The following is a 144,179-nucleotide window of genomic DNA, read 5'->3' as shown; positions in this document are numbered from 1 at the left end:
TAACGGAGATGACTCTGGGGTATGAACGGCAGACGTTGGGTATCACAGGAAGTAATTGCAGGATAGTTATACATTGGATTGAGCATTTATCACTCCCGATAAATGGGAGATACGTCCAAGGATCGCTTGTGGAAGACTTAACTCTAAATCCTTGCAAGGTGATAGCTTAAGACTTGAAATGCATATTTCACTTAACATATCTAATTGAAGTTAACTCGGCCTGTACAAGTAAAACGAACGTCCTTAAAATCGTTTAATTAAACATGTGTCCTTTTGCCACCAAAATTGTGTGAAATGAGTGAACTACCCATGGTGAGGTGTTTTACTTAGCGATCCCCTTAAAATCGTTTAATTAAACATGTGTCCTTTTGCTTAAAACTATGACCTATGATAATTGAAATGCGGCTTTTTGATATCGTGTCTCTACTTTGTATTTCCGAATGCATGTAATTACAGATGCTCGAAATTGTGTCAAGCACCTAGTCAAACCGGGAGGTTTTCTAGCTTGCTTGTGATGGCGGGTTTAGGTTTTAGTTTACTTGGGGACAAGTAAAGTTTTAAGTGCGAGGAGGTTTGATAGGGGTCAAAAACCCCTATCTTTGGGTACGGTTTTTGGACGGGTTTTAGCATTATTTAGTTAATAAGCGAGCATTTCTCGCATTTAAATGCTTTTATGTGAGTTAGTTAGGAATTGGAAACGTTTTATTTATTTTTCGTTGTTTAGGCTCGTTTTATGACCAATCTAGGCAATTACGGCCAAAATAGCATGCATAGTATAATTCCATTATCTTTTGAAGCTAATTGGTCCGTCAAAAGTCGCACCAAACGAAGCATTTGCTCAAAATAAGCGATTGACAGATCAATTTAGCCTTTGGACTAATGTTATCTGGAGTTTCTGTACGTGCGTAGGTGTAAGTTCGGGTGAAAAAAGGCATCGACGGCATTCGACAAGCATCAAGGGCATGCCGGGCGAAAACACTCGACGAGCGGGCCTCCGTAGGCCATGCCTGCTCGCTGAGCAGGCCCCTGGAGGCCTACTCGCCGAGCAGGCCATGCCTGCTCACCGAGCAGGCCGCTAGAGGCCTGCTCGGGCGAGCAGGATGCATGCTCGCCGAGCAGGCCGCCAGGCGCCTGCTCGAGCGAGCAGGAGCCTACTCACCGAGCAGGCCGCCAGGCGCATGCTCGGCGAGCAGGGCGCTGCTCGTCACGAGTAGCCCTGCTCGCCGAGCAGCTCGCCCTGCTCGGCGAGCAGACCTGCGGGAATTGGTCAAAAAGACCAATTCCGCCCCCACGAAGCCACGATGGACCCCACGACTTCCTACACCAATAAGGACACGAAAATAGGTCAAAAAGACGGCCGAGCCACGCCTATAAATAGAGTTTTTCCGATGTAATTTAGACATCTTTCAATTTTGTAAATTATCTTAGCTTTCCCCTTGTAATTCCTCTCCATCTCCTCCATCTTCTTCGACTTCCATTGAAGCTCCTTCAAAGCTTTTTCTCGAGGAATTATCAAGGTCCGTCCTTAAGATTAAGTCGCCGGCTGCAGAGTAAACAGGTTCCCTGAAAGGGATTTTTGTATCTCCTTTTATCTTTCCTTGTTTGTACTCTTTGATACAGTTGTCGAACTTGACTTATTGTATCTTGTGACATTTATCTTCGCCTTTAATAATAATTTAGCTCTTGTTTTGTTCTATGATTATTTGTTTAATCTCTGTCTTACGCTTTATTCAATTGCTTTAACTCATTCAAAAGCCCCAAAATCTAGTAGGCACATATTGCGAGCTGAATCTGACCTAGTCAGAGCCTAGGAGATTGACGACCTCTTAGTTGATTAAGCGCCAATTTACTGAGCCTTAGACCTAGTTTCAGTCTTAGGGAATCACGCGCTAGGAACTTCAGGAGGGTAAGTAGGGTTAATCGCCTTGAATACAATTGACTCAGATTAGGTTTTTATTCAATAGACCTAATAATCTATCTTCATTATTATCGTTCATACCATGTTCCTTCGGATAATTGCATTAGTGAAAGATCAATTAGGAGTAGTTTAACTTAATTAGGGGTAGAGTAACTTAATTAGGCATAGAATAACTTAGTTAGAATCAGTTAACTTAGCTAGGACTAGTATAATTCAACCTAGGAGTAGATTAACTTAGCAAAACAAACTCAAAACCCCCTAAGCCTAGATAACACCTGAAACCGATAGCTCGATACTTGCAGAAATAAATCCTGTGGACGATAACCTGGACTTAACCAGAAATTTATTACTTGATAACGACGGGGTACACTTATCCCTAAGTGAGTTCTCATCTTTAACTTAGGCGAGGGCGCATCAGTTATGCAAAGATTAAATGTAATTCTGAGAAAATTAATTTAATGGTTGCATATGGCTAGAAGCAATAAGAACCTAATGGGTCACACATAAGACTTGGAGCCCAAAAGTGAAACAGATGATAATTAATTGATGGAAGCCCAACTGAGTCCACTAAGGCCTAGTAAATAGGGGGGCGATTTTATGTATAATAAATCCATAAATAATTAATTTGATTTTTAACAATTCTAATTAGATTATGATTGTGAATTAAATTAATTAAAGGATAAATAAGTTAGGAGGTTTAATGAGATTAAATTGCTCCTATTATTATCCTATAAGGTTATTATTATTATCTTTATATTTAGATATAATTACGGATAATAAATAAGAATTTGATTCCGAATTAAATTCCTATTCAGTAACCTAATTCTATCTAACTAGGGTTTAGATACAAGAGAGTTTATATACCCCCTCACATGTAAATTTCGGCCAAGCTATAGTCTACCGAAGAGAGGAATTTTCGACCCCCCTTGTTGAGGACGAGATCATTGACCGCTTCCTTCCGTTTCAATTGATTATTAATCTCTTTCTCTATTCCTTGATCTTGTGTTGATTAATTAGAGGCAATCTATTCTTGATTGCTTTCATACGGTTGAATTCTAACTTGGTTTTGAATTGTGTTTTTGTCTTGTGCTCGGGAACTCGAAGTAAGAGTTGTTGGCACTTCGATTGCAACGGTAGATAGAACATCAAAAGGTATTTCCTTCTATCCCTCTTTATATGAAATAACGATTAACGAATCTTGGGTTAGTGGAAAAATGTTTAAATTTTTATATTTCCGATACCAAACATTTGCCTATTTTCCTTCAGTGGTATCAGAGCCTACGTTAAATCCGTTATTTTATATATGAAAATTAAAAAAGTTTTTCAATCAGATTGAATAAATATTTATAGTTAGGTTAATTAACAAAACCGTTTTGATTAATTAATTCTAAAGATAAATAAGTTTTAATAAATTGTTAATTAAAATTGATTATGCATATGTTCCTAATTATTTTGGTTGATAATCATTATAATAAAAACTGTTAGTTTTATAGTTAGATTGATAAAAGTTAGTTTTATTAATCCTAAAGATAAAACAGAAAATCTTTGAAAGGTTTTCCTATTTTCTGAAAATCGTTTTAAACCCGTTTTAATATTGATATATATATATATATTTAAATAAAAAAACGGAACAGTAGTCCGGGTTGCGCCGCGAGGCAGCAACCTGAACTACTGTTCACGGTTGCTGCCTCGCGGCAGCAACCGTCTAGCGACTAGACGTCGCTGCCATAAGGCAGCGGCGGCCAACAGCGTATTTTAGGTCTCTGACCCCTTTGTGGGCCCGACACGAGTGAAACCCTATTTTGTTTAAAACCGTTTTAAAATAAAATAGTTTTAAATATATTTATATATATAAGTTTCAGAAATTAACAGTTTTCTGTTTTGATTATCGAATGAAAATTTTATTTAAATGTTTGTTTTACCTATTTGTAAATCAAAAGTATTAAATGAATTAAAATCAAAATAATTGGGATATGCATAAATAAAGTTTTGTATAGTTGTATTGATCTAATATGTTAATATAGAAGATACGAAACTAATAGAATTAAAATTGGATGAAAGTTAATTTGATGAGTTAATGTGATTAACCTAAATATTACATAAGTATTTTATGTAATCAACCAATTAAATTTATTTAATTGAGTCTATGTATGTTTGGAGTTATGGACATATTTGGACCCTCTATTTAGTCTTTTGGTATTTTTGAAATAGGGCCTGCGAGTCCTGCCTATCTACTATCTATTGTAATTTCTCCTCTCATCTAATTCCCTTCAAGTTAATTGAAGTTTTCTTTAGTAGTATAGAAATTAATATGTAATTTCAAGGCGCCATGGAGAAGACGGAGGACCTAAAGAGAAATATGTAATAGTTAGTATTTCCCTAGGTTTGGCCTTTTATTCCGTCTCTAGCTCGACGGAATAATTTAGATAATATGTCCATAACACCAATGTATGTGTCTGATGTATGCTAAAGCAAATCAAGACTAAGTTAGATTATGAGACTTAAAATAAAAATCCCTCACTAATTAAAAGTTAAGTAAATAAGCAAGTTATTAAAATCGGTTGTCCCTCCCTGATATTATAATTCAGCCGGCAGTACTGGGGGCCTTTGGGTTGTTGAGCAAACTCAAGCTCGGGGTCTTATGGTAACACCTGAATTATCGAAAATCGTTCTTTCATGAATATGGGGTAATACTTAAATTAGATTATGATAATTGGATGGGCAAACCCATGTTATCATAAACTAATGGGCAATATGGTTGGGATTAATATGAATAGCATATTAGTTACTAATGTGGTTAGTAACCCAATAACCTAGGAATCACATTAAAAATGTGATTGATTACATGAATCTACCTAACAAATGAGACTAGCTTGTTGAGCAAACTCAAGGTGAAATCTCAGGAGTTAGGATCCTAGCTCACTAAAGGATTTGTGAAATTCTTCGAATTAATATGGAGGGCTATTAATTTGGCAAAATAGTGGGAGCAATTTAAAATGAATTAAAAGACCTATAATTTTAGATTGATAGATTTTAAAGCAAATGAATAACATACGTTTACTCTTTCTCACTCTCAGGTTAAATTAAAACACTCTTAAAATCATGACTAAAACCAATCTGCAAAATATACTTACCGATAACAAGTTGAACGGTTCAAACTTCACCGACTGGTTTCGTAACCTCAAAATCGTTTTGAAGTTTGATAAGATAGGGTATGTACTTGATACATCGATACCCCCTACCCCAGCTTGTGATGCTCCCATCAAAGAGATCAATGCTTACTTGAAGCATAAGGCTGATGACGATCACGCGGGATGCATCATGCTTGCATCAATGACACTGGAATTGAAAAGGCAACATGAGGAGATGGATGTCTATTCCATGGTCACGCACTTGAAAGAGTTGTCTGGGAATCAAACTCGGTGCGAACGCTACGAGATAACAAAACAGTTATATAGATGCAAGATGCAGGAGGGCACATCTATAATGACACATTGTGTCAAGATGATTGGCCTTATTACCAAGTTTTCTAGTATTGGAGATGTGATGGATCATGAACTAAGTGTAGACTTACTTCTTCAATCCCTCCCTGAGAGTTATTCACAGTTCATTATGAACTACCAGGTGAATGGCTTGCAAACTTCTCTTGAAGAGCTTGCAAATATGCTCGAGACAGTCGAGCCCAATATGAAAGAAAATGAGGGAATACCGGCCCTTGCTATTGAAGGATCAAAGAAGAGGAAAGGGAACTTCCCCAATCCAAACCATCCTAAGAAGGGCAAAGGGGCCATGCTCATCGAAACAAAGGGGAAGGAAGTGAAGAAGCCCAAAGGAGAGTGCCACTTTTGTGGTGAAGACGGGCATTGGAAAAGAAACTGTTTGGTGTACCTAGCTACCTTCAAGAAGGGAAAAGCCGGGACTTCAACATCTGGTATGTTTTATATTGAAATAAATACAATTTCACAGTCTGAATCTTGGGTATTAGATACCGGATGTGGATCTTATATTTGTATGAATATTCAGGGACCCAGACAGACTAAGGAATTGAAGAAAGGAAGCATAAGCTTGCGAGTGGGAAATGGAGCAAGAGTTGCCGCCCTCTCTGTTGGAGATTATGCTTTAAGTTTGCCCTCTGGGCTTGTAATAGAATTAGGTAACTGTTTGTATGTTCCAGAAATGTCTAGAAACATTATTTCTATTAGCCGTCTTGTTGATGACGATTTTCATATTTCAATAAAGAACAAACATTGCGAGTTTTATAGAGATGGGATTTTCTATTTTTCAGGAATATCACAAAATGGGATTTATGTGCTAGATGACAAAATTTCTGTATTCGCGATTGATACCAAAAGATATAAGCTAGATAATTCGACTTACTTGTGGCATTGTCGTTTAGGCCATATAAACAAAAGATGCATGCTTAAGCTACATCAAGATGGGCTTATATATTCAATTGATTCTGAATCATTGGAAACATGCGAAGCATGTTTAAAAGGTAAAATGACAAAGACACCCTTTAGCAATAAAGGTGAGCGTGTATCAGACACTCTAGGATTAATACATTCAGATGTATGCAGTCCTATGTCAGTCCAAGCAAGAGGAGGATTCAGATACTTCATAAGCTTCATAGACGACCATACCAGATATGGTTATGTTTACTTGATGAAGCACAAGTCCGAGGCTTTTGAGAAATTCAAATGCTTCAAGAATGAAGTAGAAAATCAATTAGGAAAGAAAATAAAGAAACTTCGATCCGATCGAGGTGGCGAATATCTTTCAGATGATTTTCTGAATTATCTAACTGAATGTGGGATATGCTCACAATGGACACCTCCTTATACACCACAACACAATAGTGTATCCGAAAGGAGGAACCGTACCTTACTAGATATGTTACAATCTATGATGAGCATAGCATTACTTCCAAAGACATTTTGGGGCTATGCCTTAGAAACTGCCCTCTTCACCCTAAATCGAGTACCAACTAAATCCGCTAGTTCCACACCATATGAATTGTTCGTTGGTAGGAAACCCACATTCTCATTCATGAGAGTATGGGGTTGTTCAGCATTTGTCAAACGCGTAGCGTCAGACAAGCTAGATTCTAAATCTGATAAATGTTTCTTCATTGGATATCCTAAGGAAACTGTAGGGTATTACTTCTATCATCTAGATGATCAGAAAGTAACAGTATCCAAGCACGCAACCTTCTTGGAGAAAGAGTTTCTCGAAGAAACAGAAAAGGGAAGCATGATTGAACTTGATGAAGTTCAAGAAGAAGAAACACCGACTGAAACAACAGAGGCGGTTGAGGAACCCGAAGCAGTCCCATTGGATGAGACTCAAGTGCCACCCATTCGTAGATCACAAAGAGTTCGTGAACTCCCAATTAGATATGGTTTTCTAGTGGGAGATGATGATGAGGTTCCCGTGTTAGATGACGAGCCCAAAAACTACGAAGAGGCTCTTACCAGTTGATAGGGGTATTTTACCCCTATCTTTTAGCGTGATTTACGGGTTGATTTTGGATAAAATAAATAAGTTTAATTACAAAAATAAAGTGTTTTGATAAAATAAAGAAATAAAAATAAATCTCGTACTTTCAGTTGATTTTCCATGTTTTTGATTAGTTTAGGAAATAAAAACGTCAAGCTAACTCGGCTCGCAAGATTTGTATTTCAGGTACGAGCATGGAGCAAAAATCTACTCAAATACGCGTGGCGTATAATACTTTACGCGGGGCGTGAAACATGTTGTCAGCAATAATTGCCTTATCCGCAGACGCCATGTGGAATTGACTCAGCATACGCGGGGCGTATGACACATGCCAGAAATGATTGGCCTAATCCTGAAAGTCAGACTGCACTGTCTCCCTGAGTCAACTCTTCATACGCGGGGTGTATAACCATACACGTGAGGCGTACCAGGCAATTCTTCAATGATAAAACTCAGAGACTCTTTTACATGGGGCGTACTTCAGCTACGCACGACGTAAGAGCTCCAATTCAAGCAATAAAACTTCAGCGACTCAAATACGCGGGGCGTACTTTAGCTACGCAGGGCGTGCTTGAGACAACAAGACACGGAATTGGTCCACATGCAGAAGATTTCTGACGGAATGGGCACTTACGCGGGGCGTATACCACCTTACGCGGGGTGTATCATGGGATTTCTGCACCAAATAATGTTGCTCCATACTTGTACTTTGTGAAGTTACAACATTGCCCTTGCTTGATGTCTATAAATAGGAAGCTCTTGAACTTCATTTGACACAACCAAAAAATAATTACACACTAGAGAGCAACCTATACTTGTTTTGATTATTGTAGTATAGATTCAGTTTTTGTGGCTAAACTCTCCACCTCGAGAGCTTGTTCGGTTGTTTCGGCATTCCATCGAAGTTCCGCTCCACCATTCGTCACCAAGCTCGAGAGTTCCACCTCCACGACCTAGGAGACGGCTTTGAGTCCGGTTAGCTAGTTTCAAGGGCGGATTCTCCCCTTTTACGTGCTAATTAGCTTGTACTCTTCCTATGTACTAGTCTTGGTTGTATTCCATTTATATACATTTCATATTTATAATTTCATGATTTATAATCTCTATTTCCCTTTACGTGTTAGTGTTTTCTACTTGTTTTGATATTGATAATTGATTATTGTGTAGGAGAACGCGATTTCCGACGTCATTCGGGCTATCCTTAGGGAGTTATATAGGTGTTGCCCTACCGGAAGTGACAAACCGGAAACTGTAGGAATTGAGAAGCCACGGAACTTACGGGCCCTAGTTTCTAATTCCCCCGCATTAGACACGCCTTGACTAGGAATCACGTAGTCTAAGTGCTTCACGGGTCGGTCCTACTATAGTTAGTCGTCTTTGCAAGAGTAAATTATTATCCGTATACATTTAGAGTCGTTATTTATCATGGTTATAACTTACTGATATTCATCCCGCTTCATAGGGTTTTAGCTACACAAATCTGAGTCGCCAATAGTTAGGGATAGTGTGTAGTTGTGTCTTACATTACCCCAAAGTAATCGCCGCTTAAATAGCATACGAAACCGAGTCGTCTAATACTTGTAATTATAAATCCCATGGATTCGATACCCGGTCTTAACCGGATTATTACTTGATACGACAGGGTACACTTGCCCATAAGTAGTCGTAGCGTCTAGTAGAGTTAAGAGTAATTTATAAAGATCACATCCATAGATTTAGAATCCACACTCATAATATATACATTTCGTCGCAGAAACTCTACCACTAGGCGTCGCGCTATCAAGTTTTTGGCGCCGTTGCCGGGGATTTATAATCTCCTACAATATTAGACAAAAACGTTTCATTGTTAGTTTAAGCATTCTTTTTGTATAAATTGTTTATATATACTTTTACTAACATTATTCTTTCTTGTTGATAATTCTTTTATACTTGTTTTACTTTATGCACACCCGATCTAAGAGTGATTCTCTCGTACCTATTGATCTCGAAATTGAACGTACTCTTTGTAGGTTACGTAGAGAAAGAATGGCAAACCCCAATGCCGAGGTCAACCAACCCGACGGAAACCAAAGGCCACACGTGAACAACATCCGCGGGGGAAATGATACGCGTTCGATGATGGAGATCCTTGCTTCGCATCGCCCCCAGAATCGTAATGGCATTGTCGCTCCCACGATCCCATCCAACACATACAAGATCAAGACCGGCATGATCCAACTGATACAATTATGTGGTCAATTCGGAGGGGAGCTCCATGAGAACCCCAACGAACATTTGGATAAATTTCTTATGTGTGCCGATACCTCTCGGCAAAATGGTGTTCCCATTGAGGCTGTGAGACTGAAATTATTTCCTTTTTCATTGACAGGACAGACGTTGGAATGGCTACACTCATTGGAGGCGGGATCCATCACGTCATGGGAGGAGCTTGAAAAGGAGTTCCTTTCCTACTATTTTTCGCCATCCAAAACAGTCAAGTTACGGACCGATATCACATCCTTCAGGCAGTTGGAATGCGAGGCCCTTCATGTAGCTTGGGCTAGGTTCCGGAAGTTGCTCCGAAACTGCCCCCACCATGACATCCCGAAGCATGACTTGGTAAGCACTTTTTACCATGGGTTAACCCCCACTAACCGTGCGACTGTTGATTCCGCTGTAGGTGGGGATCTATTTCGGAAGTCAGCTAGTGAGGCCTATGAGCTCATTCATGAGCTCGCAAGGAAAAGTGTGCAATGGCAAGAGGATCGGCTTGGCAGACCATTGCGACACTAGACGTTCGCTGTGGAGAAAGAGGCTCTGAAAAGCTCCATAGCAGAAATGAACAAGAAACTTGACTCGTTGATCGCCCAATTGAGCCTCAATAAAAGTGTGCAGGTCCTGATGTGCACTCAATGTGGTGGAGACCATGATGCGTTTAATTGCTAAACCAGTAGCCCTTTCACCGGCGATGCCGAAAACGTAAGTTATATAGGAGGCAACCAAAGGTATAATTTGAAGGAAATTAGGCTAAGGTATAGCAGCGGAAATATAAAAATTTTAGCCTACTTCCTTTTAACCATAGGACCCGTTAATCGTTATTTCATATAAAGAGGGATAAGAAGAAATACCTTTTGAAGAACAATCTACCGTTGTTAAAGAAGCGCCCACAATTCTTCTCCGAGTTCCCAAGCACGAAGTATAACACGGTGAGGTTAAGTTAGAATCAACCGTATGAGATGCAACCAAAATAGATTGCCTCTAATTAACCAACACAAGATCAAAGAAAATGGAGATAGATGAAATTAATCAATCGATGGAAGCCGTATGAATTCTTGTCCACGAACTAGGGGAGTCGAATTCTTTCTTTTTCTCTAAGGTAGGGATTTCGAAAATCACTTGTGCTAGTTAGAGAGGGTTAGCCGAAATTCATGTATAGAGGGGGTATATATAATCACTTGTATCTAAACCCTAGTTAGATAGGAATATGTTACTTAATAGGAATTCAATTTGGAATAGAATTCCCAATTATTATCTCATTATATATCTAATATATCTAGGATAATAATAAATAACATAATTGGATAATAATAGGAGTATATTAATCTAATTAAAACTCCTAACTTAATTATCTCTTGATTAATTTAATTCACAAACCTAATCAAATTAGGATTAATGGAATTAAAATAATTCCTTATTTATTACATACAAATTTCGGCCCCCCTCTATTTAAATGGGCCTTACTGGGCTCAATTGGGCTTCCATCTATTAATGACATCCATCTCTCTTTTGGTTCCAAGTTTTATGTGTGATCCATTAGGTTCTTACTACTTCTGGCCGTATGCAACTATTAAATTAATTTCTTCAAGAATTATATTTAATCCTTGCATAACGGAATGATGTACTGAGTATGTTATTGGCAAGTCTGTAATCATTCCCCCAGAGTCCGTTAAGAAGACAGGTTGATTCTGTCGTTAACCTTTCCGTATTAGTTACGGTATAATTCGATCCTTTATCAACTACATCCTTGAACTGAATCTTATGACTATGGGTGATGTCAAGTTACATATAGCGAGACGTTCGTTTTACTTGTATAGGCCGAGTCAATTCAAATAGATAGGTTAAGTGAAATCTGTATTTCTTACTCTTAAGCTATCACCTTGCAAGGATTTAGAGTCGAGTCTTCCACAAGCGATCCTTGGATGTATCTCCCATTAATCGGGAGTGATAAATGTTCAATCCAATGTATAACTACCCTGATATTACCTCCTGTGACACCCAACCTTTGCCGTTCACACCCCAGAGTCATCTCTGTTAAGGATCGTGGGACAGCAGGATCAAAGTCTCACATTCAGTAATTCAGGATGACCAATTAACATTCCTTTGAGTCTGAGGATTAGTTATACCTATTAATACCAATGAGATGAACAGGTGACAAGGATGAATCTACCCATCCTGTTATCTCAAATCGGATCCTCAATCCTAATGAACGACGTTTCATCGGATCTATGTAACTGTCCATATATCTATATATATGAAGCTTGTGAGATCAGCTTTCTATCGGACAGAAGACATTGTTACATACAAGTCTCAACAGTGATATATCAATCCTAAACATATCACTTGACTTGGGGTGGTTTTAAGTTTATTAGTTTATTATAAAGTTTTGTCTCACTTCATGCTTGTATGAACACTTTATAATCACTTTAAACAAACTTACGGATTTCCTTTTATTAGACTTTATTTAGTGCTTAAAAGGGATTGCCTTTATATAGTTATAAAACATATATCTCATTAAAATAAATGATATAAAGAACAATTAATTTACATTAAGTTTGTATCCTGCAATAATTGTCTATAGGACACTAAACCCCAACATACTCCCCATCAGAACTCCTATTCTCACCACAATAATAATAATAATAACGGCGGATGGAGGCCTCGGTACCAACACCCGAACTTGTCATATGGAAATAATAATAACGTGTTGAGGCCCCCATCCGGCTTTGAGCAGGAATTTCGGGAAAACGGGCTCGGGCAATCATAAGCCACGCCCGGTAATCGGAACGCTCCACCTTGCAACAATGTACACGACCAATCGGTCACATCTTTATTGAAGGACATATTAACCCGTCTTTCTGATAGCGAAGTGTTTTACAGGGATCTTAGCCGCCAGGTGGCCCACCTAAACCGTCAACAACAAGAAAGGCCACTAGGAACCCTCCCGGCGAACACTGAACAAAACCCGCGGGGTAAGAATCGGGAATCCGGACAGGTGATAATGCTCCTCAACAATAGGGGTTCGGACCCGTCAAGTTCCAACCCGGACATCTTGCCCTAAGCCGCGGCATGAGAAAGTCGAGCTACTTCGACTATAAACGTAGCATTGGTTTGAATTACTCGAACCCTCTTGTTTATATGTAGTATAAATTTTTGTTCTCTTCTCTTTTCTTTATTTTTCTTCCTTTTTGAGTTATTGTTTTACATTTTATTTTCGCTTGTGTTTTAATTTTTGCTTTCATTTTTATTTTTATCATAGTTTCTATTATTTTTATAAAACCAAAAGAAAAACAAATCCCACATTAATCCAAAAAATTTTTAAGGTACGCGGGACGTATAACCCCATACGCCCCGCGTATCTTACAATTAATCCCAAATAAATGCCACATAGAGGACACGCGGGGCGTACCCTAGGGTACGCCGCGCGTATCCTCAGGGAGTTGTGAATCACAACTCCCCATGGTAGCTTTTCCTTCCTAACCTCCCATCATTTCTCTTCCCCAAAAATCTTTCCCACTTCTCCACTCCACCTCTTCTTCCATCCAATCAACTTCCATCCTTTCAAATTCAAATCCTCAACCTCCCTCCACAATAAATTTACATTAACTACCCTCTTAATTTCAAAATTAAAACACCCAAAAACATTAATTAAACATAAAAACCATAAAAAACATTAACACCTCATTAATAACATCATAAATCAAAACTCCAAAAACATTCAAAATACATTTAAAAAACCGAAAAAATTGTTCCAAGTTCGTCTTTATGCGCGGCGTACTCCCCTGTACGCCCCGCGTCCCCGCCTTTTTTCTTCCATCCAAAAGGGCAGGAGGTGCACTACGCGTGGCGTACCCCCATGTACACCCCGCGTATCGCGCCTCTAGTGCGTAATTTACGCTCAGGAGGTGGGATACGCGTGGCGTGGCCACTTCACGCCGCGCGTACCCCTCTTGGGGATCCGAGTTTCACTTGGATCCCCACTTCCCTCCTATATATACATCCTCCCTTTCCTCCTTTTTCTTCCTCACTCATTACCCGAACTCTTCCCAACACTCATCTTCTACTCTTTCTATCTCACATTCCACTATGGTTAGGCGAAAGAACACCGTCGATATGCGTCCCCCACGAGCCACTCGTGCCCGTACCGGCCGCACCCAAAACCAACCACAATCACAACCCGAGCGAGAAAGCACACCCCCCCTCACCCACCTACACCGGGCTCCTTTTCACCTTCTCACCGAGGAGGAGGCCACCCGGTACGAAGACCTTTGTGCCGCCACCGTCATGGAGCTTCCCTATATCCCATGTAGCGTGCTCGATCAACACGATCTTGGCATGCCTTTTGAAGCTCGTCTCCATACCCTCGGGTGGTACGACATCTATAGTACAGAATACCATGTGTACCCCTCCTTGGTCCTTGAGTTCTACACCACCCTCACCTCCAACGGGGTGCCCGGAGCTGCACTTTTCAACTTCCGTCTCCAAAACCGGCCCTTCACAATTGACACCCAATGGCTTCGCAACCACTTCACTCATCAAGCGGAGCCTAGCGTCGCCCATTGGCCCGACAGTGTCTCCGCTCCCAAATTTTGGAACTCCATTACCGGGTCCGATGATTATCACGTATCCAACCTCGACCCTGCTTGTATTCGTGACCCTATTCTCCAACTCCTTCACCGCTTCATCTCCTTCTACTTCACGGGGAAATCCGAGTCCATCAAGGTCAACAAACATGAACTGTTGCCCCTCTACTGTTATGCCAACGGGCTCACATATGACCTCGCCTACCACGTGGCCATCCACCTCCACGCCACACCCATCCGGAAACGGGCCAAGCTCGGGTTCGGCCACCTTGTCACCATCTTCGCCCTCTCCACTCTCGGCTCCGATGCCATTGAGCGCCTCCCGCGCCTTGTGCCTCGGCCATTGGACAAAAACGCTTTTAAAACCTTAAAGCGTCCAACTTTCGGCCCGGGCGAGACTTCGGGGGCGGCTCACTCCAATGAGGAAGGGGACTCGGATTCAAGCATGGGTCTCAAATTTAGCTCCCCGCCTCTCCACGACTTCAACGCTCTCTATGCTCGTTTGGATATCTTGGAGGATAACCAACGTCGTGATCGGGCCCATTTCGACTCCCGCTTCGATGCCCTCGAGGCTCAAAGGCTAGCGGATAGGGCTAACTTTGACACCTTCACCAACGCCTTCTACACCCACTTCAACATCCATGACAATCCGCCTCCACCACAACCATAATTTCCATTTTTCTTTTCATGTTTTATATTTCCTTTTGATGTTGTTTTTTGTTTATGTTTTTATGTTTTCATTCTAATATATATTTAAATTTCGGTTGCGTTTTGTTGTTTCTGTTGTTTCAAATAACACCACACAAGGCGTACCCCATGGTACGCCCCGCGTACCCACCATTTTTATGCTTCAAAAAGTCCAGAAACTCAAACACGCGGAGCGCCCTGTTCATGCGCCCCGTGTATTTACGTCTCTAACCCCAAAAGCAATAAAAACGCCGCCCTACGTGGGGCGCCCCCTGGGCACGCCTCGCGTAGGGCCCCTGACCACTAAAGGTCTCATTTTCCTTCCTTACCTTTATTTTTTGTTTTTGTTTTAATTTCTTTTTACGACGCCCTTGGAATAGGCGTCACTTTAAATAACGCGGAGGGCCGTGCAACCCCGCACTTAACGTTTGTTTTGCACTAACAAAAACAAAAATAAAAATAAAATAAATACAAAAATAATTAAACTACTTTATTGAATCTTTCAAATTTTTCCCAACACGCTATCCCTCCTTCAGAAATTAATTAAAGTTCCATTATTTGTCATCAAAAATAAAAGCGTCGGAACATAAAGGAATGATTCAATTAAGAGATTTTAGTCTTAATTTTGAAGTTAGGGAATTTGTGCAAAGCTTAAGTTAGTACTAAACTAAGGCATTGAGTCTTAACCCTAATGTTATCTCCATAATGAATTTTGAAAAGGCAATAAAAACGGGATAGTTGAGAATTTAGCGAAGACTTGATAGTACACAATTTAAACCCGAATCTTTGTGAGGTATTTTTGAGCCTAAAGGAGTTCGTACGAGAACTCTAATTCTTTCACAATTTTTCGAGAGCTTTGACTTCACTCGACTCACAGAATTTGCATCCAATACCGGGTTAAGTACACTTATTTTTGGTAAAAAGGCAATAGATGATAAACCGAACCCACTTAGGCTAATTTTTCTTAATTTATTTTTCTCGTTTTCACTAAACATTAGGAAACCCCTTCGAGCCTATTAACCAACCTTTTCGTTAATACCCTTTTAAAAATTTAACCCTTTTTCCTCTTGCTCAAATACCGACATAATCAAGTTGCACCCGAATTACCCGAAAGAAGTCACGACCTTGGCAAATGAGTACCATAAGTTGTCAAAATATTATTTTTGTGCCTCTATCAGAATAAAGGATACCGATAAAAATAAAAAGGCATTCTCAAGCTCCACCCGAGCAATTTTGAAGTATATTTTGTAAAAATCGCCAAGGCCGAAATAAACAAAAACACGGTGCAAACACAAAACGGTATTTTCGAACTCGAGTTTCTTTAAACTAACCACTAAAGAAGCCACCCACATTACAACCCCCCTCCGGGTTCATTTTTAATATTGCCTAACCATATTTTAGGAGGAAAAACCCGGATGAAAATGCAAATTCAACATGATCTCGAGTAAGTGCAAAGAAGAGTGCTAAAACACCGACCCACCTAAAATTGAGCGTAAGAGCGAAATCCCTTGGTGAGGTACTATCGGGTTCTCAAAAGATAATCAACCCCCGTTAATCTTGATCATGGAGGTTTCAAACAAGTTCGTACTCAATTGTTTGCGTAGGTACTTACCGAAACCTTTGCATAAAACCATAACTTTGAAATCACGCACTTGGCAAAACCAACCTTCGGTTTGTTTCTTAATTTTCTCAATCCCTTGTCTTTCGATTTCTTTTACTTGAGGGCAAGTAAAACTTTAAAGTCCGAGGAGGTTTGATAGGGGTATTTTACCCATATCTTTTAGCGTGATTTACGGGTTGATTTTGGATAAAATAAATAAGTTTAATTACAAAAATAAAGTGTTTTGATAAAATAAAGAAATAAAAATAAATCTCGTACTTTCAGTTGATTTTCCATGTTTTTGATTAGTTTAGGAAATAAAAACGTCAAGCTAACTCGACTCGCAAGATTTGTATTTCAGGTACGAGCATGGAGCAAAAATCTACTCAAATACGCGGGGCGTATAATACTTTACGCGGGGCGTGAAACATATTGTCAGCAATAATTGCCTTATCCGCAGGTGCCATGTGGAATTGACTCAGCATACGCGGGGCGTATGCCACCCTACGCGGGGCGTATGACACATGACGGAAATGATTGGCCTAATCCTGAAAGTCAGAATGCACTGTCTCCCTGAGTCAACTCTTCGTACGCGGGGCGTATAACCATACACGCGAGGCGTACCAGGCAATTCTTCAATGATAAAACTCAGAGACTCTTTTACGCGGGGCATACTTCAACTACGCACGGCGTAAGAGCTCCAATTCAAGCAATAAAACTTCAGAGACTCAAATACGCGGGGCGTACTTTAGCTACACAGGGCGTGCTTGAGACAACAAGACACGAAATTGGTCCACATGCAGAAGATTTCTGACGGAATGGGCACTTACGCGGGGCGTATACCACCTTACGCGGGGCGTATCATGGGATTTCTGCACCAAATAATGTTGCTCCATACTTGTACTTTGTGAAGTTACAACATTGCCCTTGCTTGATGTCTATAAATAGGAAGCTCTTGAACTTCATTTGACGCAACCAAGAAATAATTACACACTAGAGAGCAACCTATACTTGTTTTGATTATTGTAGTATAGATTCAGTTTTTGTGGCTAAACTCTCCACCTCGAGAGCTTGTTCGGTTGTTTCGGCATTCCATCGAAGTTCCGCTCCACCATTCGTCACCAAGCTCGAGAGTTCCACCTCCACGACCTAGGAGACGGCTTTGAGTCCGGTTATCTAGTTTCAAGGGCGGATTCTCCCCTTTTACGTGCTAATTAGCTTGTACTCTTCCTATGTACTAGGCTTGGTTGTATTCCATTTATATACATTTCATATTTATAATTTCGTGATTTATAATCTCTATTTCCCTTTATGTGTTAGTGTTTGCTACTTGTTTTGATATTGATAATTGATTATTGTGTAGGAGAACGCGATTTCCGACGCCATTCGGGCTATCCTTAGGGAGTTATATAGGTGTTGCCCTACCGGAAGTGACAAACCAGAAACCGTACGAATTGACAAGCCACGGAACTTACGGGCCCTAGTTTCTAATTCCCCCGCATTAGACATGCCTTGACTATGAATCACGTAGTCTAAGTGCTTCACGGGTCGGTCCTACTACACTTAGTCGTCTTTGCAAGAGTAAATTATTATCCGTATACATTTAGAGTCGTTATTTATCATGGTTATAACTTACCGATATTCATCCCGCTTCATAGGGTTTTAGCTACACAAATCTGAGTCGCCAATAGTTAGGGATAGTGTGTAGTTGTGTCTTACTTTACCCCAAAGTAATCGCCGCTTAAATAACATACGAAACCGAGTCGTCTAATACTTGTAATTATAAATCCCGTGGATTCGATACCCGGTCTTAACCGGATTATTACTTGATACGACGGGGTACATTTGCCCTTAAGTAGTCGTAGCGTCTAGTAGAGTTAAGAGTAATTTATAAAGATCACATCCATAGATTTAGAATCCGCACTCATAATATATACATTTCGTCGCAGAAACTCTACCACTAGGCGTCGCGCTATCACCAGTCCAGATTCTAAAGAATGGCTCGAGGCCATGAATTCTGAAATGTATTCCATGTAAACTAACCAAGTGTGGACTTTGGTTGATCCACCCGAAGGGCTAAAACCCATAGGGTGCAGGTGGATCTTCAAAAAGAAGACTAACATGGATGGAATGGTTAGCACCTACAAAGCTAGGTTAGTAGTGAAAGGATATCGTCAGAAACAAGGAATTGATTATGACGAAACTTTCTCTCCTGTGGCTATGTCCAAATCAATCAAAATAATGCTCGCTATTGCCGCTCACTATGATTACGAGATTTAGCAAATGGATGTGAAAACAGCTTTCCTAACTGGAAACCTGCTTGAGGATGTATATATGATGCAGCCTGAAGGTTTCATATCAAAGGATGCAAACAAGGTTTGCAAACTACAGAGATCCATTTATGGACTCAAGCAAGCATCTAGAAGCTGGAACAAGCGTTTTGACGAAACCATAAAACAATTTGGTTTCGAACAAAATTGCGAAGAAGCTTGCATTTACAAGAAAGCAAGTGGGAGCTCAGTTGCATTTCTAATATTATATATGGACGATATATTATTAATGGGAAATGATATAGCTCTGCTACAGTCGGTGAAAGTATGGTTATCAGGTAATTTCTCCATGAAAGACCTTGGTGAAGCAGCTTATATACTTGGTATAAAGATCTATAGAGATAGATCAAGAAGACTGCTTGGTCTTTCACAGGCTACATACATTGAAAAGGTGCTAAAGCGGTTTAGCATGCTTGAATCGAAACGAGGTAACTTACCCATGGTACATGGAGTAAAGTTAAGCAATCATCAATGTCCTAAAACCGAAGATGATAAGAAACGCATGGCTGTAATCTCGTACGCCAGCGCAATCGGTTCGATTATGTATGCTATGCTATGCATTAGACCTGACGTAGCGTTCGCGTTAAGTATAACGAGTCGTTATCAAGGTAATCCGAGAGACGAGCATTGGAATGCCGTCAAGAACATTCTTAAGTACTTGAGAAGGACTAAAGACATGTTCCTAGTGTACGGAGAAGGGGATCTGAAAATAGAAGGATTTTCAGATGCCAGTCATCTCACAAATGAGAACGATTTTAGATCCCAATCAGGATACCTGTTTATCTTGAATGGGGGCGCGGTTAGTTGGAAGAGTTCCAAGCAGGGAAGCGTAGCTTTCTCTACGACCGAGTCAGAGTACATCGCTGCTGCGGAAGCAGCAAAGGAAGCGGTTTGGATTAAGAAGTTCATTACAGAACTTGGTGTGGTGCATGACATTGTAAATCCCATTACTCTGTACTGTGATAACAATGGAGCCATTGTACAAGCAAAGGAACCACGGTCTCATAATGCATCCAAGCATTACCTGAAGCGATACCACATTGTAAGAGAGATTGTGGCAAGAGGAGATGTGAGAATAGAAAGAGTACCTACTGAGGACAACGTTGCAGATCCGTTGACAAATCCCTTAGCTCAGAAAGTACATGATCGTCATCTAAGTTCTACTGGGATAAGTTGTAGAAACAATTGGCTTTAGTCCAAGTGGGAGTATGTTGGGGTTTAGTGTCCTATAGACAATTGTTCTAGGATATAAACTTAATGTAAATGAAATGTTCTTTACATCATTTGTTTTAAATAGATATGGTTTCATAAACTATATAAAGGCAACCTCTTTTAAGAACTAAATAAGTCTAATAAAAGGAAATCCCTAAGTTTGTTTAAAGTGATTATAAAGTGTTCATACAAGTATGAAGTGAGACGAAACTTTATAAAAAACTAATAAACTTAAAACCACCCCAAGTCAAGTAATATGTTTAGAAATAGGATTGACATATCACTGTTGAGACTTGCATGTAACAATGTCTTCTGTCGAGACAGAGAGCTGATCTCACAAGCTTCAGATATGCAGATATCTGGACAGTTACATGGATCCAATGAAAGGGAGTTCATTAGGATTGGGGACCTGACTTGAGATAACAGAATGGGTAGATTTATCCTTGTCACATGTTCATCTCATTGGTATTAATAGGTATAAGTAATCCTCAGACTCAAAGGAATGTTAATTAGTGATTCTGGATTATGGAATGTGATGCTTTGATCCTGTTGTAACACGATCCATAACAGAGATGACTCTGAGGTGTGAACGACAGACGTTGGGTATCACAGGAAGACTTAACTCTAAATCCTTGCAAGGTGATAGCTTAAGACTTGAAATGCATATTTCACTTAACATATCTAATTGGAGTTAACTCGGCCTGTACAAGTAAAACGAACGTCTCGCTATATGTGACTTGACATTATCCATATTCATAAGATTCAGTTCAAGGATGTAGTTGATAAAGGATCGAATTATACTGTAACTAATACGGAAAGGTCAACGACAGAATTAACATGTCTTCTTATAGCTCTGGGGGAATGTTTCGGATTTGCTAATCACATTTTCGCGTACTCATTCCGTTATGCAAAGATTAAATGTAATTCTGAAAAAATTAATTTAATGGTTGCATACGGCTAGAAGCAATAAGAACCTAATGGGTCACACATAAGACTTGGAGCCCAAAAGTGAAACAGATGATAATTAATTGATGGAAGCCCAACTGAGTCCACTAAGGCCCAGTAAATAGGGGGGCGATTTTATGTATAATAAATACATAAATAATTAATTTGATTTTTAACAATTCTAATTAGATTATGATTGTGAATTAAATTAATTAAAGGATAAATAAGTTAGGAGGTTTAATGAGATTAAATTGCTCCTATTATTATCCTATAAGGTTATTATTATTATCTTTATTGTTAAGCCCAAAATATACCTAAAATATCATACATAAATACGTTAAATTTACATTGAAATCGTGCTAATTATATTCATTTAGAATACTTTTACGTCTTTATTTACTTCTTTGATGCAAGGTACTTAATTATTTGGTTAAATCCAAATAGGAGCGAAAACGGAGCAAAAACGGAGCTAAAATGGAGGAAAAACCTAAAAAACGTACCGAGAATGCATATCAGTCAGAAGAACGCTCAAGGAGGACGAAAAGCAGTCAAGAGACAGGGAAAATTCTCTCTGTCGCTACTGAGATTTTCATAATCTCAGTCGCGACTTACGGAAGCCAGCTCAGGAGAAAGATGAAGTCTTCAACTCGCCCCTATATCCCCTATCGCGACTGAGATTTTCGGAATCTCAGTCACGACAGCGAACTGTTCTGCACACAAAACACATGTTTTAAATCGGAAAAACGCGTCTGTTCGTTCGAATAAAAGCGACCCTTCACTAGCAGACACGACCCATCATTTACAACCCTTCAACAACTATAAATAAGTGATCCATTTCAGAATTGAAAAGGTTGGAAAAAGTTAGAGAAATTAGAGAAGAAAGTTATTATGTTGAGTTTCTGATTCAGAAAAGAATCAGAAAGTTAGATTACATTTCTGTAAACAAACTTGCTATACACAAGTTGTTATTAGATTAGTTATAAACACAGTATTAGTTTAGTTTCTAAGGTTGATCAGAGACAAGTTTTCATTCTGGTAGTGGACCTAGCAGTCTCTATTCCGAAGATCCAGCGAGAAGAATTGACGGCTGAAGCGCATGAGGTTTGACGCACCTACGGAGTTTGAGAGAAAGATTGTCAACCCGGATCTCAAAGTTTTCGTTACAATGCTATCCAAGTTTCTACTTCTCTGTTAACTTGTGAAAATTCACATTTCATTAATGATATACTTATTTATTCAATAAATTCTTACTGTTGATTATTTTGATATTGTTCTGACAAAATGATTTTCAAAATGATAAATTGGTGTTTTTATTAAAACGTTCTATTCCATCTTATTCATATAAGAACTTTGTTGAACACTTGACAAATTTAGTTTTTATGGATGACATGATCGCTGATCGCGGCTTATCAGACATAAAATACTAGTTTGATTAAGGTAGGAATCACCTCAACATCAGGGGGATTTCTACGGTTCAAAGCCATTTAATTGAATAAATCCTTATATTATTACATGTCTATAATCTTTACAAAGTTAAAGTTGCTTTCTTTGCTTTATGAAAATAAGTTTTACACCTTCTATTTATTCCAATTACGGAAGTATCTGTCTTGTAATCAAAATCCTAAGACAGAACTGTTCTCTAAACTCGATATAATACTTCTATCTAATCCTAATTTACCAAAACCAATTCCATCAATTAAACGTATTTCTTTTATTAAACCTAAACACGTGATTAAAACCGAGTTAAATAAAGTTTTAGTTAAAAAGCGTTCCCTGTGGGTTCGTTATCTTTTATTACTACAAGCGTATACCGTGCACTTGTGGAAATCGCTCAACAAGTTTTTGGCGCCGTTGCCGGGGAACGCCAAAATTTTTGACAAAATTTTAAATTTTTCGTGTTTTATTTCGAATCTAGGTTTAAACATACTTATTTTAACTCTTATAATTTAATAATTTTCATTTACTAAATTATCTATTTTTCAAATTTTGTTTTGTAGGTAGTTTCGGTTCGTGCAAGATTTCAGGTTCATACGCAGTTCTCGAAGTTCAGGCATTGTACCAGACCCTATAGACCCAGAAATTGAGAAAACCATTAGGAAGAACAAGAAAAACAAGAAAAACAAAAATAAGACCCCAGTAAAAACATTTACCGAGCCAGAAAAAATGGCAGACCCACCAACACTTATGGATTACGCTAGGCCAGGTGTGGCCGGTGTGACCAATAGTATCGTTAGACCCAGAATCACCGCAAATCAATTTGAAATTAAGCCAGCTTTGCTTAATATGTTGCAAAATAATGTAACATTTTACGGGTTACCTAACGAAAATCCTAACACCCACTTAACAAATTTCCTTGAAATTTGTGACACTTTTAAAATCCCAGATGTGACTGCAGAAGCAATCAAACTCGCCTCTTTCCTTTCACTTTGAAGGATCGAGCCAAAGAATGGTTAACTTCTATGCCAGCCGCAACTTTTGCCACTTGGGAACAATTAGCCCAAGCGTTTTTATCTAAATATTTTCCTTTAGCAAAAACCGCAAGATTCATAAAAGAGTTAACATCTTTTTCTCAAAATGATAATGAGACTCTTTATGAAACTTGGGAACGTTTTAAAGAACTTCAACGTTTATGCCCACACCACCAATTACCCGCTGAACTTTTAATGCAAACATTTTACAATGGACTAAATCCTACAACTAGGGGTTCATTAGATGCTATGTCGGGAGGGCTATTTATGAAGAAAACATCAGCCCAAGCGATAAAACTTTTGGAGGAAATGGCAATCAACAACAGTATGTGGCCCGCAGAACATGGACATATGCCGGGGGAAAAACCATCATCCTCAACCACATCATCAGTTAAAGGTATAGTTGAACTTGATCCAGTCGCGATGCTACAAGCCCAATTTTCTGCGTTATCGCACAAAATTGACAAATTTGTGGCACCACGTGATACCAATGGTAATCCAATCCAAACGGATGTGGATTACGAAAATATGAGTGAGATCGAACAGGTAAATTTTGTCCAAGGGCAAAACCAAACTAATAATCCTTATTCTAATACCTATAATGCTGGATGGAGGAATCATCCTAACTTTAACTGGAAAGATAACAATAACAATAATACAAGTGCTAATCAAAATCGTACCACTAATTATCAAAATCAGTCAAGAGATACGATTAGCACTTTATCTTCTAAAATCGACAAGTTTATAGATGCTATCAGTGGAAAAATAAGTAATCACGACGATGGTTTTAAACGGATCGAAAGTAAATTCGATCAGCTTATTAAAAACCACTCATCTAGCATCCATAATTTGGAGGTTCAAATTGGTCAACTTGCTAAATCAATTCCATCCCGAAAAGAGGGAAGTCTTCCCAGCCATACGGAAGAAAATCCGAAAGAGCAGGTGAAAGCTATTACTCTTCGTTCAGGAAAAAATTATCAAGGGCCTGAAATGCCCAAAGATGCAACATTACCAGGAACTGATTTACCAAAGTCCAAAGAAGATATCTTAAACACAAATAGTTCACCATTTGACACAAGTACCAAAACTTTTGTACCCAAGCCACCTTTTCCGCACAAAGTCCGAAATAAGGACTATGATAAACAACTTCTAACGTTTTTGGATAAACTTAAAAATTTGCACATCAATTTGACATTTATGGATGCAATCACACAAATTCCTAACTATGGTAAGTTTTTAAAGGATTTGATTTCGAAGAAAATCAGTTGGGAAGGAATTTCATCCATTTCGTTAACTGAAAACTGTAGTTCAATAGTATCAAGTAATTCGCCCACTAAACTCAAAGATCTCGGATGTTTTACTATTCCGTGTAAATTGGGAGATATTGAATTCCCAAGTTGTCTTTGTGATTTAGGAGCAAGTATAAACTTAATGCCATTGTCTATTTTTAACAAGTTAGGTTTAGAAGAAGATATCAAACGTACCAATATGGTTTTGCAATTAGCGGATCAAACCACTAAGAGGCCATATGGTATAATTGAAGATGTTTTAGTCAAAGTCGATAAATTTATTTTTCCTACCGATTTTGTTATATTAGACTTTGCATATGATATAAATTGCCCTTTAATTTTTGGTAGACCGTTTATGAACACGGGACGCGCTCTAGTAGATGTGTCGGAAGGGAAGGTAGTTTTAAGGATATGAGAAGATAAGGTCGAGTTTAATATGAACAAAGCGATGAAATACCCTATGGAGGAATTCGCTTGTATGAAACTTGATTTAGTTGAGGAATGTGTCAATGATGTTATTCAGAGTGAAGAAATAATTGAACCTATAATTTGTGAGGAATTAGAAGATAAGGACCCAGAGCCTTTGATTCGAGAAGATGGACCAGTTCCGCCTTCAATTGTAACACCCCCTAAATTAGAACTTAAAGAGTTACCCAGTCATTTGAGGTACGCTTTCTTAGGCGAATCTGATTCTCTACCTATAATTATTTCTAACAAATTAACAAACGATCAAGAAGAAAAATTGAAAGAAGTTGTTAGAAATAGGATAGGAAGTATGGGATGGCAAATTTCAGACTTAAAAGGAATAAATCCTAGTATAGTAATGCATAGAATTCACTTAGAAGAGGATAAGCCACCTAAAGCGGATAGGCAAAGACGCTTAAATCCGAACATGAAAGAAGTAGTCAAAAATGAGATTACTAAACTTTTAGACAATGGAATCATTTATCCGATCTCGGATAGTGAATGGGTTAGTCCAATCCATTGTGTACCCAAAAAAGGAGGTATAACTGTTGTAAGAAATGATGAAGGTGAACTGATACCTACACGAACCACCACCGGTTGGAGGGTTTGTATAGACTATAGGAACCTAAACAAAGCAACTAGGAAAGATCATTTTCCTCTACCTTTCATTGATCAAATGATCGAAAGGATAGCCGGTCATGCATTTTATTGTTTCCTAGACGGTTATTCCGGATTCTTTCAAATTTACATTTACCCGGATGACCAAGACAAAACAACCTTCACGTGTCCTTACGGAACATTTGCATATAGGAGAATGCCTTTTGGTCTATGTAATGCACCAGCAACATTTCAACGATGTATGACAACAATATTTAATGACTTCATTGAAGACATAATCTGGAAGTTTTCATGGATGATTTTTCAGTTTATGGAGATTCTTTCGATGCATGTTTACAGAACTTAGATAAAGTATTGTCTAGATGTGAGGAAACGAATTTAGTATTAAATTGGGAAAAATGTCATTTCATGGTAGACGAAGGAATTGTTCTAGGTCATAAGATATCTGAAAAAGGTTTAGAAGTGGACAGAGCAAAGACTTCAGTTATAGAAAAATTACCCCCACCAACCACTGTTAAGGGAGTAAGATCATTTTTAGGTCATGCAGGTTTTTACAGAAGGTTTATAAAGAACTTTTCTGTAATCTCCAAACCACTTACTAATTTGCTTATGAAAGATTCAACTTTTGATTTTAATAAAGATTGTTTACAAGCTTTCAATACTTTGAAAACAGCTTTAGTCAGTACACCTATAATATCGAAACCCGATTGGAATCTACCTTTCGAAATTATGTGTGATGCGAGTGACTTAGCTGTAGGATGTGTATTAGGTCAAAGGAAGGATAAGAAACTTCATGTTATATATTATGCGAGTCACACATTGTCCGGTGCACAGTTAAATTACACCACAACTGAAAAAGAAATGTGAGCAGTAGTTTTTTCATGTGATAAGTTCCGATCTTATTTGTTAGGTTCTAAAGTCATCATTTATACAGATCATGCAACTTTACGATATTTATTTGCTAAGAAAGATGCAAAACCACGTCTTATTAGATGGGTTTTACTATTGCAAGAATTTGACATTGAGATTAAAGACAAAAAAGGAGTAGAAAACCTGGTCGCCGATCATCTATCAAGACTTGAGGATGAAAACGGTCCCATCGGTGAAACATCAGGCATTCGAGATGATTTCCCCGATGAACATCTCATGCAAGTACAAAGTGTCATAGCTCCATGGTACGCGGACATTGCCAATTACTTAGCTGCATATGTTGTGCCAGATGGATTGACTTCTCAGCAAAAGAAGAAATTCTTTTCAGAAGCTAAGAAATATTTTTGGGAAGATCCATTCTTGTTCAAAACATGCGGCGATGGAATACTTAGGAGATATGTTAGTGAGTTTGAATATGACTTTATAATGTTAGAATGTCATGCTAGCGCTTACGGAGGTCATAATAGCGTAAGCAAAACAGCAGCTAGAATACTTGAATGCGGATTCTTTTGGCCTACTCTGTTTAAAGATGTCCGTTCATTTATTACCCGCTGTGATAAATGTCAAAGAACAGGGAATATAGGAAGGAAAGATGAGATGCCTCTTACGAACATATTGGAAGTTGAAATCTTCGACGTATGGGGAATTGATTTCATGGGTCCTTTTCCTCCTTCTTTTGGCAAAAATTATATATTAGTAGTCGTAGATTATGTTTCAAAGTGGGTTGAAGCAATTGCAACCCCGACAAATGATTCTAAAGTAGTTGTTAAGTTTTTAAATTCAATATTCTGTCGATTTGGAGTTCCTAGAGTTATGGTAAGTGACGGTGGTACTCATTTCGTAAATAGAGCTTTTGAGTCACTTATGAAAAAATACGGAGTACACCACCGTATCTATACACAATACCATCCTCAAACGAATGGTCAGGCAGAAATTTCAAATAGAGAACTCAAATGGATACTTGAGAAAATAGTTTTGTCTTTTAGAAGAGACTGGGCACATAAACTTAATGATGCATTATGGGCATACCGTACTGCATTTAAAACACCTATCGGAATGACACCTTATAGATTAGTCTATGGTAAAGCTTGTCATTTGCCGATTGAATTAGAACATAAAGCATATTGGGCTATAAGAACCCTTAATTATGATTTGCAAAGCGCAGGGAAAAAGCGTTTGTTCGACTTAAACGAGTTGGATGAATTACGCTATTTTTCCTACGAAAATGCAAGAATTTATAAGGAAAAAATTAAAAAGTGGCATGATGCCAAAATCAAAATTAAAAACTTTAATGTTGGGGATAAAGTCTTACATTTTAATTCGAGATTAAAGTTATTTCCAGGTAAGCTAAAATCTAGATGGGCTGGACCATTTTTTGTTGTTAAAACATTTGATTACGGAACTTTGGAGCTAGAAAAGTCTAATGGCGATCGATTTAAGGTTAATGGTAATCGTTGCAAGATTTATTTCGACGGAGCTCCAATTCAAGCAATTGAATCCGTGGATAAATTCTACGAAAATTAATTTATTTAGTTTTCATGTTTTTAATTTATAGTTTTGTCTTGTTTTATGTTCATCATTCTTATTCTTTTTCTTTTTAATTTATTTATTTTTATTTTTAATTTATTTACTTTAATTTTTATTTTTATTTTTATATATATTTTTGTGTACAAATGAGTTTTGTTAACATTAAAATTTTAATTTAGTCATGTTTTGAAAGTTTCATTAAGTTTTAAGTGTTATTGAGAAATTAAATATGCAGAAATCTAAGTTGAGATTTTCCATGTTTCAGATTCCGAAAATCTCAGTTGAGATTCCGAAAATCTCAGTTGAGATTTTCTGTTTTTTTTTTTTTTGCATTTGAAATAACTGTAAGGGATTACAGTCTTCTTTCTTGCAATTTTTGTCAGTTGAATCAAAGAGGTATCACTTTGGCACCTTTTTCTTTTTAACAGACACAACCTTTCACTTATAGGTCTTATATATTCCTGTAGGATCAGACTTCAATCATTTCAGTTTATCTTTCTGACTTTCTTTCTAAAATTCTCAAATCCTACAGACTTCATTTTCTTTTCTCTCACAGACATGACTAAGTCTTTGAAAAATGTTCAAAAGCACACTTCTGCTCAAAGCGGGAAAGTTGATATCTCCGATCGTTATGGTGCATGGTTTCTCATTTATAACCATGACAAGGGGAAACACTTTCTACAATTCAGATATGCTCAATTCTTTGGCATGATGTATCTGGACGAGTTTCTGAACGAGGAACTCGGGATAAGCGAAGACATTGATCGCTATCTGACTAATTTGGGTTGGACAAAATTTGTTTCTATGAAATTTCCTATTATTGGAAATTGGGTTCTGGAATTTTTCTCCACCGTTAGGTTCGTCAACAAGAGATGTGTTCGTCTCAGTTTTCGTTGTGAGGGGGAGGTATTCACTTTTGGATATCCAGAACTACATAATTGGTTTGGATTTCCACCCCGAGACATAACTCAGCACCATCCTGGAAGGGATATGACTTCTAGGGATATATGGAGGATGTTAACAGGATTTTGGCGATTCAATCCACGTCTTGCCTTCAACAAATCCATTAATTCTAATTACATGCTATATCTGCATAAATTCCTCTGTCACAGCCTTTTTGGTCGAGTCAGTAGCAATATTGTGAAAGATACTGATCTTTATGTGTTGGGCGACATTTTCCAAGGCAACTCAGTGAACTCCCGAAGATTCTAATGGAGGGGTTAGTTGCTGCTTCCCGTTCGAAGAAACGGAAGATTGGGTTCGCCAACATTATTTGTGGAATAATTTTAGGAGCCAAGGGAACCATTTCTGTCCCTTGGACTGATACAGAACCATTCCCTATTCTAGACTACGAGTTCTTGGAGAACGAGGGGCTTGTCAAACGAGTTTTCCGTTCTGGTCCAACATTCCTTTCTGAACCAGAGAGGCAAGTCTTCATTCAAACGAAGATTAACCGGGCCATTGCACGTCGTCTGTCATCTACTTAGGGATATATTATGCATTTCTGTTTGTTGTTTTATTATATGAGTGTTTTGTTTTTATGAGTAAGATGTTCTTATGTAATATATAATATGGTATTGTTTATATTTTGTTTATAATTAATAAAAGTACATCAATTCATTAGTTTATTTCTTTTATTTAAGGAACAACCTTTGGTTTTCCTTTAATTTAATGTTTCAGCTTTGTTTATCTCAGTTTCAGGGATTAATATTCACATTAATGTCACTTAATTATAAGAGGAATTGGTTTAGAAGTGTTAAAATCATCAAAAACAGTCCCAATTTTACCCAGATTTTCCAAAATCTCAGTTGAGATTACGAATTCTTAGTTGAGACAGCAGAGGACAAAATTCAGCAAAAATTGGTCCCCCTACCTACTTGCTGTCGTGACTGAGATTTTGAAAATCTCAGTCGCGACTTGCGACCTACAGGGACGGGATTGGGGGCGAATTTTGGTTCTTTTCCTATTCCTACTCTATTTACTTACCTATTCAACTATCCTAATCAATACCTATTACTTACACCTATTTAAATCACCTCTTTTTACACCAATCAATCATCTTTTCTCTTCCCAATACCAAGATTCACTCATCTTCCCCATAAATCTTTACCCTATTCATCTTCTTCTTCCCCAATTCACCACCATTATCTTTTACTCTTACTTTTATCCTTTCATATTTTCTTCATCCCATTCACCAACTTTCACTTCAAAAAATGCATAGACAAAAGACCGTTGCTAACAAAGCCAAGGCCACCGAGATCACTAGATTACGGGTTCAATATGGCGCACCGTTCGATATTACGACGGAAGCCGAAGGACGCAAATATCGTCGATTTACTAATAACCAAATAGAGTTCGTCGACATGCTTTTTCTTGACACCGACACGGTAAATACACTTTCTTTTACCGAGCGTATTGATGAATTTCTTTCCGTTCTTGGTTGGAAACAATTTGCTAGTATGCGTTTTCCAAGTCTTAAATCACATATTATTGAGTTTTTGGTTACTCTAACCTATGACAAGAAGAAAGGAGTTATCTCTTTTCGGAGTGATGGAGTTCGTTATGATGTTGGGTATACGGCCATGAACCGTTGGTTTCGTTTTCCTACTCGGAATTTTTATTCCAAGCCAAAGCCTTTTAATTCACACACGGTTTGGCAATCTTTAACCGGTTTAGATGTTTTTAGTCCAAAGAATACATCTAGTAAGCTACTTAAGGATGATTGTATCTTCTTCTTTCACAAGTTTTTATCATTTTCCTTATTTGGTCGGGTTGAAAGTTCCAAAGTGCAAGTTCATGATTTGGTTGTGTTAGATGCTATTTTTAAGGGTTTGACCATTGATAGTATTGAGATGATATTTACTAATTTAGTTCGAGCTTCCAAGTCCCGCAATAAGCAAGTGCCTATGGGTAATTTAATTACCGGCATTATTTTGGGCGCTCGAGGTGAATTAGCGGATTATCAAAATATGCCTCATGTTGGTTTACCTTTCTTGGATCTCACGGCACTTCAAAGGGCCAATTTATTGAAGAAAATGGGACCACCCGCCTTTATCTCTTATGCGGATCGCACAAGATGTGTTTTTGCTACCATGGGTAGTGAAGCATCGGGTTCTCAAAGTTTAGGTGCCCAAGATGATGATGAGGACGATGAAGAGGAGTTTGATGACGAGGAAGCGGAGGAGGAGCATGTTGATGTTAATGCCAACGAGCAAGCAAATGTAGAACCGAATGTTGATGACCAAGTTGGATGGCAACGTGTTTTGACACAAATGAACGAGCATAACCGTCACATGAATTTGCGGTTAGATGAAGTTGTTGCTACCAATTCCGAAATGAGTTCGAGGATAAACACGGTGGATGCCACTATCACTACATTAAGACGTGAGCACAAATCTACTCATCGCCGGTTGCTATCTTTCTTCCGACGCCAAGGAGTTGAGACTACGCCTTCTCCACCGAGTTCACCTTGATAGGTTTTATCCTTTCTATCTTTTACCTCATTTTCGTTATTATGTTTTATTCGGTTTGGTACAATATTTACATTTATGTTTGGTACAATTCTCTTTATTATTATGTTTGAATGTTATCGTACTATTATTTTCAATTTCGTATGGTTTATTTCGTACTATTTTTCGTGTTTTATCAATTTTTGTACCAATGAGGACATGGTCCAAATTAAGTGTGGGAGGAGATATTTCATATTCATTTTTAATTTTAAGTACGAATGAATGCCACGAATGAGAATGAATGCTATTTATTTTGCATATTGTTATTCAATTTTAAGTCAAGTATAATATGCAACTTTTTTTCTTATAAAGTGCAACACTTTTAAAAATAATAGCAATTTTTCATAAACGTAACTTTTTGTTAAGTATATATTTCATATGTTTCAAATAAATTCTATTTTCAAAATAATGTTTAGTATATTTTAAGGTTATCATTATTGTTAGAAATAATATTTCTATATGGGCTATATTTTTACAAATATTTTTACAAATCTTCGATACGATTTTATAAAAAACGTCTCGAGTAAATGTATATAAGTAAAATTTCTTTAGTTTCAAATCTCTATTTTATATCATGAATTCATGATAAATATAAATCTTATTTTCAATTTTCAATTAGGTTTATAGGCATAAATCAAACTAACAACTTTAGCTTTTTAGCTCGATATTATTTTTCGTCTTACATTAAAAACCAATTGAAGTTTTTAAGGAAACTTTAGCCATAATACATGTTGAATTTCAAGTCAATATAGGATGAATGTGCTATTTTTCTTTTCCCAATTTATAATTTTCATTTTTATAACTCATGTTAATTTAATCAAGTAGTCGTATTCTTAACTTTTGGCCACGATTGAGACCAACCTTATCACAATCGAGGTATGAAAGGGAAGAACATTAAGTATCGTTTACTTTTGGCCACGATTGCGACCACCCTTATCACGGTCGAGGTATGAAAGGAACGTTAAAAATTAAAGCAAAATTAAACGTGTTTAAAGTTTTAAGTAACGATTGCGTCCACCCATGGCATGGTCGGTACCTCTTAAACGAACACGAAAGAAAATGCGTATAAAGTTACGATTGAGACCACCCTTATCACGGGCGTAACTAAGCAAATATATTAAACCTAAGTCCTTAATAAATCCATATTTGTAATAGTTTAGGTTTGGGAAAGGAAATTTTGTGCTTAGAAATGCCTTGAGACGAAAGATTAAAAAACATGCGTGCTTACACCGTCCCGAATACTTCAATATAAAAATTGAAATACAATACGAATGATATATCTCTTTTACACTAGCTAGTTTGATACTTTGCGTATAAATTTACCATGAAGAGTTTATCTTTCGGTTTAACTAATTTAAAGAGGAATATATGGATATATGTTCTATTTATAAAGAGATTGATTAAAGGATATAAATTCAGTGAAATTTTGCTCGGGACTAGCAAAAGCTTAAGTGTGGGAGTTTGTTAAGCCCAAAATATACCTAAAATATCATACATAAATACGTTAAATTTACATTGAAATCGTGCTAATTATATTCATTTAGAATACTTTTACGTCTTTATTTACTTCTTTGATGCAAGGTACTTAATTATTTGGTTAAATCCAAATAGGAGCGAAAACGGAGCAAAAACGGAGCTAAAATGGAGGAAAAACCTAAAAAACGTACCAAGAATGCATATCAGTCAGAAGAACGCTCAAGGAGGATGAAAAGCAGTCAAGAGACAGGGAAAATTCTCTCTGTCGCGACTAAGATTTTCATAATCTCAGTCGCGACTTACGGAAGCCAGCTCGGGAGAAAGACGAAGTCTTCAACTCGCCCCTGTATCCCCTGTCGCGACTGAGATTTTCAGAATCTCAGTCACGACAGCGAACTGTTCTGCACACAAAACACATGTTTTAAATCGGAAAAACGCGTCTGTTCGTTCGGATAAAAGCGACCCTTCACCAACAGACACGACCCATCATTTACAACCCTTCAACAACTATAAATAAGTGATCCATTTCAGAATTGAAAAGGTTGGAAAAAGTTAGAGAAATTAGAGAAGAAAGTTATTATGTTGAGTTTCTGATTCAGAAAAGAATCAGAAAGTTAGATTACATTTCTGTAATCAAACTTGCTATACACAAGTTGTTATTAGATTAGTTATAAACACAGTATTAGTTTAGTTTCTAAGGTTGATCAGAGACAAGTTTTCATTCTGGTAGTGGACCTAGCAGTCTCTATTCCGAAGATCCAGCGAGAAGAATTGACGGCTGAAGCGCATGAGGTTTGACGCACCTACGGAGTTTGAGAGAAAGATTGTCAACCCGGATCTCAAAGTTTTCGTTACAATGCTATCCAAGTTTCTACTTCTCTGTTAACTTGTGAAAATTCACATTTCATTAATGATATACTTATTTATTCAATAAATTCTTACTGTTGATTATTTTGATATTGTTCTGACAAAATGATTTTCAAAATGATAAATTGGTGTTTTTATTAAAACGTTCTATTCCATCTTATTCATATAAGAACTTTGTTGAACACTTGACAAATTTAGTTTTTATGGATGACATGATCGCTGATCGCGGCTTATCAGACATAAAATACTAGTTTGATTAAGGTAGGAATCACCTCAACATCAGGGGGATTTCTACGGTTCAAAGCCATTTAATTGAATAAATCCTTATATTATTACATGTCTATAATCTTTACAAAGTTAAAGTTGCTTTCTTTGCTTTATGAAAATAAGTTTTACACCTTCTATTTATTCCAATTACGGAAGTATCTGTCTTGTAATCAAAATCCCAAGACAGAACTGTTCTCTAAACTCGATATAATACTTCTATCTAATCCTAATTTACCAAAACCAATTCCATCAATTAAACGTATTTCTTTTATTAAACCTAAATACGTGATTAAAACCGAGTTAAATAAAGTTTTAGTTAAAAAGCGTTCCCTGTGGGTTCGATATCTTTTATTACTACAAGCGTATACCGTGCACTTGCGGAAATCGCTCAACATTTATATTTAGATATAATTATAAATAATAAATAAGAATTTGATTCCGAATTCAATTCCTATTCAGTAACCTAATTCTATCTAACTAGGGTTTAGACACAAGAGAGATTATATACCCCCTCACATGTAAATTTTGGCCAAGCTATAGTCTACCGAAGAGAGGAATTTTCGACCCCCTTGTTGAGGATGAGATCATTCAATGCTTCCTTCCATTTCAATTGATTATTAATCTCTTTCTCCATTCCTTGATCTTGTGTTGATTAATTAGAGGCAATCTATTCTTGATTGCTTTCATACGGTTGAATTCTAACTTGGTTTTGAATTGTGTTTTTGTCTTGTGCTCGGGAACTCGAAGTAAGAGTTGTGGGCACTTCGATTGCAACGGTAGATAGAACATCAAAAGGTATTTCCTTCTATCCTTCTTTATATGAAATAACGATTAATGGATCTTGGGTTAATGGAAAAAGGTTAAAATTTTTATATTTCCGCTGCCAAACGTTTGCCTATTTTCCTTCAAGTAGCACCAAAAATGATGTCATCAACATATATTTGAGCCAGCAGGGTATCTTTTGTTGGTCCCGTGTGATTAGTTCCAAGGGGGGGTTAGGAACTAATATAATTTTTTCGCTAATTTAATTATACTGACTTGATAATTTTGATGAGTTTGTTAACTCAGCTTTTGGTCAGCACGGCCGATCTTAATGTAAGACAGCTTTGGTCAGATGTTGACTAAGGCTGTTTTACTCGTGAGTTGGGAATTGACACTTTCTATGGTCAGCTTCCAACTCAGCACTCTGATTCACTCAGTATCAGTTTAAATGATTTATATGCTGAGTAAATTCAATAGACAACACATGCACACACACACACACACACATATATATATATATATATATATATTGAGATAGTTAGAAATTACTCAGTACGACTTATCCTGGTTCGGCCTCTCTGCCTACGTCTAGTCCCCAGAGTCCTCCGGGCTTTTGGAATCCAATACTGAGCTCTTTAAAGGTAGAGCACAAACCGTTTACAAGGCAGTTGAATATGCAAGAGTACCGTCCTCTATTCTTCTACTCAACTCCTACTAAGCACCACAACCCAGTACTTAGATTTCTCTACCACTGAATGTTTACAACCAAACACTCAGCACAACACTCTCAATATCACGATTGATACAAGTTGTTATTTTTCAAATGAAGAACACTTTAGATGATTACAAACAATCAATCTAGCATTTACACAGGAATAGAAAATGGGTGTAAGATCTCTTTCTTGTTTTTGAATGCTTTGAACTTGTATTTTTCCTTTTTGTCCTTCGGCAATGATCCAAGGAGTTTGATTGTCTTTATATAGATGAAGACCTGGAGGAGGATCATTTCAAATGATTTAGCCGTTAAATCCAAAACGGCTCTTTTAGGAGACAGCTTCTGGTCAGCTTCAGGTTTTGCAGGCCAATCCTATCCTCTGATTTCTTCAGACGTCAGACTTGTCTTCTTCCTGCAGACGTTGTCTTTTTATGGCAGTTGTCTTTTAGCAATAATCTGTTGACCCATGCATCTTGGAATGTGTCTTTTGCGTAATTCTGAGGATTCAATTATTGGTGCAGAAGGTTTGCAGAACTTGTCTTCTAGTGAACGGATCTCTCATGTTGTCCTGAAGATTTACTCAGTTTCTACTTTATTCGTTGTCTTCGTTTGTTGTCAACTTCTATGCTGAGTTCTGTTTTGCAAGACAACTTTTGAGAGGGCTTTTAATGCTGAGTTCCATTCCACTTTAACTTTGTTAAACTTCAGACTTCTATTCTTTGATACTGAGTTTGATTCTACTCAGCTTGTTCTTTGATCTCATGCTGAATTCGTCCTGTCTTATTCTTTATTCCTTTTTGTATTTAAGTTTATACTCAACATTGAACAAACAGATTAGTACAATTAAATCAAAGCACTTAAATTTAATTGTCTCTTAATCATGGATGATTTTGTCAAATCAAAATCTTGTGGAAAGGTGTTTCAACAAACTCCCCCATTTTGATGTTGGAAAAATACATAATTATGGAACTCAGTTTTGAAATTCCCCATGATTGAATTATTTTTCACATTTCTGAAATTACTCCCCCGTAAGGGTTGCATCTTATTGTCCTAACTTAATTCTAAAACCTTCCAAGATTTAATCGAATAAACTTAAGACATTGCTTACACTGACTTAGTTCAATTCTAGGCCTTCCAAGATCTAATTTAGTTGAGTCTAGGTCAGTTTTCAGAAATGGTTAAATACTCAGTTTAATACACAAATTGTTTTAGTGTTTAACGTATGTTGAGTATGTTTACTTTTACTTGTTTGTTCAATTTTGATCGATCAGCTTTTAGCACATAACATTAGGCATGGTATTTAGATAATTCAGATAGAATGGTACTTATCATAGCCTAACCCATTAAGCATACAAAATATCAAGCATAAAAAAATATCAATCACAAAGCACATGCTAAGTCCTGAAGTATGACTAAGCTACTTTTTCTTCTTTGAGGTAACTTGAGCTTGATGCTCAGCTTGACACTTGTCTTTACTGCCTGATGCACCACCTGCGTGCTGAGTTCCATCTTGTCTTTTCTCCCCCGTTTTGACATCATCGGGTGGAGGAGGAATGAAGGTATCATTCCTAGCAGCAGCAGACAAGGCGTTGGAATAACGCTTCAACCTCTTTGTACTCTCTTTTAGGCCATCTATAACGGGAACACCATCATCTTGAATAGATCTAGGAACCCGTAGGGAGCTACTCAGTATGCTGATGAGAAACTCATGAGATTTGCTGATCCATGAGACGGACTCAGTGAGCTGGGCATAGGATTGGTGGTACATTTTGAGTACAGCTGAGTCATAGAATTTGCGTTGATCATGTATGGCTTGCGAAAAGCTCAGAAGTGCATCAGTATTGACGGGGTCAACATCCATCTTTTCCTTATTGACATTGAGTAGACGCACAGCTTCACTCAGTTGATCAATAGTACACTGAGAAGTGGAGGAAATCAATTCACGTGTGCAGTTCAGATCAGAGGTCAACTTTGAGAAGTGTTGGTTCAACTCAGCAGAAGTGGCATACTCAGGATGACCCATAGATCCAATGTTGGCCAGGTCCGTGTTCAGCTTAGCAAAGTAGTCTTTGAGCTCAGTAGAAGTAGTATACCCCGGATTTACGTCAGAGAGACTCTGGACTTTGCCTTCAAGTGCATTCATGTGGTTGACCATCATGAGCAATAGTTCAGTTATCTTGGCAATTTGGTCTTGCTTGGGTTGCTGTGTCTGGACCATGGTCATAACACTGATGAGATCTTTGAGGCTCCGAATTTATTTCAGAAGTGGAGTGATGGATGAAATTTAGGAGGACTCAAGATTTGCAGACCCAGCAACATCTATATGAATAGGATTCAAATCCTGAAGAAAAGACTGAGCAGAGGCAATGATTCTGCGCCCAGACTCAGTAGCACTCAGATAGGCCAATGTACCAGCAGGATTTGACTCAGAGGCAGGAATTGAAGTTGAACTTGATGGTGGTGGAGTTGGTTGCTTATCAGATTGGTTTGGTTGGTCAATGGTTGGGCCTTGTGGTAGCTCAGTACGAGGAGCTGAGTGCTCAACACTCTGTGTATTATGAGTTTGCGGTGAAGGACTTACAGAGGTGTTGACCTGCTCAATATGATGTGGAAGTTGAGCAGGTTGTTCCATAGTTTGCTCCCCATCTTGAGCATCTTGGACTTCGAGCTCTTGCTCGGCATAATTTGGATTTTCCAGAGTCTTGGCTTGTTCCTCAGTATGAGTAGCAGAAGCTTGATTTTCCGCAGGTTCCTTAGGAGGAGACTCAGTATTATTAGAAAAGTATATGAACTGGATGTCAGACAGATCGGTAATTGGGTCCCGAAGCAGAGAATCTCCTAACAGATCAATGACAGGTGCTTTGTAGGCTTTCTTCTTTAGCCTTTTGAATGTCTTAGCTTTAGGAGGTGAAGGGTCAGCTTGAATATCCTCACTTGAGTCAGAAGAGGAGTTGTCTCTAAGCTCAGTATTGATCTCATCTTCTGCAATGTCATGTTCGGTGAGCTCAACATCCACTGTTTGAAGTTCCATATTAGGATTCTCCTCTTGCTCATCATTATCCTCAGTCTGTGTTTGCTCAGCATGCTCTGCTTCCTCAATATTAGGCTGAGTGTCATCATTACTCTGTTCTTCCTCTTCTTGCTCAATAGGGGTTTGTTTAAGGTCAATCCCGAGACTTTTGACGAAGTGTGATTTGGGAGGGACAACCCAGTCGAGGGGGTCAGCTTCAACAATTTTCAATGCAGAACTTCTTCTTTTCTTCTGTAGAGGTTGATCTAGAGTTCCTTCACTCTCCTCTTTGGGCTCAACTTGCCCTTTTCGTTTCTCTGTTGACTTAGGTGTTTGGTCAGCATCAACTGTCTTCCCCTTAGATACAGCTCGTACCTTCCTTGGGACAGTATCAATATCCTTTGAGCACGGTTCAAGTGCTTTCCTCTTCTTCTTTGTCTTTGCTGGCTCAGCAGACTCAGCAATGGCTTTCTTTCCTTTCTTTGGTTCCACTTCCTGTTCAGCATCATTTTCTTCTTCATCTTCCTCAACATCTTCAGTCCCCTTCAAAGGCTGGTTGAATATTAACCCAAACAGTAGAGCCGCTGTAATTTCAGTTCCCAAACTCTGAGTTTCATTGATTGTTTCTATTTTCTGATCTTCGAGGATTTTAGTGATTAGGGAGCCCAGTCTGAGTTTCTTACCTCCTCGTTGAAATGCACCCACTAGAAACACCGGCATATTGAGTGGGTTGTAGGTCAGCATGTGCCATATGAAGCACTGCTCGAAGTTGGAGGCCGACGATACTGAGTTGAGCTTTGGGAAGATGAAGTTGGTCAATATGTAATGAGCCATCTTCTGATTTTTCCCCATACAGGTGTTGGGTATCTCTCCTTTGTGATTCTTTGGTTTGCAGAATCCTTTGACGTGGTCAAGCATTTCTTTGGTTGTCCTAAACTCTTTCCCTTCTTCTGGCAGGTTGAGTAAGGTTGCTAGGTAAGATGGGGTGATTGTAATCTTATGGCCCTTGACGGAAGTTTCCAAGTAGTCAGCATCTTCTTCGTCAACATGAAGATTGGAATAAAATTCCCTAACTAACCTAGGATAGGTTTTCCCAAAAAGAGAGAAGAGCCCTGCCCATTTATTTTTCTCAATCCACTCACAGAAGGGTTTTTCGGTGGTGACAAAGCTGGGAGAGAACCACCTACTTTTAAGAACTTCAAGGTTGTTGACTTTCTTGTGGACCCTGACCATAGTCCTTTTCTTGGGCTTCTTTGAAGAGCTTGCTGGGTCAGCTTGTGGGTTTTTGTTCGGAGTTTGGTCAAGCAGAGGAGGGGATTTTGGATTTTCATCGGTGTGATGTTTGTCAGAATCACCATCGGAGACATTTTGAGGATTCGACATTTTCTTCTCAGAGATTTTCGAGGGATTTTGAAATTCAGAGAGAGAGAAAGATTGGAATGCAAAAGGATTCAAGCGTTAAGATGATTAAGTGGGAAATCTTCCACTATTTATAGAGATTTAAATCGATCCTATTCATTGGACTAGCCGTTTTTCCTTGGAATATTCAATCGACAGAGATTCTGTCACTTATGACATGTTCGGCGCATGGGCTTTGCCATTCTTGCTTACGTTATCCTAGGTGCTATTTATTACACGTGTTAGCATTTAATGGTGCAAGTGGCCTTTAACTCGGTTTTGCTAGAATGTGAAGCGTTTGTGATACTGAGTACCTAGTTCTACGTAGATAAATGTCTTATCTCTTAGTAACATAGCATAAGATAATCACTCAGTATGTACATCTACTCAGCATAGGGTGATTTTCTACATCTTAGGCTCAGCATGTAGTGGTTACTTAATATGGAGTTCACTCAGAATGGTAATCACTCAACATTCAATTTTTCACATAGAGTTATTGAAGAGGATTAGACATACCGATAGCTTCCCTTAGTATGTTGAATTGTTCACGAGCCAATGGCTTGGTGAAGATATCTACAAGCTGTTCATCTGTTGGTACATAGGTCAGCTTGATCTCTCCCTTTAGTACGTGATCTTTGATGAAGTGATGCCTTATGCTGACATGCTTCATCCTGCTGTGTTGGATTGGATTCTTGGATAGATCAATGGCACTCTTGTTGTCACATTTGATCTCTATTGTTTCTGTTTTTACCCCATAATCCTCAAGCTGTTGCTTAATCCATAGGACTTGGGCAACACAGCTTCCAGCAGCTACGTACTCAGATTCAGTTGTAGACAAGGCAACTGATGAATGCATCTTGCTGAACCAAGATACTAGACATCTTCCAAGGAATTGACATCCTCCTGAAGTACTTTTACGTTCTAGCTTATCTCGTCCATAGTCAGCATCAGTATATCCAATGAGTGTGAAGTCATTTGAGGTTGGATACCATAAACCTGCATCAACTGAGCTCTGCAAATATCTAAAAATTCTTTTTAGAGTAATTAAGTGAGATTCCCTGGGGTCAGCTTGATATCTTGCACAATAACATACTGAGTACTGTATATCAGGTCTACTAGCCGTGAGATAAAGTAAGGAGCCTATCATACCTCGATAAAGTTTACTATCTATTGACTTACTTTTCTCATTTTTGCATAGGACAGTATCAGTACCCATAGGGGTTGATATGGGTTTGCAATCTTCCATATCAAATTTCTTTAACATCTCTTTGGTGTACTTGGACTGACTTATGAAGATGCCATTCTTACCTTGCTTGATTTGAAGTCCAAGGAAGAAGTTGAGTTCACCCATCATGGACATCTCGAACTCAGTTTGCATTGGTTTGCTAAATTCTTTACACAAGGATTCGTCAGTAGCACCAAATATTATATCATCTACATAGATTTGTGCAAGTAGGGTATGTTTACCATTTTTCTTAATGAACAAGGTTGTGTTAGCTTTTCCTCTAACATAGTTCCTGGTCAGCAGGAAGTTTGTCAACCTTTCATACCAAGCTCTTGGAGCTTGCTTCAGGCCATACAGGGCCTTCTTGAGTTTATAAACGTGGTTTGGGAATTTTGGATCTTCAAACCCAGGAGGTTGGTTAACATATACCTCTTCGTTTATAAAGCCATTAAGAAATGCACTTTTAACATCCATTTGATATAGTTTAAAGTTCATAAAACTAGCATAGGCACACAATATATGTATAGCTTCTAGCCTAGCAACTGGTGCAAAAGTTTCACCGTAGTCAATACCCTCTTGCTGACTATAGCCTTGAGCTACAAGTCGAGCCTTGTTTCTGACTACATTTCCATGCTCATCTAGTTTGTTTCTAAAGACCCACTTAGTTCCTATGGACTTTTGATTCCTAGGCTTAGGTACTAAATCCCATACCTCATTTCTTGTGAATTGATCGAGCTCTTCTTGCATAGCATTGATCCAATATTCATCGTGCTCAGCATAAGAAAGTTCTTTGGTTCATGTACTGATACAAAAGCCACATTGCTTAGATACTTCCGAAGCTGATATCTTGTCATTACCTTGTTTTCAGCAGCATCAAGAATGGATTTTTCTAAATGTCCTCTTGGAATTCTTATTTCTTTGGGCAATACTGAGTTATTTGGAATAGGTGTTTCTACAATTTCTGCAAGAGTAGATTGGTCAGCAAAGGTAATTTCAACTTCTTGTTTACCTTTGGTCAGCCCCTATATTGATGACTCAGGAGCACCATTTTGGTCAGCGGAAGCTGAGCTCAGTTCTTCTTCTTCGAGCTGGGTTGACTTCCCTGCAGGGTCAGCTTCATCGAACTCAATATGGACAGACTCTTCTACTATTTGAGTTCATTTATTATATACTCTATATGCATTGCTGTTTGTTGAGTACCCTAAAAAGATCGCTTCGTCAGCTTTAGCATCAAATTTTGCAAGGTTATCCTTTGTATTGAGTATAAAACACTTACACCCAAAGGCACGAAAGTAGCCAATGTTGGGCTTTCATCCTTTCTAAAGTTCATATGGAGTTTTCTTAAGAATAGGTCTAACTAAAGCCCTATTGAGAATATAGCATGCTGTGTGGACAGCTTCACCCTAGAAATACTTTGGAAGCCTATTTTCACTCAGCATGGTTCTAGCAATTTCGACAATTGTTATGTTCTTTCTTTCAACAACCCCATTCTGTTGAGGTGTTCTAGGAGCAGAGAAATTGTGGTCAATACCACTGGTTTCACAGAATTCATCAAACTGTTGGTTTTTTAATTCTCCACCATTGTCGCTTCTAATATGAGCTACTCTTAGGTCTTTATCAATTTCAAGCTTTTTAATCAATGTGGTAAACATCTCAAATGTTTCATCCTTGCTACTTAGCAAGATGATCCAAGTGTACTGAGAGAAATCGTCTACAATGACCAAGGAAAATTTCTTACCTCCCAAGCTGAGTGGCTGGATAGGTCCGAAAAGATCCAAGTGTAGTAATTCCAATGATCTCTTGGTTGAGACAATATTTTTACTTTGAAATGACTTCTTAGTTTGTTTGCCTTGCTGACAAGCTTTACACAATTGATCTTTTTCAAATTTAAGTTTGGGCAATCCCTCAACTAGTTGCTTTCTAGCTAATTTGGCAAGAAGATCCATGCTTACATGACCAAGTCTTCTATGCCATAGCCAGGAGTTATCCTCTTTAGACACTAAGCATATGTTTTTGGAAAACTGTTTTTCTAAACTCAGCATATATACATTGTCTACACGAGGGGCAGTTAAAATCAATTCATTTGTATTTCCCTCGAGTATTTGACACTTAGTATCATCAAATACAACCTTTCTCCCGCTTGTGCAAAGCTGAGCTACACTCAGCAGATTGTATTTGAGACCTTTAACTAAGGAGACTGACTCAATAGTTGGGTTACCTCCGATAGTACCTGAGCCGACTATCTTACCCTTCTTATTGTCCCCAAAGCTTACACTACCACCTCGTTTAAGCTCTAGTGTGATGAATTGTGTTTCATCACCTGTCATGTGCCTTGAGCATGCGCTGTCTATGTACCAAAGTTTTGACTTCTCCACGCATGTCAGGCTGAACTGCATTTTAAACTATTCATCTTTAGGTACCCAATTCTTTTTGGGTCCTTTCTTGTTAGTATAAATAAGTGCAAAGTCATATTTTAGTTTGTGACGACATACTTTTATAGTGTGGCCATTTTTACCACAGAAGTCACAATAAGTTACCCTTTGAGGGTGATGCTGAGTGTGGTCAGCATTTTTATGCTGAGCATGCCAACATACCTTAGTGGTATGTCCTTTTCTTCCGCAGAAGTCACATTGGACAATCCGCTTGTTGAACCAACACACATCTTTCGTGTGTCCTCTTTTCCCGCAATAGTCACACTGAGTGAACTGTTTATGCTGATTAGTACTTGCGTACTCAGCATGGGGTTTATTTCTATTTGAGCCTTTTACTTGACTTTGTAAGGTTGTAACATCCTTTCTTAGTTTCTTTGACTCATATTGGACCTCCGTGACAAACTTATGCATTATTTGCATGTTGCTATGTAAATCTGAATTGTCTTGGAGGAGATATCGGAGGTCACTCAGCTTGACCTCTTCAATCTCATCACATCGCCTGCTGAGTGATTTTATTTTCTTGTTACATTTTTGGGTTAGTGTGTATAAATCACTCAGGGCATTTACCATCTCATTTCTAAGCAAGAGTAAAGATGTTACCTCATTGTTGTGTTCCTCCTGGTCAGTTTCATCGGAGAGGTCAACTTGCTCAGATTGAGAATGGTCAGCATTATCAGCCATGAAACATATGTTGGCTGTTTCAGTTGCATCAGCTTCAGATGAGGTTGACTCATCACTGTCGCTCCATGTTGCTACCATAGCCTTTTTGCTTCCCTTCTTCTCTTTCTTGAGGTTGGGACAGCTTGACTTGATGTGCCCAGTTTGGTGGCACTCAAAGCATGTGACAGACTTGGAACTGTCCTTCTTGTACTTGTCACTGGACTCAGCTTTGTACCTGTCACTTTTTCTGAATGGTCTTTTGCTGTTTCTGTCACTTCTTTTGAACAGCTTCTTCATCTTTCTAGTGAACATAGCCATTTCCTCATCATTAGTTGACTCAGCTTCTGTGGAGTCAGCTTTCATCACTAGTGATTTTTGTTTCTTGTCTTCTGACTTTTCTTTCTCTTTGGCTTCAAAGTTTTGCATTGAGATCTCATGAGTCAGTAGAGATCCGATCAGCTCGTCATACTTGTATGTGGTCAGGTCCTGAGCTTCTTCTACAGTAGTTTTCTTAGCTTTCCAGCTCTTGGGTAAGCTTCTCAAGATTTTCTTTACTTGCTCTTCTTCAGTGAAGTTCTTGCCGAGTCTTTTCAGCTCATTTATAATATTAGTGAACCTAGCATTCATTCCAGAGATGTCTTCGTTGTCGTTCATTTCGAACAGCTCGTACAATCTCATATGTTGGTTCACTTTTGACTATTTGACCTTGCTTGTGCCTTCATAGGTCACCTCGAGCTTTTTCCATATCTCTTGTGCTGACTCGCAACCTGATATTTTATTGTATTCTGTAACATCTAGAGCACAGTGAAGCATATTGATAGCCGAAGCATTGTTTTGAAGTTTTCTGAGGTCATCTTCTGACCACTCAGTTTCACTCTTAACAACTTTCTCATTGTCAACAGTTTTATATGGCACGTATGGGCCTTGAACAATTGCAAGCCATGCACTCATGTTTGTGGCTTGGATAAAGTTCTTCATCCTATTCTTCCAGAATGTATAGTTGGATCCAAAGAATAGGGGAGGCCGACTAATAGATAATCCCTCAGGGCGTATCTGTGTTGTTTGGTTCCCTAGAAGGAAATGAGTGCTGTTCTCAGCCATTTAGGGGATCCGCTCAAGATAGTTATATCTTTGAGTAGTGAGCTTAAGCTCTGATACCACTTTATTGGTCCCGTGTGATTGGTTCCAGGGGGGGGGGGGTTAGGAACTAATATAATTTTTTCGCTAATTTAATTATACTGACTTGATAATTTTGATGAGTTTGTTAACTCAGCTTTTGGTTAGCACGGCCGATCTTAATGTAAGACAGCTTTGGTCAGATGTTGACTAAGGCTGTTTTACTCGTGAGTTGGGAATTGACACTTTCTGTGGTCAGCTTCTAACTCAGCACTCTGATTCACTCAGTATCAGTTTAAATGATTTATATGCTTAGTAAATTCAACAGACAACACATGCACACACACACACACACACACACATATATATATATATATATATATATATTGAGAGAGTTAGAAATTACTCAGTACGACTTATCCTAGTTCGGCCTCTCTGCCTACGTCCATTCCCTAGAGTCCTCCGGGCTTTTGGAATCCAATACTGAGCTCTTTAAAGGTAGAGCACAAACCGTTTACAAGGCAGTTGAATATGCAAGAGTACCGTCCTCTATTCTTCTACTCAACTCCTACTAAGCACCACAACCCAGTACTTAGATTTCTCTACCACTGAATGTTTACAACCAAACACTCAGCACAACACTCTCAATATCACGATTGATACAAGTTGTTCTTTTTCAAATGAAGAACACTTTAGATGATTACAAACAATCAATCTAGCATTTACACAGGAATAGAAAATGGGTGTAAGATCTCTTTCTTGTTTTTGAATGCTTTGAACTTGTATTTTTCTCTCTTGTATTTTTCCTTTTTGTCCTTCGGCAATGATCCAAGGAGTTTGATTGTCTTTATATAGATGAAGACCTGGAGGAGGATCATTTCAAATGATTTAGCCGTTAAATCCAAAACGGCTCTTTTAGGAGACAGCTTCTGGTCAGCTTCAGGTTTTGCAGGCCAATCCTATCCTCTGATTTCTTCAGACGTCAGACTTGTCTTCTTCCTGCAGACGTTGTCTTTTTATGGCAGTTGTCTTTTAGCAATAATCTGTTGACCCATGCATCTTGGAATGTGTCTTTTGCGTAATTCCGAGGATTCAATTATTGGTGCAGAAGGTTTGCAGAACTTGTCTTCTAGTGAACGGATCTCTCATGCTCTCCTAAAGATTTACTCAGTTTCTACTTTATTCGTTGTCTTCGTTTGCTGTCAACTTCTATGCTGAGTTCTGTTTTGCAAGACAACTTTTGAGAGGGCTTTTAATGCTGAGTTCCATTCCACTTTAACTTTGTTAAACTTCAGACTTCTATTCTTTGATACTGAGTTTGATTCTACTCAGCTTGTTCTTTGATCTCATGCTGACTTCGTCCTGTCTTATTGTTTATTCCTTTTTGTATTTAAGTTTATACTCAACATTGAACAAACAGATTAGTACAATTAAATCAAAGCACTTAAATTTAATTGTCTCTTAATCATGGATGATTTTGTCAAATCAAAATCTTGTGGAAAGGTGTTTCAACAAACTCCCCCATTTTGATGTTGGCAAAATACATAATTATGGAACTCAGTTTTGAAATTCCCCATGATTGAATTATTTTTCACATTTCTGAAATTACTCCCCCGTAAGGGTTGCATCTTATTGTCCTAACTTAATTCTAAAACCTTCCAAGATTTAATCGAATAAACTTAAGACATTGCCTACACTGACTTAGTTCAATTCTAGGCCTTCAAAGATCTAATTTAGATGAGTCTAGGTCAGTTTTCAGAAATGGTTAAATACTCAGTTTGATACACAGATTGTTTTAGTGTTTAACGTATACTGAGTATGTTTACTTTTACTTGTTTGTTCAATTTTGATCGATCAGCTTTTAGCACATAACATTAGGCATGGAATTTAGATAATTCAGATAGAATGGTACTTATCATAGCTTAACCCATTAAGCATACAAAATATCAAGCACAAAAAAAATATCAATCACAAAGCACATGCTAAGTCCTGAAGTATGACTAAGCTACTTTTTCTTCTTTGAGGTAACTGGAGCTTGATGCTCAGCTTGACACTTGTCTTTACTGCCTGATGCACCACCTGCGTGCTAAGTTCCATCTTGTCTTTTCTCCCCCGTTTTTCCATCATCGGGTGGAGGAGGAATGAAGGTATCATTCCTAGCAGCAGCAGACAAGGCGTTGGAATAACGCTTCAACCTCTTTGTACTCTCTTTTAGGCCATCTATAACGGGAACACCATCATCTTGAATAGATCTAGGAACCCGTAGGGAGCTACTCAGTATGCTGATGAGAAACTCATGAGATTTGCTGATCCATGAGACGGACTCAGTGAGCTGGGCATAGGATTGGTGGTACATTTTGAGTATAGCTGAGTCATAGAATTTGCGTTGATCATGTATGGCTTGCGAAAAGCTCAGAAGTGCATCAGTATTGACGGGGTCAACATCCATCTTTTCCTTATTGACATTGAGTAGACGCACAACTTCACTCAGTTGATCAATAGTACACTGAGAAGTGGAGGAAATCAATTCACGTGTGCAGTTCAGATCAGAGGTCAACTTTGAGAAGTGTTGGTTCAACTCAGCAGAAGTGGCATACTTAGGATGACCCGTAGATCCAATGTTGGCTAGGTCCGTGGTCAGCTTAGCAAAGTAGTCTTTGAGCTCAGTAGAAGTAGTATACCCCGGATTTACGTCAGAGAGACTCTGGACTTTGCCTTCAAGTGCATTCATGTGGTTGACCATCATGAGCAATAGTTCAGTTATCTTGGCAATTTGGTCTTGCTTAGGTTGCTGTGTCTGGACCGTGGTCATAACACTGATGAGATCTTTGAGGCTCCGAATTTCGTTCAGCAGTGGAGTGATGGATGAAATTTGGGAGGACTCAAGATTTGCAGACCCAGCAGCATCTATATGAATAGGATTCAAATCCTGAAGAAGAGACTGAGCAGAGGCAATGATTCTGCGCCCAGACTCAGTAGCACTCAGATAGGCCAATGTACCAATAGGATTTGACTCAGAGGCAGGAATTGAAGTTGAACTTGATGGTGGTGGAGTTGGCTGCTTATCAGATTGGTTTGGTTGGTCAATGGTTGGGCCTTGTGGTATCTCAGTACGAGGAGCTGAGTGCTCAACACTCTGTGTATTCTGAGTTTGCGGTGAAGGACTTACAGAGGTGTTGACCTGCTCAATATGATGTGGAAGTTGAGCAGGTTGTTCCATAGTTTGCTCCCTATTTTGAGCATCTTGGACTTCGAGCTCTTGCTCGGTAGAATTTGGATTTTCCAGAGTCTTGGCTTGTTCCTCAATATGAGTAACAGAGGCTTGATTTTCCGCAGGTTCCTTAGGAGGAGACTCAGTATTATTAGAAAACTATCTGAACTAGATGTCAGACAGATCGGTAATTGGGTCCCGAAGCGGAGAATTTCCTAACAGATCAATGACAGGTGCTTTGTAGGCTTTCTTCTTTAGCCTTTTGAATATCTTAGCTTTAGGAGGTGAAGGGTCAGCTTGAATATCCTCACTTGAGTCAGAAGAGGAGTTGTCTCTAAGCTCAGCATTGATCTCATCTTCTGCAATGTCATGTTCGGTGAGCTCAACATCCACTGTTTGAAGTTCCATATTGGGATTCTCCTCTTGCTCAGCATTATCCTTAGTTTGTGTTCGCTCAGCATGCTCTGCTTCCTCAATATCAGGCTGAGTGTCATCATTCCTCTGTTCTTCCTCTTCTTCCTCAATAGGGGTTTGTTCAAGGTCAATCCCAAGACTTTTGACGAAGTGTGATTTGGGAGGGACAACCCAGTCGAGGGGGTCATCTTCAACAATTTTCAATGCAGAACTTCTTCTTTTCTTCTGTAGAGGTTGATCTAGAGTTCCTTCACTCTCCTCTTTGGGCTCAACTTGCCCTTTTCGTTTCTCTGTTGACTTAGGTGTTTGGTCAGCATCAACTTTCTTCCCCTTAGATACAGCTCGTACCTTCCTTGGGACAGTATCAATATCCTTTGAGCACGGTTCAAGTGCTTTCCTCTTCTTCTTTGTCTTTGCTGGCTCAGCAGACTCAGCAATGGCTTTCTTTCCTTTCTTTGGTTCCACTTCCTGTTCAGCATCATTTTCTTCTTCATCTTCCTCAACATCTTCAGTCCCCTTCAAAGGCTGGTTGAATATTAACCCAAACAGTAGAGCCGCTGTAATTTCAGTTCCCAAACTCTGAGTTTCATTGATTGTTTCTATTTTCTGATCTTCGAGGATTTTAGTGATTAGGGAGCCAGTCTGAGTTTCTTACCTCCTCGTTGAAATGCACCCACTAGAAACACCGGCATATTGAGTGGGTTGTAGGTCAGCATGTGCCATATGAAGCACTGCTCGAAGTTGGAGGCCGACGATACTGAGTTGAGCTTTGGGAAGATGAAGTTGGTCAATATGTAATGAGCCATCTTCTGATTTTGCCCCATACAGGTGCTGGGTATCTCTCCTTTGTGATTCTTTGGTTTGCAGAATCCTTTGACGTGGTCAAGCATTTCTTTGGTTGTCCTAAACTCTTTCCCTTCTTCTGGCAGGTTGAGTAAGGTTGCTAGGTAAGATGGGGTGATTGTAATCTTGTGGCCCTTGACGCAAGTTTCCAAGTAGTCAGCATCTTCTTCGTCAATATGAAGATTGGAATAAAATTCCCTAACTAACCTAGGATAGGTTTTCCCAGAAAGAGATAAGAGTCATGCCCATTTATTTTTCTCAATCCACTCACAGAAGGGTTTTTCGGTGGTGACGAAGCTGGGAGAGAACCACCTAAACTTCAAGGTTGTTGACTTTCTTGTGGACCTTGACCATAGTCCTTTTCTTGGGCTTCTTTGAAGAGCTTGCTGGGTCAGCTTGTAGGTTTTTGTTCGGAGTTTCGTCAAGTAGAGGAGGGGATTTTGGATTTTCATCGGTGTGATGTTTGCCGGAATCACCACCGGAGACATTTTGAGGATTCTACATTTTCTTCTCAGAGATTTTCGAGGGATTTTGAAATTCAGAGAGAGAAAGATTGGAATGCAAAAGGATTCAAGCGTTAAGATGATTAAGTGGGAAATCTTCCACTATTTATAGAGATTTAAATCGATCCTATTCATTGGACTAGCCGTTTTTCCTTGGAATATTCAATCGACAGAGATTCTGTCACTTATGACACGTTCAGCGCATGGGCTTTGCCATTATTGCTTACGTTATCCTAGGTGCTATTTATTACACGTGTTAGCATTTAATGGTGCAAGTGGCCTTTAACTCGGTTTTGCTAGAATGTGAAGCGTTTGTGATACTGAGTACCTAGTTCTACGTAGATAAATGTCTTATCTCTTAGTAACATAGCATAAGATAATCACTCAGTATGTACATCTACTCAGCATAGGGTGATTTTCTACATTTTAGGCTCAGCATGTAGTGGTTACTTAATATGGAGTTCACTCAGCATGGTAATCACTCAACATTCAATTTTTCACATAGAGTTAATGAAGAGGATTAGACATACCGATAGCTTCCCTTAGTATGTTGAATTGTTCACGACCAATGGCTTGGTGAAGATATCTGCAAGCTGTTCATCTATTGGTACATAGGTCTTATTGATCTCTCCCTTTAGTACGTGATCTCTGATGAAGTGATGCCTTATGCTGACATGCTTCATCCTGCTGTGTTGGATTGGATTCTTGGATAGATCAATGGCACTCTTGTTGTCACATTTGATCTCTATTGTTTCTATTTTTACTCCATAATCCTCAAGCTGTTGCTTAATCCATAGGACTTGGGCAACACAGCTTCCAGCAGCTACGTACTCAGCTTCAGTTGTAGACAAGGCAACTGATAACTGCTTCTTGCTGAACCAAGATACTAGACAGCTTCCAAGGAATTGACATCCTCCTGAAGTACTTTTACGTTCTAGCTTATCTCGTCCATAGTCAGCATCAGTATATCCAATGAGTGTGAAGTCATTTGAGGTTGGATACTATAAACCTGCATCAACTGAGCTCTGCAAATATCTAAAAATTCTTTTTACAGCAATTAAGTGAGATTCCCTGGGGTCAGCTTGATATCTTGCACAATAACATACTGAGTACTGTATATCAGGTCTACTAGCCGTGAGATAAATTAAGGAGCCTATCATACCTCGATAAAGTTTACTATCTATTGACTTACTTTTCTCATCTTTGCATAGGACAGTATCAGTACCCATAGGGGTTGATATGGGTTTGCAATCTTCCATATCAAATTTCTTTAACATCTCTTTGGTGTACTTGGACTGACTTATGAAGATGACATTCTTACCTTGCTTGATTTGAAGTCCAAGGAAGAAGTTGAGTTCACCCATCATGGACATCTCGAACTCAGTTTGCATTTGTTTGCTAAATTCTTTACATAAGGATTCGTCAGTAGCACCAAATATTATATCATCTACATAGATTTGTGCAAGTAGGGTATGTTTACCCTTTTTCTTAATGAACAAGGTTGTGTCAGCTTTTCCTCTGACATAGTTCCTGGTCAGCAGGAAGTTTGTCAACCTCTCATACCAAGCTCTTGGAGCTTGCTTCAGGCCATACAGGGCCTTCTTGAGTTTATAAACATGGTTTGGGAATTTTGGATCTTCAAACCCAGGAGGTTGGTTAACATATACCTCTTCGTTTATAAAGCCATTAAGAAATGCACTTTTAACATCCATTTGATATAGTTTAAAGTTCATAAAACTAGCATAGGCACACAATATACGTATAGCTTCTAGCCTAGCAACTGGTGCAAAAGTTTCACCGTAGTCAATACCCTCTTGCTGACTATAGCCTTGAGCTACAAGTCGAGCCTTGTTTCTGACTACAGTTCCATGCTCATCTAGTTTGTTTCTAAAGACCCACTTAGTTCCTATGGACTTTTGATTCCTAGGCTTAGGTACTAAATCCCATACCTCATTTCTTGTGAATTGATCGAGCTCTTCTTGCATATCATTGATCCAATATTCATCATGCTCAGTATCATCAAAGTTCTTTGGTTCATGTACAGATACAAAAGCCACATTGCTTAGATACTTCCGAAGCTGATCTCTTGTCATTACCTTGTTTTCAGCAGTATCAAGAATGGATTTTTCTGAATGTCCTCTTGGAATTCTTATTTCTTTGGGCAATGCTGAGTTATTTGGAACAGGTGTTTCTACAATTTATGCAGGAGTAGATTGGTCAGCAAAGGTAATTTCAACTTCTTGTTTACCTTTGGTCAGCCCCTGTATTGATGACTCAGGAGCACCATTTTGGTCAACGGAAGCTGAGCTCAGTTCTTCTTCTTCGAGCTGGGTTGACTTCCCTGCAGGGTCAGCTTCATCGAACTCAATATGGACAGACTCTTCTACTATTTGAGTTCATTTATTATATACTCTATATGCATTGCTGTTTGTTGAGTACCCTAAAAAGATCGCTTCGTCAGCTTTAGCATCAAATTTTGCAAGGTTATCCTTTGTATTGAGTATAAAACACTTACACCCAAAGGCACGAAAGTAGCCAATGTTGGGCTTTCATCCTTTCTAAAGTTCATATGGAGTTTTCTTAAGAATAGGTCTAACTAAAGCCCTATTGAGAATATAGCATGCTGTGTGGACAGCTTCACCCTAGAAATACTTTGGAAGCCTATTTTCACTCAGCATGGTTCTAGCAATTTCGACAATTATTCTGTTCTGTTCTTTCAACAACCCCATTCTGTTGAGGTGTTCTAGGAGCAGAGAAATTGTGGTCAATACCACTGGTTTCACAGAATTCATCAAACTGTTGGTTTTTTAATTCTCCACCATTGTCGCTTCTAATATGAGCTACTCTTAGGTCTTTGTCAATTTCAAGCTTTTTAATCAATGTGGTAAACATCTCAAATGTTTCATCCTTGCTACTTAGCAAGATGATCCAAGTGTACTGAGAGAAATCATCTACAATGACCAAGGAAAATTTCTTACCTCCCAAGCTAAGTGGCTGGATAGGTCCGAAAAGATCCAAGTGTAGTAATTCCAATGGTCTCTTGGTTGAGACAATATTTTTACTTTGAAATGACTTCTTAGTTTGTTTGCCTTGCTGACAAGCTTTACACAATTGATCTTTTTGAAATTTAAGTTTGGGCAATCCCTCAACTAGTTGCTTTCTAGCTAATTTGGCAAGAAGATCCATGCTTACATGACCAAGTCTTCTATGCCATAGCCAGGAGTTATCCTCTTTAGACACTAAGCATATGTTTTTGGAAAACTGTTTTTCTAAACTCAGCATGTATACATTGTCTACACGAGGGGCAGTTAAAATCAATTCATTTGTATTTCCCTCGAGTATTTGACACTTAGTATCATCAAATACAACCTTTCTTCCGCTTGTGCAAAGCTGAGCTACACTCAGCAGATTGTATTTGAGACCTTTAACTAAGGAGACTGACTCAATAGTTAGGTTACCTCCGATAGTACCTGAGCCGACTATCTTACCCTTCTTATTGTCCCCAAAGCTTACACTACCACCTCGTTTAAGCTCTAGTGTGATGAATTGTGTTTCATCACCTGTCATGTGCCTTGAGCATGCGCTGTCTATGTACCAAAGTTTTGACTTCTCCACGCATGTCAGGCTGACCTGCATTTTAAACTATTCATCTTTAGGTACCCAATTCTTTTTGGGTCCTTTCTTATTAGTATAAATAAGTGCAAAGTCATATTTTAGTTTGTGACGACATACTTTTATAGTGTGGCCATTTTTACCACAGAAGTCACAATAAGTTACCCTTTGAGGGTGATGCTGAGTGTGGTCAGCATTATTATGCTGAGCATGCCAACATACCTTAGTGGTATGTCCTTTTCTTCCGTAGAAGTCGCATTGGACAATCCGCTTGTTGAACCAACACACATCTTTTGTGTGTCCTCTTTTCCCGCAACAGTCACACTGAGTGAACTGTTTATGCTGATTAGTACTTGCGTACTCAGCATGGGGTTTATTTCTATTTGAGCCTTTTACTTGACTTTGTAAGGTTGTAATGTCCTTTCTTAGTTTCTTTGACTCAAATTGAACCTCCGTGACAAACTTATGCATTATTTGCATGTTGCTATGTAAATCTGAATTGTCTTGGAGGAGATATCGGAGGTCACTCAGCTTGACCTCTTCAATCTCGTCACATCGCCTGCTGAGTGATTTTATTTTCTTGTTACATTTTTTGGTTAGTGTGTATAAATCACTCAGGGCATTTACCATCTCATTTCTAAGCAAGAGTAAAGATGTTACCTCATTGTTGTGTTCCTCCTGGTCAGTTTCATCGGAGAGGTCAGCTTGCTCAGATTGAGAATGGTCAGCATCATCAGCCATGAAACATATGTTGGCTGTTTCAGTTGCATCAGCTTCAGATGAGGTTGACTCATCACTGTCGCTCCATGTTGCTACCATAGCCTTTTTGCTTCCCTTCTTCTCTTTCTTGAGGTTGGGACAGCTTGACTTGATGTGCCCAGTTTGGTGGCACTCAAAGCATGTGACAGACTTGGAACTGTCCTTTTTATACTTGTCACTGGACTCAGCTTTATACCTGTCACTTTTTCTGAATGGTCTTTTGCTGTTTCTGTCACTTCTTCTGAACAGCTTCTTCATCTTTCTAGTGAACATAGCCATTTCCTCATCATCAGTTGACTCAGCTTCTGTGGAGTCAGCTTTCATCACTAGTGATTTTTGTTTCTTGTCTTCTGACTTTTCTTTCTCTTTGGCTTCAAAGTTTTTCATTGAGATCTCATGAGTCAGCAGAGATCCGATCAGCTCATCATACTTGTATGTGGTCAGGTCCTGAGCTTCTTCTACAGCAGTTTTCTTAGCTTGCCAGCTCTTGGGTAAGCTTCTCAAGATTTTCTTTACTTGCTCTTCTTCAGTGAAGTTCTTGCCGAGTCTTTTCAGCTCATTTATAATATTAGTGAACCTAGCATTCATTCCAGCGATGTCTTCATTGCCGTTCATTTCGAACAGCTCGTACAATCTCATATGTTGGTTCACTTTTGACTCTTTGACCTTGCTTGTGCCTTCATAGGTCACCTCGAGCTTTTTCCATATCTCATGTGCTGACTCGCAACCTGATATTTTATTGTATTCTGCAGCATCTAGAGCACAGTGAAGCATATTGATAGCCGAAGCATTGTTTTGAAGTTTTCTGAGGTCATCTTCTGATCACTCAGTTTCACTCTTAACAACTTTCTCATTGTCAACAGTTTTATATGGCACGTATGGGCCTTGAACAATTGCAAGCCATGCACTCATGTTTGTGGCTTGGATAAAGTTCTTCATCCTATTCTTCCAAAATGTATAGTTGGATCCAAAGAATAGGGGAGGCCGACTAAAAATGTGTCCTTTTTGCAAAAATTTTAACTATTTGAGTCATTTAACTTTTTGCCTATAAATTCCCTTTTTCCTACCCCAACCTTTAGCCAATGTTAAAACCCTTAAAGACCTATGATTTTGTTTAATTTTAATGCATTAATTTTGACCGGATGGATGATGCAATCCCAACGTGACCACTTTGTGCAATAAAATGTAGAGCGTTTCCAAAAAAAAAATTTTACCCAAACACTTGAGCGTTAGAGTGACCACTTGTGAGCTATCAATTTTAGTTCTCTTCTTTCGTTTTCATGAAGTGTTGATTGATAAAACTAATTAATCAGTTTTGGAGACTCGTCTGAGGTTCATTATGTTTTTAATTGCAAAATGAGTAGTCTGAATTGTTGCGGATAATAAAGTGTAGTAGATTCTTGTTTTTGTAAGGGAGCTATTTGTTGATTTTTCTCTGCTTTAGATTCTGTCTTGCTTGAGGACAAGCAAGATTCAAGTGTGGGGAGGTTGATAGCTCCCATTTATATAGGGTTTTTAGGATTAATTTAGTTTGTTTTCCCTTTGTTTCTATTTAATTTCAGTATCGTTTTATTACTTTTTAGTTAAATTTAGTATTTTCCTTTATTTATGGCATTTTCAGTGTTTTCAGGGATTTTCAGGGACCTTTCGTGCATTTCCCCGGCAACGACGCCAAAAACTTGATGGTTGTAAAGTATATAGCATTTAATAGGACAAGTGTATCCTATCGCAACAAGTAATATTGTGCTAAGCACGAGATCGAACCACAAAGACTATTCGTTATAACTAGCAAATCTACATAGAATGATCTAATTTTTTAGAGGGTTGGATAAAAGTTGGGTTTTTGATAACTAATTAACTAATTGAAAGCAATAAAGATAACAAAATAAAGTGAACAATTGACAGGGTAGAAGGTGAATTGACGGATGGCACAATATAGGTTGAGGAATCCTTTGATTAAATCCTATGTATGGGTTTAGGGACTTCAGATTTATGTTTTACCAATGATTGAAGGTAATTGTCCTAAGTGAAAGAGAAATTTGTACGGGATTTGTCTAACCTATTCACATGCATTCGGGTGACGGCTTGATTAGGCATATACCCTAGTTCATGCAAAGCATTAGGTTTATTGACAACTAAGGCTAAAGCCGTAGCCCAGCCATAAAGCCTCATTCCTAGTGGTCTCTAGCGAAGTCAGATTTACACAATTTCGGTATAGACGATTCCATGGTCAGGTTCTCATCTATCTATAATCCTATTTAATGTCAGGGTCACAGGCATTAAGCACATTATATACATAAACAGGCTAGTTGATCATTATCAATGTTCATTCTAGCATAAATCCTGTTCCTAACAATTTCTAGGCATTAAGCATGCATAAACTAATCAATCAAAGGTCCTAGATCCCAAATCATACATATTCTTACAATCAATTTCATCCCCATCCCAAATTGGATGGAGATCAGTTCATAGACAAACCAATCATAGCAAAAAGGATAATAGGAACAATGGAAAAAGGTTCAATTAAATATAATCGCAAAAGATAAAAGGGAAAGAGATAGAAATCCAAAACCCGTTTTGCCGATTCCAATTACAGAAATAGAAGATGAGGAACTTCTCCCATCAATTGTTCTTGAAAGAAAAGACAAAATAGAAAATAAACCTAATCTAGAAAGATGGAAATCTAATCTAAAAATATAAATTACATTGTGGAGGCGAGAAAGCCCTAGCGGCTCTCCGATTTATTCAATGGCTAATCCCCCCTGAAAGATTAGGATTAGCTCCCTATTTATAGAGTTAGGAAGGAAACCCTAATGCCTCAGGGGTAAACATGGCATTTACAAAGTATTTAATGGGCTTTTGGGCTTAATATTCACGGATTTCAGCAAAGGGGAAGGCGCAGGCGCGCCTTCCCCCGCCTCGTCTCGTCGAGACAAGGCCTGTCTCGACGAGACGAGGGCCTATCTCGACGAGACAGCCTGTGTCTCACCGAGACAGGTCCCATTTGGGGGATTAAACTCTGGTTTTTATCCTTTTGAGTCCCTGGGCTTTCGAAAGATGCTCTAATGGTCCCTGATGAATCCCAAAAGTGCTCCGATGGTCCCTGAAAAGTCCGGTAATTCCCCAATGGGCTTTGGTCTGGTTCGGAAATGTACGAAAAGTCCCTGATGATCCCTGAAAACACCGAACATGTCAAAATTAAGGGAAATTGCTAATTTAAACTAAAAGATAATAAAACGCTACTGAAATTAAAAGGAAATAAAGCAAAAGGAAGCTATAAGGGGCCTAAAAACCCTATACAAATGGGAGCTATCATTTGGTTCCCTGGAAGGAAACGAGTGCTGTTCTCAGCCATTTAGGGGATCCGCTCAAGATAGTTATGTCTTTGAGTAGTGAGCTTAAGCTCTGATACCACTTGTTGGTCCCGTGTGATTCCAAGGGGGGGTTAGGAACTAATATAATTTTTTCGCTAATTTAATTATACTGACTTGATAATTTTGATGAGTTTATTAACTCAGCTTTTGGTCAGCACGGCCGATCTTAATGTAAGACAGCTTTGGTCAGATGTTGACTAAGGCTGTTTTACTCATGAGTTGGGAATTGACACTTTCTGTGGTCAGCTTCCAACTCAGCACTCTGATTCACTCAGTATCAGTTTAAATGATTTATATGCTGAGTAAATTCAACAGACAACACATGCACATATATATATATATATATATATATATATATATATTGAGAGAGTCAGAAATTACTCAGTACGACTTATCCTGGTTCGGCCTCTCTGCCTACGTCCAATCCCCAGAGTCCTCCGGGCTTTTGGAATCCAATACTGAGCTCTTTAAAGGTAGAGCACAAACTGTTTACAAGGCAGTTGAATATGCAAGAGTACCGTCCTCTATTCTTCTACTCAACTCCTACTAAGCACCACAACCCAGTACTTAGATTTCTCTACCACTGAATGTTTACAACCAAACACTCAGCACAACACTCTCAATATCACGATTGATACAAGTTGTTCTTTTTCAAATGAAGAACACTTTAGATGATTACAAACAATCAATCTAGCATTTACACAGGAATAGAAAATGGGTGTAAGATCTCTTTCTTGTTTTTGAATGCTTTGAACTTGTATTTTTCTCTCTTGTATTTTTCCTTTTTGTCCTTCGGCAATGATCCAAGGAGTTTGATTGTCTTTATATAGATGAAGACCTGGAGGAGGATCATTTCAAATGATTTAGCCATTAAATCCAAAACGGCTCTTTTAGGAGACAGCTTCTGGTCAGCTTCAGGTTTTGCAGGCCAATCCTATCCTCTGATTTCTTCAGACGTCAGACTTGTCTTCTTCCTGCAGACGTTGTCTTTTTATGGCAGTTGTCTTTTAGCAATAATCTGTTGACCCATGCATCTTGGAATGTGTCTTTTGCGTAATTCCGAGGATTCAATTATTGGTGCAGAACGTTTGCAGAACTTGTCTTCTAGTGAACGGATCTCTCATGCTGTCCTGAAGATTTACTCAGTTTCTACTTTATTCGTTGTCTTCGTTTGCTGTCAACTTCTATGCTGAGTTCTGTTTTGCAAGACAACTTTTGAGAGGGCTTTTAATGCTGAGTTCCATTCCACTTTAACTTTGTTAAACTTCAGACTTCTATTCTTTGATACTGAGTTTGATTCTACTCAGCTTGTTCTTTGATCTCATGCTGACTTCGTCCTGTCTTATTCTTTATTCCTTTTTGTATTTAAGTTTATACTCAACATTGAACAAATAGATTAGTACAATTAAATCAAAGCACTTAAATTTAATTGTCTCTTAATCATGGATGATTTTGTCAAATCAAAATCTTATGGAAATGTGTTTCAACATCTTTACCTTTTCTCTTAATGAATAAGGTTGTATCAACTTTACCTCTGACATGATTTCTAGTCAGCAGGAAACTGGTCAGCCTCTCATACCAAGCACGTGGTGCTTGCTTGAGACCGTACAAAGGCTTTTTTAGTTTATAAACATGGTTTGGGAACTTAGGATCCTCAAACCCTGGAGGCTGATTAACATAGACCTCCTCATTTATAACTCCATTAAGAAATGCACTTTTGACATCCATTTGAAACAATTTAAAATTCATAAAACTGGCATATGCACATAATATCCTAATTGCTTCAAACCTTGACACTAGGGCGAAGGTCTCACCATAGTCAATACCTTCCTGCTGACTGTAGCCCTGAGCTACAAGTCTTGCTTTGTTTCTGACCACATTCCCTTGTTCATCTAGCTTGATGCGGAAGACCCTTCCTGCTAACTGATCAAGCTTTTCTTGCATTGCACCCATCCATAACTCGTCGTTCTCAGCTTCTGAAAAGTTCTTTGGTTCCAGAACTGAGACGAATGCTACATTTGCTGAGGTATCTCTTGAGTTGATTTCTTGTCATCAGGGTATTCTCAGCAGCATCGAGAATGGCGCTTTCAGAGGGTCCTCTTGGGATTCTGATTTCTTTTGGTAGTGTAATGTCTTGAGCTGGTTGTGTTTCAACAATCTCTGCAGGTATAGATTGGTCAGTGAAAACAATTTGAGTTTCATTTTTACCTTTGGTCAGCCCTTGAAGTGGTAACTCAGCGGCTCCACTTTGGTCAGCAGCTGCTGAGTATGGATCATCCTCAGTCGGTTGATTGACCTTCCCTGCATGGTTAGTTTCATCGAACTCAATGTGTACTGACTCTTCTAAGACCTGAGTTCGTTTATTGAAAACTCTATATGCTTTGCTATTTTTTGAGTAGCCTAAAAAGATAGCTTCATCAGCTTTTGAATCAAACTTTGCAAGGTTGTCTTTAGTATTTAAAATAAAACATTTACAACCAAAGGCACGAAAGTATCCAATGTTGGGTTTTCATCCTTTCCAAAGTTCGTAGGGGGTCTTCTTTAATATGGGTCTAACTAGAGCCCTATTGAGTATATAACAAGCTGTGTTGACAGCTTCTCCCCAAAAGTACTTTGGAAGCCTATTCTCACTCAGCATTGTCCTAACTATTTCAACCAAGGTTCTCTTCTTCCTTTCAACTACCCCATTATGTTGAGGAGTTCTAGGAGCAGAGAAATTATGGCCAATGCCGCTGGCTTCACAGAACTCAACAAACTGTTGGTTTTTTAATTCTCCACCATTATCACTTCGGATGTGAGCTAATTTTAGGTCTTTATCATTTTCAAGTTTTCTAAATAATGTTGAAAACATCTCAAAAGTTTCATCCTTGCTACTCAACAAGATGATCCAAGTGTATCGAGAAAAGTCATCTATAATGACCAAGGAAAATCTTCTACCACCCAAGCTCAGCGGCTGGACTGGTCCGAAGAGATCCAAGTGTAGCAACTCTAGTGGACGCTTGGTTGAGACAATGTTTTTACTTTCAAAAGATTTCTTGGTTTGTTTTCCTTGCTGACAAGCATTGCATAATTGATCCTTTTCGAACTTAAGTTCGGGCAGTACCTCAACTAATTGCTTTCTTGCTAACTTGGCCAGGAGGTCCATGCTTACATGACCAAGTCTCATGTGCCATATCCAGGAATTTTCTTCCTTTGACACTAAGCATATATTTTTTGAAAATTTCTTTTCTAAATTCAGCATAAAGACATTGTCAACATGAGGGGCAGTTAAAATCAACTCATTTGTTTTCCCCTCGAGTATTTTACATCCAGTGGCATCAAATATAACGTTTCTACCGCTGTCACACAGCTGAGCTACGCTCAGTAGGTTATATTCAAGTCCTCTGACTAGGTAGACTGACTCAATAGTAGGATTACCACCAACGGTTCCTGACCCCACTCTCTTACCCTTTTTGTTGTCTCCAAAACTTATGCTTCCTCCTCGTTTAAGCTCAAGTGTGATGAACTGAGTTTCATCACCGGTCATATGCCTCGAGCATGCGCTGTCAATGTACCACAACTTTGACTTCTCAGCACACCTCAGGCCTACCTGCAATATAGCTAGTTGTCTTTAGGTACCCAAGTCTTTTTGGGTCCTCGTTTGTTAGGCACAGCAGGTGATACATCATTTTTAATTTTATGACGGCACACATTGGTAGTGTGGCCAGTCTTACCACAGAAGTCACAATGGACCTTCCTTTGGGGACGCTTTATTGGTGGGTCAGCACCATTGTGCTGAGCATGCCAACACACCTTAGTGTGGCCTTTCTTCCCACAAAAGTCACATTGGACATTTTGCTAGGGAGTCCATTTCCGCTGACTAGTACCTGAGTACTCAGCGTAATGATGGAAACTTTTCTTATTCGGAACCTTTAGCTGGTTCTGAATAGATGTGATGTCTTTCCTCAGTTTCTTAGAATCTGATTGGACCTCAGTGACATACCTATGCAAGATTTTCAGATTTTCATCTTGCCTAGTATTGTCCTGGAGAAGATGACGAAGGTCACTGAGTTTGACCTCCTCAATCTCATCACATCGCCTGCTGAGTGCTCGTACTTTCTTGTTACACTTTTTGACAAGTGTGTAGAGATCACTCAGGGCGTTAATCATTTCATTTCTGAGCAAAGGTAGAGTTGTTACCTCAGTTGGTTGTTCCTCATTCTCAGATGCACATAAGGAGTCAGCTTGCTCAGAAAGACAGGGGTTAACAGACTCATCTGCCATGAAGCAGATGTTTGCTGACTCAGTGGCTTCAGCTCCTGATGAGGATGATTCATCGCTATCGCTCCACGTGGCCACCATTGCTTTTCTCCCACTTTTCTTGTCCTTCTTCAGAGTAGGACAGCTTGACTTGATATTGCCAGTTTGATGACATTCAAATCATGTAATTGGCTTTGAGCTTTCCTTCTTATACTTGATGTCGCTCGACTCAGCTTTGTACTTGTCATTTCTCTTGAAGGGCTTCCTGCTGTATTTGTCATTCTTGCGAAACAGCTTTTTCATCTTTCTGGTGAACATGGCCATTTCTTCATCGTCTGATGAGTCACCATCAGTTGAGTCAGCCTTCATAATAAGATAATTTTGCTTCTTGTCCTCAGCCTTTTCCTTCACCTCAAAGTTGTTCATTGAGATCTCATGGGTCAGCAGAGATCCAATAAGCTCATCGTACTTATAGGTGGTTACGTCCTGAGCTTCCTCAACGATAGTCTTCTTAGCTTGCCAGCTTTGGGGAAGACTTCTCAGTATCTTCTTCACTTGTTCTTCCTCAATGAAGTTCTTGCCGAGTCTCTTGAGCTCGTTGATAATGTTGGTGAACCTTGAGTTCATTTCAGAGATTCCTTCACCATCATTCATCTCGAACAGCTCATACAGCCTCATGTGCTGGTTCACCTTGGATTCCTTGACCTTGCTGGTTCCTTCATAGGTGACCTCCAGCTTCTTCCAAATCTCCTGTGCTGACTCGCAACCTGAGATTTTGTTGTACTCTGCAGCATTTAGCGCACAGTGAAGCATGTTTATAGCCGAAGCATGATTTTGCAGCTTCTTGAGGTCATCCTCTGACCACTTAGCCTCAGCTTTGACAACCGTTTGGCCATCAATAGTTTCAACAGGAACAAATGGGCCTTGGACTATAGAAAGCCATGCACTCATATTTGTTGCCTGAATGAAGTTTTTCATTATGTTCTTCCAAAAGGTGTAGTTAGACCCGAAGAACAAAGGAAGCCTAGTAATGGACAATCCCTCAGGAAGAATCTGAGTTGTCTGATTTCATGGGAGGAAACGAGTGCTGTTCTCAGCCATTTTGGGGATCAGCTCAAGATAATTATATCTTGTTTAGTGAGCTGTTAAGCTCTGATGCCACTTGTTGGTCCAGTGTAACGTGACAATATTAGTTCCAAGGGGGGGGGGTTAGGAACTATTATAAATTTTCACGTTAGGCTGACTGTTAATTTCGAACTTAGACTTTCTCGAAGTCTTTTAGCATGGTGATACTGAGTAAGTTTTAGATACAAGCTTAGTCAACAGGTGACTAAGTCTGAATCTGTCCTTGAGTCAGGAGATAGCACTTGAGTCTATTCCTGAACTCAGCTTCGCAGTTCACTCAACTCAGCTTATGTTCTTTTTAGCGTTTTAACTAGGCAGTATTATAGCAAGCAATATGTTAAGGAGATAATGGTTAGAAAGATATTACTCAGCAGACGTATCCTGGTTCGGCCTCTCCGCCTACGTCCAGTCCCCGGAATTCCTTCCGAGCTTTTCAGAATCCTCTATTGAGCTCTTTAAAGGTAGAGCACAAACCTTTTACAATAGAAAGCTGAGTATACAAGAGTACCTTCCTCTATTCCTCTACTCACTCCTATTTCTACCGCTGAGTACTATGACCGAGTACTCAGCTTCTCCTTTTTATACTTCTAGAAATGATAAGTGTTTGTTTTTCCTAAACAAAAATTGCTAAGACACTTTAGATGAATAAGATCACTCTAGACTTTTACACAAGATTGGAATTGGTGTAAGATTTGCTTTGCTTTTCTCACAGAACTTCGAATATCAATTTGGTCAGTGTTTCGACTTGATTGAAGATCTGCATCGAATGAAGCGTTTGAATGGCCTTTTTATAGTGACGCTTGATGCACCGGTAATTTCGAATTTCGAAATAACCGTTGGAGGGAAACGGCTTCCTGTCGCTTTCACTTAGTATGTGCTCAGCGTCGTTGGCCAATGATATTCTTGCATCTTCTGTCTTCGACAGTACTCAGCAGCTTTTCTTCAGGTGGTCAGAATGTTTCCACATTTTTGGCAAAGTCTTCCAGACCGCTTTTTGCGTCTTCTGAACTTTACCCAAAGTAGAAATACTTTGTCTTCAAGTTTGTTTAGGTCACCTGCTGACCTGACTTCCTTATCGCACAACTTAGCAGCTTCATCTTGAAGCTTTTGATCGAAGGCTTCTCGATCCTTGTCGTTGCTGGGCTTGCGTTTTGTTCTGTTTTAGCTGCGTTTTGGTCTGCTTTGGCCGTGTGGCTTTTATCCGTTGACTTGGGCTTGACTTTCTTTTGTGGGCCTTTGGGCCTTACAACTTAATGTCTTATAAATTACTCAACATTTGAACAAACACATTAGTACAAATAAATCAAAGCATTTTAAACTTAATGTGTTAGGATATTTTTATCATGGAGATTTAATTTATGTTAAATAATTTTGTCAAATCAAAATCATGTGGAAAGGTGTTTCAACAAACTCCCCCATTTTGATGTTGGCAAAAATATTCAATAAGGAACTCAGTGTTGAGCTCCCCCATGACAGTTGACCTTTTCTTTATCTCTTTAAGATTCTCCCCCGTAAGGGTTGAGCTACTGACTTAGTTTTACTTTAAACATTTTAAGGTTTAATCAAGTAAGTCTAAGGTCAGCTTTAGATTAAGGTCAGCACTTGGAACATTTTGTGTTTGACCAGTATTGATACTTAGTTATGCGGAAGATTAAGTCCAATTATCAGAGTAATGATATGCTGAGTAGTTTTACTCAGAAGCCAAGTACTTGTTCAAATTCTATGTTCCCAAGTTTTTAGTTTGTTATGTTCAATGAGTAGTTATTTGAGAAAGGTCACAGCATGTTATATAAAGACATTAGTTAAAAAGGATGCAAGTATATAGATAGTCATCTCAACACAAAACATGCCAGATACACAATACAAGTTTCAAGCTAAGTCTAGTTTTAGTTCTACTTCTTGAGATTGACTTGAACTTGATTAGTTTTGGGTTTGGGTTTGGTTTGGCTTGGTCTAGCAGTTCCTTGTTGCTGAGCTGGGATAGCAGAAGTCGAGCTTTTGTTCTTCTGCTGTTTGCTTATTGTTCTCCCCCGTTTTGCTAGCATCACCAGGCTGAGGGGCAGAAGCATAGAATTGCCCCTTTTGAACAGCACGAGTCAAAATAGTTGAATATTGTTGCATGTTACTCGTACTTTCTTTAAGACCCTTAAAGACCTGGATGCCATCTGCCATACTTGATGCGGGGATCTTAATATGAGCGCTGAGCATACTGAGTAAATACTCAAGTGACTTCCCAATCCAAGTAATGGAGTCAGTCATCGTTGCATATGATTGATAGTACATCCTGAGCATCGAAGAATCGTACATATGACGCTGAGCGTTGATGTGCCTAACATGCTCAAGATTTGAGCAGGTGTAATGCAGAATGTCATTGGTCTTAACCTGGTCAGTTTCCATTTCTTCTCGGCTCAGGTTGAGTAGGTGCACAGCCTCACCAATTTGTTCAATGGACCATTGAGAAATGGAGGAGATAAGTTCACGAGCTCCGGTTAGCTCAGTGGTCAGCTGGTTGAAATGCTGAGTAACTTCAGTAGAGGTTGCGGATGATGAGTTCACATCAGATATGGCATTGATTTTCCCTTCGATTGAGTCCATGTGATTGACCATCATTAGCTGAAGTTCCGCCAGCTTGACCATAAATTCTTGCTTGGGCTGCTGAGAGACCAAGGAGGTCATAACACTCATCAGCTCCTTAAGACCTTTGAGTTCGGTCAAAAGTTGTGCGATGGATGAAAGTTGAGTTGGCTCAGCAGGAGTGGACCCAGCAGCATCGGCTTGAGATTGATCAATTTCTTGTAGAAGTATGTGAGCGGAGTTGATGATTCGACGTCCTGACTTAGAGGCGTTCAAAAAGTTGTAGGAATCATCGTCAGTATTGATCCGTGAAGTCTCAGGGGCCGTTTTCTGGTTAGCAGCAGATGATGGAGAATTTTGGCACTGTCCAGAAGTAGAAGTGCCAGCATGTTCAGTGGATGCACTCTCATTATTGAGGCCAGCACCAGGAGCTGACTGACTTACTAACTGCTCAGTAGAGATTGGAGGTGTTTGCTCAGCAGTAGTTTTTACCTGCTCAGTGTCAACTGAAGGCTGAATTGGGATTGTTGGTGGAGTCAATTCAGAGTTGTCCTGAGCAGGAAGATTTTCCTTTGCTAGCTCGTTGTGTTGAGCAGCAGGGACTTCGAGCACTTGCTCAGTGGAAGGTTGAGCAGCGGTGTCGACAGAGACTTGACCCGTGGGAATTTCTGGGTCGGCTTGTTCCTGAGTCTGAGCAATAGAGGCTTGATTTTCCTTGACTTGACTTTGATTGGGTTCAGTGACATTGGTGAAGAAGTTGAATTGAAGCCCAGTCAGGTCGGTGATGGGGTCCCTTAGCGGAGAATCATCTAAGATATCTATGAGGTTTGGCTTCTGTGCCTTCCGCTTGAACCGCTTTTCACTACTTCCCTTATATGATTTGGTTTGAGGGGAAGGGACATCAGTGAAGAGTTCTAGGGACTCAGGAGAGGAGTTGAGTCCAAAGTCAGCATAGAGGTTCTCAACAACCTTGTCCTTCACTGGAGACTCAGCTCCTTGCTCATCAGTTTGCTCAGCAGCAGCTGGGTTACTAGGCTTAGCAGACTTCATTTTGTCAGTTTCATCCTGTTCCTTAGTATAACCTTGGTCTTCCTCCTGACCACAAGGAGTCTTTGTTAGGTCGATCTCCTGAGCTCGCAAGAAGTGGGAATCCTTGGAAACGACAAAATCCAGTGGAGGTGCGTCCAGCGGTGTCATTCCAGAGGTTTTCTTCCTCTTTAGGGGTTGCTCAAGTGTCTCCTCACTTTCTTCTTCAGGGTCAGCTCTTTTCTTCGTTCTTTCAACTAACTCAGCAGGACCAGCTTTCTTTTCCCTTACCGCCAATCTGATCTTCTTCACAATTTGATTAATGTCTTTGGCTCTTGATAGGGGTCAAAAATCCCTATCTTTGGGTACGGTTTTAGGACGGTTTTTAGCGTTATTTAGTTAATAAGCGAGCAATTCTCGCATTTAAATGCTTTTGTGTGAGTTAGTTAGAAATTAGAAATGCTTTATTTACTTTTCGTTGTTTAGGCTCGTTTTTTTGGTTATTTTAGGCAAATATGGCCAAAATAGCATGTATGTTAAAATTCCATTATCTTTTATAGCTAATTGATCCGCCAAAAGTCGCACCAAACGGAGTGTCTACTCAAAATGAGCGATTGGCGGGTCAATTTAGCCTCGGAACTAATGTTATTTGGAGTTTTCCTGCATGTGTAGGCTAAAGGAGTGATAACAACCCAAATTATTCTTGAATAAGGAATAAGGGAAAATAAATAGAAATAATGGCAAACCATTATTCCTTCTAAAAGAGATATTTATGCATGATTAATATGGAATTAATGACAATCATTGCAGGATTAATGCAGGGGTGAATATATAAATAACGAAGAAAAGGAAGGAGTTTCTAGCATTATGCCACATCACGTGGACCATGGCGAGATACGCCATAACGAGATACGCCCGATGAGAGCGAGTAGTGGAGACCCGCCATAGCTCTCAAGGAGAGCGTATCTACACCTTGACGGATCAAAGAATACGAAAAGGCGCCTTTATTACCATCCATGAATGGGAATAAATACAATTAAATGGCAATTAATAGCCATTAAAGGGGAATAAAGACTTGACTGTTCGAATACCTCAACTCTGAGGGTTTCAATGCTAAATGCTGCGATTAATGGAGAATTGATAACAATTAAAGATGAGTAATGACACAACTCTTTACCTGCTTCTCCATTAATGCTGAAGGTTACAGAAACCTATATAAATACCCCAACTTCCTAGGATCAAAGGTACACTTACTGATTCTCTACTTTTGTGCTTACAGTTTATTCTCAGAAATATTACTGACTTTGGCATCGAAGTGTCCTCGGCCGATCCCAACGGCGCCTCACAAGGAAGTGCTCCGATCAAGGATTTTTCCACGAGTTATCAATTGGTGCGGTGAGCGTGGATGAATTACCAAATTAGATAAACAAAACTTTCATGTCCTGAGCTAACTATAAAATAGTGCAAGTGTCGGTTTCGGATCAGAAAATTAATTTATGCAAAATTCTTAGGATATACATGAGAATTCCTTAAAGATTGGAGGATTGTATGTGAAGGTAGGTGAGAGTGGATTTTGAGTAATTTTCCTTACACTCCAAATTGGAGGAGAATCATGGTACATGTATTTTTCTTCCAAAATTACCATTTCTCTTTTATTTTATTCGTACAAATGAAATGATATAAGAGTAATTTTATATATAACTATATCATTAAATCATCACTTACCTTTCTTTAACTACACCTCATTCAAATGAGGCTTTAATGATCTCTGAATGCCATTAATGTATGGATGCACAATATTAATTGCAAGTAAATAGCAACTATGTAAGGTATCTTACCCAATATAGAATGTCATAACTTTTATGACGTTTAAAATAAATATGCTATCTTGGATATTAATGTGCATTGAAATACAAAAGGACATTATTCTTAAACCATTCTCATTATGGTTATTTATTAAGAATTCATTATGATATTCATGTGCAGTAGCAATCTTTATGGTTATGACCGTTATACGTGATATTATTATTAAAACAAGCACGATTAAAATTCTATTATGAATTTGTTTGACATATAATATTTACTCGGTTTTATCCTTTGACTAAGTTCATTCTAGAGTCAGGGACCAACGCGAAGGAATTATTAAGTTGATTCCAAGATGAATTAAAAATTCCATAAAGAGAATTGCATCATACATGATATTTGCCAACAAGGCAAATGCAAACATTCTTTTGCTATGAAGTATGTTCCATGGATCAAGCCATTGATCCCCAAGGTAAGTGAATATAGCTTTTATGACTTACCATAATCTTTTAATAATGGACAGAGTATGCCCCACTTCTGGAGTTCTTTCAGTGCTAACCCACAGGTACAATGGAGTTGCTAATACTACAACCAGTGCAAACACTGATATGAAAAATAAAGCTCAATCCAAAGAAGTGTATATGCAGAGTCACTTCAGAAAAATTCCTTGACTATGTCATTGGCCAAAAAGGAGTTAGAGCAAATCCAGATAAAATAAAAGCCTTGCGAGGAAAAAGGTGAAAAGAGCGACTAAATAAAAGCCATGCGAGGAAAAAGGTGAAAAGAGCGCCTAAATGATAACCCCATAATGGGTGAGAAAGATCTAGAGGTTGAACGGGCGGATCATCATACTAGAAAGATTGTCAACAAGCATATCAAGGTATAAAACAATTCCTAGCAGAACCACCCTTGATGAGCAGACCAATCTGAAGGGGAGACCTGCATTTGTATCAATCTGTTATGGATAAAGCTATATGCACCGTGGTTATTCAAGAAGAAGAAGGTCAGCAGTTCTCCATCTATTATGTTAGCAAAATGTTGAAGGATGCGGAGACAAGATATTCGAAGCTAGATAAAATGGCTCCTACGGTTGTGACAACATCCATCCGCGTTAAACCATAGCTCCAAGTATAACCTCAACATGATCGATATCAAGATCAAGAGCCGGATTTACCATCACGATTCAACATTGAACACACGGATGATGAGATTGAAAGACGAGGGCATACCGCTCTAGATAGACAAGAGAACAATGCAGAAAGATATGCCATCCAGTTAATAGGAATTCGCCATTCACAGCACAGATCTTGAGGTACGAGGCGGACAGAATGTTTAAAGCTTCCAACTTGCCACAATATAAAGGAGAAGAGTCAATATAAACGAGACATTACATATCCTGAACCCAAAGAAGGGGAGCATGTAACCATTGGAAGAAACGCCAAAGCGTACTGCAGGTTGGCCACCACACTGAAGCTTGCTGGGAGCTGGCAAACTAGATAGCTTTGTCCAGAATAACAAATAACAAGATGACAAGCAGAAGACAGATCCCAAAAATAAATTCAAAAGTGTCATTAATGTCATAGCAGATGGACCAGTGTATCAGCCACCCGTGGAAAAAGCAAAAATATCCACTCTGGATAAAACATCCCTCCATTGCTCCTTTTGCAGAAACAGGTCCAGTAATCTCTCTGTTGGGGTTTAGTGTCCTATAGACAATTGTTGCAGGATACAAACTTAATGTAAATGAATTATTCTTTATATCATTTGTTTTAATGAGATATATGTTTTATAACTATATATAAAGGCAATCCCTTTTAAGCACTAAATAAAGTCTAATAAAAGGAAATCCGTAAGTTTGTTTAAAGTGATTATTAAGTGTTCATACAAGCATGAAGTGAGACAAAACTTTATAATAAACTAATAAACTTAAAACCACCCCAAGTCGAGTGATATGTTTAGGATTGATATATCACGGTTGAGACTTGTATGTAACAATGTCTTCTGTCCGACAGAAAGCTGGTCTCACAAGCTTCATATATATAGATATCTGGACAGTTACATAGATCTGATGAAACGTCGTTCATTAGGATTGGGGATCCGATTTGAGATAACAGGATGGGTAGATTCATCCTTGTCACCTGTTCATCTCATTGGTATTAATAGGTATAAGTAATCCTCAGACTCAAAGGAATGTTAATTGGTCATCCTGAATTACTGAATGTGAGACTTTGATCCTGTGGTCCCACGATCCTTAACAGAGATGACTCTAGGGTGTGAACTGCAAAGGTTGGGTGTCATAGGAGGTAATGTCAGGGTAGTTATACATTGGATTGAGCATTTATCACTCCCGATTAATGAGAGATACGTCCAAGGATCGCTTGTGGAAGACTCGACTCTAAATCCTTGCAAGGTGATAGCTTAAGAGTAGAAATACAGATTTCACTTAACCTATCTATTTGAGTTGACTCGGCCTGTACAAGTAAAATGAACGTCTCGCTATATGTGACTTGACATTATCCATAGTCATAGATTCAGTTCAAGGATGTAGTTGATAAAGGATCGAATTATACCGTAACTAATACGGAAGGGTTAACGACAGAATCAACCTGTCTTCTTAACGGACTCTGGGGGAATGATTACAGACTTGCCAATAACATACTCAGTACATCATTCCGTTATGCAAGGATTAAATATAATTCTTGAAGAAATTAATTTAATAGTTGCATACGGCCAGAAGTAGTAAGAACCTAATGGATCACACATAAGACTTGGAACCAAAAGAGAGATTGATATCATTAATAGATGGAAGCCCAATTGAGCCCAGTAAGGCCCATTTAAATAGAGGGGGTAGAAATTTATATATAATAAATAAGGAATTATTTTAATTCCATTAATCCTAATTTGATTAGGTTTGTGAATTAAATTAATTAAGAGATAATTAAGTTAGGAGTTTTAATTAGATTAATATACTCCTATTATTATCCAATTAGGTTATTTATTATTATCCTAGATATATTAGATATATAATAAGATAATAATTGGGAATCCTATTCCGAATTGAATTCCTATTAAGTAACCTATTCCTATCTAACTAGGGTTTAGATACAAGTTATTATATATACCCCCTACTACATGAATTTCGACTAACACATATACTTTCCCCTTTGTGATTTTCGAAATCCCTAGCTAGAGAGAGAAAGAGAATTCGACTCCCCCAGTTCGTGGACAAGAATTCATACGGCTTCCATCGATCGATTAATTTCATCTATCTTTCTTTCTCTTTGATCTTGTGTTGGTTAATTAGAGGCAATCTATTTTAGTTGCATCTCATACGGTTGATTCTAACTTAATCTCACTGTGTTCATGAAAGAAGGAAAAACAAACAAAATGGAGAAATTCGTTTTTCTTCATCTACATCAGGTCAGTTCACAATTTCCTGGATTCTCGGAGATTGAACCGTCGGATCGTCGTGAATTTTGGACAGTAGCTTCTAGACATATTCTTCAACGTTTCCACCAAAGGGATTGTCGTTCGGAGGTCTGGAAGGTCTGTTTCGGATAGGGGCAGATTGGTAAACAGTTTCCATCTCTTTTGAAGTTGTGGGCACTTCGTTTGCAACGGTAGATTGATCCCTCTTTATATGAAATAACGATTAACGGATCCTATGGTTAAAAGGAAGTAGGCTAAAATTTTTATATTTCCGCTGCTATACCTTAGCCTAATTTCCAACAGTGGTATCAGAGCCATCGTTAAATCCGTTATTTCATATATGAAATTTAGAAGTTTTCAATAGGATTGAATGAATATTTATGGTTAGGATTAATTAACAAATTGTTTGGTTAATTAATTCTAAAGATAAATAAGTTTTAATTAATTGTTAATTAAAATAGATTATGCATATGTTCCTAATTATTTCGGTTGATAATCATTATAACAAAATCTATTAGTTTTATGGTTAGATTAATAAAATTAGTTTTATTGATTCTAAAGATAAAACGGAAATCTATTGTAGTTTTTCCTATTTCTGAAAGTTGTTTTTAAACCGTTTTTAAAAACTAATATATATATATATATATGTATTTAAAATTAGTTTTGAATATAATTTGTATATATATATGTTTTGGAAATTAATAGTTTTCTATTTTGATTATCAAATGAAAGTTCGTTTAAAAGTTTGTTTTACCAAGTTGTAAATCAAAGTGTTAAATGAATTGAAATCAAAATAATTGGGATATGCATGATTGACGTTTTATATGGTTATATTAATCTAAGGGTTAATATAAAGATACAAAACGATTAGAAGTAAAATTGGATGAAAGTTAATTTGACGAGTTAATGTGATTAACCTAAATATTACATAAGACGGTTATGTAATCAACCAATTAAATTTATTTAATTGAGTCTTTGCATGTTTGGAGTTATGGACATATTTGGACCCTCTTTTAGTCTTTTGGTATTTTTGAAATAGGGTCTGCGCGTCCTGCCTTTCTACTATCTATTGTAATTTCTCCTCTCATCTAATTCCCTTCAATTCAGTTGAACTTTTCTTATAGTAGTATAGAAATTAATATGTAATTTCAAGGCGCCATGGAGAAGACGGAGGACCTAAAGAGAAATATGTAATAGTTGGTATTTCCTTAGGTTTGGCCTTTTATTCCGTCTCTGGCTCGACGGAATAATTTAGATGATATGTCCATAACGCCGATGTATGTATGTATGTGTGTCTGATGTATGCTAAAGCAAATCAAGACTAAGTTAGATTATGAGACTTAAATAAAAATCCCTCATTAAAAAGTTAAGTAAATAAGCAAGTTATTAAAATCGGTTGCCCCTCCCTAATATTATAATTCAGCCGGCAGTACTGGGGGCCTTTGGGTTGTTGGGTAAACTCAAGCTCGGGGTCTTATGGTAACACCTGGATTATCGAAAATCGTTCTTTCATGAATGTGGGGTAGTACTTAAATTAGAGTATGATAATTGGATTGGCAAACTCATGTTGTCATAAACTAATGGGCAAGATAGTTGGGATTAATATGAATAACATATTAGTTACTAATGTGGTTAGTAACCCAATAACCTGGGAATCACATTCGAGATGTGATTGATTGCATGAATCTACCTAACAAATGGGACTAGCTTGTTGGCTAAAGTCAAGGCGAAATCTCAGGAGTTAGGATCCTAGCTCACTAAAGGATTTGTGAAATTCTTCGAATTAATATGGAGGGTTATTAATTTGGCAAAATAGTGGGAGCAATCTGAAATAAATTAAAAGGCCTATAATTTTAGATTGATATACTTTAAAGCAAATGAATAACATACGTCTACTCTTTCTCACTCTCAAGTTTAATTAAACACTCTTAAAATCATGACTAACACCAATCTGCAAAATATACTTACCGATAACAAGTTGAATAGTTCAAACTTCACCGACTGGTTTCGTAACCTCAAAATCGTTTTGAAGTTCGATAAAATAGGGTATGTATTTGATACATCGATACCCTCTATCCCTGAGGATGATGCTCCCAATCGATGCTTACCAGAAGCACAAGGCTGATGACGATCATGCCGGATGCATCATACTTGCATCGATGACATCGGAATTACAAAGGCAACTATGCCTGTTCCATCATCATGCACCTAAAGGAACTGTTTGGGAAACAGACCAGGTGCGAACGCTACGAGATATCCAAGTTGCTATATCATTGCAAGATGCAAGAGGGCACATCTGTAATGACACATTGTGTCAAGATGATTGGCTACATTACCAAACTTTCTAGTATTGGATTCGCGATGGATAACGAACTAAGTGTAGACTTAATTCTTCAATCCCTCCCAAAGAGTTATTCATAGTTCATCATGAACTATCAGATGAATGACTTGCAAACCTCTCTTGAAGAGCTTGCAAATATGCTCAAGTCAGTTTAGCCCAATATTCAGAAAGACAAAGCTATACCGGCTCTTGTCATAGAGGGATCAAAGAAGAGGAAAGGGAATTCTCCCAATCCTAAACATCCCAAGAAAGGTAAGAAAGCCATGCCCACTAAAGTTAAGGGAAAGGAAGTGAAGAAGTCCAAAAGAAAGTGCCACTATTGTGGTGACGTGGGGCATTGGAAGAGAAATTGTTCTTTGTACCGAGCTACCCTCCAGAAGGGAAAAGCCGGTACTCCAACGTCTGGTATGTTCTATAAAGAACAAACATTGCAATTTTTATAGAGATTCGATTTTCTATTTCTCAGGAATATCACAAAATGGGATTTATGTGTTGATTTCTGTTTTCTCAATTGATACCAAAAGACATAAGCTAGATAATTCAACTTACTTGTGGCATTGTCATATAAACAAGAGACGCATGCTAAAGCTACATTCAGATGGGCTTATAGATCCAATTGATCATGAATCATTGGAAACATGCGAATCATGTTTAAAAGGTAAAATGACAAAGACACCCTTTAGCAATAAAGGTGAGCGTGTATCGGACACTCTAGGACTTATTCATTCAGATGTATGCGGTCCTATGTCAGTCCAAGCAAGAGGAGGATTCAGATTCTTCATAAGCTTCATAGATGACCATATTCGATATGGTTACATCTACTTGATGAGGCACAAATCAGAAGCCTTTGACAAGTTCAAATGCTTCAAGAATGAAGTAGAAAATCAATTAGGAAAGAAAATAAAGACACTCCGATCCGATCGAGGTGGCGAATATCTTTCAGATGATTTTCTGAATTATCTAACTGAATATTGGATATGCTCACAATGGACACCTCCCTATACACCACAACACAATGGTGTATCCAAGAGGAGAAACCGTACCCTATTAGATATGGTACGATCCATGATGAGCATGGCCTCTCTTCCAAAGATGTTCTGGGGCTATGCCTTAGAAACTGCCCTCTTCACCCTGAACCGAGTACCAACTAAATCCGCTAGTTCCACACCATATGAATTGTTTGTTGGTAGGAAACCCGTGTTCTCATTTATGAGAGTATGGGGTTGTTCAGCGTATGTCAAACGCATAGCGTCCGACAAACTAGATTCTAAATCTGATAAATGTTTCTTCGTTGGATATCCTAGGGAAACCATAGGGTATTACTTCTATCATCCAGATGATCAGAAAGTAATAGTATCCAAGCACGCAACCTTCTTAGAGAAAGAGTTTCTCGGAGAAACATAAAAGGGAAGCGTGATTGAACTCGACGAAGTTCAAGAGGAAGAAACACCGACTGAAACAACAGAAGCGGTTGAGGTACCCGAAGAAGTCCAATTAGATGAGACTCCAGTGGCACCTATTCGTAGATCACGAAGAGTTCGTGAACTCCCAGTTAGATATGGTTTTCTAGTGGGAGATGATGACGAGGTTCCCGTGTTAGACGACGAACTCGAAAACTACGAAAAGGCTCTTACTAGTCCAGATTCTAAAGCATGGCTTAAGGCCATGGATTCTAAAATGGATTCCATGTATACTAACCAAATGTGGACTTTGGTTGATCCACCCGAAGGGATAATTCCCATTGGGTGCAGGTGGATCTTCAAAAAGAAGACTGACATGGATGGAAAGGTTAGAACCTACAAGGCTAGGATGGTAGCGAAAGGATATCGTCAAAAACAAGGTGTTGATTATGACGAAACCTTCTCTCCTGTTGCTATGTCCAAATCAATCAGAATCATGCTTGCTATTGCCGCTCACTACGATTATGAGATTTGGTAAATGGATGTGAAAACATCTTTCCTAAATGGAAACCTGCTTGAGGATGTATACATGATGCAGCCTGAAGGTTTCATATCAAAGGATGCAAATAAAGTTTGCAAACTTCTGAGATCCATTTATGGACTCAAGCAAGCATCTAGAAGCTGGAACAAGCGTTTTGACGAAACCATAAAACAATTTGGTTTCGAACAAAATTGCGAAGAAGCTTGCATTTACAAGAAAGCAAGTGGGAGCTCTATAGAATTTCTCATACTATATGTGGACGATATACTGTTAATGGGAAATTACATTGCTCTATTACAGTCGGTAAAAGTATGGTTATCCGGTAACTTCTCAATGAAAGACCTTGGTGAAGCAGCTTATATACTTGGTATAAAGATCTATAGAGATAGATCGAGAAGACTGCTTGGTCTTTCACAGGCTACATACATTGAAAAGGTGCTAAATCGGTTTAGCATGCTTGAATCGAAACGAGGTAACTTACCCATGCTACATGGAGTAAAGTTAAACAATCATCAATGTCCTAAAACTGATGATGACAAACGACGCATGGCTGTATGCTATGCTATGAACTAGACCTGACGTAGCGTTCGCGTTATCTGTAACGAGTCGTTACCAAGGGAATCCGGGAGACGAGCATTGGATTGCCGTCAAGAACATTCTTAAGTACTTGAGAAGGACTAAAGATATGTTCCTAGTGTACGGAGAAGGAGATCTGAAAATACAAGGATTTTCAGACGCTAGTCATCTCACAGATGAGAATGATTTTAAATCCCAATCAGGATACCTGTTTATCTTGAATGGGGGCGCGGTCAGTTGGAAGAGTTCCAAGCAGGGAAGCGTAGCTTTCTCTACGACTGAGTCAGAGTACATCGCTGCTGCGGAAGCAGCAAAGGAAGCAGTTTGGATTAGAAAGTTCATTACAGAACTAGGTGTGGTGCCTGACATTGTCAATCCCATTACTCTGTACTGTGATAACAATGGAGCCATTATGCAAGCAAAGGAACCACGGTCTCATAATGCATCCAAGCACTACCTTAATCGATACCACATCATTAGAGAGATTGTGGCTAGAGGAGATGTGAGAATAGAAAGAGTACCTACAGAGGACAACATTGCAGATCCGTTGACAAAGCTTTTAACCCAGAAAGTACATGATCGTCATTTAACTTCTACTGGGATAAGTTTTAGAAACAATTGGCTTTAGTCCAAGTGGGAGTATGTTGGGGTTTAGTGTCCTATAGACAATTGTTGCAGGATACAAACTTAATGTAAATGAATTGTTCTTTATATCATTTGTTTTAATGAGATATATGTTTTATAACTATATATAAAGGCAATCCGTTTTAAGCACTAAATAAAGTCTAATAAAAGGAAATCTGTAAGTTTGTTTAAAGTGATTATTAAGTGTTCATACAAGCATGAAGTGAGACAAAACTTTATAATAAACTAATAAAACCACCCCAAGTCGAGTGATATGTTTAGGATTGATATATCACGGTTGAGACTTGTATGTAACAATGTCTTCTGTCCGACAGAAAGCTGGTCTCACAAGCTTCATATATATAGATATCTGGACAGTTACATAGATCCGATGAAACGTCGTTCATTAGGATTGGGGATCCGATTTGAGATAACAGGATGGGTAGATTCATCCTTGTCACCTGTTCATCTCATTGGTATTAATAGGTATAAGTAATCCTCAGACTCAAAGGAATGTTAATTGGTCATCCTGAATTACTGAATGTGAGACTTTGATCCTGTGGTCCCACGATCCTTAACAGAGATGACTCTAGGGTGTGAACTGCAAAGGTTGGGTGTCACATGAGGTAATGTCAGGGTAGTTATACATTGGATTGAGCATTTATCACTCCCGATTAATGGGAGATACGTCCAAGGATCGCTTGTGGAAGACTCGACTCTAAATCCTTGCAAGGTGATAGCTTAAGAGTAGAAATACAGATTTCACTTAACCTATCTATTTGAGTTGACTCGGCCTGTACAAGTAAAACGAACGTCTCGCTATATGTGACTTGACATCATCCATAGTCATAAGATTCAGTTCAAGGATGTAGTTGATAAAGGATCGAATTATACCGTAACTAATACGGAAGGGTTAACGACAGAATCAACCTGTCTTCTTAACGGACTCTGGGGGAATGATTACAGACTTGCCAATAACATACTCAGTACATCATTCCGTTATGCAAGGATTAAATATAATTCTTGAAGAAATTAATTTAATAGTTGCATACGGCCAGAAGTAGTAAGAACCTAATGGATCACACATAAGACTTGGAACCAAAAGAGAGATGGATATCATTAATAGATGGAAGCCCAATTGAGCCCAGTAAGGCCCATTTAAATAGAGGGGGCAGAAATTTATATATAATAAATAAGGAATTATTTTAATTCCATTAATCCTAATTTGATTAGGTTTGTGAATTAAATTAATTAAGAGATAATTAAGTTAGGAGTTTTAATTAGATTAATATACTCATATTATTATCCAATTAGGTTATTTATTATTATCCTAGATATATTAGATATATAATAAGATAATAATTGGGAATCCTATTCCGAATTGAATTCCTATTAAGTAACCTATTCCTATCTAACTAGGGTTTAGATACAAGTTATTATATATACCCCCTACTACATGAATTTCGACTAACACATATACTTTCCCCTTTGTGATTTTCGAAATCCCTAGCTAGAGAGAGAAAGAGAATTCGACTCCCCCAGTTCGTGGACAAGATTTCATACGGCTTCCATCGATCGATTAATTTCATCTATCTTTCTTTCTCTTTGATCTTGTGTTGGTTAATTAGAGGCAGTCTATTTTGGTTGCATCTCATACGGTTGATTCTAACTTAATCTCACTGTGTTCATGAAAGAAAGAAAAACAAACAAAAGGGAGAAATTCGTTTTTCTTCACCTACATCAGGTCAGTTCACAATTTCGTAGATTCCCGGAGATTGAACCGTCGGATCATCGCGAATTTTGGACAGTAACTTCTAGACATATTCTTCCACGTTTCCACCGAAGGGATTGTCGTTCGGAGGTCTGGAAGGTCTGTTTCGGACAGGGGCAGATTGGTAAACAGTTTCCATCTCTTTTGAAGTTGTGGGCACTTCGTTTGCAACGGTAGATTGATCATCGAAAGGTATTTCTTCTTATCCCTCTTTATATGAAATAACGATTAACAGATCCTATGGTTAAAAGGAAGTATGCTAAATTTTTTATATTTCCGCTGCTATACCTTAGCCTAATTTCCAACACTCTCCACATGCAGATGCATTGGTAGTAACAATGGCAATTCAAGGATGGGAGATAAAATAAAGCGAGTAAAGACACGGGCAGTTCTCGCAATGTCATCACCAAAGGTGCATTCGCCAAACTAAAGGTTGATCTGATCCAAATAGAAACAACCATTGTTGACATCATTGGAGTGACGGGTCACACTATCCAGACCAAGGGCCAGAGGTTGCAGCCCTAATTTCCATCCGTCGTTTGACAATGTACATTCCCACCAGCAAAGGAGGAGTAATGATTAGCGGGAACCAAAAGGTGGCTAAAGAGACTTATACTCGGCGTCACTATCAATCCACCCACAATCCAAAGAGGATGAAGGTGAGAAATATTAACTTGTCACTACAGCTTTGGGCGACACAGAAACGCTCCTTATTGCTGATGGAAAGCGGGTGCGGATCGCCAAAGGATTAAAACTTGAGATCAAAGAGGATGTTAAAAAAGTTCTCATTGAGTCTGAAAGTGTATTTACATAGGAGAATGAGATCCCCACATGAGTAAGCCCAGATGTGATTACTCATAAGTTAAACATCATTGAGGATGCGGTTCTAGTTGCTCAGAAAAGACGGAATCATGGGCCTAAAAATCAATATTTTTACATATTCTTATATGTGCATTAAACTGTTATAGTATCCTATATTTTATAATTTATTCTTTCTCGCCATACTTCTTATATTCATTTGCCTAGCTTTTAATGCTGATATACGCCCAGTGGCTGGCGAATGAAAAGTTCCACAGTTGGATCAATTACCTCAAAGATAGGACAATTGATCCCATCACGGGCGGATCCCCTTTCCATAAAGATAAGAAGCACAGACCCTCAGGAGCTTTCAAATGAGCTCAACTCTCTCCTCAAAGACAGGAAAAGGATTGACCACCATCAAAAGCGGGTTAAAATCGTCTCAAACATGAGATCATTACACCCTCAACTTTCTCCTCAAAGATAGGAGAACACTCTCATGGGCGGATCCATCTTTAGATGATCACCATTCGAGAAAGAGTTAAAACATTCCTTGGACGCAAGGACTTTACACTCTCTCACTCCCTTCCCAAAGAAGGGTTCACAAGTCCTACGGGCGGATCGCTTCACCTCAAAGATAGGTAGCAAGTTGATCCCCTAGGCAGCTTTATTTCCTCTAGAAGGAATAGAACAGCTTCAAACCTTCACAAAGGTTCGCACAACGGAGTATGGCTAGCCACCTACTCCATATTAAATCCTACAAACTTATATATTTACTTACGCAAACGTAAAAGTAAATGGCGACCATAAGGATTAAAACAATTGTACTTAAGTTTTACAAACAATCGGACAGTAATCTCAGCGGTGGATCGATCTACCTCAAAGATAAGAAACAATTGATTGCCGTCAGAGATAGAGTTAAAACATTTCTCAGACGTGAGAACTTTACACTCTCAAATACTCTTCCCAAAGAAGAGTCTCAAGACCTGGCGGCGGATCGATTCACCTCAAAGATAGGAAGCAAATCGATCGCCTAAGGCAGCTTAACTTCCTCACCAGGAATAAAAGCTTCTAAACCTTCACAAAGGTTCACACATTGGGGTACGGCTGGCCACCTACCCTAAACAATTAGAGAAATCCTAAACCACATTCTAGAAAATTACTTGCTAAAAGATATAATGCATTAGTAAAAATAGTTCTGGAAAGCAAAGGGTTCATCCAACTAATGAAGCCTCATCTTCATCTCCAAATAATGAAGCCTCATCTTCATCTCCAAGTAATGAAGCCTCGTCTTCATCTCCAAGTAATGAAGCCTCTTCTTTCAATTCATGAAGCCTCGTCTTCATCCAATTCATGAAGCCTCGTCTTCATCCAATTCATGAAGCATCGTCTTCATCCAATTTATGAAGCATCGTCTTCATCCAAATAATGAAGCCTCATCTTCATCTCCAAGTAATGAAGCCTCGTCTTCATCTCCAAGTAATGAAGCCTCGTCTTCATCAAAGTAGTGAAGCCTCGTCTTCATCATAGAAATAACGAAGTCTCGCCTTCACAAATGCAAAGTAAAAACACTTTGGAAAATGAGTAAAGGCTAGAAAGGCAAATGCTTAGAGTGTCAAAACCCCCCACAAAATGCACAAAAGTCCCTAAATGGCTGATCATTCTTACTGATCCCTAAGGGCGGGTCATTCTCCTCAATATGGCAGAACTGAAGAAAATAAGTCCCTAAGGCGAATCATAATCCTATGCGGTAGGAACAAATGGTCCTATAAAGGGCGGGTTATTCCCTTTCTAAAGGAAATATAACTCTCAAGAAGCCCCTTGAGGATAACAATGGATACGGTTGGCCACCTATCCACAAGGAAGCAAAAACCCCTAAAAGTGCATCATATCCATATATGATCCCACATAGGGCGGATCTTGTTCATAAGATCCCGCATAAGGAAGCCCCAAAAGGCGCATCATTTCCATATATGATCCCCCATCTAGGGCGGGTCCACTTTCCTCCAAGATAGAAAAATGAAACACCATTTAAACAGCCCTAAAGAGCTTTTTATACCTTTAGGGGGGGCTTCTGATAACAACCCAAATTATTCTTGAATAAGGAATAAGGGAAAATAAATAGAAATAATGGCAAACCATTATTCCTTCTAAAAGAGATATTTATGCATGATTAATATGGAATTAATGACAATCATTGCAGGATTAATGCAGGGGTGAATATATAAATAACGAAGAAAAGGAAGGAGTTTCTAGCATTATGCCACATCACGTGGACCATGGCGAGATACGCCATAACGAGATACGCCTGATGAGAGCGAGTAGTGGAGACCCGCCATAGCTCTCAAGGAGAGCGTATCTACGCCTTGACGGATCAAAGAATACGAAAAGGCGCCTTTATTACCATCCATGAATGGGAATAAATACAATTAAATGGCAATTAATAGCCATTAAAGGGGAATAAAGACTTGACTGTTCGAATACCTCAACTCTCAGGGTTTCAATGCTAAATGCTGGGATTAATGGAGAATTGATAGCAATTAAAGATGAGTAATGACACAACTCTTTACCTGCTTCCCCATTAATGCTGAAGGTTACAGAAACCTATATAAATACCCCAACTTCCTAGGATCAAAGGTACACTTACTGATTCTCTACTTTTGTGATTACAGTTTATTCTCAGAAATATTACTGACTTTACCATCGGAGTGTCCCCGGCCGATCCCAACGGCGCCTCACAGAGAAGTGCTCCGATCAAGGATTTTTCCACAAGTTATCAAGGAGGAATGAGTTCGGGTGAAAATCACGTCTCGGGGACCCCCGGCAGTCGCTCGGCGAATTGAGCATCGGTGAGCAGCCCAGGCGCTGCTCGGCGAGCTGCCCAGGCGCTGCTCGGCGAGCTGCCCAGGCACTGCTCGGCCGAGCAGGCCCCTGGAGGCCAGCTCACCGAGCAGGCCCTCAGAGGCCTGCTCGCGACGAGCAGTGCCTGCTCGCCCTGCTCGGCGAGCAGACCTGCGGGAATTGGTCAAAAAGACCAATTCCGGCCCCACGACCGGCCCCACGACTTCCTACCTGCATAAGGACACGAAATAGGTCAAGAAAAGGGCCCGAGCCGCGCCTATAAATAGGATTTTTCCAATGTAAATTAGTATCTTTCATTAATTGTAAATTACTTTAGCTTTCCCCTTGAATTTCCTCTCCATCTCCTCCATCTTCATTGACCTCCATTGAAGCTCCTTCAAAGCTGTTCTTCGAGGAATATTCAAGGTCCATCCTTAAGACCTAGGAAGCCGATTGCAGAGTAGACAGGTTCCTTGAAAGGGATTTTCGTATCTCCTTTTACCTTTCTTTGTTTGTACTCTTTGATACAATCTATGAATCCTAGGCTAATTTTATCCTGTGACATTATTCTTCATCTTTAATAATATTTTAGCTCTTATTTTGTTCTATGCTTATTTGTTTAATCTTTGTCTTACACTTTATTCAATTGGTTTAACTCATTCAAAAGCCCCAAAATCTAGTAGGCACATATTATGAGCTGAATCTGACCTAGTCAGAGCCTAGGAGATTGACGACCTCTTAGTTGATTAAGCCCAAATTGCTGAGCCTTAGACCTAGTTTCGGCCTTACAAGGGAATCACGCACAAGGAACTTCAGGAGGGTAAGTAGGGTTAATCACCTTGAATACAAGTGACTTAGATTAGGTTTTTAATCAATAGACCTAATAACCTAATCTCATTATTATCGTTCATACCATGTTCCTTCGGGTAATTGCATTAGTGAAAGATCACCTAGGAGTAGTATAACTTAATTAGGAGTAGTTTAACTTAATTAGGCATAAAATAACTTAGTTAGAACTAGTATAACTTAGCTAGAAGTAGCATAATTCAACCTAGGAGTAGATTAACTTAAAAACCAAACTCAAAACCCCCAAAGCCTAGATAACACCTGAGACCAAGTAATTCGATACTTGTGGTAAATAAGTCCTGTGGATTCGATACCTGGACTTTCCAGATTTATTACTTGATAACGACGGGGTACACTTATCCCTTAGTGAGTCTTCCTTTACGTGAGGCCGCGTCAGCTCTCGGTGTTAAGGAAGGGTCGGCTTTCCTTTTCTTGTCCTTCTTGGGTTGTTCAACAGGTGCTTCTTCAACCATGGTTTTCTCACCTTTCTGAGGTGACTCAATAGGTGCTTCTTCAACCATAGTCTCCTTACCTTTCTTGGGTTTGAAAGGAAGGCTGTGAGCTAACCCGGACAGGATTGCTGAGGTGATCTCAGTACCCTCTACATCAATTTCCTCCTTTAAGCTGACCTTGTGATCCCGAAGAATTTTGGTGATGAGCGAACCTGTTAGGCATGAAATTGACTAAGTTTAACATAGTATTTATAAGGGAATTTGGGTATTTTCTATGTCATTTGGTGAAGAATGAGGACTAATTATTGTCTTTACGCAGATAAGCAAAGATAAATGCTAAACTCGCTGGAAACAGCTTGTTTTGCTAATGCCAAAGAGGAGTGGAGCCTTTCTTGTATCCAGCGGTCAAACGCCGGATTATCCAATGACGGACAGCGACAGGTCAGTGGTGGCAGAGGCAGAGGCGGAGTGGCAGGTGAAAGTGTGTTGCGATGGGATTTCTAAAAGTAGCAAGATGACATGAAGTATCAACCCCTTGAGTGTTCAAGGGTCAATGGATTTGTAATCATTTCATTTTATTTCGGTTGTAGTGTTTAGTTGACTTATTTTTCTGGAAGGGTACGAAAGTTGTACCGATTTTGCCCCTGTCTTTCTCTTTAAGTAGGTTAAGCAAAGGAAAGATAGGGAGTTCGGAATTTTTAGTAACTGTTAGAAAAGTAGAATAGTTGTAGAAAGAAAGAAAGGAAGAGCTCCCATGGAGTCTCGAGCTGTATCAAGAACTACCGACTGCTCACTACTCGATATGAGTGAGTAGTCCATTTTGAATGGGCACGGCCAGGCCGACCCGGTTATGTAAGTTTTTACAATCGTTTTTAATGAATAGTTATTATTTCGCCAATATTGTGATTAATGAGGATTTAACTTTCATTCCTAGGCATTTATTTATGTGTTAGATGGATGATAGGACACTGCTTTCATCTTCACTGATATCTCTATTAATCTCCCAACCTCGAAGCTGACAAGTTAGATGGTTGTGTCAAGGGTTTTCTTAACCAAAAATGCAGTTTTGTTCTTAATGCTAGAAAGAACGTATCTTTAGGACGCTAAAGGTGCTAGTAAGTCTTAGGAGTTTGAGAACACACGAAAGTTGACTCAAACTCACTTTAAAACTGATACTTTGGCTTCATTGGCATTATCTTCTATTTCATGTGAATGTTGTAAGACGAAGCACAACCTGTTCGATCGGGTCGAGCCTGTTCTATTCTATAAATCATTTCAAAGCTCTCTAATTTCTTACTGCATCTGACCTCTTACATCTTACTAAACCAACATCACACAATCAACTCAAAAGAAGAAAGCTTGTTTGACACACACGTTGTTTAGCAACAATTTCTGATGTACATTTGAATCTCAATCCCTATGGAGACGATACTTAACTTATCACTTTATTACTTGTATCTAGTGCACTTGCTATCCTTTTTCCCTGAGAGATAAAGCGAAAACCTGGCTGCGAAATTTACAGCCGGGCACAATCACGAGTTGGGAAGAGATGGCACGAGCTTTTCTTATGAAATATTGCCCACCTCGACAAGCCATTAAACTGAGAAATGAAGTGTCACGCTTCATACAAGACGAAGACGAGTCTCTGGCAGAAGTATGGGAAAGGTACAAAGAGCTGCTCAGAAGGGTGCCAAATCATGGTATCCCTATGTGGATGCAAATGCAGAACTTTTACAATGGCGCGACCAACATTTACAAAATCCAGATTGAATCTATCACGAATGGTAACCCAGAAGATCTAGAGCCACAAGCTTTATATGACCTCATAGAGAAAGTGGTAAGCACAAGCTACAACTGGAACTCCGCCAGAAGTGAAGGGAAAAGGACAGGAAACGAAGATGTTGTGGCAAAATTGACAAGCCAAGTAGAACAACTTACTCGACAGCTGGGAAAGATAAATGTTTCATCCATTCACAATGAACCACCATTCAATGACATTTGTGATTTTTGCGGAGGAGCCCATTTCAACATAAATTGTCCCAGAGATAAGTCGGGAAAGGGCAAACAGGCTGAATGTGACTACGCAGGGTATAATCAAAGGAACCAGCCTAACCGTTATTCTAACACGTACAACTCTGAAACCAGGAACCATCCAAATTTTGGATGGACAGGCCAACCGGACCAGCTGGGACAACCACGGTATCAAGATCAGCCGAGGTATCAACAACAGCAAGGAGGACATTACCAAAGTCAACCTCAGCAGCAATACAAGCAACCTGTGCCACAAAAGGAAGATGTCGAGCCAGATATGAAAACAATGATGATGCAGTTCATGAAACAGACGTAGGCGTCGATCAAGAATCTGGAGACACAAGTTCACCAGATAGCCGCATCCACATCAAAAGGAAAGGGAATAATGCCAAGCAACACAGAGCCAAATCCTAAAGGCGACGTCATGGCAATCACCCTAAGGTCTGGTAAGGAAACTCAACCAGTTGTTTTGTCTGATAAGAATGCTGAGTATGCAGGAACGTCCAAAGAAGCTGAAGGGGAACAGGAACAGGCTATTCCTAGTAATGAAGAAACAAGGAAGGCTAACCAAACAAGTAACCCAGATCAAGAGGAGGAGGAAAGAACGTATAAACCACCACCGTATGTCCCACCTGTGCCGTATCCTACGCGTCTAATCAACAAGAAGTTGGAAGAGCAGAATTCGAAGGTGTTGGATGTTGGGTATACATAGCAAGTCCCACATCGGAAAGATACAAGGAAGATGCATGGTTTATAAAGAAGTTCACCAACTACATTAGTATGAGGCCTTTTGGGAAGGAGCCCAAAAACAAATCCGTGCGGGCTTGGCCTAAAGCGGACAATATCATACTAATGGTGGAGCTGTTGGTGAACTTGTGGGCCCTACAACTGGTATCAGAGCCGATGGTTTGGCTGAGAGAACGTGCATGAGATCTAAGGAGATGTGGGAGGCTCTCAGTGTGACCTCGCGATGGGAAATCTATGCTTGGTGCCTTGTGTCGAAAGTCTTCCTGATATTGTGGTGGTCAGGAGGCGTGTTTCGTAGGTTGGCGGTGGTACAAGATGATTAGACAGATTATCGCTGAAGGGGAGGCTTGTGGTCCTTGGTCTGAGGGGAGGATTGTTGGGTATACATAGCAAGTCCCACATCGGAAAGATACAAGGAAGATGCATGGTTTATAAAGAAGTTCACCAACTACATTAGTATGAGGCCTTTTGGGAAGGAGCCCAAAAACAAATCCGTGCGGGCTTGGCCCAAAGCGGACAATATCATACTAATGGTGGAGCTGTTGGTGAACTTGTGGGCCCTACATTGGATACCTTAAGGAAGTTACACATCAACATTCCTTTTGTGGAAGCACTGGCACAGATGCCGACATACGCCAAATTCCTCAAAGACATCCTATCGAACAAAAAGAAACTGGAGAACATTTCCATGATACAACTCAACAGAGATTGTTCGTCAATACTCCAAAACAAGCAGCAGCTTCCCAAGAAGCTAAAAGATCCAGGGAGTTTTTCGATTCCTTGTTCTATTGGAAAGCTAAATATTGAAAATGCACTGTGTGATTTAGGGGCTAGCATAAATCTAATGCCATATTCTGTATATGCAAAACTTGGACTAGGAGAACCCCAACCTACTCAAATGTCTATTCAATTAGCTGATCGTTCAGTATGCTATCCTAGGGAGGTTGTGGAAGATGTGCTAGTCAAAGTAGGGAAATTTATTTTGCCCGTTGATTTCATTATAATGGACATAGATGAAGACTTGCATGTTCCTATCATCCTAGGTAGACCATTCTTAGCCACAGGAAAGGCATTGATAGACGTAGGTGAGGGACAATTATTTTTAAGAATTAATGGGGAAGAAGTCATCTTTAAGATGAACGAGGCAATGAGATGTGCAAATAATAATGATGACACATGCTGTTTCTTGGATGATTTTCAAAGTCTTTCTACTTTGCAGGAACAGAACACTTTAGAAACTTTATTGGGAGAAGAGGTGAACATATGTGAAGAAACAGGCTGTTCCATTGAATCCAGCTTACCGACACCTCCTTTCGATCCTACTGTTCCTACTCATCAAGAACCACCAGAGATACCAACTGTGCCGGTGACTAAACCAGAATTGAAACCGTTGCTTGCAGACCTCGAGTATGCATTCCTTGAGCCACCAAATGGGAGTCCAGTCATCATATCATCGAAGTTAACTCTTGACCAGAAAGCACAGCTCATGGCAGTATTACGGAGAAACAAAGACGCGATTGCATGGAAAATTGATGACATCAAAGGAATCAGCCCAGCAGTCTGTGTTCACAGAATTTTAATGCAAAAAGAGCACAAGCCATCTGTCCAGCCGCAACGCAGACTAAATCCCCATATGAAGGAGGTTGTGCGGAAAGAAGTAATCAAGCTTCTTGATGCGGGTATTATCTACCCAATATCTGATAGTGTGTGGACAAGCCCTGTTCACATTGTGCCAAAGAAGGGAGGAACGACAGTAGTTCTCAACGAGAAAGACGAGTTAGTGCCCATAAGAACGATTACATGGTGGAGAGTTTGTGTCGATTATAGGAAGCTCAATAAAACAACAAGGAAGGATCATTTCCTGCTGCCCTTCATTGATCAGATGTTAGAGCGTTTAGCCGGATATGCTTTCTATTGCTTTCTCGATGGTTATTCAGGATACAATCAGATCGCAATTCATTGCGAGGACCAGGAAAAAACAACATTCACATGTCCATATAGGGCTTATGCTTACAGAAGAATGCCGTTCGGGCTGTACAATGCTCCTGCCACTTTTCAGCGATGCATGATGTCCATTTTTCATGACATGGTGGAGCGAACCGTTGAAATATTCATGGATGACTTCTCGGTTTATGGAAACTCTTTTGATAGTTGTCTAAACAACCTCGAAGCTGTGCTCTAGCGATGCAAGGAAACTAACTTGGTCTTAAATTGGGAGAAATGCCACTTCATGGTCACGGGAGGAATTTTCCTTGGGCATAAAATTTCAGAAAGAGGGATGGAAGTGGACAAAGCTAAAGTAGAGGTGATAGAAAAGCTTGCTGTACCCACCAATGTAAAGGATGTGCGAAGTTTTTTGGGGCACGCAGGGTTTTATCGCAGGTTCATCAAGGATTTTTCAAAGATTGCACTTCCTTTGGCGGCTTTACTTCATAAGGAAGCTGAATTCTCTTTTGACGCAAGCTGTGTGCAGGCATTTGAACTCTTGAAGAGCAAGCTGATTAACTCACCAATACTAGCGGGACCGGACTGGGAGCAACCTTTTGAAATGATGTGCGACGCAAGCGATACTTATGTGGGAGCTGTCCTTGGACAAAGGATTGAGAAGAAGTTCCGACCCATTTACTATGCAAGCAAGACATTAAATGAGGCCCAGCAGAACTACACAACTACCGAGAAGGAACTTCTTGCAGTTGTGTATGCCTTCGACAAATTCAGACCTTACTTAGTGATATCCAAGGTCGTTGTTCACATAGACCACACTGCATTGCGATACTTGTTCGCTAAAAAGGATGCTAAGCCGAGGCTGATCTGATGGTTATTATTGCTTCAAGAGTTTGATCTAGAAATAAAGGATAAAAAGGGAACGGAAAATGTCGCAGTTGATCATTTGTCAAGAATTGATCACCAAGGCAGTCAGGAACAACCGGAGATTGTTGAAAGGTTTCCCGACGAACATCTATACACTGCACAGTCTGCGCCATGGTTTGCCGATATTGCCAATTACTTAGCAAGTTCGCTCAAGCCTCACAAACTGTCCACTAATCAGAGGAGAAATTTTTTTGCTGAAATTAAATATTACTTTTGGGATGACCCTTATCTTTTCAGGTTGTGCGCGGATCAAATTATTCAGAGATGTATATCGCAAGAAGAGGCAAAGCGGCAGGTGAAAGTGTGTTGCGATGGGATTTGTAAAAGTAGCAAGATGACATGAAGTATCAACCCCTTGAGTGTTCAAGGGTCAATGGATTTGTAATCATTTCATTTTATTTTGGTTGTAGTGTTTAGTTGACTTATTTTGCTGGAAGGGTACGAAAGTTGTACCGATTTTGCCCCTGTCTTTCTCTTTAAGTAGGTTGAGCAAAGGAAAGATAGGGAGTTCGGAATTTTTAGTAACTGTTAGAAAAGTAGAATAGTTGTAGAAAGAAAGGAAGGAAGAGCTCCCATGGAGTCTCGAGCTGTATCAAGAACTACCGACTGCTCACTACTCGATATGAGTGAGTAGTCCATTTTGAATGGGCACGGCCAGGCCGACCCGGTTATGTAAGTTTTTACAATCGTTTTTAATGAATAGTTAGTATTTCGCCAATGTTGTGATTAATGAGGATTTAACTTTCATGCCTAGGCATTTATTTATGTGTTAGATGGATAATAGGACACTGCTTTCATCTTCACTGATATCTCTATTAATCTCCCAACCTCGAAGCTGACAAGTTAGATGGTTGTGTCAAGGGTTTTCTTAACCATAAATGCAGTTTTGTTCTTAATGCTAGAAAGAACGTATCTTTAGGACGCTAAAGGTGCTAGTAAGTCTTAGGAGTTTGAGAACACACGAAAGTTGACTCAAACTCACTTCAAAACTGATACTTTGGCTTCATTGGCATTATCTTCTATTTCATGTGAATGTTGTAAGACGAAGCACAACCTTTTCGGCCGGGTCGAGCCTGTTCTATTCTATAAATCATTTCAAAGCTCTCTAATTTCTTACTGCATCTGACCTCTTACATCTTACTAAACCAACATCACACAATCAACTCAAAAGAAGAAAGCTTGTTTGACACACACGCTGTTTAGCAACAATTTCTGATGTACATTTGAATCTCAATCCCTGTGGAGACGATACTTAACTTATTATTACTTGTATCTAGTGCACTTGATAGAGTCTAATCTAAGGACAATAGAACCCATCCTAAGGATCCCGGTGCTGCGTTGGAAAGCCCCAATGAGAAAGACGGGCATGTTGAGTGGTTTGTAGTTGAGAATATGCGAGATGAAGCATTGCTCAAAGTTTGAGGCTGAGGAGGTGGAGTTGACCTTTGGAAAAAGGTAGTTGGTCAAGATGTAGTGTGCTTGTCTTTGAGGCTGACCCAGATTAGTACTAGAGATTTCACCGATGTGGTTCTTGGGTTTACAGAACTCAGCTTTGTACTCAACCCGCTTATAATCATTTGTGCATCGCAGTTCTGCACCTTCTTCCTTCAGATCTAGTAATATAGCAAGATAAGAGGGGGTGATGGTGATCTCATTGTCTTTGACCTTAGTAACCATATGGTCATCATTATCGTCGGCTACCTTCAGGTTCGCGTAGAATTCCTTCACTAATTGTGGGTAGGTTGTTCTAGGGAGAGAGAAGAGTTTAGTCCACCAATTCTTTGAGATCCAATCGCAGAAGGGTTTTTCTTCTTCAACGAAGCTTTTAGAAAACCATCATGAGTGGAAGACGTTTAGTTTCTTGATACTGCTGTAGACTGGAAAGAATTTTCTGTTGAAACACCTTTCCACAAGATTTTGATTTGACAAAATCATCCATGATTAAGAGACAATTAAATTTAAGTGCTTTGATTTAATTGTACTAATCTGTTTGTTCAATGTTGAGTATAAACTTAAATACAAAAAGATATAAAAAGTAAGACAGGACGAAGTCATCATGAGATCAAAGAACAAGCTGAGTAGAATAGAAGCCTGAAGTTCAACAAAGCTAAGTGGAATGGAACTCAGCATAGAAGTTGACAACAAACGAAGACAACGAATAAGGTAGAAGCTGAGTAAAGCTTCAGGACAACATGAGAGATCCGTTCACTAGAAGACAAGTTTTGCAAACCTTCTGCACCAATAATTGAATCCTCGGAATTACGCAAAAGACACATTCCGAGATGCATGGGTCAACAGATTATTGCTAAAAGACAACTGCCACAAAAGGACAATGACTGCAGGAAGAAGACAAGTCTGACGTCTGAAGAAATCAAAGGACAGGATTGGCCTGCAAAACCTGAAGCTGACCAGAAGCTGTCTCCTAAAAGAGCCGTTTTGGACTTAACGGCTAAATCATTTCAAATGATCCAACTCCAGATTTTCCTCTATATAAAGACAATCAAAATCCTTGGATCATTGCCGAAGTACAAAAAGAAAAATACAAGAGAGAAAAATACAAGTTCAAAGCACACAAAAACAAGAAAAAGATCTTACACCCATTTTCTATTCCTGTGTAAATGCTAGATTGATTGTCTGTGATCATCTAAAGTGTTCTTCATTTGAAAAAGAACAAATTGTATCAATCGTGATATTGAGAGTGTTGTGCTGAGTGTTTGGTTGTAAGCACTCAGTGGTAGAATCTAAGTACTGGGTTGTGGTGCTTAGTAGGAGTTTAGTAGAAGAATAGAGGACGGTACTCTTGCATATTCAACTGCCTGTAACCGGTTTGTGCTCTACCCTTAAAGAGCTCAATATTGAATTCTAAAAGCCCGGAGGACTCTAGGGACTGGACGTAGGCAGAGAGGCCGAACCAGGATAAGTGATACTGAGTAATTTCTAACTCTCTCAAATATATATATATATGTGTGTGTGCTTGTGTTGATTGTTATATTTACTTTATCTCACTACTAGTAGACCTGATATCCAGTACTCAGTATGTTATTGTGCAAGATATCAAGCTGACCCCAGGGAATCTCACCTTATAGCTGTCAAAAGAATTTTTAGATATTTGCAGAGCTCAGTTGATGCAGGTTTATGGTATCCAACCTCAAATGACTTCACACTCACTGGATATACTGATGCTGACTATGGACGAGATAAGCTAGAACGTAAGAGTACTTCAGGAGGATGTCATTTCCTTGGAAGCTGTCTAGTATCTTGGTTCATCAAGAAGCAGTCATCAGTTGCCTTGTCTACAACTGAAGCTGAGTACGTTGCTGCTGGAAGCTGTGTTGCCCAAGTCTTATGGAATAAGCAACAACTTGAGGATTATGGAGTAAAAACCGAAACAATAGAGATCAAATGTGACAACAAGAGTGCCATTGATCTATCTAAGAATCCAATCTAACATAGCAGGATGAAGCATGTCAGCATAAGGCATCACTTCATCAGAGATCACGTACTAAAGGGTGAAATCAAGCTGACCTACGTACCAACAAATGAACAGATTGCAGATATCTTCACCAAGCCATTGGCTCGTGAACAATTCAACATACTGAGGGAAGCTATCGGTATGTCTAATCCCCTTCAATAATTCTATGTGAAAAATTGAATGTTGAGTGATTGCCATGCTGAGTGAATTCAAAAATTAGTAACTACTACATACTGAGCTTAAAATGTAGAAAATCACTCTATGCCAAGTTAATGTACATGTTGAGTGATTATCCTGAGTAGATACACATGCTGAGTGATCATTCTATGCTGAGTAGATATACATGCTGAGTGATTATCCTATGCTAAGTTACTAAGAGATAAGAAATTCATCTACGTAGAACTAGGTACTCAGTATCACAAATGCTTCGAATTCTAGTAAAACTGTGTAAAACCCACTTGCACCATTAAATGCTAACACGTGTAATAAATAGCACCTAGGATAACGTAAGCAATAATGGCAAAACCCATGCGCCGAACGTGTCATAAATGACAGAATCTCTGTCGATTGAACATCCCAAGGAAAAACGGCTAGTCCAACGAATAGCATCGATTTAAATCTCTATAAATAGTGGAAGATTTCCCACTTAATCATCTTTACACTTGAATCCTTTGGCATTCCAATCTTTGTCTCTCTCTGAATTTCAAAATCCCTCGAAAATCTCTGAGAAGAAAATGTCGAACCCTCAGAATGTCTCCGGTGGTGATTCTGGAAAACATCACACCGATGAAAATCCGAAGTCTCCTCCTCAGATTAACCAAACTCCGAACAAAAACCCTCAAGCTGACCCAGCAAGCTCTTCAAAGAAGCCCAAGGAAAGGGCCATGGTCAAGGTCCACAAGAACGTCAACAATCTGGAAGTTTTGAAATGTAGATGGTTCTCTCCCAGCTTCATCACCGCTGAAAAACCCTTCTGTGAGTGGATTGAGAAGAATGAATGGGTAGGACTCTTCTCTCTCTCTGGGAAAACCTATCCTAGGTTAGTTAGGGAATTTTACTCCAATCTTTATGTCGACGAAGAAGATGCTGACTACTTGGAAACTTCCGTCAAGGGCCACAAGATAACAATCACCCCATCTTACTTAGCAACCTTACTCAACCTACCAGAGGAAGGGAAAGAGTTTAGGACAACCAAAGAAACGCTTAACCATGTCAAAGGTTTCTGCAATCCGAAGAATCACAAAGGAGAGATACCTAGCACCTGTATGGGGCAAAATCAGAAGATGGCTCATTACATATTGACCAAATTTATCTTCCCAAAGCTCAACTCAGCATCATCAGCCTCCAACTTCGAGCAGTGCTTCATATGGCACATGCTGACCTACAACCCACTCAATATGCCGGTGTTTTTAGTCGGTGCACTTCAACGAGGAGGTAAGAAACTCAGACTGGGCTCCCTAATCACTAAAATCCTCGAAGATCAGAAAATAGAAACAATCAATGAAACTCAGAGTTTGGGAACTGAAATTACAGCGGCTCTGCTGTTTGGGTTAGTATTCAACCAACCTTTGAAGGGGACTGAAGATGTTGAGGAAGATGAAGAAGAAAATGATGCTGAACAGGAAGTGGAACCAAAGAAAGGAAAGAAAGTTACTGCTGAGTCTGCTGAGCCAGCAAAGAAGAAGAGAAAAGCACTTGAAACGTGCTCAAAGGATATTGATGTTGTCCCAAGGAAGGTACGAGCTGTATCTAAGGGGAAGAAAGTTGATGCTGACCAAACACCTAAGTCAGCAAAGAAACGAAAAAGGCAAGTTGAGCCCGAAGAGGAGAGTGAAGAAACTCTAGGTCAACCTCTGTAGAAGAAAAGAAGAAGCTCTGCGTTGAAAATTGTTGAAGCTGACCCCCTCGACTGGGTTGTCACTCCTAAATCACACTTCGTCAAAAGTCTCGGGATTGACCTTGAACAAACCCCTATTGAGCAAGAAGAGGAAGAACAGAGAAATGATGACACTCAGCCTGATATTGAGGAAACAGAGCATGCTGAGCAAACACAGACTGAAGATAATGCTGAGCAAGAGGAGAATCCAAATATGGAACATCAAACAGTGGATGTTGAGCTCACCGAACATGACATTGCAGAAGATGAGATCAATGCTGAGCTTAGAGAAAACTCCTCTTCTGACTCAAGTGAAGATATTCAAGCTGACCCTTCACCTCCTAAAGCTAAGACATTCAAAAGGCTAAAGAAGAAAGCCTACAAAGCACATGTTATTGATATGTTAGGTGATTCTTCGCTTCGGGACCCAATTACTGATCTATCTAACATCTAGTTCAGATACTTCTCTAATAATACCGAGTCTCCTCCTGAGGAACCTACGGAAAATCAAGCCTCTGTTACTCATACTGAGGAACAAGCCAAGACTCTGGAAAATCCAAATTCTGCCGAGCAAGAGCTCGAAGTCCAAGTTGCTCAAGATGGGGAGCAAACGATGGAACAACCTACTTAACTTCCACATCATATTGAGCAGGTCAACATCTCTGTAAGTCCTTCACCGCAAACTCAGACTACACAGAATGTTGAGCACTCAGCTCCTCATACTGAGCTACCACAAGGCCCAACCATTGACCAACCAAACCAAACTGATAAGCAGCCAACTCCACCACCATCAAGTTCAACTTCAATTACTGCCTCTGAGTCAAATCCTGCTGGTAAATTGGCCTATCTGAGTGCTACTGAGTCTGGGCGCAGAATCATTGCCTCTGCTCAGTCTCTTCTTTAGGATTTGAATCTTATTCATACAGATGCTACTGGGTCCACAAATATTGAGTCCTCCCAAATTTCATCCATCACTCAGCTTCTGAACGAAATTCGGAGCCTCAAAGATCTCATCAGTGTTATGACCACGATCCAGACACAGCAACCCAAGTAAGACCAAATTGCTAAGGTAACTGAACTATTGCTCATGATGGTCAACCATATGAATGCACTTGAAGGCAAAGTCCAGAGTCTCTCTGACGTAAATTCGGGGTATGCTACTTCTACTGAGCTTAAAGACTACTTTGCTAAGCTGACCACGGACCTGGCCAACATCGGATCTACGGTTCATTCTGAATATGCCACTTCTGCTGAGTTGAACCAATACTTCTCAAAGTTGACCTCTGATCTGAACTGCACACGTGAATTGATTTCCTCCACTTCTCAATGTACCATTGATCAACTGAGTGAAACTATGCGTCTACTCAATGTAAACAAGGAAAAGATGGATGTTGACCCCATCAATAATGAAACACTTCTGAGCTTTTCGCAAGCCATCCTTCGATCAGTACGTTTCACCAATGCTCAACGCCAATTCTATGACTCAGTTGTGCTCAAAATGTACCACCAATCCTATGCCCAGCTAACTGAGTCCATCTCCTGGATCAGCAAATCTCATGAGTGTCTCATCAGCATGCTGAGTGGCTCCCTACGGGTTCCTAGATCTATTCAAGATGATTGTGTTCCAGTTATTGATGGCCTGAGTGAGAGTACAAGGAGGTTGAAGAGTTATTCCAACGCTTTGTCTGTTGCTGCTAGAAATGATACTTTCATTCCTCCTCCTCCCGATGATGGCAAAATGGGGGAGAGAAGACAAGATGGAACTCAGCACGCAGGTGGTGCATCAGGCAGTAAAGAAAAAGGAAAAGACAAGTGTCAAGCTGAGCATCAAGTTAACTTAAAGAAGAAAAAGTAGCTTAGTCATACTTTAGGACTTAGCATGTACTTTGTGATTCATATTTTGTGTGCTTAATGGGTTAATCTATGTTAAGGAACCCTTCTATCTGAATTGTCTGAATACCGTGCTTAATATCATGTGCTAAAATCTGATTTATCAAAATTGAACAAACAAGTAAAAGTAAACATATTCAGTAAACATTAAAACACTAAAATAATCCATGAATCAAACTGAGTATTTAACCATTTCTGAAAACTGACCCAGACTCATCTAAACTAGATCTTGGATAATCTAGAATTGAACTAAGTCAGTATAAGCATGTCTAAGTCTATTCGATTCAATCTTGAAAAGTTTAGAATTAAGTTAGAACAATAGATGCAACCCTCACGGGGGAGTAATTTCAGAAATAATTCAATCATGGGGAATTTCAAAACTGAGTTCCATAATTATGTATTTTGCCAACATCAAAATGGGGGAGTTTGTTGAAACACCTTTCCACAAGATTTTGATTTGAGAAAATCATCCATGATTAAGAGACAATTAAATTTAAGTGCTTTGATTTAATTGTACTAATCTGTTTGTTCAATGTTGAGTATAAACTTAAATACAAAAAGATATAAAAAGTAAGACAGGACGAAGTCATCATGAGATCAAAGAACAAGCTGAGTAGAATAGAAGCCTGAAGTTCAACAAAGCTAAGTGGAATGGAACTCAATATAAAAGTTGACAACAAACGAAGACAACGAATAAGGTAGAAGCTGAGTAAAGCTTCAGGACATCATGAGAGATCCGTTCACTAGAAGACAAGTTTTGCAAACCTTCTGCACCAATAATTGAATCCTCGGAATTACACAAAAGACACATTCCGAGATGCATGGGTCAACAGATTATTGCTAAAAGACAACTGCCATAAAAGGACAATGACTGCAGGAAGAAGACAAGTTTGACGTCTGAAGAAATCAGAGGACAGGATTGGCCTGCAAAACCTGAAGCTGACCAGAAGCTGTCTCTGAAAAGAGCCGTTTTGGACTTAATGGCTAAATCATTTCAAATGATCCAACTCCAGATTTTCCTCTATATAAAGACAATCAAAATCCTTGGATCATTGCCGAAGTACAAAAAGAAAAATACAAGAGAGAAAAATACAAGTTCAAAGCACACAAAAACAAGAAAAAGATCTTACACCCATTTTCTATTCCTGTGTAAATGCTAGATTGATTGTCTGTGATCATCTAAAGTGTTCTTCATTTGAAAAAGAACAAATTGTATCAATCGTGATATTGAGAGTGTTGTGCTGAGTGTTTGGTTGTAAGCACTCAGTGGTAGAATCTCAGTACTGGTTTGTGGTGCTTAGTAGGAGTTGAGTAGAAGAATAGAGGATGGTACTCTTGCATATTCAACTTCCTGTAACCGGTTTGTACTCTACCCTTAAAGAGCTCAGTATTGAATTCTAAAAGCCCGGAGGACTCTAGGGACTGGACGTAGGCAGAGAGGCCGAACCAGGATAAGTGATACTGAGTAATTTCTAACTCTCTCAAATATATATATATATATGTGCTTGTGTTGATTGTTATATTTACTCAGCATACAAACTGTAAGAAGCTGGCACTGAGTAAATTGGAGTGCTGAGTTGGAAACTAACCACACTAGTGTCAATTCCCAACTCTCAAGTAAAACAGTCTTAGCCACACTCATTGGATACACTGACGCTGACTATGGACGAGACAATCTTGAGCGAAAAAGCACTTTAGGAGGATGTCATTTCCTTGGAAGCTGTCTTGTGTCTTGGTTTAGTAAGAAGCAGTCGTCAGTAGCCTTATCAACCACTGAAGCTGAGTATATTACTGCTGGAAGCTATGTTGCCCAAGTCCTCTGGATCAAGGAACAGCTAGATGATTATGGTGTTCAGACTAAAATGATTGAAGTCAAATGTGACAACAAAAGTGCCATTGACCTATCAAAGAACCCAATCCAGCACAGCAGGATGAAGCGTGTTAGCATAAGGCATCACTTCATCAGAGACCATGTACTCAAGGGTGAGATCAGGCTGACCTACGTCCCAACAGATGAGCAGCTTGCTGATATCTTCACCAAGCCGCTGGCTCGTGAGCAATTCAACACACTTAGAGAAGCCATTGGTATGTTTAATCCTCTTCAATAAATTTCAAGTACTGTATATGCTGAGTGACTAAATGCATGCTGAGTTGTTTGTTATGCTGAGTTGATACTCATACTGGGTAAATCCTTCCTTACAACTCATAAATCTGTCTTACATACTCAGCATCTTAGCTGCTGAGTACCTCAGTTGCTGAGTAAAGCAACTTGCACATTAGGGTTTGCACGCGTAATTAAATAGCTACTAGGATGACGTAAGTGTCATAATTAGAAAACCATGCGTCGTAAACTGTCATTAATGACAGTAAATGACTAGCGTTACGTGGTTCAAATTCCCACCGTTCTCTCTGACCTATCAAATTAACATTTACCAGCTATAAATAGTGAAAGAATTTTCACTATTTACCTTACGCTTGAATTTCGCACTGAAACTCTCTTTCTCCCAACTCTCAAACCCTCTAGATTTCTCCTCAAGAACACCAAGAACATCATGTCTAGCGATTCCCAGAACCACTCAAATGACCAATACGATGACATTCGCTCCGACATTAATCCTCCTTCTCCAGCTGAGCAAGAGTATCAAGAAAACTCTCATAAAGAAACACCAACCCATGGTCAGCATGACCAACCAATGGGTGAGGTCAGCATCCTCGGTGAAAACCCACGTACTGACCAATCAACCCCTTCAAAGAAGAAGAAGAAGAAGAAAAACAAGAAACCCAGGGAAAGAAAATGTTGGTCCCGTGTGATTAGTTCCAAGGGGGGGTTAGGAACTAATATAACTTTTTCGTTAATTTATCTTACTGACTTAATTATTTTGATGAGTTGATTAACTCAGCTTTGGTCAGCTTGGCCGAACTTAGCGTAAGACAGCTTTAAGTATTAGGATACCATAAACCTGCATTCACTGAGCCTTGCAAATATCTAAGGATTCTTTTTACAGCTATGTAATGAGATTCCTTAGGGTTAGATTGATATCTAGCGCAATAACATACTGAGAATTGAATGTCCGGTCTACTAGCTATTAAGTAAAGTAGGGAGCCAATCATACCTCGATATAATTTGTTGTCTACTGACTTACCATTTTCATCAGCACAGAGGACAGTGTCAGTGCCCATTGGGGTAGATATTGGCTTATAGTTTTCAAGTTCATATGTCTTCAATATCTCCTTAGCATACTTAGTTTGACTGATGAAGATGTCATTCTTGCCTTTTTTGATTTGAAGTCCAAAGAAGAAGTTGAGTTCTCCCATCATTGACATTTCAAACTCGGTCTGCATCTGCTTACTAAATTCCTTGCACATAGACTCATTAGTAGCACCAAAAATGATGTCATCAACATATATTTGAGCCAGCAGGGTATCTTTACCCTTTCTCTTAATGAATAAGGTTGTATCAGCTTTACCTCTGACATAATTTCTAATCATCAGGAAACTGGTCAGCCTCTCATACCAAGCACGTGGTGCTTGCTTGAGACCGTACATAGCCTTTTTGAGTTTATAAACATGGTTTGGGAACTTAGGATCCTCAAACCCTGGAGGCTGATTAACATAGACCTCCTCATTTATAACTCCATTAAGAAATGCACTTTTGACATCCATTTGAAACAATTTAAAATTCATAAAACTGGCATATGCACATAATATCCTAATTGCTTCAAGCCTTGCCACTGGGGCGAAGGTCTCACTGTAGTCAATACCTTCCTACTGACTGTAGCCCTGAGCTACAAGTCTTGCTTTGTTTCTAACCACATTCCCTTGTTCATCTAGCTTGTTGCGGAAGACCCATCTTTTTCCTATGGTCTTCTGGCTTCTTGGATTTGGCACTAAGTCCCAAACTTCTTTCCTTTTGAACTGATCAAGATCTTCTTGCATTGCACCCATCCAGAACTCTTCGTTCTTAGCTTCTAAAAAGTTCTTTGGTTCCAGAACTGAGACGAATGCTACATAGCTGAGGTATCTCCTGAGTTGATTTCTTATCATCAGGGTATTCTCAGCAGCATCGAGAATGGTGCTTTCAAAGTGTCCTCTTGGGATTCTGATTTCTTTCGGTAGTGTAATGTCTTGAGCTGGTTGTGTTTCAACAATCTCTGCAGGTATAGATTGGTCAGTGAAAATAATTTGAGTTTCGTTTTTACATTTGGTCAGCCGTTGAAGTGGTAACTCAGCGGCTCCACTTTGGTCAGCAGCTGCTGAGTATGGATCATCCTCAGTCGGTTGATTGACCTTCCCTGCAGGGTTAGTTTCATCAAACTCAATGTGTACTGACTCTTGTAAGACCTGAGTTCGTTTATTGAAAACTCTATATGCTTTGCTGTTTGTTGAGTAGCCTAAAAAGATAGCTTCATCAGCTTTTGAATCAAACTTAGCAAGGTTGTCTTTAGTATTTAAAATAAAACATTTACAACCAAAGGCACGAAAGTATCCAATGTTGGGTTTTCGTCCTTTCTAAAGTTCGTAGGGGGTCTTCTTCAATATGGGTCTGACTAGAGCCCTATTGAGTATATAATAAGCTGTGTTGACAGCTTCTCCTTAAAAGTACTTTGGAAGCCTATTCTCACTCAGCATTGTCCTGGTTATTTCAACCAAGGTTCTGTTCTTTCTTTCAACTACCCCATTCTGTTGAGGAGTTCTAGGAGCAGAGAAATTATGGTCAATGTCGCTGGCTTCACAGAACTCAACAAACTGTTGGTTTTTTAATTCTCCACCATTATCACTTCGAATGTGAGCTAATTTTAGGTCTTTATCATTTTCAAGTTTTCTAACTAATGTTGAAAACATCTCAAAAGTTTCATCCTTGCTACTCAGCAAGATGATCCAAGTGTACCGAGAAAAGTCATCTACAATGACCAAGGAAAATCTTCTACCACCCAAGCTCAGCGGCTGTCCGAAGAGATCCAAGTGTAGAAACTCTAGTGGACGCTTGGTTGAGACAATGTTTTTACTTTGAAAAGATTTCTTGGTTTGTTTTCCTTGCTGACAAGCATTGCATAATTGATCATTTTCAAACTTAAGTTTGGGCAGGCCCTCAACTAATTGCTTTCTTGCTAACTTGGCCAGGAGGTCCATGCTTACATAAACAAGTCTCCTGTGCCATAGCCAGGAATTTTCTTCCTTTGACACTAAGCATATATTTTTTGAAAATTTCTTTTCTAAATTCAGCATAAAGACATTGTCAACACGAGGGGCAGTTAAAATCAACTCATTCGTTTTCCCCTCGAGTATTTTACATCCAGTGACATCGAATATAACCTTTCTACCATTGTCACACAGCTGAGCTACGCTCAGTAGGTTATATTCAAGTCCTCTGACTATGGAGACTGACTCAATAGTAGGATTACCACCATTGGTTCCTGACCCTACTATCTTACCCTTTTTGTTGTCTCCAAAACTTATGATTCCTCCTCGTTTAAGCTCAAGTGTGATGAACTGAGTTTCATCACCGGTCATATGCCTCGAGCATGCACTGTCAATGTACCACAACTTTGACTTCTCAACACACCTCAGGCCTACCTGCAATATTGCTAGTTGTCTTTAGGTACCCAAGTCTTTTTGGGTCCTCGTTTGTTAGGCACAGCAGGTGATACATCATTTTTAATTTTATGATGGCACACATTGGTAGTGTGGCCAGTCTTACCACAGAAGTCACAATGGACCTTCCTTTGGGGACGCTTTATTGGCGGGTCAGCACCATTGTGCTGAGCATTCCAACACACCTTGGTAGTGTGGCCTTTCTTCCCACAAAAGTCACATTGGACATTTCGTTGGGGAGTCCATTTCCGCTGACTAGTACCTGAGTACTCAGCGTAATGATGGAAACTTTTCTTATTCGGAACCTTTAGCTGGTTCTGAATAGATGTGATGTCTTTCCTCAGTTTCTTAGAATCTGATTGGACCTCAGTGACATACCTATTCAAGATTTTCAGAGTTTCATCTTGCCTAGTATTGTCCTGGAGAAGATGACGAAGGTCACTGAGTTTGACCTCCTCAATCTCATCACATCGCCTGTTGAGTGCTTGTACTTTCTTGTTACACTTTTTTACAAGTGTGTAGAGATCACTCAGGGCGTTAATCATTTCATTTCTGAGCAAAGGTAGAGTTTTTACCTCAGTTGGTTGTTCCTCATTGTCAGATGCACATAAGGAGTCAGCTTGCTCAGAAAGACAGGGGTCAGAAGACTCATCTGCCATAAAGCAGATGTTTGCTGACTCAGTGGCTTCAGCTCTTGATGAGGATGATTCATCGCTATCGCTCCACATGGCCACCATTGCTTTTCTCCCACTTTTCTTGTCCTTCTTCAGAGTAGGACATCTTGACTTGATATGGCCAGTTTGATGACATTCAAAGCATGTAATTGGCTTTGAGCTTTCCTTCTTATACTTGTTGTCACTCGACTCAGCTTTGTACTTGTCATTTCTCTTGAAGGGCTTCCTGCTGTATTTGTCATTGTTGCGAAACAGCTTTTTCATCTTTCTGCTGAACATGGCCATTTCTTCATCGTCTGATGAGTCACCATCAGTTGAGTCAGCCTTCATGATAAGAGACTTTTGCTTCTTGTCCTCAGCATTTTCCTTCACCTTAAAGTTCTTCATTGAGATCTCATGGGTCAGCAGAGATCAAATAAGCTCATCATACTTGTAGGTGGTTATGAAGGAAAATAGACAAGCCTAGGGGCATCGAAATAATAAAATTTTATCTATTTTATCTATTTCCCTTTTCTAAGATCTGTTAATTGTTATTTCATATAAAAAGGGATAGAAAGTAATACCTTCGGTGAAGAACTATCTACGGTTGCAAACGAAGTGCCCACAACTCTTAATCCGTGTATCACGAACAACAAAAGAAACAACACAGAAAAGAATAACTAATCAGTAATCAACCTTAATAATAACAATCGCAATGATTACCTCTAATAGAAATCGATACGAGATCAAAGAGAGAGTAAGAAATAATGTCAATTAGCCGAGACGAAGACGGAACGGTTCCTCCTCCTTTCTAATTGAGTTGGCCGAATTTATGGGGTTAGAGAGTCTATTTATAGACTTCTCTAAACCCTAATCCCAGTTGTGTTAGGTAATTAAATAATTGGAATCTTATTCGGAATAGGATTCCTAATTAGATAATTAAATAAACACTTTACTATTATCTAAATAATAACTAATTATATCTAGATAATTATTATTAATCAAATTAATAATTAATTAATGTTAGGGATAATTAATTAGAGTTTCAATCACATAAAAATTTCTAATTAATATTATCAGATAAACTTTTAATTTAATTCATAATCATAATCAAATTATAATTATTAATCAAATTAATTTATCCCTAATTAATATGTAAATTTCGGCCCATATATAGTGTCTCACTAATTACATTTTCGTCCTCCGATTCCAAGTCCAATATGCGACCCATTAGGTTCTTTATTGCCACTAGTCGTATATATCCTTTGAAATTATTCATCACGATTAATTCCAACATATATATAACGGAATACCGTCGTGAGCTGTTACTAGCAGAACCTATGATATTCCCCCAGAGCAATTAAGAAGTCAGATTGATAACTGACGTTAACCTTTCTGCATTAGGTACAGTATAATACGATCCTTCATCAACTATATCCTGTCGGTCAATTCCTTATAACCATGGAACGTGTCAAGGTTATATATAATGAAGAGTCATGTTTTACTTGTACAGGTTGAATTCACTCTGAAAGATATGTTAAGTGAAATGTTCATTTCTACTCTTAACTCTATCACCTTGCAAGGATTTCAGTTAATTCACCACAAGCGGCCATTTGGATATATCTCCCACTTATCGGGAGTGACGAATGCTCAATCTGACATTAACTATTCTGCAATTACTTTGTGTGAGACCCAACCCTGCTCTCACACACCCCATGCTCTCACCTGTTGGATCGTGCTCGCACAGAATCAAAGTATCAGACTCCATAATCCAGAATCACTAATTGACGAATGTTTGAGTCTGAGGATTAGTTATACCTACTAATACCAATGAGATGAACAGTTGACACATTAGATAAATCAATCCATTCTGTTATCTCAAGTCGGGTCCCAATCCTAATGAACTCCTTCACCGGATCCATGTAACTGTTTAGATATCTGAATATCTAAAGCTTGTGAGATCAATTTTCTGTCTCGACAGAAAACATTGTTTCATGCAAGTCTCAACAGTAATATGCCAACCCCGATAACATATTACTTGACTTGGGTTTACTTTAAGTCTATTGGTCTATTATAAAGTACAGTCTCACTTCATGCTTGTATGAACACTTTATAACTATTAAAATAAACTTAGGGTTACTTTCTTTATGAAAGATTTGTGCCTTTATATATATAGTTACATTTTAATGCTATATATCTTATTAAACAAATGATTAAGTAAACAATTTATTCATTAATATTTATATCCTAAAACAATTGTCTATAGGACATAAACCCCAACATTCTCCCACTTGGACTAAAGCCAATTGTTTCTAAAAACATTCCCATAAACGTTCGTATGACGATCATGAACCTTTTGGGGGTAAGGCATTCTTTTAAATGGATCTATAAGATTGTGCCTTGGTGGGCACTCTTTTAATTCTCACATCTACTCTTGTTGTTATCTCTCGGAAGAGATGGTAACGACTGAGGTAGTGTTTGGACGTATTATGAGAATGCGGGCCCTTAGCAAGAGCAACAACCCTATCGTTAATCTCATTAACAATGTCAGGTACCACGCCTAGTTCATTAATGAACTTGCATTCCAAACTTCCTTTTTTAGCTGCTTCCGAAGCTGCTACATATATATATATATACTCTGATTTAACTTACTGGCTCGTTCACGATTTCCTGCTCGGAACTATTCCAGCTAATCGTACCTCTTTCAAAATAAACTTGTGGTCTGTAAGATCATCTTTATCTGTTTGATGACTTATATCTGAAAGTCTCCAACTTTCAAATTTCATCTCCATATACCCGGAACATATCTTCAGTCATTTTAAGTACTTAAGAATGTTCTTGATAACAATCCAGTGACCATCACTCGGATTGACCTATAATCGACTTTGTCATGCTTAAAGCAAAAGTGATGTTAGGTCTAGTGCAAAACGCTTTGCACACTTTGTCAACATGTTTAGACTAGGAGGGGTCAAGCAGTCTTCTCAATCTATCTCCATAGATCTTAATCCTTAAGATGTAAGCTGCTTCTCCTAAGTCTATTATTGAGAATTTTATTCGGTAACCAAAATTTTCACCGATTGCAGTATAGCTACGTCGTTCCTATTAGTAGAATATCGTCGACATATAATACTAAGTAAACGACCAAGCTCCCACTAGTTTACATGTAAAGGCTCATACGAGCTCCCACTATCTTACATGTATAGGTTTACAAGAGCCTTCCCATAAGTCGTAGGTTCATCATCTAACATGTGAACCTCTTCATCGTCTCCCACTAGAAATCCAAATCTCTTTGGGATTTGATGAACTTGACCAGACATATGAGTTAGTAATGTCACCAGTGTCTCATCCTGTGAGACAGATTCGGGTTCCACCATTGCTTCCGCTATTTCAGCCAATCATTCTTCTTGAACTTTCTTCAAGTTCAATCACACTTTCTACTTGTGTTTCTAGAAGAAACTCTTTCTCTAGAAATACAGTGTGTTTGGATACTATTACTTTAGATCATCCGAATGATAGAAGTAATATCCTACTATTTCTTTCGAAATTCCAATGAAGAAATATTTATCAGATTTATGGTCTAACTTAATCTGATGCTATGTATTTAACATGTGCTGAACACCCATAAATTCTCATGAAAGAGAAATTGGGTTTCTTTTCTTTTCCAATGAACAATTCAAATGGAATAGAACTTGGCGGTTTTGTGGATACTCGGTTCAAGGTAAATAAGGCGGTTTCTAGGGCGTAGCCTTAGAACATCTTTGGAAGAGAGGTTGTGCTCATCATGGATTGTACTATGATAGCTCCCATGTATATGAGGATTTTAGGATCATTTGGGGTCGTTTTTGCCTTATTTCTGCCTAACCACATACCAATCTGTTATCTTTTAGCTAGAAGTAATGATTTCCGTTACTTACGGCATTCTCTGTATTTTCAGGTGCTTTTTAGGACGTTTTGAGCATTTTAGGACATTTCAAGGGCTACCAGATCAACTGCTGGAAGCAAGGACCGAAACAGATACGTCCAAGAGGGGTTCGTGGACTTTCCAGCACCTGTCTCGTCGAGACAGTGCCTGTCTCATCGAGACAGTGCCTGTCTCGTCGAGACAGTGCCTGTCTCATCGAGACAGGCCCGCGTCTCGCCGAGACACTGTTAGTCTCGATGAGACGAGGCGGCCCGGCGGTTTCCAGAAGAGGCCATCGCGTGGTGTCTCGACTAGATGACCAGTGTCTCATCGAGACACCAACTTTTCTCGCCGAGACACGTCAAGTCTCGACGAGACGAGACGCTAGGATCATTTTCCTAGCGCCTTCTCACCTCGAGGGCGCGAATTTTGGCCAAAATAATGCCCAAAATACCCCCGAAGCACCTGCTACTATAAATAGAACATGATGACTCCTTTGTTGGGGTTACTTCTTCTTTTTATTTTTCTCTAGCGGCATTGTTGAATTTTTCTTCTTCTTCTTTCTTGCTTTGAGAGGAATGGAGAGTTTTAAAGATCGTAGTTGTTGATTTGAAGATTGGGAAGGAGAGTTCTCTCGATATTTGTAATCAGAATCAGACAAATCGGGTTTTAGATTTCTAAACTCATAACTCTGTCTTTTACTTTTTGCTTCTTAAGTCAATATGCTTCATATGATGATTTATGTTTCTGCAAGTTGTTTAGTTTGACCATGAACTAACCCCCATCCAATCTAGGATGGGGATGGAATTGATTGTGTGACCTAGAATGGTAGAGATTTGGGTTTATGGGAGTTATTCCCGATTGATTAGATTATTCGAGCTTAATGCCTCAAATTTGTCAGACTTAGGAGTGGATGTTAGAATGAGAATCGATGATAATCAACTAACCTGAAATTAAGAACAACAAGCTCTTCGAAGTTGACAAGTTTAGGATGGTGGATAGGTGATCCCTGACCAAGGAACCGCTTATCCGGAACCGGAGTGATCTGACCTCGCTAGAGACCACTAGGAGTGCGGATTTGTGGCTGGGCTACGGCTCTAGCCTTGATCACTATTGAACCTTACCTTTTGTATGACCTAGGATTTGCAATAACCAAGGGTGAGCGAAAGGACCACTTAAGATTGACAGACTTGAAGTGGTAAATTCTGTGATTACCGTCAATTATCATTAGGATATAAACCTGAATCCCATAAGCCATACTAGGGAGCCAATCAAGGGGAACCCTCATCCCGGATTGCTTCATCAATTATACTACTTCCTCTCACAGTAAGTTTCTTTTATGTTAAGTTTTAAAACAGTTTGTTCATCAATTCTCAGACATTTACACAACATCCTGAACAATTGCTAGTCTTTGTTAGCTGAATAATTAATTGTGACAACTAGTCCTTGTGGTTCGATCTCGTGCTTAAGCACTGTACTACTTGTTGAGATAGGATTCACTTCTCATGTTTATCGCTATACACTTTAGCAGCATCAAGTTTTTGGCGCCGTTGCCGGGGACTAATTCTGTTTACAATTACTTCATTCATCTCGAAGCTTAAATAATTGTTTGGGATTTTTCCAACCGAGGACTGATAATCAGTCGTACTCTTATCTGATTTCATAAGCTGAAAATGTTCTTGCAGGTGCTGAGTTGAGAAAACAATGGCCGAAGATATGTCCGTGATGGAGCTGCTTAAGGCGAGACGGTCAACAAGCACCTCCGGTATCCTAGAGCCGTCAATAACAGCAGCATCATTCGAAATCAGACCAGCGATGATCCAGATGATCCAGAGCTCGGGGCAGTTCTAGGGGGATTACTACGAAGATCCCAATTCACACCTTGACAAATTCGTAGAATATTGCAGCACTTTCAAGTGCGAGGGAGTGACATCTGAGCAAATCTACCAGAAGCTATTCAGATTTTCTTTAAAAGAAGAAGCTGTAGAATGGTTACATTCAGTGGAGCTAGGCTCTCTCACCGGCTGGGATAATACAGTATCAGCTTTCCTAGCAAAGTATTTCCCCCCATCGAAGACTGCCCAGTTCAGAAGCAAAATTGCATCGTTTAAGCAGTCCGAGAGTGAGAACCTGCATCTAGCTTGGGAGAGATTCTAGAGATTGTTGAGAAGGTGCCCCCACCATGATTACCAGCGGTACCAGCTTGTTGATATGTTCTACTCGGGAATATCTCCTGTCAACCGCGCTTTTCTAGATACAGCGGCATGAGGGAATCTGTTCAATAAAACCGCACTACAGGCTTATAATCTGGTGAAAGAATTGGCCGAACGGAGTGCATGTTGGCAAGATGCAAAGCCGCCTCAGAGCAGGGCCACTACATCAGAGGAGTGCAGTGGGGTGTGGCAAAAATCCAACCCTCAGATAACAGCACTCGCGGAAAAGGTAGCTCTGCTGGGAAGTCTTTTGAGCTCACCAGGGGCAGTAGCGAGCTGTGAGGTTTGCAGCGGAGGGCACAATAGTGTGGCATGTCCAGTGGTGCTCGAACAGATCATCTATTCAAGGCAGGACGAGCAGAGGAGGTCTAGTTCTCCATTCAACCTGGAGAGAGACATGGACGCCCTAAGAGAAAGTGTGAGCACAGTAGAGAGAAGATTGGCAAACAATGAAGCATTCTATCAAAGACTTCATAAGCAAGTGAGTAAGATGGCAGAAGAGGAAGCACGGGCAATCACGCTCAGGAGTGGAACACAGGTCAAAGGACCAACGTTCGTGCCTCCACATGACGAAGGGTTAGACCCAGTCACTGGTAATGTCTCATCGGACCCATCTCCGTCCCAAGTAAGTATTTCTGATCAGGTTCCGATAACTGACACTCCTGAACAACCGACACAGGTAACATTACCTTACCCTACTGCTAGAAGAGCTAAATTAGATAAGGATTATTCAAAGATGCTTGATGTGTTTAAGAAAATAGAGATTAATCTCCCGTTCCTAGAACTTATTGAGAATATGCCTGTGTATGGAAAGTTTTTGAAAGAATTAATCTCTAAAAAGAAAAGAATAGGAGATCATGAAACCGTAATGCTGAGCCAGGAATGCTCTGCGATGCTCACAAACCCACTCCACAAAAAATCTAAGGACCCTGGTAGTTTCAGCATACCTTGTACAATAGGAAAAGTGCATTTTAAACGTGCCTTGTGTGATCTAGGGGCAAGAATTAACTTAATGCCTTTATCTGTTTACATGAAATTGGGAATGGGAGATCCAAAACCAACATCAGTCACCATACAGCTGGCGGACAGATCGATAAGACGACCAGTGGGAGTGGTAGAAGACCTTTTGGTGAAGGTAGACCAGTTCATTTTTCCAGCTGACTTCATGATAATGGACATAGAGGAGGACGATCAGGTGCTGATCTTATTAGGGAGACCTTTTCTCGCGACAGGACGGACTCTGATTGACGTCGAAGGAGGAAAATTAATTCTTCGTTTACAGAACGAAGAAGTGGAATTCAACATTCTGAAATCTATGAAATTTCCCGTCGATGACGAATGTTGTAATTTCTTGAGCCTTACTGACACTTTGGTTGAGAGCACTTTTCAGGAGAACGAGGTAAAGAATCTGAGCATCGAACTAGAGAAGGAAGAACTGTCAGATGAAGAGGTTGGGGACAGCAGTAAAGAAGAATGTAATTGGGCCCGACACGATGAACTCTTAGAGAGGGAAACCAAAACAAGGCCTAAAACTTCAATCGAAGAACCACCAACACTCGATCTAAAACCTTTGCCTGCACATTTGAAATATGTATTCTTAGCACCACCTGTACACTTACCCGTAATTATTTCTGCAAAACTGACAGGTCATGAGGAAGATCGTTTGGTGGAGGTGCTGAGGAAGCATAAGGAGGCCTTTGGGTGGAAAATGTCTGACATAAAAGGGATCAGCCCGTCACTTTGCGAACATCGGATCTATATGGAAGATAGAGTGAAGCCGACTGCTCAACCGCAGAGGAGGCTTAACCCAAAAATGAAGGAGGTGGTTAAGGCTGAGGTGATTAAGCTGCTTGATGCAGGGATGATCTTTCCAATCTCCGACAGCCAGTGGGTGAGTCCCGTGCATATGGTGCCAAAGAAGGGAGGCACAACAGTGACGCTGAACGACAAAAATGAGTTGATCCCGGTGCGGAAAACGACAGGGTGGCGAATGTGCGTTGATTTCAGGAAATTGAACGATGCTACCCGAAAGGACCATTTCCCCCTTCCGTTCATCGATCAAATGCTTGAACGCAGGGCAGGTAATTTCTTTTTCTGTTGTGTGGATGGGTATTCGGGCTACATGCAAATCTCGGTGGATCCTGATGATCAGGAAAAGACCACTTTCACATGCCCTTTTAGGACTTTTGCATATAGACGGATGCCCTTTGGGCTATGCAATGCACCTGCTACGTTTCAGAGGTGCATGACAGCTATATTTTCTGACATGATAGAAAATTTCATGGAGGTTTTTATGGATGATTTTTCTATTTTTGGAACAACCTTTGATAGCTGTTTGCATAACTTAGATTTAATGCTGCAAAGATGTGAAGAGACTGATCTAGTTCTAAACTGGGAAAAATGTCAGTTTATGGTCACCGAATGTATTGTTTTAGGCCATAAGGTGTCGCGAAAAAGTATTGAGGTAGACCCTGTTAAAATTGAGGTCATTGAAAAACTGCCCCCTCCCTCCAACGTCAAAGCAGTAAGGAGTTTTTTAGGCCACGCTGGTTTTTACAGACGTTTCATAAAAGATTTTTCGAAAATTTCCAAGCCTATGACCCAATTACTAATGAAGGATGCCAATTTCGTTTTCACACCCGAATGCCTAGAGTCTTTCAATACATTGAAGAGTAAATTAACCAAAGCTCCTATTATGGTTAGCCCCAATTGGGACTTACCCTTCGAATTAATGTGTGATGCTAGCGACACAGCCGTAGGGGCATGCTTAGGGCAGAGAGTGGACAAAATTTGCCAACCAATTTCTTATGCTAGTAAAACCCTTAATGATGCCCAAGTAAATTATACAACCACGGAGAGGGAATTATTAGCTGTGATTTTTGCCCTCGAGAAATTTCGTTCATATTTAGTGCTGTCCAAAGTCATTGTTTACACTGATCATGCCGCATTGAGGTATTTGTTTTCTAAGCAGGATGCGAAACCGAGGCTCCTTAGGTGGATCTTGTTGCTGCAGGAGTTTGACTTGGAGATACGAGATAAGAAGGGAGTGGAGAACGTGGTTGCTGATCATCTCTCCCGAGTGGAAAAGAAGGAAGAGAATGAGGAAACGACTGTAGACATCCAAGAAAAGTTCCCCGATGAACACCTGCTGGCAATACAACACGTACCTTGGTTCGCTGATTTTGCTAAATTCCTAGTAGGAAAGGTGGTCCCACCCGAGTTTTCCTACCAACAGCGGAAAAAATTCCTGCATGATGTGAAACAATATTTTTGGGATGACCCCTATTTGTTCAAAGTCTGTGGTGACAATATTATTCGCCGATGCATACCAGAAGCGGAGACTGCCTCTGTCCTTGCATTCTGCCACTCCAAAGAGGTAGGTGGACACCACGGGGCAGATAGGACTGCAGCTAAGGTACTTCAGAGTGGGGTATATTGGCCCACCATTTTTCGTGACGCTTTTGATTTTGTTAAAAATTGTGATAAATGTCAACGTACTGGGAACATTTCACAACGACATGCCATGCCTATGAAACCCATTTTAGTTTGTGAAATTTTTGATGTTTGGGGAATAGACACTTTATGGGTCCTTTCCCAAAGTCATTCAATAACGAGTACATCCTTGTAGCCGTAGACTACATCTCTAAATGGGTGGAGGCTATAGCCTTACCTAATAATGATGCGCGGGCTGTCATCCGGTTCTTGCAAAAGAACATTTTTACACGGTTCGGCACCCCCCGCACCATTATCAGTGATGGCGGATCACATTTTTGCAACCAGGCTTTTAGATAGGTCTTGCATAAATACGGGGTCACTCATAAAGTGGCAACCCCGTATCACCCTCAGACCAGTGGGCAAGTAGAAGTTTCTAATAGAGAAATCAAAGCCATCCTTGAAAAAACTGTGAATTCCTCTAGAAATAATTGGTCTCTCAAATTGGATGATGCACTATGGGCATACAGAACCGCATTTAAAACACCAATTGGGATGTCCCCATTTAGGCTAATGTATGGTAAAGCATGTCATCTCCCTGTCGAACTCGAACATAGAGCCTACTGGGCTACACGTTTTCTAAATTTTGATGCAAGAGTTGCAGGACAAAACCGTTTACTACAGTTGGATGCTTTGGAAGAGTTTAGGCTTGGTGCCTATGAGAGTTCCCGGATCTACAAGGAGAAAACAAAAAGATGGCACGACAAGAGAATAATCAAACGTCACTTTGAGGTAGGGGATAAGGTGTTGCTGTACAACACTAGACAACGATTATTTCCGGGTAAGTTGAAATCAAGGTGGTATGGGCCATTCGAGGTCACCCAGTTATTCGCCTCAGGAGCAGTGGAAATCACAAACGGGAACAGTCCCTCGTTTAAGGTCAATGGGTAGCGTCTTAAAATCTACGAAGATGACTTGGGCGCAGTGGAGACACTGCGTTACACGGACGCTCACTAAGGGAGTTTCTACTATCCTATATCTCTCCTTGCTTTCTCATATGCATATTTTGGGACATTTATGCATAATTTAGTGTGGGGGGGAGACAAAATAGGATAGGCATTTTGTACATTTATCATTTGCATGCTTTGTGTTTGTTTTTGCTTTGCTTTGTGTTTGTTTTTGCTCTGCTTTGTTTTTGTACATTTATGCTTTGTGTTTGTCTAAAGGGGGGGAATCTCAGGCGGTTGATTTTTGAGGCGTCTAGTATTCCTAACATTACAAGTGAAAGTGTGCTTGAAAGTCTAAAAGTTCAGTGAAATCGTTGCATGTATAAAACTTGTGAACAACATGTGAGTCCTCTAAGAGGGTATTTAGCTAAGATTGACATGGAACGTGTCGTTAGGCGAGGCTAGGATTGTTGTCAATAACCATTAAATTGTGAGCTAGAGCCGAAGGTCGTCATGTTAGACTCATTTGTAGGATCTATCGACCTCTTAGGTGTGGGATTACAGTTATTGTCATTATGCTCATGGGAATTGCATCCAATACTGATTGAATGTTGTGTTATAAGTGAACTTGAAATGATGAGGCACCTAGGATTAGCCATTTGTGAATATAGCCCAGTCTTTGCTCAGACCAAAATCCCTTAACAAACTCCATTAGATAAGCCCCTTTGAGCTTCAGTGTCCCATTTCCTTTGATCACCTCGTTACAAGCCCTTAGCCTTCCTAAATACCTTTCTTTTCCCGAGTAAGTGACTTAACTTGAATCATTATGCACATATCCTTCAATTTCCATTAGCCATCACCCGGCTATCACTAAAGGTTGTAATCCTCAAAGTGAAGCAGTAGCCTATTCATATTGACTCCTGGTTCCAAAGAAAAAAAAAACCTGGTTCCAAAGAAAAAAAAAATATTGAACCAAAGAAGATGTAGAGGAAAGAACAAAAGGCATACTCCAATTGCTTCCAGAACTAACATAAAACAACCTTGAGCTTCTAACCAGCACATGGCGGAAACAGTGCCAATATTTGAGCTGAGTCATTAACTCTTTACCTAAATTACCTCCTTACTACCCCCAAACCTTAACCTACTGTACAACCCTGTAAAGACCTCGGATCTTATTTACTTGTGATGCGTAATTTTAACCGGATGGATGATGCAATTCCAACTTGACCATTTTGTGCAATACCACTGTAGAGAGCTCACCAAATTCTTATGACATCCAAACACTTGAGTGTAAGAGCGGCCACCTGTGAGCTAGCAACCTTAGTCCTCGCCTTTCACCTTCGCAAAGTGTTAGTTGATAAAACTAATTGATCGTTTTCGAGGAATCTATATGAGGTTCACTCTGTTCTTACATTGCAACTAGAGTAGTCTGAAACCGTATGGATTATTAATGCACAATAGAACCTTGTTTATGTATGGGAGCTGATCGTTGAAATTTCGCTGCCTTTGACTCCTTCTTGCTTGAGGCCAAGCAAGACTCAAGTGTGGGGGGGTTGATAGCTCCCATGTATATGAGGATTTTAGGATCATTTGGGGTCGTTTTTGCCTTATTTCTGCCTAACCACATACCAATCTGTTATCTTTTAGCTAGAAGTAATGATTTCCGTTACTTACGGCATTCTCTGTATTTTCAGGTGCTTTTTAGGACGTTTTGAGCATTTCAGGACATTTCAAGGGCTACCAGATCAACTGCTGGAAGCAAGGACCGAAACAGATGCGTCCAAGAGGGGTTCGTGGACTTTCCAGCACCTGTCTCATCGAGACAGTGCCTGTCTCATCGAGACAGGCCCGCGTCTCGCCGAGACACTGTTAGTCTCGATGAGACGAGGCGGCCCGGCGGTTTCCAGAAGAGGCCATCGCGTGGTGTCTCGACGAGATGACCAGTGTCTCGTCGAGACACCAACTTGTCTCGCCGAGACACGTCAGGTCTCGACGAGACGAGACGCTAGGATCATTTTCCTAGCGCCTTCTCACCTCTAGGGCGCGAATTTTGGCCAAAATAATGCCCAAAATACCCCCGAAGCACCTGCTACTATAAATAGAACATGATGCCTCCTTTGTTGGGGTTACTTCTTCTTTTTATTTTTCTCTAGCGGCATTGTTGAATTTTTCTTCTTCTTCTTTCTTGCTTTGAGAGGAATGGAGAGTTTTAAAGATCGTAGTTGTTGATTTGAAGATTGGGAAGGAGAGTTCTCTCGATATTTGTAATCAGAATCAGACAAATCGGGTTTTAGATTTCTAAACTCATAACTTTGTCTTTTACTTTTCGCTTCTTAAGTCAATATGCTTCATATGATGATTTATGTTTCTGCAAGTTGTTTAGTTTGACCATGAACTAACCCCCATCCAATCTGGGATGGGGATGGAATTGATTGTGTGACCTAGAATGGTAGAGATTTGGGTTTATGGGAGTTATTCCCGATTGATCAGATTATTCGAGCTTAATGCCTCAAATTTGTCAGACTTAGGAGTGGATGTTAGAAACAAGCTCTTCGAAGTTGACAAGTTTAGGATGGTGGATAGGTGATCCCTGACCAAGGAACCGCTTATCCGGAACCGGAGTGATCTGACCTCGCTAGAGACCACTAGGAGTGCGGATTTGTGGCCGGGCTACGGCTCTAGCCTTGATCACTATTGAACCTTACCTTTTGCATGACCTAGGATTTGCAATAACCAAGGGTGAGCGAAAGGACCACTTAAGATTGACAGACTTGAAGTGGTAAATTCTGTGATTACTGTCAATTATCATTAGGATATAAACCTGAATCCCGTAAGCCATACTAGGGAGCCAATCAAGGGGAACCCTCATCCCGGATTGCTTCATCAATCATACTACTTCCTCTCACAGTAAGTTTCTTTTATGTTAAGTTTTAAAACAGTTTGTTCATCAATTCTCAGACATTTACACAACATCCTGAACAATTGCTAGTCTTTGTTAGATGAATAATTAATTGTGACAACTAGTCCTTGTGGTTCGATATCGTGCTTAAGCACTGTACTACTTGTTGAGATAGGATTCACTTCTCCTGTTTATCGCTATACACTTTAGCAGCATCATACTATATTTAATAGAGTACAATTTCTCCTTTCATATACATCGTGGTGTATACGGAGGAGTCCATTATGAGCGAATCCTATATTCAATTTAGATAATTCAGAAAAATCATTAGAAAGATATTCTCCACGACGATCTAATCGAAGCACTATGATATTCTTTCTTGTTTGATTTACTACTTCATTCTTGAATCATTTGAACTTTCTCAAAAGATTCTAACTTATGCTTGATCAAGCAGATGAATCATTATCTGGTATGATCATCTTATGAAGCTAATTAAGTGACTGAACCTTTCACTTGCTTGTGTTGACGTATGACCATATACATCTAAATGCACTAGTCTTAGAGTGTCTGATACACGTTCTCCTTTATTGCTAAAGGGTGTCTTTGTCATCTTTCTTTTAAACAAGACTTACATGTGTTCATTGATTCAAAATCAACTGAGTCCATAAGCCCATCTTGGTGCAGCTTAAACATGTGTTTCTCGTTTATATGGCTTAGGTGACATTCCCACAAGTAGGTTGAATTATCTATCTTTTAATTCCAAATGTAAAAGCACCATCCTGACCTTTCTTCTAGAGAAAGTCTAAGTACTTCTTACAGTTCCTCTTCCAATTCCCTTCTTTACCATATTGGTGGCATTCCCTTCTTGCTTTTATTGACTCGGGTTTAATGCATTTGTTCTTCTTGGAATCTTTAGAATTAGGAAACTTCCTTTTCTCTCGTGAGATCCCTCAATAACAAGTGCTGGCATCACTTTCTTAAGATTTGGGCTCAACTGATCTAAGCATATTCAAGAGCTCTTCTAGAGAGGTCTCTGAGTTTATTCATCTAACAGTTCGAGATGAACTTATGAATAAATCTTTGGGAAGGATTGTAGAACTAAGTCGACACTTAATTCATTATCCATCATAAATCCAATACTAGAAAGCTTTGGTGATGTAGTCAATCATCTTGACACAAAGTGCCACAACAGAAGAACCTTCTTGCATCTTGGATCGAAACAATCATCGCTATCTCATAGCTTTCGCATTTGAGTCTGTTTCTCAAAACACCTCCTCCAAGTGCATAACCATGGAATACGTGTCCATGTTCTTATGTTTCTTTTGTAGCTCTAGTGCCATAGCTGCAAGTATGATACATCCTGTACGTTCATCATCTAATTGGTGCTTCCGGTAAACATCAATCTTCTTGACAGGAGCATCATCAACGGGGACATTAGGTATCGGCGTATCTTAATCCATACCTAATCCTTTCGAACTTCAAAACAATTTTGACGATGGGTATCAGTGTATCTTAATACATACCCAATCATTTCGAACCTCAAAACAATTTTGAGTTTGCCAAAATAGTTGGTGAATTTTGAACTATTCAATTTGTTATCGGTTAAAATATTATGTAGATGCATTTTAGATATGATGATTCAGAGTATTTATTTTAACTTGAGAGTGAGATAGAGTGACGGATGTTATTCATTTGTTTTAATGCATTTCAATTTAAATATAGGACTTTAATTGTTTAAATTTCTCCCACTATTTTACCAAATTAATAACCCTCTATATTAATTCGAAGAATTTCACAAACTCTTTAGTGAGCTAGGATCCTGCCTCGTAAAGCTTACCTTGAATGACTCAAACAAGTTCACTCCCTTTAATAGGTAGATTCATGCAATCAATCACATCAACCATGTGATTCCTAGGTTGTTGGGTTACTAACCACATTAGTAACTAATATGTTTTAATATTAATCCCAACCATATTGCCCAATAGCTTTAAATAATCCAGACGGCTTGCCCAATTACTCTCAGCCACTTTAAGCCATTAACCTTATATATTTGTGAAAACATTTTTCGATAATTCAGGTGTTACCCATTAGACCCCAAGCCCTGAGACTCTCAGTCGCCCAAAGGCCCCCAGATACTGCCGGCTGAATTATAATATTAGGGGGGCAACCGATTTTATAACTTGCTTATTGACTTAACTTTTGTTTAGTGAGGGATTTTTATTTTAAGTCTCATAATCTAACCTAGCACTAAAAAAAAAGAAGTTTCAGGGACGAAAAAAATCGTCCCCAAAAGCATAAAAATTTGTCCCCTATAGTTTTGGGGACAATTTTTTCGTCTCCATTTTTTGTCCTTGTTTCCTCCGTCCTTGATTCTATTGGAGACGAAAAACATGATGTCGTCCCAGTATAGAGAGACGACTGTCGTCCCCGCTCTTAACGACGACTATCGTCCCTATTGAGAGGGACGACTGTCATCCCTGATCCTAGGGACGACATGTCATCCCCGTTGAGAGGGATGACATATCGTCCCCATTGATAGGGACGACATGTCGTCCTTGTTGAGAGGGACGACATGTCGTCCCTGTTCCTAGGGATGACATATCGTCCCCTTTGATAGGGAACTGTCGTACCCTTCATAGGGATGACATGTCGTCCCCGTTCCTAGGGACGACTATCGTCCTAATTCTTAGAGACAACATTTCGTCTCCATTGATAAGGATGACTGTCGTCTCCGTTATTAGGGACATCATTTTGTCCCCGTTCTTTGGGATGATTGTCACCTCCGGTCATAGGGACAATTTTCGTCCCCGTTCTTAGGGACAACATTTTCGTCTCTGTTCATAAGGATGCCTTTCATCCCTATTACTAGGGACATCATTTTGTTCCTATTTTTTAAGACGAATATCGTCCTTGTTTAGAAGGACAAATGTCCCCCTGAGAGATCAAATTGAAAGATCAAAGGTTCCATTAATAAAAAAATAAAAAAAGTTGGGGACTTAAATATAATTTTGACCCATTAATTGCATATATATAACCATCCTATATACTTAACAATTTGTTTGATGCTGAAATTTGGTTAACAATCAATTTGGAACAATTAACATAAAGCACCCACCATGGTTCTAATTCAAAGATTAAATAGTACAAATAAAATCTAGGGATACAGTATCAAAATAGGCCTAAGGTTTTTAGGGAAGTATCAATATATACTCTACGTACAAAATAACACCAATACAGGCTTAATGTTTAAAAAAGAGACCCAATTTAGGCCTTGATAACGAAACATGACACATCATTCATATTACTCCGTTAAGATCTTTCAATTGTAAATGAAAAGAGAAACCAGAACTTAACGGATTAATATAAACGACGTGTCACATTTTGTTATCAAGCCTAAATTGGTACACTTTTTTAAACGTTAAGCCTGCATTAGTGCTACTTTGTATGTTGAGCCTAAATTGATACTTCCCCAAAAACGTTAGGGCTATTTTGGTACCTTATCTAAGGTTTCTATTTGATGATGTTCCCTCTTTATACAACACATAAGCAGAAAGTAGATAATCCTAACAAATTACATATTAATTAATGATGTAGTATATATTGTGGGCATGTATTCTCTAGACAAATTGGTGCAAATTAACTGAGGATGCTACTTGAGCTTAAACACATGAGCAGTAAAGTGCAAAGCTTCAAATCTAAAACGGTACAGCCTCCATAAAATTCCTATTAATTGGGAAAGAAAAATATAGTCTAATTCAACGGTCTAACAGATAGGAATGAAATATAACATGAATATTACAGATAGATTCTAATTCAAGCATCAGATGAGACATAAATTAACCATGCCAAAAGCCTCCAGCATCAAAAGACTAAAAAAAAAGCATAAAAATTGCATTTACAGCTCTAGCTCTAGTTTAATATCTCATGATATGTTATGTAGTTAGACAAGGTCATTAATGTGTATACACAAAAACTAACCTATAACACCAGCTCATTGGAGATAAATCCTGTCAGTAGTAGTTCCTTGCTTCCTTCTTGGATTGCTAATTTTTTCCTGCTCAAAATAATTTCATACAAGTTAGCTAGTCCATTGCATTACGCTTTCTGTAACCATATGAAATTCCAATTTCAAGATAAATTCAACATATTCTTGCATTAAAATTATAGTAAAAATTCAGGCATACAAATTCTAATCCCATGCATATGAAATCTAAAAACAAAAGACTCTTCTATAATAAGAATCAGAATCAAATTTCCAATAATCAGAACACTTCAAATTCTCCCATTATGCAATATCTAATTGAGGACTAAAAGAGGTAACCTACTATTTTTTTTTAATAAAGGTAGCCTACTCTGATCATTCTTTTCTTTTAATTTATAGTTAAGTATGCAACACTATGTTCTAAAATAGAAAATGATAATTGAACTTCATCAGTAATTAATCAAAATTTTAAGGTTGTGCAGCAAATCAAGAATCAAAATTAATACCTTCAGACCAACCAGTCATGTTCTAGCATCTTGTGTTGTCCCTTTCAATCATCATCATCATCATCATCATTGATGACGTTAACATCTTCATCACCACTAACTTCTTCATCGGTTTCAAGTTGATTGTAATCATCATCATCACAATCATCAATATTAATTGAATTTGTTTCTTCTACTTGATTAACAATTGGAAGAGGTATTTCTTCAAAACCAAAAACAACCTCATTCTCCATGGCTTCATCATCATCTCTGGGTCTTGTTGCATGAAAATCAGCGGTGATCTCCTCTTATTGGAAAACATCATCATCTTTATTTTTCTCAGAAATATCCTCCAGTGATTGAAAAGGCAATTTATATATGTCCCTAGGATGATTTTTCACCACAATAAGCCAATTTATTTTCTTGGGATCTTGAACATAAAAGACTTGTTCAGCTTGAGAAGCTAAAATAAATGGCTCATCCGTTTTTAACCGACCATTGGCCTTGACACTTGTGATTGAGAAAGCATCTACTGTATATCCACTTCCTTTATGGCTCACATCAAACCATTCACATTTGAATAAGTAAACACAATTCATTCCTGAGTACTGGATCTCCCAAACATCTTGTAAATTCCCATAATACTCTTTATCACAAGAACTATCATCACCCCTAGATAAGACTCCTGAATTTTGACTCTTGCGATTCATTTGGCGACTTACAGTATGAAACCGATAGCCATTCACAATATGACCCGAGTAACACTTGTAGCGTGGGTATGGACCAAAAGCAAGATTCATAAGATCCTTAGAAACAACATCATGTTCATTTAATTTATAAATCTGCAAGTTCATCAATAATAATATAAATGTAAGTTATTGAAAAAATGAACTATTAATGGGATATAACCTCAAGAAAATTGTAATAACCCATGCATATATTCACATACATGATCATGGAACCATTTTGGAAATTCTACATTATAACGTTTCCTGAACGCTTTAGTACTCATATTTGGCAATGAATTCTTGTACTTCCTATACCAATTGCAAATTATGAAGAATAAAAAAATAAACAAAATATAATAATTTATTAAAATAAAATATATGGTACTTACTCGGCATATGGCCACACTTCTTCACAGTTGTTGAGGATGTAAAGATGTGCCTTGTGTTTCCAGTCATCACTAAGCAATTTGAAATCATCTTTACCTAAGTCGTCCAGCTTTCCTAAATATTGCCAACTCAATACCATCTGCATTTTGATTGATCCCATCAAAATTCCTAGGATTCTGATTGAAGATCGTATCAATTCCTACCAAATATCTTGAACAGAAAGTCAAGCATTCATAGGCAATATATGCTTCTGCTATTGATCCCTCAGGTTTTGCCTTATTCCGAACGTTTAGTTTTTTCGTATGCAAGTCTCTCTCAACAAAATACATCCACCGATATTGGACAGGACCTGCGATTTTTGCCTCAGATGCTAAGTGGACAACTAAATGCACCATGACATCGAAAAATGAAGGTGGAAAATTTTTCTCCAATTTACATAAAGTTATAGGAATCTGCTTCTCAAGACGATCCAATTCAGAAATTTCCAGGCTCTTACTGCATAAATCACGGAAGAATGCACTCAACTCAATAAGTGGCTCAACTACATCTTTCGGTAGGAACCCTCTAATGGCTATAGGAAGAAGCTTTTGTAGGAACACATGACAGTCGTGACTTTTCATGCCAGAAATTTTACGTTCCTTGATGTTAATACACCTAGATATTTTTGATAAATATCCATCTGGTGTCTTCAAGTCATCCAACATCTTACATAAAGCCACTTTGTCATTTTCAGAAAGCACATAACGCGCAATTGGGACACGTACTTTATCTCCAACCACGGTCGGATGAAGTTCATTCCTGATACCCATATTAACTAAGTCCTTTCGACTATTTAATGTATCTTTAATTTTCCCTTTGATCTTCATCAGAGTCCCCAACACATTATCACACACATTCTTCTCGATATGCATGACATCTAAATTATGACAAATAAGAAGTGTCTTCCAATAAGGCAACTCAAAAAATATACTCTTTTTTCTCCAATTCTCAAAACTACTTAAAGCATCGTATTTCCTTTTGATGCCTCTATTGAATGGCAATTGAGTGAAATTGTCGAATTCCTTTAACACATCATCACCTGATAAAGGTGTTGGCCTCTTCCTCATCTCTGTTAAACCATTAAACGACCTTCTATCTTTACGCCATTTATGATTAGGAGGCAAAAATCTCCTATGATCCATATAATATAACTTCTTTGAAGCACGGAGGTATTCAGCACTAGTATGCTTATGGCAAACAGGGCATGCCTTATAACCTTTCGTTGACCACCCCGATAAGTCAGCATATGCTGGAAAGTCATTGATAGTCCAAATAATACATGCATGTAATCTAAAATTTTGTTTACCGTGAGAATCATATGTCTCCACGCCATCAACCCATAATTCTTTCAATTCAGAAATTAGAGGTTGCAAAAATATGTCTATACCCATTCCTGGACTATGCTCACCAGGTATAATCATTGACACTATCAAGTTTGACTGTTTCATGCACAACCAAGGAGGCAAGTTATAAGGTATTAGAATCACAGGCCAAATGCTATGTTGAGAGCTCATGTTTCCAAAAGGCTGAAAACCATCAGTTGCCAAACCCATTCTAACATTACGAGGGTCACTTGAAAAAATTTGATGCTGATCATCGAATGATTTCCATGCTAGACTGTCAGCAGGGTGCCTCATAATTCCATCATCAACCCTTTTTTCTTTATGCCACCGCATGTTTGATGCCATCTCTGTAGACATAAACAACCTCTGCAGCCTTGGTTTTAATGGGAAATAACGTAAGACCTTGTGCGGAATTTTCTTATTATCACTTGAACTATCACCAGATTTCCACCTAGACAACCCACATATTTGACAAGATGTTGCATTTGCAAATGGGCCCCAATATAAAGTGCACATATTTTGACATACATCGTATTTTTCATAATGAAGACCCAACCGACGGATATATTTCTTTGCACTACTATATGACTCAGGCATAGTATGCTTCCCATTCGGTATTATCTCTCTCAATAAACTTAGTAAATCATCAAAAGATTTATTTGTCCACCTGTGGAAACTCTTCATGTGAAGTAACTTGACAATAGTAGCCAATTTCAAGAGTTCACATCCTGAATGTAATTTCTCCTTAGCTTCATTTAGTAATCGATAAAACTCACCAGCATCCCCTTTAGGTTCCCCTAACATACTATTACTTTCACAATCATTATCAACTGAGTTTTCATGATCAACACCATATATATCATTGACTAATCCAACCATATCATCATCAGAATCATTATTATAATCATTCCCATTCAGATCTTCATTGATACCATGTTCTTCATTTGGATACTCCCCATGAACATACCAAACTGTATATGTTGTCATAATTCCAAATTTCAACAAGTGAAATCTAATCGTAGATTCATCATTATAAACAACATTTCTACATTTTTTGCAAGGGCACTGAATCACGTCGGTCAACAATTTAAATCTATATGCATACTTCAAAAAAGATTCAACTCCTTCAATGTAACTACGATCTTTTCTATTGTCAAGAGCCATCCAACTCTTATCAATATCCATATCGTTTATGAACCAATCTGAAATTAAATCATATATTAGCATTATGTATAATTGATTTAACATACAATAATAATGAGGATTAAGTGTCAAGTATTATATTAGAACTAAGCACCAAAAACCCAAAAAATTGAGAGCAAAAGGAGTTACTCATTCCATCAATGTCTCAAATTGCATTTTTTACCGTTTGAAAAAAAGTTTCTCTGTAATTTATGTCAACCAGATTTATATTTGAAGTTGGCCTATCAAAGGCTTCGTGTGAATTTATCTTTGCATTTCATGGCTTATTTTACATTTAATTACCTAACTAGAAATGCATTATGTAAGACATAGCCTACTTGCCTAGCTAGAATAGTCAAATGCCTTTATACATACAACTACTTTATTTGCTATCTCTTAATTTTTTTATTTAACCATCAAACCAATCATAAACACAGACCTCACCCACTATTATTGGGAGGCCATAATAAGATAAGATCTTGGTTTTTGAGACAGAGGTAGGAACTTAGTTCACAGTTTCCATAATTTTAAACCGGGAATATTATTTATATGGCTCAGTCAGGTATTTTGACAAACACCTTGGTGATGAAAAGGCCACCAAATCACAAAGCCATAAAATCCCCAAAGCAATCATATGCAAAGAAATTTTAGATTAACTTCAAACAAAATAAGTAGTTCTATTCTATAAACAAACACACAATTATGGAGATGAATAAATTAGAAGACAGATTAAAAAAAAATGAAACAAACTTAAAGATTTAAAAAACGACCAATCGTCTAACCTCTATGGACGAATGTTGACGACGAGAAGCAACGGAGGCTGAGTTCTGATAGCTACGTTGTCTCGCCTGAATCGCCTGACAAGGGTATTGCGTTTTCTTCTGTTATCTCGCCTGAATCGCCTGACAAGGGTATTGCGTTTTCTCAATTTTGGCATAAGAAATTAGGATGAAAGAGGGGCTCGCAGTTTGGGATTAGGTTATAATTAAATTTGTTTTATTTAAACGTTGTGTCTAATGAAACCATGTCCTTTTGGTCTATTGGAAAAAAAGAGTTAAATATAAATCTTTATTAAGTACCAGAATTTCAAATAAATCCCACTTCAAAATTTGATTCCAAAATATCCGATCAATCCTTTTTTTTTGTATTAAACCCAAAAATAGTCATGCCTTATTTCTATTGTTAATTTATTAAAACAATTTTCTAATTAATATTTGTTATTCGATCCGCTCATAAGTGGTTTGACATTTGGCTTGATAAAAGATCCATAGTATTCAGTCGAATTAATAAAGGGATAATGCGCAAAAATACCCTTAATGTTTACAATAGTCAATTTTACCTCTAACATTTAAAATAGTCAATTTTACCTCTAACATTGGCAACCAATAACAATTTTATTCCTAACGTTGTCAAGTTGGATCAATTTTATAAATAATTCATCATACTGTTTTCTCGGTCATGTTTTTTACATGTGAGTGTCATAAACATAGGATTAGATGTGAAAAAAAATAAAAAATATACTTTCTATTTTACGAGTTGAAGCATAAAAATTCAAAATATTTCACCGAATGTTAGGGGTAAAATTGATCTTCGCAGTCAACGTTAGGGTAAAATTTCATTATTCTAGACGTTAAGAGTAATTTGCTCATGGCCATAAACGTTAGGTGCATTTCTCGCACCTTATCCCATTTATAAATAACTCGAGCTTGATTACAATTTTAGTAAATAGGAATTTAGGCTCGAACCGAGTTCAACTTTTAGAGTATGAGCATGTCAAAATTGAACAACTTATGAGTGTTTGGTGTTCAGTTCAATAAAAGTTCGACTACTTATCCACAACGCAACTATTGTCCCCCTCTGTCCATGCCACCAAAATCAACTTGATTCAACTTCAAACAATATATTAAAACTCTCTAAGAGCCATGGATGAAACCAAGGGAATAGGATCTATGCAAAATTGTGTAGAAGAACTAAGTGGCCGTAGATCAGACTTATAAATCAATTAATGAAAATGAGCAAGGCCAAAGCCTCCAATTTTCAGCTAATGATTAGCAGGCTTGACAGGTGAAGCTACTTAGTAGCTTTTCAAAGCAGAGGAGTTTCCATAATTTCCTTTCATTGTATTGTTTTTGTAAGCTTACACTTCGCAAATCAAGAATAGCCATGTAATTTAGACTACACAATTTCAATAGCTCGGCTGACCTCTACTTTAGTTCAGGATTGCACCCACTTTTTTTTTTATCACAAACAGTAGCTTTGCTGCCAAGCCAGCATCCTCAGCTTACAGCATCAAATTCTTATTCCCACAATATCGATAATGCAATTTCTGAACAACTTTCTGATACTTTCATCAGTCCACTATGCAATTTAATAAATTTAGAATCTAAAACCTTATATAAATTGAAATCAAAACATTAAAAATCCATCATAAATCAAAAACATCATCCCCATCAATGTTGAAAAGTAATAAACCAGTAATATTAATCAATAAAACAAGCAAGTTCAAAATTAATCAATCCATCAAATGATAACCTTCATGAGTCTATTTGCATCTCTTCCTCCTACAAAATTGTAAGAACAAAAACACCCAATTAATAAAATGGTTTATTATATAGTGCAAAAGCAAATATGTTTAATTAACTACTTACCAAAGCATTCTGTGTACTCCTTGAGCTATTTCCTTTTAACATTATTTCCATCCTTCTGCAATACGATTCAAAAACCAGTTGTCGCTCCACCTCATGTTCATCTTGCGCCTTTCTATGCCCTTCGTGTGTCTTTAATTCAGCTGTCAGTCTTGCAACCTCATTTTTAAGCGCATTAACTTCATCGTTTTTACCATTCGACATCATTCCTTTAGTACATGCTTTATATCCCCATCCTTTACCACGAACATATCCTGATCTAACTCCAAATACCTGTTGTAGCACATGATCTGGTGTGGGAACAGACTCATTATCATTTATTGGTTGATCCTCAACCCTTTGCCTATCTTCCTACATTATGTAAAACATAAGTGAAATTTAATAAGCTAATTATAAAGATATGAAACCGTCTTAAACACAAACAAGTACTTAAAAAAGAAGACCAAACATATATAATGTTATGGACAAATCAATCACCAATTGTCTAATAACTCAATCATAATACCATAATATAAATTTCAGCAATATGTAAATTTCAGAACCTGCACATCCCATCTGATAAAGTAGTACAATAGTTCTCCATTATGCTTTTGATACAGACTATTACATAAACTGCTCATCCATCCAATAACTAAATGTAAAAAAGCCACATGCCACTCCAGAATCTTTGGATAACACTAATCACTATTGTAGTTTTTTCAACTAACCAGAACACATGAAACTGATGAATTAGCTAACTTATAAATCTGAATAATTGTTTAGCAGATTTTCATAAGGCTAAGCATTCACACTATTATAACTAGTTACTGTCTTATGTCAATCTTATTGATTAAATGATTTAGTTTAGAACCATGCTCACTTAGAATGTACATTTTTCACCTTTTCCTACATATATCACCTAATCGCTATTTAACCTGATAATATTTAAAATCAGAATCACAAAATCAAGAGAAACACATGAAATAAGCATATGAGACAAAGGTTAATCTAGTTTGACAGGATCCTAACAAGGCAATTGCTTAAAAAGCTCTATTACTTACATAAATCTTTTTTATTGTGAATCATGGAATGTAGTTTGTCCTTGGTCATCTGTAATTCCATGAGTGGCCTTCCACACATCAGAAGCCTTTGGCAATTCGCCTAATTCCTCATCCATCTTCAATATTAATAGTAAAATCATCTTAGAATGAACTAGCCAAAACCTTTAAAAATAATTGATAAGAGTTGTTCTATATATTTACCATTTTATACTCTACTTGTGCGAAAGGGGTTGGACCAGTTGAAGAAACCACTATTTGAGAAGAACGATTAGTTGAATTAATAAAACTCCGTTCCTACAAATTAGTAATGTGTAAGAAAACATTCATTTAAAATGAAATTAACAATAATACATACTAACCATCACATAATAAATTAAACAAAACATTAAATATTAACCTAAAAGTCCTTGCTTCCAAAAACTTTAAGCATCTCTTTCCAAGCATCTTCAGATAGTTCTTTAGGAACATGTTTCAAGCGTTCATCATCATTACTATACATTCGATATTGGGTATGTAATTTATATTTCCATCTCTGATATGCCGTTTTCATCTGAAAGAAACAAAAGTACTCAAATTTAGCTTTTTTCATTTCTGGCGTGTCGGGCTCCGTCTTTCCTAACTCTTCGCGTTTCTTCCACTTTTCAGGGCTATCAGTACTAACATCAAAATAGTCCTGTACAATATGTAAATTCATTAAATATTTAAAACAATTTAACAATTGTACACAATAAATAAAAATTGGTCCTACACAAAATAATATTTACTTGAATCATAGCCCACAAACGGGACCTGTACTTTTTTTCAATTTCATCCCAAGACTCAGTCGGAGGTCCATAAATTCTAGCGCAGTATCCTAACCATGACGATAATTTATTAGAATGCTTCCCAATTGGCCTAAAATATCTGCCCGGTGGAATGAAAACAACTAATTTGTTTTTCCTTCCATTGGTAAGTTTGTCGAGATCCATCCCTTTGTATGGTCCCCTACCAACTGATCTCCCTAAAAAATAAGTAACAACACTAATTAATTAAAAAAACAGAATGAATATATTCTAATTTTTCGTATAAACTGCTAAAAGATGTTAAGTTAAAAATGAAACAAACCACGAAAAGTTTCTGAATTTTCAACGCTTATCTCCGTATCTGATAGGCAAGGATAGTCAGATTCGTGATTATCAATGGGATTATCAGATTGTGGATGGTCAGAACCTTGCAAGTGACAAGCACCCATCTCATCAAACTTTTCATTATCAGCATTGTTGATTATAGTACGCCTCATTTTGTCTAATATTAAATAACGAACAAAGAGCTATTATACATTCTAAAAAACATTTATATAAACGAACTCCGATAAATGAAAACTATAATAACTGTGGTCATACCGAGAGTATATCGGCTTAATGAAGAATGCAAGCCTTCATCATCGATAGTAGCACGTGTATGAGGACTAGACGTTGTAATCCTTTTATTTCTAAGATCTTAATTGACAAAATAAAATGATTATTAGACAGTATAAATAGCTTATTCAATACAAGAATAGAAAATAAATCATAACTTGCATATAATGTACCATTCATTGACGCAACAGAAGATGGTGTACGTGCAGTTGCATTTCTAGTTGCTTCATTAATGTTAGTAGCACTCTGTACCTTCTTTCCTCTTGAGATTTGTCTCCATCCCTCTATGAAACAAAATTTAACATATATAATATCATAAAGGATACTAGGAAAATAAAAGCTAAATGATTCACAATATTATATTTTTACCTTGATTTGCATCTAAAGTAGGCAATTCTTGACTTGTCAGGGAAATTGTATCTTCATCAGAATAATCATTTAAGATAGGTGGGTGAGGTTTAAATAGCGGATGTAATCTCCTCTTGTACTTCTTGCGTTTTTTTACGCTCTCCATACTCTAACAATTGAATTAACCTTTTTATAACCTGTCAGAAATAATTTCTTAGTCCAAAATACATCTATAAAATACAAGCTCGATAGTCAAATTCTTTCATGTATTAAAGAAGCAGATCCAAAAACACATATACTGTGATGATTTTTTTTGTGTTTGTTTTGTTATTTAAGGCTTAATCTATGATTTGAGTTACATAGAGATTACTCTTAAGTGATTCATAATTTATATCTTTCATAGAAAAGAAAATAAAGTAAACGAAATGCCTAGTTTTCTAAGTCTAAGATTTAACTCATGGCTGAAATCATAATTATAGAGAAACAATTATAATCTAATTTACAGAATTAACATCAACTGGACAAGACTAAGTGCTGAATATAAATATCAAACACATTAGCTAAGGGAACAACAAACAACAGAGGACAAAAAAAACAGAGCTTCTATTGAAACTGACATCATTTCTTCTTTTTTGACCTGTCTCTTTTCCCAGATTGTAATATCTTTTTTTCCCTTCATGATATCTAATATATTAGCTTGACATGTATGACTACCTATGTGTGTGTAAACTCCAGATCCAGATAATCATGATATCTAATAAATTGACCTCAATGCTCTATTTATAGCTTGACATGTATGACTACCTATAGCTTGACATGTATGACTACGGACATATAATAAATACTACTTTTCCCTTTCCCATTGGTCATACTCATGGGCTACATTCTCATTTTCATAATCAAACTTGAGCTTTTTCAAGACAATATTTTCCGTACATATACAAATGTAAGCATTGTTCTTGTGATCAAATTCTTCTCTGAACAGTCAAAAATAACTTTGAAGTCAGATATACTCATGGGTTTGTTTCCAGGAATATTCCACTTCTCAAGTTTGATGCACTCAATCTTGTGTTTTCATCAAAATATGCCACAAAAATTCTAATATTGCTTAATCAAAGACCAACACAGGAAATTTTTTATTCCAATTCCCAATTCCCATTTCATAATTTAGTTTTGTCTAGCTAACTAAACAAATACTGAGTAGGATATTTGAAAATTGAACCCACACCACCAAACTCTGTGGAAGCAAAATAATCAAGCTGCATACAAATTTCACCTGTTGTTTTTTCAATATTAGTCTTAAGTGAATCATACAGATAAGTATAGAAATCAATTGTTAACCAACTAATGATAAATGTTAACCAACTACAGATGAATCATAAATATTGAAAAAGAAATTGACAGAGAACCAACTACAGATAAATCATAAATATTGAAAAAAAAATTGACAGAGAAAGAGAAGGAATACCTAGTGTGTAAAGAACAAAAATGCTACCAGACTTGTAGAAAATGTTGGTATAGCACATGAAAACCTAGTGAGTCTGTATTACATGGGTTTTATTCCACAAAAAAAGTGGCGCCAAATTTACCCTCCAAATCACCGCTTAAAATCGTGTTAAATGATACACGTTTTCATCAATATTTGGTTTTTATCCCTTAGGAAACTTAAATCACAGAATAAATCAAATTACTAAATAACAAAAATCTCATATGAGCATATAAAACTCCATTAGAATAGAGGACCAAATTACCTGCCAAGGGATTCTAGCCCTGAAATCACAGTTTTCTCCAATTTTATTATTTCTTTGAGAAAGAAAACCTTGAGCTCCATCTACCAGCTGAGTCATGGATTGGAGTACACAAATATTCTCCAATCTTCGCCCTAGATCTAAGTAAAAGGCAGAATTGCCAAGTGCTTCCTTAGGCGATAAACTCATCCAGTAATTAGGGGTTAATCCTCTCAACTTCAATTAAAACATAAATTGCCTTCTAGATTGCTGGTCCTTCTCAGCTTGCTAGGAAGAATAAGATGCGGATGAAGAAATAATAGAAGAAGAAAGTAGATTTGTTTGAAGAGAGTAAAGATGAAATAATAATATAATTCCATCTCATACCAGTTTCAATTTCAGTGGATTTAAAGAGAGTAAGAAAGAAAAATGAATAATCCAAGAAGAAAACTTAATTTCTACACAGAGTTTTGCTCTTGAGGTGAAGACGGCGGCCATGGAAATGAGGTAGGTGAAGGGTTAGCTGTGTGGTCCCCAAAGAGTATAGATTGTTTCCCAAAATAAAAATTTAATTCGAAATATGTTAAAAAGTGATTAAATTTAATTGATTATAATTAATATAAATATATACTAATATCAAATTGTCCCCAATTATATTATTAAAGTGTATTAGAGACAATATAAAATTATGTCATCTTTGCTAATTCAATAATGTTAATAGAGGACAATATAATATAATCGTCCCCAAGAATTTGTGCCTGAAACTCTATTTTTTTTGTAGTGTAGTCTTGATTTGCTTTAGCATACATGAGACACATACAATTTACATTGGCGGTTATGGACATATTATCTAAATTATTCCGTCGAGTCAGAAACGGAATAAAGGTCACCTTAGGGTAAATACTAACTATTACATATTTATCCTTCAGGTCCTCCGTCTTTTCCTTGGCGCCTTGAAATTACATCAATATTAATTTCTATACTACTAAAGAATACTTCAACTAATTTGAAGAAAATTAGATGAGAAGAGAAATTACAATAGAGAGTAGATAAGGCAGGACACGCATGTCCTATTTTCTAAAAAATACCAAAAGACTATATAGAGGGTCCAAATATGTCCATAACTCCAAACATGCAAAGACTCAATTAAATAAACTTAATTGGATGATTACATAAACTATTTATGTAATATTTTAGTTAATCAAATTAACCCTTAAATTAATTTTACTATCAATTTAACCTTTAATTAATTTTATATCATTTATATTTTATTCTAAAATTCATCAAATATAAACTTAATTAGATATTCAAAATATAACTATACAACATATTAATCAGTTGTGTTCAATTATTTTACCAAAATTATTTAACGTGTTTAATTCAACCGTATCACATACAAATAATTAAACATCAAATAACTTTGCAAAATCAATTCCAAAACTCAAAGCTTTTAAGACGAGAGATTATAAATTATTGTGTTTAACTATTTTACCGAAACTGTTTAACGTGATTAACTAATATATCAAGTATATTCATTAAGCACAAAACAATTTGTAAAATCAAACTAAAACACATATAATTACCATATCCTTTTATTAATTATAACAATTATCTATTAATAAACTTATATGGACTGATTCGTTATTCCTAAATTTTAATTTTGTATCAATGAAATAATTCGTCTAATTAACCATATCAAAATATTTTTAATTAGGCAACTCAATTTAATCTATACAATTTTAAAATGGATAACGATCAAATCATGTGGATTAATTAATTCTATATATTAATTTTAGTTTTCAGAAAATAAAGTATTTGGAAAAATTAAAACAGAAAATAAACATTACGAGGAAAACGGGATTCGTCCCCGTCGCGGATCATATCCGCGACGTTGGGTGGTGTTGCTGCCAAAAAGGGCAGCAATATGCCGCCCAATTCTCCATTGTGGGTTGCGCATGAACAGTAGCTTTCAGCTACTGTTCGCAACCCACAATCCATTAATATATATTTTTTTAATTTAATAAAAGTCAAAACTTTAATTTGTTTTATCAAACTGAAACTTTTATATATATATATATATATATATATATATATATATATATATATATATATAACTATTTTATTTATATATATATATATAACCTTTTCTAATATATATCAATAATTAATCGATTCTAACCGTTTCGTTTAAATCGTTAACAAAATCAAATTTTTCAAAGATTAATCTAATTAACTCTTTTAACGATTCAAACGGTTAAACCCTTAATCCACAAAACACATATATCTCATATACAACCATCGTTTTAATCAACCGTTTAATTCTACAAACACCTTTGTTAATTAACCGAATCATAAAACATCTTAATCTCATCTTAACCGTTTATCTTTAGATTAATTAACTAAATCAAATTTATTAATTAACCTAACAATAAATCTATTCAATCTGATTGAAAACCCTTTTATTTACATATATGAACTAACATATTAACATAGACTCTGATACCAATGAAGGAAAATAGACAAGCCTAAGCGCAGCAGAATAATAGAATTTTATCTATTTTATCTATTTCCCTTTTCCAAGATCTGTTAATTGTTATTTCATATAAAGAGGATAGAAAGTAATACCTTCGGTGAAGAACTATCTACGGTTGCAAACGAAGTGCCCACAACTCTTAATCCGTGTATCACAAACAACAAAAGAAACAATACAGAAAAGAATAACTAATCAGTAATCAACCTTAATAATAGCAGCAATCACAATGATTGCCTCTAATAGAAATCGATACGAGATCAAAGAGAGAGTAAGAAATAATGTCAATTAGCCGAGACGAAGACGGAACGGTTCCTCCTCCTTTCTAATTGAGTTGGCCGAATTTATGGGGTTAGGGAGTCTATTTATAGACTTCTCTAAACCCTAATCCCAGTTGTGTTAGGTAATTAAATAATTGGAATCTTATTCGAAATAAGATTCCCAATTAGATAATTAAATAAACACTTTACTATTATCTAAATAATAACTAATTATATCTAGATAATTATTATTAATCAAATTAATAATTAATTAATGTTAGGGATAATTAATTAGAGTTTCAATCACATAAAAACTTCTAATTAATATTATCAGATAATCTTTTAATTTAATTCATAATCATAATTAAATTATAATTATTAATCAAATTAATTTATCCCTAATTAATATGTAAATTTCGGTCCATATATAGTGTCTCACGAGTGAGATGGATGTATGGTCATACGAGAAAGGATCGAGTGAGTAATGAAATAATTAGGACAAAAGTAGGGGTCACATCTATTGAGAATAAAATGAGAGAAAACCGACTAAGGTGGTTTGGCCATGTGAGACGTAGAGCGCTTGATGCGCCGGTTAGGAGAACCGAAGAGTGGCAAAGGGATGTAGTGGTGAGGGGTAGGGGAAGACCTAAGCAAACTTGGAGGAGGGTGATCGAGAGTGATATGAGTTTACTAAGAATTGAGGAAAATATGGTAGTGGATAGGACGGAGTGGAGGGATCGAATTTGTGTCGCGGACACGACTTGATTTCACGGTTTTATATGATGGTTCATGTTAGCCGACCCCGAATCATTTCGGGACTAAGGCTTTGTTGTTGTTGTATATAGTCTCTCACTAATTACATTTTCGTCCTCCAATTCCAAGTCCCATATGCGACCCATTAGGTTCTTTATTGCCACTAGTCATATATATCCTTTGAAATTATTCATCACGATTAATTCCAACATATATTGTTATTTCATATAAAGAGGATAGAAAGTAATACCTTCGGTGAAGAACTATCTACGGTTGCAAACGAAGTGCCCACAACTCTTAATCCGTGTATCACAAACAACAAAAGAAACAACACAGAAAAGAATAACTAATCAGTAATCAACCTTAATAATAGCAGCAATCACAATGATTCCCTCTAATAGAAATCGATACGAGATCAAAGAGAGAGTAAGAAATAATGTCAATTAGCCGAGACGAAGACGGAACGGTTCCTCCTCCTTTCTAATTGAGTTGGCCGAATTTATGGGGTTAGGGAGTCTATTTATAGACTTCTCTAAACCCTAATCCCAGTTGTGTTAGGTAATTAAATAATTGGAATCTTATTCGAAATAAGATTCCTAATTAGATAATTAAATAAACACTTTACTATTATCTAAATAATAACTAATTATATCTAGATAATTATTATTAATCAAATTAATAATTAATTAATGTTAGGGATAATTAATTAGAGTTTCAATCACATAAAAACTTCTAATTAATATTATCAGATAATCTTTTAATTTAATTCATAATCATAATTAAATTATAATTATTAATCAAATTAATTTATCCCTAATTAATATGTCAATTTCGGTCCATATATAGTGTCTCACGAGTGAGATGGATGTATGGTCATACGAGAAAGGATCGAGTGAGTAATGAAATAATTAGGACAAAAGTAGGGGTCACATCTATTGAGAATAAAATGAGAGAAAACCGACTAAGGTGGTTTGGCCATGTGAGACGTAGAGCGCTTGATGCGCCGGTTAGGAGAACCGAAGAGTGGCAAAGGGATGTAGTGGTGAGGGGTAGGGGAAGACCTAAGCAAACTTGGAGGAGGGTGATCGAGAGTGATATGAGTTTACTGGGAATTGAGGAAAATATGGTAGTGGATAGGACGGAGTGGAGGGATCGAATTTGTGTCGCGGACACGACTTGATTTCACGGTTTTATATGATGGTTCATGTTAGCCGACCCCAAATCATTTCGGGACTAAGGCTTTGTTGTTGTTGTATATAGTGTCTCACTAATTACATTTTCGTCCTCCAATTCCAAGTCCCATATGCGACCCATTAGGTTCTTTATTGCCACTAGTCATATATATCATTTGAAATTATTCATCACGATTAATTCCAACATATATATAACGAAATACCGTCGTGAGCTGTTACTAGCAGAACCTATGATATTCCCCTAGAGCAATTAAGAAGTCATGTTGATAACTGACGTTAACCTTTCTGCATTAGGTACAGTATAATACGACCCGTCATCAACTATATCCTGTCGGTCAATTCCTTATAACCATGGAACGTGTCAAGGTTATATATAACGAAATGTCCGGTTTTACTTGTACAGGTTGAATTCACTCTGAAAGATAAGTTAAGTGAAATGTTCATTTCTACTCTTAACTCTATCACATTGCAAGGATTTTAGTTAATTCACCACAAACGGCCATTTGCATATATCTCCCACTTATCGGGAGTGACGAATGCTCAATCTGACATCAACTATTCTGCAATTACTTTGTGTGATACCCAACCCTGCTCTCACACACCCCAGGCTCTCACCTGTTGGATTGTGCTCGCACAGAATCAAAGTATCAGACTCCATAATCCAGAATCACTAATTAACGAATGTTTGAGTTTGAGGATTAGTTATACCTACTAATACCAATGAGATGAACAATTGACACATTAGATAAATCAATCCATTCTGTTATCTCAAGTCGGGTCCCAATCCTAATGAACTCCTTCACCGGATCCATGTAACTGTCTAGATATCTGAATATCTAAAGCTTGTGAGATCAGTTTTCTGTCTCGACAGAAAACACTGTTACATGCAAGTCTCAACAGTAATATACCAACCCCGATAACATATTACTTGACTTGGGTTTACTTTAAGTCTATTGGTCTATTATAAAGTACAGTCTCACTTCATGCTTGTATGAACACTTTATAACTATTTAAATAAACTTAGGGTTACTTTCTTTATGAAAGATTTGTGCCTTTATATATATATAGTTACATTTTAATGCTATATATCTTATTAAACAAATGATTAAATAAACAATTTATTCATTAATATTTATATCCTAAAACAATTGTCTATAGGACATAAACCCCAACATTCTCCCACTTGGACTAAAGCCAATTGTTTCTAAAAACATTCCCATAAGCGTTCGTATGATGATCATGAACCTTTTGGGGGTAAGGCATTCTTTTAAATGGATCTATAAGATTGTGCCTTGGTGGGCACTCTTTTAATTCTCACATCTACTCTTGTTGTTATCTCTCGAAAGAGATGGTAACGACTGAGGTAGTGTTTGGACGTATTATGAGACTGCGGGCCTTTAGCAAGAGCAACAGCCCTATCGTTAATCTCATTAACAATGTCAGGTACCACGCCTAATTCATTAATGAACTTGCATTCCAAACTTCCTTTTTTAGCTGCTTCCGAAGCTGCTACATATATATATATATATATATATATATATATATATATATATATATATATATACTCTGATTTAACTTACTGGCTCGGTCACGATTTCCTGCTCGGAACTATTCCAGCTAATCGTACCTCTTTCAGAATAAACTTGTGGTCTGTAAGATCATCTTTATCTGTTTGATGACTTATATCTGAAAGTCTCCAACTTTCAAATTTCATCTCCATATACCCGGAACATATCTTCAGTCATTTTAAGTACTTAAGAATGTTCTTGACAACAATCCAGTGACCATCACTCGGATTGACCTATAATCGACTTTGCCATGCTTAAAGCAAAAGTGATGTTAGGTCTAGTGCAAAACGCTTTGAGCACTTTGTCAACATGTTTAGACTAGGAGGGGTCAAGCAGTCTTCTCAATCTATCTCCATAGATCTTAATCCTTAAGATGTAAGCTGCTTCTCCTAAGTCTATTATTGAGAATTTTATCCGGTAACCAAAATTTTCACCGATTGCAGTATAGCTACGTCGTTCCTATTAGTAGAATATCGTCGACATATAATACTAAGTAAACGACCAAGCTCCCACTAGTTTACATGTAAAGGCTCATACGAGCTCCCACTAGCTTACATGTATAGGTTTACAAGAGCCTTCCCATAAGTCATAGGTTCATCATCTAACACGTGAACCTCTTCGTCGTCTCCCACTAGAAATCCAAATCTCTTTGGGATTTGATGAACTTGACCAGACATATGAGTTAGTAATGTCACCAGTGTCTCATCCTGTGAGACAGATTCGGGTTCCACCATCACTTCCGCTATTTTAGCCAATCATTCTTCTTGAACTTTCTTCAAGTTCAATCACACTTTCTACTTGTTTCTAGAAGAAACTCTTTCTCTAGAAATACATTGTGTTTGGATACTATTACTTTAGATCATCCGAATGATAGAAGTAATATCCTATTATTTCTTTCGAAATTCCAATGAAGAAATATTTATCAGATTTAGGGTCTAACTTAATCTGATGCTATGTATTTAACATGTGCTGAACACCCTTAAATTCTCATGAAAGAGAAATTGGGTTTCTTTTCTTTTCCAATGAACAATTCAAATGGAATAGAACTTGGCGGTTTTGTGGATACTCGGTTCAAGGTAAATAAGGCGGTTTCTAGGGCGTAGCCTTAGAACATCTTTGGAAGAGAGGTTGTGCTCATCATGGATCGTACTATATTTAATAGAGTACAATTTCTCCTTTCAGATACATCGTGGTGTATACGGAGGAGTCCATTATGAGCGAATCCTATATTCAATTTAGATAATTCAGAAAAATCATTAGAAAGATATTCTCCACGACGATCTAATCGAAGCACTATGATATTCTTTCTTGTTTGATTTACTACTTCATTCTTGAATCATTTGAACTTTCTCAAAAGATTCTAACTTATGCTTGATCAAGCAGATGAATTATTATCTGGTATGATCATCTTATGAAGCTAATTAAGTGATTGAACCTTTCTCTTGATTGTGTTGACGCATGACCACATACATCTAAATGCACTAGTCTTAGAGTGTCTGATACACGTTCTCCTTTATTGCTAAAGGGTGTCTTTGTCATCTTTCTTTTAAACAAGACTTACATGTGTTCATTGATTCAAAATCAACTGAGTCCATAAGCCCATCTTGGTGCAGCTTAAACATGTGTTTCTCGTTTATATGGCTTAGGTCACATTCCCACAAGTAGGTTGAATTATCTATCTTTTAATTCCAAATGTAAAAGCACCATCCTGACCTTTCTGCTAGAGAATGTCTAAGTACTTCTTACAGTTCCTCTTCCAATTCCCTTCTTTACCATATTGGTGGCATTCCCTTCTTGCTTTTATTGACTCGGGTTTAATGCATTTGTTCTTCTTGGAATCTTTAGAATTAGGAAACTTCCTTTTCTCTCGTGAGATCCCTCAATAACAAGTGCTGACATCACTTTCTTAAGATTTGGGCTCAACTGGTCTGAGCATATTCAAGAGCTCTTCTAGAGAGGTCTCTGAGTTTATTCATCTAACAGTTCGAGATGAACTTATGAATAAATCTCTAGGAAGGATTGTAGAACTAAGTCGACACTTAATTCATTATCCATCACAAATCCAATACTAGAAAGCTTTGGTGATGTAGTCAATCATCTTGACACAAAGTGCCACAACAGAAGAACCTTCTTGCATTTTGGATCGAAACAATCATCGCTATCTCATAGCTTTCGCATTTGAGTCTGTTTCTCAAAACACCTCCTCCAAGTGCATAACCATGGAATACGTGTCCATGTTCTTATGTTGCTTTTGTAGCTCTAGTTCCATAGTTGCAAGTATGATACATCCTGTATGTTCGTCATCTAATTGGTGCTTCCGGTAAACATCAATCTTCTTGACAGGAGCATCATCAACGGGGACATTAGGTATCAGCGTATCTTAATCCATACCTAATCCTTTCGAACTTCAAAACAATTTTGACGATGGGTATCAGTGTATCTTAATACATACCCAATCATTTCGAACATCAAAACAATTTTGAGCTTGCCAAAATAGTTGGTGAATTTTGAACTATTCAATTTGTTATCAGTTAAAATATTATGTAGATGCATTTTAGATATGATGATTCAGAGTATTTATTTTAACTTGAGAGTGAGATAGAGTGACGGATGTTATTCATTTGTTTTAATGTATTTCAATTTAAATATAGGACTTTAATTGTTTAAATTGCTCCCACTATTTTACCAAATTAATAACCCTCTATATTAATTCAAAGAATTTCACAAACTCTTTAGTGAGCTAGGTGTCACGGGGGTAACTCTGTGCCGAGCCAAAACCCCATGTGGCGCCTCGACTTCCCCAAGTCTCAGCCAGCCAACTCCTACCGAAGGGTCCCGTCAATGCCTCTGTCGGTATTCCATCCCGGAAGGGTCTCCCTGTGGGGCAACCTCACACTAGAATGGGCTCGCACTATGGGGCACTCACCGGCCCCCATAATGTCCGTAGGGTTCCTCCCTATGGAGACATCCGCCTTCCTTCCCGAAGGACGTATGCCCGACTCTCCTAGTCTCTAGCAGACTAGGGTGGATCACTTAAGCCAGTACCGACTACTGACCCAGGGGGTGGCGGAGATCCATACGCCAGGGTAGTCCCTGTGCCCCTATAGTGTTTCTTATACCAACTCGGGTCCTCCCGTCCGCGTACGTTGATATGCTCCATATGCCACACAGCTTGCCAATAGGGTTGAGTTTGCCTATGGCCAAACTCCCCCCTTACACTCTCCCCCACTTAGAGGATCAACGTCCTTGTGATCGGGTTTGCCTCTTCTGACGAAAGCTTCCCTTTTTTGCTTAAGTGTCACTAATGTTTCGCTAAGCTGTCGGCCTGCTTCCACTGATCTCCGCTTGCCTTTGAACTTTACTTGAGTTTCTACACTGTTCGCTTTTCTCTAAGTACGGCTTGAACTTCAACCATCCTTTACTTGAGTTTTCACATTGTTCGCTTGTCATTAGAGATGGTTTCCACTCTGACCATTACTTTGCTATTTCTATAGCCTGCGACTTGAACATCTTCGACTGAAGATCTTTTCTTACGCTGCAATTATAAACTCTCTTCGTTGACGCTAGAAGAAGTACTTTTCAAAGGGTTGTGAAGCTTTTGACAAATTCCTTTCACATCAACTAGTGTTTCCATCCGAGTACTCTTCCTCCCCGGAACATCCTCTGATACTGTTGCTCCCCGGATCACCCTTTAAGTCTTCTTATACCAAGGATACTAGTCCTCCATGGGACATCCTCTGATACTCTTTCTTCACGGATCATCCTCTGAGTCTTCTTATACTAAGGATCTTTCTCTGAGTTTTCTTACTGTTCCAAGGGTCTTCTCCCGAGTTCCCATACTCTTTCACCACATCTCATCATGTACATCTCGTCATATATTAGAGGGCCTTCCTCTAAGTATTCTACTCTTCCACCACATCTCATCGTACACATCTCATCATATACTAGAGGGTCTTCCTCTAAGTATTCTAACTCTTCCGTAATATACCATAGTATACCTTAATATACTATGATACACCATAGGGAGAGTTCGCATCACTTGAACTCTCTCCCACTTAGAGGATTAATATACCATAAGGAGGGTTCACATAGGGCCTACTTGCACTCTCTCCCACTTAGAGGATCAACGTCTCTATTGATCGAGGAGATTTTGGAACATCTTCGAAGACCATTGATGTCGATGAGCCAAGCAAGAAGTCGCTAATCCTTTCTTCGATTTCAACATGTTCATCTTTGTAATTGTTGACCATTTCCTGTCTTTCGAAATTTTTTTTACCTTGCAAAACGGATCACAAGGAAACCACAGTTTCGTAATATGAAAATGTGAATGTTGGTAGCCGAACACTTTTTTGTTAAGCCTACCCACATTCACAACGGAAGCAAAATATCAAGACAATAATATTACCATATCATTATTCACAATAGAGGGATAAGAACTCTTACACGATTTGCAAGTATTCAAATACTTGATTTACCAAAAGGTTGATATTGATATACCAATTGTGTAGCCGACATCCTCTTGTTGTCGTTTATGGCCGACTTTACAAGTATTCAGATACCTGATTTACCAAAGGATTTATATTAATATGCCAACTGTGTAGCAGACATCCTCCCGTTGTCGTTTATGGCTGAGGGGGAAACATGCGGCAAGCTTGGACTTGTTTGCTGACGGTTCAAACCCTGCTTCGTTTCCCGCCTCCTTTTGTATTGGACTTCTGCCTCTATTGTCACCATTGTTGGGTTGTTTCGCCTTCTCCCTCGAGATGAGTTCGAGGTCGATGGTGAAACTCAGAATTACAACTCTGGAGTTTTTCCATCGATGGTCTTACAACCGGCCTCCGTCAATTCTTTGGTTGAACTCGAACTTTACCGATCATTGCTTTTATAGGATCTGATAGGATCTCCTAGTTGTCATACGTTTCAGCTCGCTAGTGGAATGCGTCTTATTTGGTTGGACATGTCCACAGTTTGCTAAAACCTTTACTTGTTACTTGTCAGTTGTTGGACTCGTTTGCTTAATGCGCTCGCCTGACTCGAGCTTCATATAGCTCAAATACCTGCATAAAACACATATGGTACAAAAATATGCCATGCATGGGATATATTCTACACCAAAACCATGTTCTGCAAGACACTACGTCCTACACGAAACATGTCTTGTCTAGAACATATCATGTCTGTTGTT

General features: G+C 38.4%; 2 protein-coding genes and 2 non-coding genes across 8 annotated transcripts; all 4 read right to left on the bottom strand.

Moving 5' to 3' along the window:
- Positions 1–23,567: 23,567 nt before the first annotated feature.
- Positions 23,568–23,674, bottom strand: LOC136228403 (small nucleolar RNA R71). Its single transcript, XR_010688719.1, has one exon. It is a non-coding gene; the product is annotated as a small nucleolar RNA R71 (small nucleolar RNA).
- A 34,543-nt stretch (positions 23,675–58,217) lies between these two features.
- Positions 58,218–126,531, bottom strand: LOC136228064 (uncharacterized). Of its 4 annotated transcripts, XM_066016893.1 has the most exons (6): positions 126,316–126,530; positions 122,972–125,553; positions 121,876–122,696; positions 121,366–121,441; positions 104,580–104,625; positions 58,218–58,277 (listed from the first exon to the last, which is right to left on the bottom strand). In XM_066016893.1, exon 2 carries the CDS (start codon positions 125,534–125,536, stop codon positions 123,062–123,064), a length of 2,475 nt encoding a protein of 824 aa, XP_065872965.1. In that variant the 5' UTR covers positions 125,537–125,553; positions 126,316–126,530; the 3' UTR covers positions 58,218–58,277; positions 104,580–104,625; positions 121,366–121,441; positions 121,876–122,696; positions 122,972–123,061. The 4 variants fall into 4 exon arrangements, with proteins under 4 accessions (XP_065872965.1, XP_065872966.1, XP_065872964.1 ...); XM_066016894.1 differs by lacking the exons at positions 58,218–58,277; positions 104,580–104,625 and adding an exon at positions 122,804–122,891 and having other exon boundaries at positions 121,102–121,441; positions 126,316–126,531; XM_066016892.1 differs by lacking the exons at positions 58,218–58,277; positions 104,580–104,625 and having other exon boundaries at positions 121,102–121,441.
- On the bottom strand, positions 109,979–110,085 carry LOC136228310 (small nucleolar RNA R71). The gene has a single exon (XR_010688638.1). It is a non-coding gene; the product is annotated as a small nucleolar RNA R71 (small nucleolar RNA).
- A 1,458-nt stretch (positions 126,532–127,989) lies between the features above and the next one.
- On the bottom strand, positions 127,990–133,220 carry LOC136227445 (uncharacterized). 2 transcript variants are annotated; one of them, XM_066016113.1, is made up of 11 exons: positions 132,715–133,220; positions 130,985–131,160; positions 130,789–130,899; positions 130,601–130,696; positions 130,323–130,427; positions 129,983–130,218; positions 129,616–129,891; positions 129,420–129,512; positions 129,219–129,334; positions 128,182–128,529; positions 127,990–128,094 (listed from the first exon to the last, which is right to left on the bottom strand). In XM_066016113.1, exons 2-7 carry the CDS (start codon positions 131,127–131,129, stop codon positions 129,616–129,618), a joined length of 969 nt encoding a protein of 322 aa, XP_065872185.1. In that variant the 5' UTR covers positions 131,130–131,160; positions 132,715–133,220; the 3' UTR covers positions 127,990–128,094; positions 128,182–128,529; positions 129,219–129,334; positions 129,420–129,512. The 2 variants fall into 2 exon arrangements, with proteins under 2 accessions (XP_065872185.1, XP_065872184.1); XM_066016112.1 differs by having other exon boundaries at positions 130,323–130,502; positions 132,715–133,219.
- Positions 133,221–144,179: the final 10,959 nt, after the last annotated feature.

Source organism: Euphorbia lathyris, chromosome 4, assembly GCF_963576675.1.
Source record: "Euphorbia lathyris chromosome 4, ddEupLath1.1, whole genome shotgun sequence".
Classification (NCBI taxonomy): Eukaryota; Viridiplantae; Streptophyta; class Magnoliopsida; order Malpighiales; family Euphorbiaceae; genus Euphorbia; species Euphorbia lathyris.
Note: the sequence above shows the minus strand (reverse complement) of the source record. Positions and strands in the feature narration are given on the sequence as shown.

Coding starts and splice junctions, on each gene's coding strand:
- LOC136227445 (XM_066016112.1), bottom strand. CDS start 131,129: ATGGAGAGCGTAAAAAAACGCAAGAAGTACAAGAGGAGATTACATCCG. Junction 130,219..130,322: donor AAATTCAGAAACTTTTCGTG/GTTTGTTTCATT, acceptor CTTATTTTTTAG/GGAGATCAGTTGGTAGGGGA. Junction 129,892..129,982: donor GTTTGTGGGCTATGATTCAA/GTAAATATTATT, acceptor CATATTGTACAG/GACTATTTTGATGTTAGTAC.
- LOC136228064 (XM_066016894.1), bottom strand. CDS start 125,536: ATGGATATTGATAAGAGTTGGATGGCTCTTGACAATAGAAAAGATCGT.